Here is a 144,179-nt window from a genome sequence, read left to right on the forward strand (position 1 = left end):
TTAATGAACAACACTTTGGGGATTTGGATCAATGCTTCCTAACCACAACTGCACACACTATAAAAAACAAAAAAACAACAACAACAAAAAAAATCACATACACATACGGACTCGCTTATTTAGGCTTCACTTCACTGCTTCCTCCTCCTCCATTGACTCAGAACAGCAGTTGTCCATGAGGGTCATGTTCCTATTTGGAAAGTATTGATTAGAGTGCTTATCCCCTTAATCAGTGTGAGAGAGCGCCCCAGGCTGAACACACACACACACGCACTGAGCTCCTATATCTCTTTCATTCTTCAAACTGCTCTGAAAAGTTTTAGTTATTTTTGTTTTCATTCAGTTTTTAAATATGCAGTGCTTCAACAATAATTTGGATAGAAAACAGCAGGACCTTAATTAAAATTATATTTACAAGTTTAAAAATTCTTATTTTGTTGGAGCACTAATCCAAAACCAGCAGACATTTAAGCACAACTGAAGGCATCACAAATTATTCACGTTTGAAAAGATGACTATTTCCACCTAGGAGGTCCCTGGACTGGGGCCAGGCTGCATCTGTTGTTAAAATGCAACCCGTCACCATTATTTGAAGGTCACCGAGCATGACAAATTAGCTGAACGGCTTGTCTAGTGCTAAAATGAAGTTCAGTGACATCAGTGCGTACCAATTCATTGTTATAAAGCTTTTAATTCTTATTTTATCTTTTGTTAAGGAGAAGAAAAAATATATTAAGTTTCTTTTTATCTTTTGTTCAAATAGTGTGTTATTCATTATGGCTTCACAATTGGTGAGGTGAGTGAATTTGGGGATCATGTTGTGAGTAAAAAATCCAGGGATTAACCAGTTAAAGCATTAAACAACATTAAAAGTGGTTGTTGAATAATATTTGGTCGATTAATGAATAGACTGATTTGATTATTTAAGCGCTACATGTACAGACATAAAGCTATGAATTATAACTATATTAAATATCTAACTGTATCCTAGCTATAAAAACAGACATAAAATGTTACTAGATGCAGAAGATGTTTATATATGTTGTAATTTTTCCACACACACATTAATCCATCCAACTATTCATTTCTTCTGCTCATTCATAAGGCAAGAGGCGCTGTAGACTCTGGACAGCCTGCCATAGTACAGACATTATTAGCTCATGAAAATATTCTGATGTAATTTTTTAAAAAAAACAACAACAACTTTTTGGACAGTTGTGCTTTTTTAAAATATATTTTAGAAAGTCACAGTAGCTATACATCTACATGATTTACAAAAGAAGTTGAATTTTATTTAAAAGTCATCAATTTATCCAATAGTTGAAAGTCTGGTTGTGATCAGAGTGTGTGTGTAGATATTTCTATAAAGAACGTATGGCAGTAATTAATAATTTATTGTGAACACCGTGCATTTTACCATCCATTCGATTTAGTCTAATAAGTATTTGATGTTACTTACTAGATTTTTTTTTTAGAAATGATTCCAACTGAATGCTTTTTTAAAAACATTAACAACATTTGGAGCTTTTTGCATCAGTGTGTTGTTTTACTTTTGTCTTTCTATTATTCTCACACTTCCCCAGTGGGAACCTTTCTGTTTTGTAGCATCCACTTTTTTCTGCTACCCGGGAAAATTTACTGGCAGTACCAGAAACCAAAAACAATCCTCTTATTGTTTTGGTTGCACAGTCAAGCCATCATTATAGACTGAGAACCCTGAAGGTAAAATGTACTGTATGTAGACAAACATTATCTACGTATTAAAGTACTTGTTGGTTATTTTTTTGGTGATTCATAAACTTTAATTAAACAACTTGTTTTAGCAATACCATTACAAGCTCACTGCAAGTTCTTTAACTGTTCTGTTTCATGAGGATTTTAAGCAGCTTACGTATTTTGGTACAGATGATACATGATGATGGTACAGAAGAAAGTTTGAGTGATGAATGAGTACCATTGAGATGGACAGTCAATGAAGATGAATGATGAAAAGGTTCTTGTTCACATACCAAGCAGGAGAAGGAGTCGTTCATTCGATGCTGTAGTGTGTGTTTCTGTAAAATGGTGAACAGGGCAGCGTGGTCGAACTGACACGGAGATGCTGAGATCAACTTTTCCACTGCCTGACGCTGAGATGGATCAAGACCTAAAAAGAAAACACAGAGGTGGATGAAGGAACGACACTGAGATGTGCACAACCTTGCCAAGAGTTTTAAAAAAATTTAACTCGATAACTAGATGTGAACTATAAAATCCATACTATGCTACTATAGTGTTTTTTTTTTCAGAGCAGCGGAGTCTGGATGAGGTTAGGGAAACGTGCTCTTTGGTCTGAAACTCAACAACAATTGAAACAATTAGTGATAAAGATATGAGAGATGTTGTAATCCTGAATATAAATCTATGGGATATTTCTCTAAAGATTAGTTAGAAGTAGATGTCCCAACACTGCCCACAAAGAGCCATTCAACAACTGACTCAGGAAACATGAGGTGATCATTAAACACTTGAAAGTAGGGTAGAAAGAAAAACACACAGACAGGAAAATAGCAATAAATCAGTTATTAAAACAGCAGATCAGGCTTCATGTCTACATTCAAACATTGTGCAATGTGCCATGTTTTACTGATGACAAAATGTGAGTTGCTCAACAGCTGATGGGACAAATGAGACTGACTTAAGAAACTTTGAGGAGGCAATGACAAGAGACTTTGACTTCTGACAATAGTGTATGTGTTCAGTCAAATCTTTGATCTTAATTGTATATAAGCCAGTAGGCCAGAAACTGAAGTAACATCAATAGCAATGAGTTTGTGCAATCATGCTCAATCTTGTGTCATCACTGGGTCAAGTCATATGATTGAGAAAATGGAGTTTGCAAAATCACTGGGTCAAGGTTTGGTAACGTTACATCTGTATATTTGAGTTTACAGGAGACAGAAAGACTGGGAGATTTGGCATCTGCAGAGTCCCAGTCCCAAGGTGTTTTCAGGCTGGATATACTAAAATCTCTCCAGTCCATTCTGAGGGTTTCTTCCCAGAGTTTAGAAACGAGCCCATCCTAAAAACGTTGAAGTAGAGGTGCCCAGGAAGAGCCGAACCACCTCATGTCTTGACTTAAAAGCTTCCCACCACATGTCTGAGTTCCTCATCCGTTCTCCAAGTCTGAGCACAGTTGCTGCTCTATTCAACTACTTGTATCCACAGTCATATAATTTCAGTCATTTACCCGTGTTAATGACCATCGGTGCTGGAAAATACTTAAACTATGGCAATAAGAACATGCCAATGAGAGCAATCCACTATAAATAAAAACGTGTCAGTCACTTTTATAATAATATGTAAATATTTAAAAAGCTACAGCTCAGGTGGTAAAGGGGATTGCTACAAATTACAGTGTTATTAGTTTGATGACAGGTCCTACAGTATGCACAAGACAAATCACTGATTCATCCTTTTATCCCATCATATCAGACATAAAATGGATGGACAAGACAGACAATGAGAAGCACTTTGCGGAATTACTAAGGTTAAAGGTTAAAGGGGTGATTAATAGGAAAAAATACCAAAAAACCAAAATATTTTTACTAGAAATATGACAAGTTAGATACGATACCATGGATCAATTCATGTCTTGTCTCAGGTCTTGGTATCAGACATGCTAAAGACCTAATGTGTGTACGGCAAAAAAAAAAAGTGACTGCATTTAAGACTGCAGAATGTAAAGATGCACAATATGGAAAAAATCAAGCAAATTGCAGTTTTTATTTCTTCTTATGAGTATTTTGGGGTGGCAGGTGTGTATGTGACTGTGTCAAAACAAACTGCAACAAATGTGGGACAAAGTCCAGCTATAAAACTAAAAATGTATTTTTAAAAATGCACATAATACATATTATTTAAACTGATTATTTCATCAACTTGGGTGTGTTCCTGAGTTTTATTAATAATATAGAGAAAAAAAAACATTACAAGATTTTCATATGAGTACATTCTGGAATAGCTAGTAATGAAGTCATTTTTATGCAGCAGCCCTGACAGTTCACTTTGGATGTGCACTGCCTGAAGCTGCAGACGATAATGAGGCTTTGGGGTCAGTGATGAAAGAATCAACAGAAAATGAAAAAAAAATAAAAGAAGCCGAAGAGGCGCAGGGTGTCCCAGCCTGAGCAAACCTGGGTCATTTCCAGTCCTTTCAGGCCTTTCTGATAATGGCCCTGCCAAATGAAAAGCCTAACACTCTCCACTCTGCCTTTATTGTGGGAGTACATTTCAGGATGGGAAGCTTCTGACCGTGACACATGGCCCCACAAAAGACCACAGCTCACTGAGAATACTGGCGCTGTTTCCACGCCTGTGGCTCATGCCCAAGACAAGCTTTAGTGATCACTTTTATTATCGCTGTCATTTTGTTTTTTGTGTGGATGCAGAGAAGCCCATGAGGACTCTCAGGCATTTGTGCTTTTCATCTCCTCCTCATTTTCTTGTTGCCTTTGTCCAAAAGAGAAAAGAGAAAAACAAAAAAACAGGAGAAGTGAAATCTCCACAATCAACTTCCAATCAACGCTCCTCTGCTTTCTTTTTCCATCTTTTCTTTTCATTCTTCCACTTTTCTGTCAGCGACTGCCCTTCGGGTGTGATGGCCTGCTTTCTCTCTAATTCCGATGTAGGTCATTTTAAATTTGTTACCTCCATAACAGTGTACTGTCCTCAATGTAATTTAGAGAAAAGACAGGGAGTGAAGGAGATAGGACTCTAAAGAAAGCGAGACAAAGAGATATAGATTAGTACTGATAATAAGAGGAGGGAAAAGGAGGGGTAATATTGATTGGGAGACAGACGGCCGGAGGAGTGATGTTGATTTCTGTCAAGTCCAACTTTCAGCTATTATGTTCAGGTTGTGTGTGTGCGCGTGTGTGAGAATGAGCAGAAAATATGGATCGATTTTCATGCATTTTTCTCGGCTATCTACAGGTTTTTCTGCTCTGGAAGTTTCTCATTAGTGTGACTACATGAGCATAATTTTCTGGTTTTGCTGAACATGACACACAATTGCACAAAAAATGGTCAGTCAAAGGCACAAATTCAATCGATTATTCTTAGGACTGGTTTCTGTTGGGGACACCAAACTATGACTGGTATTAGTAGCTACATGCAACCTAAACCAAACACGCACAGCCATTGTACAGTCATAAGTTTCATAAATGAATAAAACATAGACACACAAATCCATACACCAGTTAAGTACAGGCAGAAAGTAAAAAAAAACAAACAAAACAAAGAAGCAACCAACATTTTTATACTTCAGTGTCAATAAAGAATGAATACCTTCTTAAAACTAATTGAAACAAATAATATTAGCAGCCTGAATTAATTGCATTCAAGACATTTAAAATTGCCTTAGATTTATTAAGTTCGATACGTTTTTGTTTACTCTGCAGGCTTTGGGGTCAGTGATGAAAGAATCAACAGAAAATGAAAAAAAATAAAAGAAGCCGAAGAGGCGCAGGGTGTCCGAGCCTGAGCAAACCTGGGTCATTTCCAGTCCAAAGAGGAAGGAGCTGCAAATTTGAATGGTCTTTTTCCAAATTCAGCACAAACCTCTGAGACAGAACTCTTGGGATCTAACACAGTACCTTTTTTGATGAAGTCTGTAAATTACATGCAAGCAAACCAAGAATAGCCTTATAAATGTGAATATATCAGTGGGCGAGTCTACAGCATACTTTGGTTTTGACCAGTCCTCTATTTATCGTCTCCAGTTGGTCCAAAAATGCAACTGCTTGTCTGTTGACTAGTACAAAATGGAGGGAGCATATAACCCAGTGTTGGCCTCTTTACACTGGCTTCCTATTCCTTACAGGACCCAAATTAACATTTTACGTTTTGCTTTTAAACAGATAGGTAAGACGAGCCCCTTCTTACCTATCTGAGCTTCTATCAATGCATGCAAACAATGCAAACTAATGTTATTTATTCCAAGGTCGAAACCTAATTCTCGCAGTGAAAGGACCTGCTACATCTCTCTGTAGCAGGTCCCAGACTCCGGAATAGTCTACTGCCAAATATTAGATCTACACAAAACACTAGAATATTTTAAATCTCTACTGGCTAATTACAGCATGGAGCCCTACTCTAAAAGAGCATAAACATAAACACTGTCTGTGAAGCTGGATTTAAGAAATAAGTGTTTAAGTTGAAGCATTTATAACAGTTGAGGGCCATCTTGTGCCAGCACATCCAACCAGTTCATAAAATAACAGGTTACTACATGTGCATCACATCACAAAATATATCTTTTCTTTTCTTTTTTACCAAAGCACAATGAAATCCCAACACTAACACACAACATACAAACCACTTACTGCTAAAGAGACAGAATGAAAGTGGGCAGTGAATCCTTGACTTTTTAAAAATAAAAAACGCTGCAGCAGGGGGCAGTACAAAAGCAACCCCTTACACTGCTTTTCGGTTTTAGTTTCCTTGTTTACACTAAATTATCAATTCTGTCACTAGTTAACTAACAAACTACTCTTAGCAGCAATCAACCGACCCAATGATGTTATGTTCTCTACAGGCCCGAGATGGTGCTCGACACCTTCTAACGTTCTGAAAAATGTAAACACGTATGGCTTAAACCAAGTCGCAGACAGTCTTAAATCTACAACAGTTGTTTTAGATTTATTTCATGATGGAAATAAAATAATACATGTAGTGTTTAAGGTCCACTTTAATAAATTCCTATAAAACATTAAATCATTATTTATTTACATTATTTAAATCCATAGATTATGTCTGTCTGTTATTCAATACTGATGATCTGAAACATTTAAGTATGAAAAATATTTTAAAATCTTAGAAATCATGGAACAAAAAGGACCAAATTCAGACTCCAACAACAGAATTCATAATCAATAAAAAAAAAAAAACTTTTATTTAATCTACTTTGACAATGAGATCTTTAAGATGTGATGGGACCTGATCATTCAGGATAAATAGTCACACTGTATGCATCAAAGTTGTTCAAGTGTTTATGACAGCATGCAAGCTTTAAATATCCTTTTTTAAATTTAAAAAAAAAAAAGCAAAAATTGAGCTTTCACACATCTGTTGTTGGCTTCTCTTTACTGGCAAGAGATGGAGATGTTATGGTTGTTTTTCCTGAAATCACCATAGAATTAACTAGTGATTAAATTTACTTACCCAGTACTTAAAATATAGCATAACGAGTATTTTGAAATTATGGCTATTTTACAGGAAAGGAGACACATGGTGACGGGATTACCTGCATAACACTCAGGTATTGTACCGAAAAAAGACACAAACTGTGCTGCAAGTAATTTAAAGTATAGTGTTACTAATCTTAATAACTGAGTAAGTAATTTTAGTGGAAAGAGGAGTTACACACATGCAGTTCCAGCAATTGACTGGAAAGACAAATTGAACTGGAAAGGATGTAGAACAGGTTAGTGTGATAAAAGACAAAGATTTAAATGTACTAACATGTGAAGAGTGTGTTGAGAATGTGAAAGTGTGAGGTTTGAGCTGCAGCATAGCTACATGCTGAGAAAGAGCACTACAGATGTGATGTTTGTTTGGAGAGTATAGAGAAGGTCAGAAGGAGTTGCACGAAGTCTTGGTGGATCTAGTGAAAGGTTGGTACCGTACATCTACAAGGACAGCGAGACAGTGGCAAGGAGTGTAGTAGGAGTGAAAGACTGGTTTAAGGTGGGTTTGGGAAAAAAGCATTAACGACAATATGACTACTAATTAGAGAGCCTAGACAGGTTACTGCTCTATAGCAAAGCTATCACATACACAGCCATTTAACTAAACTATTCAGCTACAAAATGTGATGTTTCTTCCTACAGTAGCCAATAACACACAGCTGAGTTAAAATCTAAGCTATTATCTAAAACCACAGTTAGACAGCCTAGCAGAGAGTAACAATTCACTCTGTAAGTTGGTAAATTGTAACATTATTAAATTCATGGGTTTGTCTGACAAAAGTTTGAAATTCATAGAGATTCACTTTAATACAATATTTCAGAGAGAAAACTATTAAGTACTGTTGCAGGGTTATTGAAATGTTGAAGAGTTGTGTTATGACCCCTTCCATTGCCTGCGAGGTCTGTGGGGGCACGTGGAGCAACAGCACAACACAATCCGTAGATAAGCTGAGACTTCAAGAAACTACACTGGCACTTCATTAGGTATGACTGTTCAACACTACAATCTAATTGGCTTCTAATCAGCCAATCATATAACAAAAACTCATTGTACAGATATACAGGAATTTTCCCACACAACCACATCCTAGGATTTACAGAGAATTGTCTAAAGAAATCCTTTGAGCAGCAGCTTTGTGTATGAAAATATCTTGCTGGAGTGGAAGTTGCTAACAGGAGAAGGTGGTGCCAAATCTCAAACCTTTAATCATCTCAAACTGGTTCGCTTGGGATGTGGTGAAATGGGATATTTTCAAGATGGATGTGCAGATAACAAGTCTGCAGAAACTTTGTAATGCTATCATGTCAGTATGGTGAAAAACATCTGAGAGGAATGTTTCCAGCACCTTGTTGATCCTATGCTACGAAAAATTAAGGCAATTCGCAATTCAATTCAGTTCAGAACTGAAGAAGCTTCTCGGATGAGAGGTTAACATTTTCAAGCAACTTAAAGAAATCCAGACGCTTTTCTTTCCAAGCTCCTTAGTCAAGTAATTCAAGTGCAAAGGTCACAGGGAGGGTGGATCTTCTGCCAGCTGTCATAGGACAAATAGTTAATTTATGATTTTAATGCTAAAGGGGAAAAGTGTATTCAAGACTGCTGAAAACATGATCTTCAATTTTCTGATTGTCTGTACAGGTGGACATCACTCAAAAAGGAGAAGGCTTTGGTGTGCTACCCTATTATTTGGGATGACTGTGCGAAATATGCAGTCAGTCTCATGTTTTTGGACACTTGTTCAAAGGAAAAGACATTTTCCAAATTGAGAGGAAAACAGAAACTTCTGAATTCCACGGTGTTTCTGAATGTAGGTACTGTTTTGTACAGTACTGTATCCTTAAAGCCATTTTTTCAGAGTTATGGAATTGTTTCATGTTATTGTTTTTAATTAATGGTTAATGAAAATAACAAATATTGTCTCCATTAATATAGGATCAGATGAGCTTGCAAAGTTTGTATGTATGAATGTATAATTTGCAATAAGAAAGGAAGAAAAGCTCGTATTACGCTATCATTTTTATATTTAACATAACAACAGAGTTTCACAGTGAAGCGTCCATTATGCACAAAATTACTTAAGCAGTCTTTACTTAGTGTTTAATTACACTGAACTTGAAATTACTTGCAGTACAATTTGCACCCTTCCCTGTAAAATATATGGAAGTTAGAAAGCTTAAGTTACTCCATAAGGCTCATGCCTTGAGAAGTACAGCGTACTTGTGATGTAACATAAGGGGAAAAGAAATGTCTGGGAATTACCATGAAATTAAGCTGTACTTAAAATTACATGTACTATAATATGTTACCGCCATGCTTAATTTGACCTTTCCAACTAGTCTTTTGGCCCAGCTCACTTCATTCCAGTCAATACAGGTAATAGGTTTCAACAAGAAAGCACCAATAAAAAAGAAAGAAAAAAAAGATTATGTTTGCTAGATTATTTTCGATTGCTTGCTAAAACACCACCCATCTCAGGTGCGCAACTAAAATGTAACACATGCTCATCTGTATCTTCTCTTCATGTGTATTCATCTCTGTCCAACCTCTCTATACCCATCTAGTCTGCGTTTCATTGCCATCATCACAGCAACAGTCACATCTATGTGACAACCTGCTCTGAAAAGAGGCAGTGGCCCCTGATGGCAGGTTATTGACGCAGACAAAGAGGATAAGGACAAAGTGTTTCAGTTTCAGGTGCACATGGTTGAAAGATTTGACATGACCTCCCTGTCGGAGCAGAGCAGCTCTGGTGATGACAGAACAAACAGAGACGAAGACACAGACAGACAAGTCCATCAGCCTTGGTCTGGCTGATTGCAGCTTCACACTGTGTAGAGCTTAAAGAGACAAACTAAACTCTGTCAAAAAATAAAAAGGAGCACACACAAACTTTCAGAGCTCTTCTTCTGCATTTAAGAGGGATGCTGAACCCCAAGAGCGTAAGATAACTGGACATTCCCCTCAGGATCATCCTTGATTTCAAACCAACCACCAGCTTCTTTCAAAAACACAGATGACAGGTGGAAACATCTCTTCAGGAGCCATTCTGTAGATCTGTCTTAACATATTAACAAAAAAAGTCGATGTCTGTGTGAGAAAAGTGGAATTCAGGAGTCCAAAAGTCACAGCCTCCGATGTTTTCCACTGATTTGGACTTTGTTTTTGGTCCATTTCATTCAATCATGGAAATCATGTTAACTCAAATTTCTTTCAGACTTGGTTGTCCTTTCAATAAAGTTCGGAGGGGAGAACATTAGCAGCTTAATTGACCCCACAAAGAGCTAACATATGTCTTGAAAAATTGGTTTTCTCATTGCTAAATATAAAAACTAAACTTTCTGCTAGCCTCTAATGATTTATCCTATTTAGGTCAAACTTTTAAGTCAAACTACTGTAATGCTTGAACTACTGGTGCAATCGAAGAATCCCAGCGGTCCCCAAAAGCATCAACTCGGTGCTTTTTTGGTGATATTAGGATCATTACAGTAATCCCAGGACAGGGGCCACATCCAAATCTCATCAAATAACACAGAAAACAACACAGCAAACACCTACATCTAAACAATTAAAAAAACAAATTAAAAATACATGGTAAAAGGAAATGCACAATAAAAGCTCCACTAAACTTTTTAGACAATTCCTCACACAGTAAAAGATATTTTCCAAATTAAGAGAAAAGCAAAAACATCTGAATTCCATGGTGTTTCTGAGTGTAAGTACTGTTTTGTACGGTGCTATATCCTTAAAGCTATTTTCTTAAGGTTATGGAATTGTTTCTCGTTCTTGTTTTTAACTAAAGGTTAATTAAAATGAAATGAAATGAATTAAATCATTAAAGGTTATAGGTTTGTTGTGTTGTTTTCTGTGTTATTTGCCGAGATTTGGATGTGGCAAGGATTACCGTTATGACCCTAATATCACTGAAAAGCACAGAGCCACTGCTTTCAGGAACCGGTGAAATTCTTTCAATTGAGCAAATGGTTCAGAAGATGAACCAGGACATCAACTGTGGTGTTCAAATTTTTCAGAAGGAATTCAAGAGAAATATCTGTTGTTTAAAAAGATTTAATTTGCTTTGGCAGTTGAAACTACAAGTTTTACAGCACTGGACATTCACATAAGAGATGCTGAAAAGGAAAGTTGCAAAACATCTGTCTGGTGTCATGCCTTGCAACATGTTAGGCTTTAGAGAGTTAACATTTCTAAAACAAAGTGATTAAGACTGCATTACAAGCCTATAAAATCATTGGTATCCTTTTTTTTGGTCTCATCTCTTTGGCACAGAGATTTCGCACGAGTCTTTAGAGGATATTACGTACTACAGATAACAGAATTATCAGTCTTTGCAATTTTATGTTAAAGGGAACATTATTGTGAAATTGCTGAACCTTTGCCCCATTTTTACTTTACCAGAATAAACTGGTTGTCTGCCAATTAACCTTCCTCCAGTTGTTTTTGTTTTCTGTACTATATACTTTTCCAGCCTCTTCTTGCTTCCTGCTGTGTAGCTGCCCTTAAAATGAGGTACTACTTTATACTAAAATAGTAAAACGTCTCAATTTAAATATTTGTTATATTTCTATGTTCTATTGTGAATAAAACGGGTTTATGAGATCTGCAAAATCCATGTATTCTCTTTTTAATTAGATTTGTACAGTGTCCCAGGTATTTAGAAGTGGAAATTGTAACTCCAGTGTCTGGCAAAGAAAAGATCATTTTAACATATCTAAAATATGTGTGGAAATTTCTTCCAGGTACTAATGTTCTCCTGAGGTACAACGAAATGCTAAGGCCTTAGAGCACCTGTAAAACATGCACATTATTATAAAACATTATTTCTTACAGTGGGGGAAATAATTATTGGATCCCCTGTTGAATTTGTAAAGTTGCTCATTTATTAAGAAACAAGAAGTTTCTCATTTTTATGATAGATTCATTTTGATAAAGAGAGAAAGAATATCATCCAAAAATTCAGAAACAAAACATTAGATGAAACTTGAGTGAAATAGGAATTTTTGAGGCCTGGACTTTCCAACCCGCTGGTCTAAAATATATGTTGACCGTTAAGTCAACTTAGAAGGATCAATTGGAGAAAAAGAGTCTATATAAATATTAATGGTATTGAAAGTAGTAAACAAACATGGAGACAGGACTGACAGACACAGAGACACCAGACAGTCACCAGAATGGGGAATAAGGGTACCTCAAGATAATGGAGAACATGATCACTAGGCCGGGGAACATGGGAAGATAAAAGGACAAAAGCAGATGAAACTGGGACACAAAGGAATACAGAATGGGAAGACAACAGGACTATAACTATATACCAGCACAGGAGAGAAACAACTACTAACATGCAACAGCAAAAAACCCGGACAGAAACAATAACCACACAAAGCACAGAGAACACAGGGCAAACATGATAACGAAAGCAAAGAATGAATCACACCTAATAACCCAGAATAGACCTAGAAACAAAACTTTAGAATCTCAATACATGAAAAAAAAACAGGAAATATGGAAACTAAACAAAAACTCAAGACACTGGGACCAAAACCTAGGAACCCTTGTTTTGCTTGAGAATCAAATAGTTATTTCATTCACTGACATGCAAATCTACTTTCACTGATATTCTCACTTCATCAAACTACCAGAAAAATCAGTTACTGTTCATTCCTTTGTAAGTGAGCAAACTTGCAAAATCTGCCGGGGGGGGGGGGGGGATTTCCCCCACTATATATACACACTGTAGCCTTTTTAATTTTACAGTCAGCACAATGGCAATTTTGCTTTTTTTAAGTACTGTGTTTGCATAGGTAATATATGGACAATAGTAATAGTGAAGTGCTAACACTGTCACTTCACAGCAAGATTGTTCCTGGTTCCTGTGTAGGTTTTCTCTGCATACTCCAGGTTTCTCTCACAGTCCAATGACGTGCATGTTATCTTATTTGGTGATTCCAAATCGCTGATGGATGTGCAGTTGTTAAAGTGCTTTAACAACTTTAAAAAAGCCATTGAATTCTAATCAAATTCAGTGATTATAGCATAGTGACCCAACTACATAACAACTTACAGCTCACATACATAGTCATTGGAAAAGGATCATCAAAAGCTCGACAACCCCTGCTCAATAACCCTTATTATTACATGAAGTTAATCTCGTAAATGGTAAATAAACCTGCTCTTATATAATGATTTTCTACTGCAGCAATTCAAAGCGTCATGTCTCATTTATTTGTTTTTATATCTAACATTCACACTCTGACGAACATTTCACCCTTGGGGCAACTCAGGGTTCAGTATCTTGCCCAAGGATCCTGCTGACTGGAGCACTCAGGGATTGAACCAACAATCCCCCAATTAGTAGACAACCTGTGCTACCCCAGCCTGAGCCACAGCCACATTATTATTATTATTATGTATTATTATGTGTATTATTATTATTATGTAAGTTATTGTCCCCAATAGTCAGCCGGTGAACCCCTCTGTTTCTGAGTCAGATCTATGGTTTTAAATGGCAATAGCAGAAACACTCAGACTGATGTTACACAACAGGGTTTTTTTTTTGTTTGTTTGTTTTTTTAAATCAACAGATAACAATGGCTACAGTCATCTATTATATATACAGCAACAGTCTCAAACAGTCTGAACAAGCAACAATGAAAGACTGCTGACTGAATTCACACATATATATATAAAGGTTTTACACAGAAAAACATTAAGTGTGAGAAAACTGTTGGGCATCAGCTGGTACATAAAATGACCAGTTTATCCCTGAAAACAGAAAGTGTGGATTCTCGGAGCAGGACAGTAACTGTGAGTAGGCTGATATGTGTGAGCCTCTGACATGGCTTCCATGTGTAAACAGCTTCATTATTAGAGCTGACACGCCAGTCAATAAAATCTGATGCTGCTGTCTGTTCCAAAGACAAAGAAAAGATACTGTGGCTCTGCTCTCATTGTCTCACCTCTGAGTTATTAACGTTCAAATAGAAAACAAAACCATCTCGCTCATGTTTAAAAAAAATTTGCAGCTATTTCCACGGAGTCAAGACAGAACAAATGTGACTTTATTAATGGTAATAACCCATTTCACATGCAGTCATTAGTGAAATGTAACCCCCACATTGATTTTTATCAAAAGCACACCTGCAGGGCGACTGGAAATGAAGATGCAGGTTAACAGCTATGATCGTTATTAAAGTGAGAATGACTTCCTCTCAAGCCCATTACGCACAAACATGCTCACACACACAGCAACACTTTGCACCCAGTTAAGGGGAAACCTTCCATTTCCTTTTGCAAACACTGTGTCAGCACCTCTCGCGATTGACGTTTCAATCTATTCCATTAAACACTAACGAGTTGTGGCGAGAATGGACCGCAGTCACACCACATTACATAAATACAGCTATAATCAGCTTCATTTCACAGTACCTGGCATGGGAGGGGTTGAAAATGTAGACATGTCTTCTATATACAGGTTTAAAAAAAGAATGTTTGTAGGTCCAGTCAAGGAAGAGTAAAACAGAAACATCCAAATGAAAAATTATACAAAAGATAAAAAAATAAATAAATACAGGACAAAAAATATAAATAGAACAATGAGGGTAATAGAGACAAGACAAGTGGTTCATTAAATTTGTTAACCACAAGACATTTTTAGGGACAAGTACAATAACCTCAGTTTTATCTGAATTTAAAAGCACAGAATTTGAGGTCATCCAGGTCTTTATGTCTTTAAGAAATTCCTGCAGTTTAACTTATTGGTGTGTGTTATCTGGTTTCGTGGACAGATAATGTTGGGTGTCATCTGCATAGCAGTGAAAATGTATGCTGATGTCTTCTGATGATACTGCCTAAGGAAAGCATGTATAATGTAAACAGAATTGGTCCTAGCACTGAACCCTGTGGAACTCCATCACTAACCTCAGTGTGTAAAGAAGACTCTCCATTTACATGAACAAATTGGAGTCTCTTAGATAGATATGATACAAACCACTGCAGTGCAGTAGCTGTAATACCTACACAGCATGTTTTAATTGTTCTAATAGAATATTATGGTCGACAGTATCGAACGCTGGACTGAGGACAAGCAGGACCGACTGACCACAGTACATGAGAACTCAGGGCTGTGTGTCGGACAGGGTCGTCTGCAGTACGGGGGCCCCACAGGGAACTGTTCTGGCTCCGTTCCTCTTCACCATCTACACTGCAGACTTCTCACACAACTCCACCCAGTGCTTTCTTCAGAAATTCTCTGATGACTCCGCAATAGTCGGCCTGATGATCACTGATGGGGATGACAGGGAGTACCCTTAACTGACCCAAGACTTTGTGGACTGGTGCCAGCAGAACCACCTCCAAATCAACACTAGTAAAACCAAGGAGCTGGTGGTAGACTTCCGCAGGCACAAACATCCTCCAGTGCAACCACTGAACATTCAAGGTATGGACACTGAGGCTGTGGATAGCTACAGGTACCTTGGTGTTTATGTGAACGATAAACTGGACTGGACAGAGTCTCAGGTCTTTTGGGGTGAAGGGCCCACTCCTGAAGACCTATGACTCTGTGGTGGCCTCAGCCATCTTTTATGGTGTGGTCTGCTGGGGTGGAGACATCTCTGCTGGGGACAGAAAGAGACTGAACAGGCTGATCTGGAGGGCCAACTCTGTTCTAGGATGCTCTATGGACCCAGTGGAGGTGGTGAGTGACAGGAGAATGGTGGCTAAGCTGTCATCCTTGTTGATGAGTGCAATTCTCTTTTTCTGACAACGTTGTATTTTATTCTATTGTATATAGTATGTTATTCTTATTTATTGTCCTATTCCAGTGTTTTTCTTAGTTTTTGCTACTGTAACTTTGCACTGTCCACTTCCTGCTGTGACACAACAAATTTCCCACGAGTGGGACTAATAAAGGTTATCTTATCTTATGAATAAACTATTTCTCAGCAGATGATGAGTTAGCTGTTTCACAACTACTCTTTCAAGATTTTTTAGATAAAAGGAAGGTTAGAGATAAGACTGCTGGGTCAAGAGATGGCTTTTTTTAATGGTTTAACTACTGCCAGCTCAAAGGCCTGTGGTATGTAGCCAATTATTAGCGGTAGGTTGATCATATTTAAGATTGAAGCATTAATGGTAAAACTTCTTTGAGCAGTCTTATAGGAATGGGGTCTAAAAGACACTTTGATGGTTTTGAGGAAGTAATTACTGAAGTTAATTTAGAAAGATTAATTGGTGAAAAAGACTAAATGAATATCAGTGAAAGTGCTGAAAGTAGCCATAGATAATGTTACATCTATGAGATCATTATCAGTGATTCTTTCCTCTAATCGTTAAAATTTTATTTGTAAAGAAATTCATGAAGTCATTACTCGTTAATTGTTAACTACTAATAGCAAGCCAACCATTAATACCATTGTATTAATGTTTGGCTCAACAGTGCTCTGACTTTTTGTCAGCCTGGCTACAGCACTGAAGAGAAACCTGTTGTTCTTATTTTCTTCAATCAGTGATGAATTTTAGAATATTCTAGCTTTACGTAAGGCTTTTTTTTTTTTTTTTTTTTTTTAAATTAAAGCAGCAAACTATTTCTCTAAATTATGATCTTCTAAATTAGTGAGACTCCATTGCTGAGTTTGACAGTTATACCAGGGAGTTAAGTACTTCTGATTTGAGGCTCTCTTTATAGTCATGCAAGGCATACGTAGTGAAGAAGGTAAATGATTAACAAGATAATCAACCTGTGCAGGAGTAGCTGCTCTGCAATATGTTGGTAATAGGCATTAAAGATGATAACAGTTGGTGAATTTTATCCTCCAACTTAGTACCAGTACTTTCAGAAAGACATCTGATGCGATGAAATCTATCTCCCATGGCTATGTAATCAATTATTGTAAAAGTAAATGTTATTTTTTTGACTGCACCGGCCACAGGAGCCTGGCTAGCACTGGGTTTTTCAAGGGTGCGAAGCAAGTCTCTAATTCAAACTGGCCTCCAGACCTGAAAATAGGCTACATTTATTACTGTGTGTTGTTAAGAAAAAAGGAGGAAGTCATTTCAAGAAAATGAGAACACGGCAAGAAAATGGATGAACAGTATGTGATGTATTAAAGAAAAAAGTGTCACCATTTAATTTTGTCTCCATACTCTCTTCCTTCCATCTTTACCATATGTTGTGTTTGTTTTTCCTCTCTCACAGTAGTGTGACCTACAATGCTGTTAAGCTGTTTCGATCTGACTCTTGCTGTGTGACTGTGTGATACAGGACCAATCAGCATGTGAACATGAAACCCTCTCCAAACAAAAAACACAATCTTGGAACCTGCTGTCTGATTGGTGTTCTGTAATGAAAAACTCTTCACACTCTGTACAATGGAAAGAAGGGAGCAACATTGCAATAAAAACGTGTTATGGTAAAAGGATGGCAGTGGATGAGAAAAAAAAAGGAAAGAATTACTTTAAATTAAAGACTGTCAGGACCAAAAATTAGAAAAACATACAGTGATATCAAACTCTTCAGATTTGGTCTGCAGGCTTCAACAGAGTTTTATTTATTTTAACATAACCTGATGATAAAAAGGTGCTGTTTCTCTTCCATCAAACTGTTTCCCATTAGGCTGACTACAGAGTACCAAAACAACCCCAGGATAAGGCTGTGCTAATGTAATACTATGAGCTATCGAGGAAATAATTGCATAATCCAATTGTATTATATTGTATTGTATTGTATGACTGAACCAAGGAACACAATGCTGCTGTGAGGTTTCTATAGCAGTGCTGGTGCTAAAACACTGAAATGCTATATAATGGTAATCTCAGGAAACATGATGGTAACGTTGTGCATGTCAAACTGTTAATTTGTCAGTATTCTGACAAATTAGCATAATAGTATAGTATAATACACTTGTATGAAGGTGTAATAGGGCCACATTAAGAAAAAATATTGTTGATAATTTTGAGAATAAAGTTCAAATACTATTTTGAGAAAAAAGTTGTAATTGTATTTTCGACTGTAATCTGTAATCCGCACATCCAATTATGAGCAGATTACAGTTACGGTTTCAGAACAAACTGCCTCAACTGCTGTACCCTCTACAAAACCCCTCGTATAGATGACTTAGTAAAACAAATTGATCAGCGGTCTGACACAACACACAACCTCTTTGCTGCATGAGGGTGTAACTATTGATAACCTTGCATTTGTCCTTTACCAGCCACTTCATTTTGAAAAACACAAACTCTTCCTTGTTTCTGTGTTTTTCCATCTCACCAATCACTCAGGTTGTGCCAAGTCTCTATAGATAAATAAAGATTGCAGGCAGAAGCATTCAACAGAATATGTAACTATGCACCTGAACTCTGTGTTTTACAGTTGTGGTTCCTTTCCCAATAAACACTGTTTGATTTTAAAAGTTATTCGAACACTTTCTGTAGTTTGCTGCTTTTCATTTCTTCAATGACATTCAGATAATCAAAACACATCGAGTGAGAAGCTGAACTTACTGATGGGGGATGTCGGTTTTTGGTTTCCTCCTCTGCAGTTTGGGGTTTTGTTTTGGGGGTGGAGGATCGGTTTGTAGGACTGTCCAGTTGCTCGGTACATGGCCTGGACCCACAGCACCCGTTCCTGCTCATCATCACAAGCAAACATCACCAAATCGCCTTCCTTCAACATGTTAAAAAAAACCCGACCACCTTGCAGACCTAAAGAGGAGATAAAAGAAGTGAATGTTAAAGGGCAGAATAATGAAAAATAAGCACATCCAAATCTTACTTTGTGACAATTTCATCATATTCCATGAAATCATTTCTTGATGATTGATAATTAATTTCTTTTTAAACTGGTCAGTAAATCTGTGCTCCCTACTCTTCTCAAAAGTGAGATATTGAAAAGTCTGTAATGTAATCTTCAAAATAGAGAACGTGGTTATGAACAAAATTTAGCAGAGAAACAGATAACACAACAAAAATTATAAAAATTACATTTAAACGTAACATTTAAACAGCTTTTTTGACAGAGTTTTGGGGAGATTAGCATAATTCCATAAATCACAGTTGTTTTAATTATTTTATTGGCTCCAATAACTTTATTCTTTATACACACTCAGTTTCAAGATGATCAAAATCTATCGTGCTATTGTTTTAACAAAGTTTCACTCAGATCTCAAACTATTTCTTTTTCATGTCTACCTGGCCGAGGCTCACAGCAGTCCACTGTGTAGCCCTCCAGCTGCATCAGCTCCTGAGGCTCAGCCTTCTTCTCTCTATAGCTGCACATTGCAAATGTGTACTGACTAACCTGCAGGACAGCGACACAAATTCATGAGCAATCAAAAACAGACACACATGCATGCACACACACCCACACACAGTCCACAGACATGAAAGTTCTCCAGGTTCATTTTCTTTGCTGTCCCACAAAATGTGCTAAAAAAAAAAAGAAAAAAAAAAGCTAAAACTTAGTGTTAGGGCCACGCATTGACTGTTAAATATGAATCATGTCAATGTACTTGTTAAGATTATGATATATTCAGACTGTCACATCTGATTTCAGAAAGACGGTAACAGCAAACTCAAGTCTTCACAAACCAGTGGGCAATGTCATTGTGTCCACTTTGGCTACACAGTGTCTTACTACCAGCCATCATTAAATATGAACAGCCTTTAAACATTTGATTCCAGGTGCAGAGAAACAATATCTGAGGACGTTAAAGCTCGTGGGGGTAGGCTGTCACAAAAGCACGGGGTAGATGTGCAAGAATCTGCCCCATGTGCCTCAAATGCTCAGAAAGTTAATGTCAGCTTAAGTTGAAAAATAAAAAGTGTCAAAGAAATTGAGACAACCTGTTTCCTATAAAGGCCGAAGCTTTCATATGTGACTGCTGCATCCTACCAAAACGCTGCTTGAATCAGATCCTTCAAATGTCAACACTTTGCTGCTCCTGTATTACACCTCTGTCCATATCAGTCACAGCTTACAAATTCATCTGAGCAGCGTCTCACCAGTTTCATACCTGGACAAGAACAAAATATCTTTTTTTCCAGCGTTTCCAGACCCTCTGTCCCATAGCGTACAGGTATCTGAAGCGCAAAGAAAGACAGTGAGTTACTGATTGCTTTTTTAAAAAACATTTTTTCCTGTAAAAGTATAAGTGAACTTCATGTACGGTACTGTGTTTCACACACTAATTTAACAGATGACTCACTCAATTTACCCATTTATATACGTCTCATCTTAGCTAGCTAAATAAGCTGGCTAAGATGAGACTAGATTAGTTATTTTGATGGGTACTTAAAGCAGTTGGAATAGTTAAAAATAAATTAATCATATGTAATAGTCCTGCCTAAAATGGATTTACATCCATTTTAAACTATTTAACCCAATTTGTCAGTTTTACTATTGAATCATGTAGAAAATATTTTTTCCAAGGTGAGAAATTTGCATAAAACTTAACCCACTTATCTCTTAAACTGACTCACAGACTCTGCTCAAATTAAATAAAAATATTCTTGAGAATAAGAAAATACTCTGAGGCATTTGGCCTGATGAACTGTGGTTGCAGTGGATTTTTAAAAATCCATGTGGTCCTCTAAATCACAAAAACAAGCAAAATTACTTTTTTATTACGCTTGTTCTTTAAATGGTCTGTAGAATTTGGTTCATCGGGTTTTGTGCTCACCAACAATGTCAGCAAAATTTTGAGAAGTCCTACTTTGTACAGAGTGTTATGGTTTACTCTCTTTCTTTTTCATGCCCACACACACCACACAAGCGCTTTTAGTGCTCAGAGTAGAAAAGCGCTATATAGGAACGAGTCCATCTATCATTTACAAAATGTTACCGAGGGCTGCTACTGGCCTACAGGATGCACTTTCAAAATATTTGACATATTTTGTCATCTCTAATTTAAACTGCAACCCAAGTCTCACACTGAAGAGTTAAAAAGCTTTTGAAGTTCCAGCAGCTGATAAAGATCATGCAATATCACTGAAAGATCCAGAAGAGCCACTAAAGGGGTCCTGAGGAAAGACTGTTTTGTCAAATGTGAAATGGATTTGTGGAGCTCCAAAGGAGTTTTTGTATTTTCTAAAATAAAAGAGCATACTTATTTTCTTTTCTTGTAGTTTAATAAATTTGAATGTCAAATGCATTAATTTTGATAAACACCTAACCTTTAAAGTCCATCACTCTTTGGATTTTGGACTGCTGCCTTGGGTGCAGTGTCGTCTTACAATTCACCAATAAATGAAGCAAAAACAGGTTACTATTACTGTTCTTGAAGCTTGTAGGTACAAAGGACAAAAAAAAAAACAAGTATAGAAATGCATAACTTCAGGAGAAATTGTTGTTTTCAACGTTTTGCTTGAGATATTCATTTTCCTCCTGCTTCAGATAAAAGGTTACTATACTGTTTTAATGCAACCCACCCCAAGAAGAACAAAACATAAAAGAACAAAAACTACATTTACATTTAAAATATTTACAAGCTTTTGTGAGCCTCTTTGTACCAAATCATTATTTTGATATTATTTTTATTATGTCTCATATCACAATATGACACCAAATTATTAGTAACAATTATTTTTTATCTAAAGTGAAACTAAAGTTAATGAGTTTTGAACTGAAAGAGGCCATGACAACAACAGCAGCTCAAAATGGAAGAATGACCAGCATGGCCCCTCAATCAATGGCTGCTCCTGGGCCTCCTAAAGCGTGGGATACAGGCAAGTGCAAGTGAGGAAAATCAATCCATGGCGAGACCTCTTTCTTCAGCCCTGATGCCTGCCCTTAAAGAAAAGGCCTCCAGTCAAGGCTGTGGTGTGTCTGGATGGAGAATCTGGGCCATTCTGCATGACTCCAGGTTAACATGTGGCACTGTTCGCCAGCCACTTGTGTAAATTATTTGGTTGCCGGTCCTGCTCCTTCCTGCTGTTTCAAACATCCTTCAGCTGCAAGGATCCAAAGAGATGGACGGGTGATGCCAAAAAGTTCACTGCAGACATTTAACAGTCCTCACAGCACAAAAACATCCATCTTAAACTGGTCATTTAGCCAGACATTTAGACTCTGAGGGTTTTAAAGTCTGTCAACACACTGAGCAACTACAGTGTTTCTCATTGTATTTATATATTAGGCGCCATTTGTTTGAAATAAAAGAACCAATGTTACAACAATGAAGAAAGTTTTTGTGTCTAAATCTGGTTATAACCGTAGCAGATTGGCTGCGATTTTAAAAATTGTAAGAAAAAAAGACATACTTTAAGACAAAGTAATAGAACAGATTATCCGCAACAGCATTAATGAGTTTGTAATAGACTTCATTTATTTCAGCACAAATAAAAAAAAAAGAGATATTTGCCTCCTGGAGAGATGATTTTTACGGAGAAAGAAAGAAAGAAATCAAAACTTTTTTTTTTCTTATTTAAATAAAAAGTGTCAGTTATTTATAGTTCGTAATTAATCAATACTGTTTTACACAATACAATTTATAGTGATGTGGAGAATACGAAGACATTTCCTTGTTAAAATAAGAAAAAAAACTTTTTTAGAAAATGATGCGTTCATGTTTTAAAACAAACACAGATGCCTACAGTCAACTTATATTTGTTTGTAACAAATGACAGATAAAAACAAATATCTGCCATAAAATAATGAATGTTAGATTATAAGAAAATGAGATTTTAGCAAATTAATCAGTTTCACTGGGAGAATCTGAGCAAAGTGACATTTTTCATAAAATAACTTTGTTCTTACACACACACACACACACACACACACACACACACACACACTCAAACATTTGACTTTAACACAAGACCGAATCATATTTATGAATCATATTTATCATATTTTATCATATTTATGATAAATATGATAAAAACCAGCAGTCTAAATGAGCGTAGACTGCTGGTTTTCTTTTACTGTTCACATAAAATACAAAAACACATTTGAAATAAAGAAAACGCTACGTCCAGATGAACAGAATCAACGTTTGGGGATTTAAATAAAGTATTTCCATTTTGTTTCCCTGCCCATTTTATTTTGACCATCAAATGTGTTTTTGCATCTGTTGGTCTCCTAATCGAGTTTAATTCACTTTGACTACTTTTTTACTGTTTTGTTTTTTTCTACAGTCTGAACCTAAGCCCACAAACACTGCCAAATGCAAAATCCCTTTTAACAGAATAATTTTTCTATTTTTATATATGTTCTTTGCTATAAGAGAAGTAATGAAATGCTTCAGTTGGACTCATGTCATTGACATGTGTGGAGTTATTTTGATAATCTTATAGGTAAAACTCAGAAATGCAGCATGTAAGACATTGACCTCAGTTGGTGGAACAGCATCAAGGCAGCAGGCACAGCAAAAACCTTAATAAATCAAATGCCAGAAAACCAACAAAGAGAAGAGCCGAACATGGACCAGAGTGGCAGAAGTAACAGAGAGACCGATACTGACCCCTTGTGTAAACCAAGAAGGCTACAGATGGAGTGCAGTTACCAACCAGCCAGTCAATTATTAAAACTGCCCGACTCCCACATTGTTACTGTAATGAACAGAACCGTTTATCGGCTCCTGCGGGAGGCTCATTAGATGTGTGAGGCTCATTCATACACAACACTCATTCACATACACATTCATATAAGTGCTTCTTCTATATCTAAACACCTAAAATTTGAAGGATACATCATGAGCAACTTAGGGTTCAGTATCTCACCCAGGGATGCTTTGACTTGTAGACTGGAATTGGAAAGCAAACACAGACCTTAGAATTTTTAGACAAACCACGCTTCTGCCTGAGTCATAAACCATGAGTCAAAATGAGAAGTGTGACTCATTCCTCTCATCTTACTGAAAATACAGCAGAATTTAGTTACATGAAGTCAGATTGTCCACCGGATTGTTTGTTTTTTTTCCACAAAGAGTGGAAACACTGATAGACTCTGCATCATCTTTTCCAAGGAAATTTGAATTTACAACTGTTAGTTTAAAACCAATTCTAATTATTACTGTAAATTTTGAAGAAAAACCCTGACTCCATACAATATATTTTTAAAAAATGAACTCTTCAATTGAGACATGAAATGTTAAAAGAAAATAAATATTTCTTTCAGCAACACTTGCAGGTTGGAAAATTAGAATTTGCTTCCATCTTCTGGTTAAAATAAAAACTACACAGTAACAACTCAAACAGGTCTTACACAGACATATTTTAAAAGAATAGTGACCCTAATTTTAGTTGCCATTGAGAAAACCAATCAGGCTAAAAAGTGCTGATAAAAAACCCCAAAATAAAACCTTCCTCAATGAACATATGTGATCATTTGTGACATATGTTCAGAAAGAAAGAAAGAACAAAGTATAGCAATGTTATATTTCTTTAAAAGGAGTGTGGCAGTATTCCTGATTAAATTCTACAAGTGTTTTGTACAATGGAAAACCTCAGACACTGCTGCCTGAGTCCAATTACTTGACCATACTACAGTATGATATACTTTATTGTCCCCTTAGGGAAATTTGTTGTGGACTCAAGTGCTGCCTTCACAGAGTTAACAGACATTAAAGAAAGGAGAAATAAATAATAGATTTAAAAAAACAACAACAAAAACTTTTGTTTTTGTTGTTGTTTTTTTAATCATTAGTCCATCTTTAACCACAAACTACTCCATTTGTTAGTTACAAACACGCCACAGTGATTACGTTTGATTGATACCATCATGCACTTGTTTTTAATATTTTATGACATTATAACTCTACTATACGGCAGAAAATATATTTTGGATTCTTTTTTTTTTACACTCCGAGCCACAACTGTTTTATTTCCATAGACATCAAGGACGTAAGCCTACAGTGATCACCCTCAGTCTCCTAGGAAATAAACCTATGATTCCAATTTCAAAATCCTCCTCAGAAAACTTGACTTCTGATGTCAAGGTCATCAGGGTTCGAATGTTTCACTAAACATGTTGGTATCATTTTGAAAATCCTAGGTGACTCCCGTCTCAAGTTTTCGCATTCACAAGATCGAGAATTGAACTTGTCAGAGATTTTTTGTAGACAGACCTATGGTGTCAAGTCACTTCCTTCTTGAGTTATTACATTTACAAACTTGGGCTGGGCTGTGACGTGTTTGCTATCCAACTGTCAAGCACTGAAGTAAAAAACTTTGGAAAAAAACAAACAAAAAAACAACTGAAACCCCACCCACCAAAAAAGAAAAAAGAAACAGGATATAGCATGTGACTCACCCGCTGTGCTTCATGTTGGGAGGTTTGTCCATGCGGACAGCCAGTTTGATTTTCAGCTCTGTGTCCTGGCTGTTCTTGGGGACAATCATACGATGGAACTCTGTGTGCTTTGGTCCATTGGTAGTCGGGTTCAGGATTACCTGAGAGGGAGGAATGGAGAAATAGATCAGGAAAAAAAAAAAAAAAAAAAAAAAAAGAGTACAATGTCTATGGGAAAATAGCCCTCAGCTTCCTGACCTAAAACCGCAGTAAATACCTATTTAACAGTTCCTACTAAATTTATGGTCTCGAGTCTTATTTAATAAAGCATAATGTTTTTGTAAATTTTGGTTCGATTCAAAGTAATTAATAAGTTTAATGTGTGTGAGTGACACCAAGGAGCAACTCATGTAAAAGAATGTCTGACCTTTTGAATGTATGATTTAATAAGAGTATATTGTGATGAGCAAACCCAGAGATTCAAAGAAAAAAGTAAAAGAAAGTATTCCTATGTAAGTGAATAAAAGAACATTTAATTTTAAAGTGTGTATGTGTAAGTCAAATAGAGAGAGGATGATAAAGTGTGGCTGGACTGTGTGGTTGGATGTCACCGTGCATGACGCCAGTCTCAGAAGATATGTCCAGTAAGAGAAGAGAGGCGGTAGAAAGGATGACAAGCTATAAATGCTTTGTGCAGAGGAAATAAGTGGTTCTTCCCATTGTTTTCTGTGAGATGAGCAAGAGTATCAAGAGATCAAAGAGTACTCTGTTCATTTCTGACTATTTTTGCCAATACCTTGTTATAGTCTCTTTATTTTTTACTAAGAATGGGACAGCTTCAGAAGACAAATGGTCTGCCAAACAATGACCACATCCTTGCCAACAATTAAGTTGTTCACTGGTCCGTCTGGCCTTTTGTTTTGGAATTATAAAAAAACCTTACACAAGTATTTCATGAAATCCCTCCACATATGAGACTGTATTAGTTCTTTGAGTATTTATCTAGGGCTACACTAAATGTTAAAATTTTAATCTTGATCGTTGTTTCGACTTCCCAAAATTAAATGAATATGTTCAAGCAGTATTGAAATCACATTCTTCATCAATAGAACAGGAAGGAAACGCAAATCGAGCATTCCCTAAATCGGCACCTGACCACATACTTATATGTACCAATCACAGCTGCTCTCATGCAGTTTCATTCATATAGTCTGGAAGAAATAAGAAACTTCCAACCAGTAACTGTCAGTCATTGTTTTCACTGTGCTTTGACTTCCCTGACCTTCAATTATCTCCTCCATACACACAATGAACTGTGAATTCAGCTTAATCGGGATTTAACTTGTATACAACAACAACATGTTTGGATCTTGTAGATATGTGTGAACCACAAATGCTCTACAAAATTACAAATAACATCTGAAGCTTTTAGAACTTCAAGTTGTCTCACCTGCCAATCAAATTCTCTAAACCTTCACTGATGGCTTCCTTTCCTCCAAACAAATTTTTCATGACCTCTGAAATTATTCTGATCCTGTACAGACTTATCAGTTATAGTTTACCTGGAAGTGTGTTTCTTCAATTTCTAATTGTCAGAAGAAGTCTTGGGAAGCTTGCTACCCACAGCCCTCTAACAGATACACCTGTGGTACCAATTTCAAAATTCTACATCACTTTGTTCTCAAGTTACCGTATTCACAATCTTGGGTGTCCATGTTGCCTGCCCATCCGATGACAACATTACCCAATCAGCCTACTGTGGTCAAAGGGTTAAAAAAAAGTATCTGGTTCACTTAGCAGTCACCCACGTTTCTGAGCAAAAAAACCATCTTTGATACAACATTAAGGTTGTATCAAAGTTTCAAACAACTTTGATAAATGTTTCACACTATACTCATTTATAAATGTGGACAACCTGGAGAAAAATATCAATTCATTATCGAAGTTTGGAAATTAAAAAAAACAAACTCACAACAGAGAAATGAAATTTAAGAAATGTTGTATCTAAAGTCACATTTATTATCAATAACACTACGCCTAAAATGACAATGTAACTAATGCAGACTAAATTACAGTTATTTTCATTTTGATCATTTGAATGTAGTTAATTATCTTTATATAGAGAACTTTTCTAAACAAGTAAATATTATCTACTAAACATTATACACTAAATAGACTTTAATAAACCAGAATAATAGGTTGTAGATTTATTCACCTTGCCCAGCTCCTTGTCATCCAAAGCTAAGACCCTGGTGCTCTCTAGGAAGAGCTTCACTTTAACTGAAGGCAGAGGGTGAGTTGTGGTGAAGTCCCCCTGAGTCCCCCACCTGAAAGATATGAGAATTTTAATGATTTGTAAAATTGTAGGTTGACACTGCTGTTGACACTGGAACAGGGAAGAATTGAAGATAAACAGATTTAACTCGAGCCTGCTAACATTAGCAGCCTTTTTGCTGCCTCACCACTGTATGTTCTACTACCACACCATCTTGGTACTGCTTTGGCTGCAAACCAAGTCACATTATCTGGCAGATAATTGTATTAAAAATGCCTGTTAGTCAAAGCAACCACCTCCATAATAGAGAAAAACTTAAGGTTATATGAGATTTCAATTAGTCACCTTATGGAACTTTTTTTTTTAAAGAAGCAACTGTAAAATTAGACATAATTAGAAATTTTAACATTGAAATTCACTGGAATGTACTCATTTTTGGAGTGTTTTGGGGGGACTTCCCCTTCAACTGGCTTCAAATTCAGTCCTAGAGGTTATAATTATTGTACATATTTTTCTACAAAAACAAAATTCTGCACAACTTTGTCATGTTCCATCTTGTCTAGGTGGTCATTAATCTGCATAGCATGACTTTTATTGCTCCAGTCTGTCTGGGTTTCTCCCTTTTTTCATTCATTTTGGTTCTGACCTGAACTGAATAAACTTGGTTGGTCTCCTGCTGTAATTTCCCCTCTATTACTGTTACTATGAAATTAAATTGAAAAGAATATTCTAACAAAATTCTGCCTGGGATAGTATCAGCCCGTTTTATTAATGGACCAACAAACTGTGCGGCTAAAATTGACATTTAGAAGCTGGAATTATGAGTTTAGCCTGAAGTAGTTAGTCCCACTGTATATGGGACTGTACAGCAATTTGTCCCCTTCCCCTTCTCTTTTATCTCTTCCCTTCTCAAGTTATCGCATTCACAAAATTTTCCTTGACCATGAGGTCGAGGTCACTGAACTGTCCAAGACTTTTCGATATACCTATGGTATCAGTTTGAAACTCCTTTGTTCTCAGGTTATAACATTCACAAACTTGGGTGGTCAAAACTGAGATTTGGGTATTCTAAACAGTTTAAATCAAATGTGGGCAATTAATTTTCCCAAGAGAGTAATAAGAGAGTAATAAGTTCAACAGGAGATGAAATAACATGGAGCAGAACTGAGTTCAGCTTATTGCTGCAGACCTCCACAACAGTCACAATTTCTCATGTGGTCCCTTGGTAAAATTAATTGCCCACCCCTGGTCTGAACAGATCAGGAAGATTAACTCACTTTGGTCTTGAGGCTTCTACTTGGTCGGTCTGTAGCTTTTCTTCTCCTTCTACCTCCATGGTACAGTAAACCATACGGTCTGGGGCCACTGACTTCAGGCCCTGGACCTCCATGATTACAATCTGAGAAAATCAACAGAGGTTTGGCACCAACAAACAGAACAACAAACAAACTCAGTTTTCAACCCAGAGTAACCCATTCACATCCCCAGCTTTTACCACTGACACTTTCTCTTTGAAGAGGTAACGGGTAAACACACCCAGCTGGAAGAGTTTTGAATGAATGAACTACAGGCCATGAAGTATGCTAGGATTACCTGGATTTCAAATCATACATTTAAAAAATAATTTTAATCTACTCAGGTCATCTTTGTCTAAAAAAAATAAAAATGTGTTAAATGATCTAAAATATTTTTTTGCATGTTTGTCACAAGCATAATGAATAGTGAAGGGGGCAAATACATTTTCACAGCACTGTATTTTGTGAGCAAGTTACCAGCAGACATTTCTATAAACCCAAACACACCTCCAGAGTGAAAGCCAAGACGATGTCCGACTTAGACAGATCTCCCTCATCTGCAAGATCTAGAAAGGAGTTATTTACAGTGGAGCGTTTGAGCTTCTGTTTGAAGTCTGGACCTCCTTTAGACACAGGCAGACTCTCCAAATTTGCCATCAGTAGGTTGACAGATGATCGCAGCTCCTCCACATACAGATCCTCCATATCAGAGACAAACTTTGGGTATTTCCGTTCCTGAAGGAAACACAACATACATCAAAGTTCATCTTAACGTAAACATCAACATTGGATGTGTGTCTTTCAGGAAATAGAAGTCATGTGACATTTTCTGGATGCAAGTAATCAGTTAGTACCTTGGCAATCTTTTCGGCCAATTGTAACCTGCCATCCAGCTCTCTACGGATCTGAGCTGCCTGCTCATCCATGCTATCGAGCTGAAAAAGAAGGGAGAAAAAAAAAAAAACGATTGTCACTAACTGTCCAGTGAAAAGTGAAATTCTCTGACATACAACCAGTCAGCAGCTGAGGTCTGAGGATGTGAGAGCTTCAGCAGGATGTCAAGCCTGTGAAAAACATACCATATAATATACTTACCACCCACGCACACACACCCACAAACACACACGAACCATGAAGAGGCCAGTAGGAAAACAACAACCACCAATTACTTGCAGAAAGTGAGGCAAGTGCTGAGGAGTCAGTTAAATGGGAAGAACAAGGTCCAGGCAATAAACACCTACGTCCCTGCTAGTCGTCAGATACCCTGCTGGGATAATTCAACTGGCTGAAAGTGGAGATCAAGCCCCTGACATCAAAACAAGGAAGCTCCTTATCATGCATGCAATGTTTGTTTGTTTTTAATATACACCTTTAAAAACTAATGTTAGTCAACATACAACATTGTCAGATCTTATGTAGGCCAAACAACAGACACGCAAGTGAAAAATCTGTCAGTGATGATTTTTCACTTGTTGTTTGTCCAATAAAATATTTGGTTCTTGATTGGAAGTTGTTGACTGTCGACTGTTCAGTTTATTTAAGATGGTGCTGCTTGGTGCTTCATTGTCTAATGAAAAGCAGGTGTGCTCGAAGCGTCACTAGATGTGTGCAGAAGTGTGCAGATGGCTGTTCACAATTCAATCATGTTATTTTCCTTTAATCATCCTATTTATTTTTATTTATTTTTTTAAAATGGCTCCAATGATTGGTTCAATCTATAAACCCCAATCTTAATCTTAAAATATTAAGATTTATGATACAGACATGAATGAATGAGTTTGTGTGTTTTATGGACTTTCAGGGTGCAGGAGTCTTTTTTGTTTGTTTGTTTTGTTTTCTCAATGCAACAAGTTAATCACATCATTCAGTGCTACTTTGAATTCCTGTTGTCTGTGGTTACTTCAAATCTGATTAGAGGTACTGATAGGAGAGCTCACAATCTGCTCATTAGACTCTGCATCACACTTTATTCAGCAGAGTCAAACAAATGTCATAGCTAACATAATGAAATAAAAAGCAAAATACCGTATTTTCCGGACCATAAGGCGCACTGTCGATGAACAGGTCTGTTTCCATACATAAGGCGCACCAGATTATAAGGCGCATTAAGTGAAACAAAACAGACAAGTCAAACTTTACTCAACTCATTCTTCTTGGTTCTTCCACTTCCGTACCATTGATTCATTAATCCTGAATTCTCTCACAGCTGCTCTATTCTCATGTTGTTTCAGCATATTAATGACTAACCTTAGCTTATTACATACAAATTGATGAAAGAGGCAAAAATATGTAATTCATGCACCATTTATAGCGCTATACCCAGGGGCTAAATAGGGCCAAAAAGATCTGGAACGGCATTTTTGTTCTGTTTATCCTGTAGCTTAGTGCAGGATAAACTGGTTTGCTTGCCATACTGTGGTGAACTTACAGTAACAGACTGTGTTGGATTGCTGCACAGCGACCGTGGTGTTTATGGTCAAAGTTAGGTTACATCAAGTGTAGCAGGGATGAGTTTGGATTTAAAGTGCTTAGATTAATTCACAGAATTCTACATTTACATAGGTGAAGTACATACTGTGGTAGCAGCACAGGTCAGCTGATCACACCATGTATATAAGAGTAAAAATAGTGAGTTTTGACTCTTTACCCCACAGTGAGCCAGATTCTAGGTTTCCCCACACCTGCTGAATTCCAGTTTAACACCTGATTATTTTTTTTCCAATATAAAGACAAACACATCCCCAGCTTTAAGTGCAACATATGCACAATATTTCTGGTTTTAGCAATGATGCTGGGACAGAACATACTGACATGAGAAATTATTTAAAGTATGGACACAACAATTTGTACAACAGAATAATATTCTGATTCTCGTGGATTATGTTTAAATTCTGAATAGAAATTAGAAGAAACTGAAACGGAAAACATGGTGGTGCTGCTCCTTCAGCCAAAACAAGTAAAAGGGAGAAAAACCCTGATCGGAAAGGGACTGAGAAGTGTTATAAAAAAGACACACAGAAGGAAAAAAAATGTACTGTTGAGAGAAGTTGGTTAGGGGCTTTCCACTGATTTCAGTATTTTCTATCAAGCAGGTCTAGCAAATAATTAGAACAGAAGACAGGATTTCTCTTTACATTTAAGCAATGGACGTTGTTCAGAGATTACAAGTATTCACTATTATGCATTCAGTTTGTGTGTCTGGCTGTAACGGTCACCCTCAAGCAGCTCACCTGGCAGGCATTGTACAACAGCTGGTGCTCAAACTTGCGGATATTGAGGATCTGCTGGAACATCTCGTAGAGTTGCTCTTTACTAAGGATGAGCTCTGAAACAGCACTTAGGTGTGCCCTCTGTGGTTGGCGCCACAGGTCCTCATCCCCTCTGTAGATAGCATCATACTTTGCAATCCAGGAACTGAGCACAGTCTCTTTGCTCAGCCCATCGATCTCAGGAAGGCTACGGACACGGCGTTCAATGTTTTTCTTGAAAACCTCGCGAAAGTCATTAGCTGAACAGCCACCGCTCTGAACCATCCGGGAAATACGCTCACTCTTTAGGAAGCCCTGGGAAAGGAATGGGACAAGGAAAGACGACATTACAATAATCTAAACGCGAATACACAAATGCATGAATAATTTTTTCTAGTTCAGCTGAGGAGACCATATGTTGCAATTCAGAAATATTCATTAAATAAAAGAAACAGGAACAAGCCAAACATTTTACATGAGAGTTGAAGCCCAAGATTTCAAATGCTGGACTTAGCAGTGGGCTCTCTGTCTCCTTAGCTTGGTCATTGTGGGCTAACTGCATTGAACCCTGAAAATCCACCTGTTAGCTGAAATATTGGGATTTGTACAGCACTTTATAAAGGACCATGTGGAGGAGAGCCTATTTGAGCCATGTGCATTGGCGGACGAGCAAAAAATAAATAAATAAATAAACACCGTCCCTCTGTGTTGGACTTCTCCTGGTCAGTTGGGCAAACCAACCAGGGCAAGCAGCTGACACAGCATATGTCCACGAGATCCAATCAGCACAGTTTTATGCAATTAAACAGTCTATCTATTCTCAAGCATATCCAAACAGTTTACCACAAACATGAACAGGTTTCTTACCAAAGCACAAGGGTCAGTTCTTTGTGCTGATGTCCAGGATGTTGAGAAGAAAAAAAAAAAACTTCTTAGTATAGGTTCCTTCACTTTATATTTGGATTTCACTTTTCCTCACTTCTAGTATGGTAAATGGCCTGTATTTGTATAACGCTATAACACGTACATCTATTTTCCCTACAGACATGCTGATGGATATCAAAATTTCTGATCATGCTATGTAAGAAACATACAAAGCCTATTAGTCTGTTAGCAGCAACCAAACCAACCAACAGCAAACCAACAAACCTAGTGAGGTCATTCAGTATTCGCACAGGATGACACTACTCATTCTCTGAAAGCTATACCTTTAAACTTTATTTCTTCAATCCAACTTCACATAGTGTTAAATCTATAACACTTTTTTAGACCAGTCATTTGTCTTTAAAGACAAATGCATCAAAACGACACTGTCGAGACTTAAGATGACGTATCAGCAGACGGCGCCTCGCCGAGACCAAAGTTTTAATTTGCGTTAAAAGTGCAAACTTTATAAGAGAGGGGCGATTAAAGAAATCTATGCTATATTATTAGATCTTCAATCTCCTTCTCTCTCCATCCTTAAAGCACAGTGGGAGAAAGACCTTGGGATGACTATAACAGATGAACTCTGGCAATCTTTTCTCCGGAGGGTACACTCTTCTTCGATATGTGCCAGGCATGGGCTCCTTCAATTCAAGGTCCTACACCGATTACATATCTCCAAGGAAAAGTTAGCCAAGTTCTATCCAGGAGCTGACCCTCTGTGTAACAGATGTAAAGCAGAAACAGGTTCGCTCCTTCATACCTTTTGGACATGCCCCAATCTTCATAACTATTGGGTGTCTATATTTAACACTCTGTCAGAGATGTATAACGTTAAATATGATCCCTCTGTTCTAACGGCTATCTTTGGGGTGATACCTCAAGACATCACTTTGCCAAAATACTATTCGAATTCTATTGCCTTTGCTTCACTTATCGCAAGGCGCCTTATACTTTTAAGATGGAAGCAGGAAGCTCCTCCCACACATGAACAGTGGCTTGCAGAGCTCATGAGGTTTTTACATTTAGAAAAGATGAGATATACACTGGCAGGTTCAACCACCAAATTTCTTAAGGCATGGCAGCCATTCCTGATGTACATGGAAACGTTTAAAATGACCACCTTATCATGACCAGATGCCATATCTCTATATCACTATCATAGTTAACTGTACACTGAATGTCCCTTATACATTTTATTTTTATATTTGTTTGTTGTTGTTTGTTTTTTGTTGTTTTGTAGGGGTTTCTTTGGTTTGTTTGTTTTTCCCTTTCTATTTCTGTTATCTTTTGGGGTATTGTAAATACTGAACAGCAAACTACTTTATGTTCAATGTTTTGTTATTAACATGCTGCTGTGACTGAAAATAAAATTTATAAAAAAAAAAAAAAAAAGTGCAAACTTTAAACTCTATACCAGTTTTTAAATAGTGTTGACAGGCCAACAAAAACTCGAGTTATAAAAAAGAATTTCCAACATAATTTTTCCCGAGTACTGTTGTCACATTTACTGCAGGAACACGTGATAAATATTGGACTTTCTAAACACAGCGCTCACCTTGCTAATGGAAAAATCCACCACATTAACCAATCAAAAAAAACACTATATGTCAACCCGTGGTTAGCTGGTGTGCGTGTGTGTGTGTTCTACATTGTACAGCACTTTGGTCAACCTGTGTTGGGGTTTTTTTGTTGTTGTTGTTGTTTTTTTAAACACGTGCTTATAAATAAATTGATTGATTGATTAGTAACAAGCCATTCATTTTAGGAACAAGGACGCATCTAAAACCTGCAGGACAGTAGCTCTCGAGGAATAGAGTTGGAAACCCCTGGTCTAAAGGGTTTGAATGATTCAACACTTTTTTTTCCCCTATCCATTTTTAGACAGAGATGACATCAGCTGCACACTCCACAGTGGCCCAGCGTTACTGTTAATATCAAAAATTAATGCTGTCCTTTGACATTTTAACATCAGACTGAGGATGATATAAAACTGAAGAGTTAAACAGTTTTAGATCCATCACACTCACAGAGCACTCTACATCCTGGTAAGACAGAAACTTTAAATAAAAACAGCAGCAGACTGTTTCAGTAGTGTTGTGTAATCTGTTATTTTAATTTAATAACAGAGTCCACATTATTATCAGCGGCTACATTCACCCTGGGAAAAACTAGTGATGGAGACCATCAGGACCAAGCTGGGTTTCCAGGGTCCAGAGGTTTGAAGAACCTTCCTTTCTTTCATCACAGCTGTCCTGTGCCAGATGCTCTATTGACCCACTGAGACAGGCATCATTTTAGAAACATCAGGAACACTGAAGCTGAAGCTCATCGCAGGGATCAAGGACTCATGATCTTCGCCAGCAGCTCCCTCACAGGGAAATCTTAAAAGCTCCACCATAGGCCTGCCCCCGAAAATGTATAAACCGAGCATTTCATCAACACTCTGATGGAGACCTTTGCTTTACATATAATTTGTACTCATTCCTGTAGAAAGTTATGTGTAAATATATATTATGCTCTACACTACTAGCAAAACACAGTTTGAAAGAATTGTAGATTAAAGTTTTTATTTCAACATAAAAGTGATGACCTTTGACCTGTATCAGGTTTAAATTGTGTCAGAGAAAATCTCATGTCCTCTTCATGCAGCTGACTACATTCAGTGTTTAAAACAGAAGCTCTTCAGGTCTGAGATTAGCAGCTTTGTGAAACACCAAACTGAGGTCCTGTTAATGCTGATATCTAATGATGCTCTTTCTCTGCATTTGGCATGTGGAGGAGCTTTACCTCCTCCACACTGTCAATGATGATTTTCTGTTGCAAACTGAGAGTAAAGATTTCATCCATTAGGAAGTCAAGAGACTTTTCAATGTCCTCGACTTCTCAGCTGTCCAAGTCCTCCTCATGTTACTGGTGCCTGTATTTTCAGTTGTCAACATGTCATTATCATTTTCGGTACTTTACATACATTTGTGATTTGTATGGAAGTTTATTTTAGCATACTGCTTTAGGTCTTATTGCCCGTTATTTGATTTCTATATTAGTGTGACGACCCACTGCACCCTGCCTTCCTTTTGGCTCATGTGTGTCTTGTTTGCAGGCATTGGAGAGGCGGAGTTCCTGTTTACAATCAATGACACTGGCAACACCTGGGCCAGTGTACCAGGATAAAAAGCCTTTAGGGCATAGTTTTAGTTGGCTCTGAGACACCAGGTTGGACTCTGGCTGCGTTAGGTTACACACACCACTGTTTGTTTTTGACAGTAGGGTTTCTTTTCTGTTTCATTTGTTTTAAAAGAATAAAGCAGCTTGGAATACATTCCTAACCACGTCTGGGGTTTTCTTTGTCATGACTGTACAGCCGGTTCATGACAAGTGGGGGCCCGTCCATTTGGGTTTGATTTGTTGGTTGCCGATTTGAGTTTGGTTATGTGAATCTGGTCCCAGTATGGTGGGTTTGTTGCTTCATGTAGGTGTGACTTCTTAGCAGTGATTGCAGGGTTCTCTGGGGTGGTAAGTGTTTTGTGGAGTCTCCCTTTGTAGGTGCAGCAGCGTGTTCCTTTTGGACTCGTTGGTTTGTTTGTTTTTTGTGTGGTGTGCTGTTAGAGCATTCGTCTCGGGGACACTTCCAGGGCTGTCAGGTGAGCACCCAGCTTGCTGGGGGCCTAACCGGGTTACTGGGTTGAGTGTTTAAAGAGCCTGTCGCTATTCTGCATGAAGACTAGGGTTATGGTGTAGGTAAGTTGGGGTAGGCAGGTTAGTAAGGGGGAGATTTCCACTTTAGCGAGAGATGTTTGTCTTTCGGGGCACGATTTGACCTGGGGAACCACTGTTTTTTTGTTTGTTTGTTTGTTTTCTGCTGATTGTTTTTTTTCTCTTCCTCTTTCCTTTGCTGCGCTCTTTGAGCCTTGCAGCATCATGGCAGGTATAGAGGAGTTTGTTGCTGCACCTTGTGAGGATTTCCTGGATCACTGCACTAAGGAACAACTGTTGAAGGTTGCAGATGAGTATGATCTTGATTTGAGGGATAAATGTCGCAAAGATACTGTGAAACTTGCGGTTAAGTTGCAGTAATTTGGAAAGGGTGTTTTGGTGGCTGGGCAACAGAAAACTGGTCAGCCAGTAACTGTACCGTTGGGAGATTTTCCGGGAAACTTGACTTTCGAGCAGCAAAAGGAGCTGATGTTATTGCAAATTTCTTTTGAAAAGGAAAAGCAACAGTTGGAGCTGGAGAAACAGAAGATGGACATGGAAAAACACAAACTGGAGGCTGACAAGCAGGTGGAGATTGAAAGGTTGCGTGCCAAGTCTGGTAGTCAGTATGTTTTATCGGTTATGTGCCAAAGCACCCGATATCCAGCAGCATACCCCTTGCGGACAATTACAGCTAAGTCGGTGATGAAGGCATTGACGCAGTTTATTTCTGTGATTGGCATCCCTAGGGTCATCCAGAGCGACCAGGGATCTAATTTCTCTTCCCGTTTGATGGCCCAAGTGTTGAAAATGTTGGTGGTCAAACATAATCAGTCATCGGCCTATCATGCACAGAGTCAGAGTGCTCTTGAACGTTTTCACCAGACGCTCAAGTCCCTTCTGCGAGCATATTGTGTTGAGCTGGGGTTGACTGGGAAGAGGGTCTTCCATGGTTGCTTTTAGCTGCACGGTAGGTGGTGCAGGAAAGTACTGGGTTTAGCCCAAATGACTTAGTGTTTGGCCATACTGTGAGGGGCCCACTGTCTCTGTTTAAGGATGGGTGGATGGAAGCCGACCCACCCATAAATTTGATTGACTATGTAAATGGCTTTAGACACAGGTTATATGTTGCAGGTGAGCTGGCAAGAGGCACGTTGGCAGTGTCCCAGGCAAAGATGAAAGCAAGGCATGATCGTCACGCTATAGTGCGCGAGTTCAGCCCTGGTGACAAAGTTTTGGCTCTCTGTCCGTTGGTGAGCTCTCCTTTTCAGGCTAAGTTTTCTGGTCCTTTTACAGTTGTCAAGCGTGTTTCGGATCAGAACTATTTGATTTCAACTCCTGGTCACCGGAAGCCAGTGAAGTTGTTCCATGTTAACTTGTTAAAAGCTTATTACGATCAGTGTACTAATGTATCTTGTTCTGCTATCCAGGATGGGGTGACAGGGGTGGATCCTGTTTTGGCAGTTAATGAAGTAAGTGTCATCACAAGGGAAGGTTCTGATGCAACTGTCGAACCGGATGAAGGGTTGTTGTCTGGGCGCCTGAAGAATTCGGAGACCCTTGAGAACTTGGGGTGTCTTCTGGGGCATTTACCTAACGCTCAGGCAGCTGAACTTGAAGGTCTTCTTATGAAGTATTCAGGTTTGTTTGGTGATGTGCCTTCTCGTACAGACTGGGTGGAGCATGATATTGATGTAGGGGAGGCGCAGCCTATTCGGCAGCATTTCTATAGAGTTTCTCCTGCTAAGCGTGAGTATCTGGATGCTGAGGTAGAGTACATGGTTAAGCATGACATCGCTGTGCCTTCTTCATCTAGTTGGGCATCTCCGTGTTTGTTAGTACCTAAGAGTGATAACACACCCAGGTTCTGTACTGACTTTCGAAAAGTTAACCGGGTTACCAAACCTGACTCCTTTCCATTGCCTCGTATGGAGGACTGTGTGGATCAAGTTGGTGCAGCCAAGTATGTCAGCAAGTTTGATCTGCTGAAAGGCTACTGGCAGGTTCCCCTGTCAAAGAGAGCGCAGGAAGTGGCAACATTTATTATTCCATCAGGGCTGTATTCTTATAAAGTAATGCCGTTTGGGTTGAGGAATGCACCAGCCACATTTCAGCGTCATATGAATCGTGTTGTGGCTTGGTTGGCGGGTTGCGCTGTATATTTAGATGACTTGGTGGTCTACAGTGACTCTTGGGCTTCTCATGTACAGAGAATTAGGGCTCTGTTTGACCGTTTGACGGAGGCAAACCTCACAGTAAATCTTGCAAAATGTGATTTTTGCTCGGGCTACTGTAACTTACCTGGGTCGGGTGGTTGGACAAGGGTGTGTCGCTCTGGTCCAGGCTAAAGTGATGGCAATCCAGCATTTTCCACCACCTTCTACAAAGAAGGAATTGATGCAGTTTTTGGGAATGGTGGGGTATTATCGTGGTTTTTGTAAAAACTTTTCCACTGCGGTTGTACCACTCACCAACTTGTTAAAGACCAAGGTCCCATTTGTGTGGTCAACGGATTGCCAAGAAGCCTTCGATGGTATTAACTCCCTTTTGTGCTCAGCACCTGTTCTGGCTGCACCAAGATTTGACCACCCTTTTGTTTTGCAGGTGGATGCAAACTATGTAGGGGCTGGAGCTGTCCTGTTGCAAGCAGATGAACAGGGGGTTGATAGACCAATCAGTTTCTTTTCTAAGAAGTTTAACCGGTACCAGTTAAACTACTCTGTGATTGAGAAAGAAGCCCTGTCTTTGATTTGGGCTTTGCAGCACTTTGCTGGCTATGTGGACTCTGGGGTAAAGCCCATAGTAGTTTATACAGACCACAACCCACTGACCTTTTTGCATTTGTTGCGTTGCCCTAATCAGAGACTGATTAGGTGGTCACTGTTCCTGCAGTCCTATGTTTTGGACGTCCGACACATTAAAGGCCATGATAATGTGGTTGCAGATGCACTGTCTCAAGCTCCAATTTCTGAATAGTTTAGTGTACCCTGGGGAGGATTGTATTGTGCTCGCTGGGTTTTGACATTTTTTTTTTTTTTTTTTTTTTTCAGGGAACGGAGATCCTGTGGAGGACTCCGGTCTTATGGGGAGGGGTGTGACAACCCACTGCACCCTGCCTTCCTTTTGGCTCATGTGTGTCTTGTTTGCAGGCATTAGAGAGGCAGAGTTCCCGTTTACAATCAGTGACACTGGCAACACCTGGGCCAGCGTGCCAGGACTCTATATAAAAAGCCTTTAGGGCATAGTTTGGGTTGGCTCTGAGACACCAGGTTGGACTCTGGCTGCGTTAGGTTTGGTTTTTGCTTTTGACACTATTACATGCATCATCTTCCACTCATCCATTCCTTCACACACTACTGATGGTACTGATTACACACACCACTGTTCGTTTTTGACAGTAGGGTTTCTTTTCTGTTTTATTTGTTTTAAAAGAATAAAGCAGCTTGGAATACATTCCTAACCACGTCTGGGGTTTTCTTCGTCATGACCGTACAGCCAAGTTCGTGACAATTAGCATCTCAGAGATCCATTATTATTGTGCTTAGGAAAGTTGGCCAGCTGCCTAGTTTTGTGACATTGTATAAACCTTTCATGTTTAATGCAGCATTTATAGAGTAGGACTCGTTGTTTTTTACATTGTTGTTTGCAGTGTGTCTCCATTGTTTATATGGCAACCTATGTAAATGAGTGTCTGAGCAGGATAAGTTTGTTGAGTTCTTTCAGTTTTACTCTGGCAGCATTTTGAAGGAAACATCTTAATAAACGAGACAATAGGCCTGTCAGCTTGAAACAGTAGAAGCTCACAGCAAGAAAGCTGTTGCCACTAAAGCTGGATATAATGCTGCTGCTAGTACCTTGTTTAAAAAGATTCACATTTCAAATTAAGTAGTGCATCATCAATAACAATAACTCAGTAGAAATGAAAAGTAGGATTTACTTATACTTATATATGTTGCTACAGCATTCAAGGCAGTTTATAAGCATGAAAAGTTATCTTTTGTTTCATACTAGCCTCAGTCAGCTTTACAAAGAATAAAGATAGTTCTAGTTGTTTCATGTCAGCATTAATATTGACAAACTGGGTAAATTCACCACCTCTGTCGAAAACCAATAAGATGGACACAGTCAAGTAACTATAAGAGTATATCATCAGGTTGGTTCCACCTTTCTGTCAGACAGAAAAATGTTTTGCAAAACTCACTCAATCACTTTACCTCATAGTAGCTTCTCACAGCATTGCAGAAAGCTTCATCAGCCACAATTTGAGTTTCTCCATTGAGGAAAGCAAGAAAACGCTCCTTTACTGCCTGTAGCTGCTGCTTATTGACCTAAGAAAGACAAAAATGAAGCACAGAGAGAAATGATACAGAGTGGTGGCAGAGAAGGGATTAATTATTATGAAGTGAGGGTTTAATATGAGGTGGTGGCGGTATGAATGAAAAACAAAACAAATATAAGCTTAAAGTCACTGTTAAAGTGCTAGCAAAAACTCGCTTTGTGGGAGGTTTTCAAATTCTTCATTCTGTATTTTGTGGCAATTCAAACATAATTCCACCACGGATAAAAGTTGTGGTGACCGTTAAGCTACATACATGCAACACGTGTTGAATATAACACATCAAGCAAACGCAAACAGAGAATGTGGCATCTCATTTGCAAGGGCATGTTGAATACAAAAATATAAAGAACAGTGATTTATAATAAACCTCTGGTAAAAAATAAATATTTGAATTGCTTGGACGTTGCTTGGATTAACAAGGTCTGTGTCAAGTGTTGAGGAACCAGGACACACTGATGAGAAGAGGGCTACTGGAACAAAAAGGCATAAGTGGAAAAGGAATGAGAATAGGGAGCTATTGGAATGCTACACACGAGTAATCCCTGCAGAAGGGATTACATGAAAAGTATGTGGGACCTATGGATTCTTTGACATCAAACATCTAAACTAACGGTAAAATAACTCGTTTCTCAGTGTTCCAACATCAGAACAGCCATCATGGAAGGACAGGCCGCTTTACAGCATATACACCCGCCAAACAGAACAAGTGACACTGAGAAATCCTACCAACGACTGGACAAAGCTAGACTGAAAGACAGCACAGAGGCACTAATCATGGCAACAACAAGCTCTAAACACAAGATCAACAGATAGAGACTAGATTCTACCACACCAGGCAAGGCCCTAGTGCAGGTTGTGCAGAGATGCCACTGAAATAATCTGGGACATAACAGCAAAATGCAAAATGCTAGCAGGCAGGGCTTACATGGAATGCCATGACCAAGATGCTGGCACAGTATACAGGAACATCTGTCCCAAGTATGGCCTGGAACTCCCAAGGTCAAAATGGGATATGTCCTCTAGGGTGGCTGATAATGACCAAGCTAAGATCCTGTGAGATTTCCAGATACAGATGGACAAGCTGGTGATGGCTAACCAAACTCACATAGTAGTGGTGGAGGAAGATAGTATAGCTACATCTATGACTATGACTAAGTGATTGCAACATCAGGAAGGATTAGAAGCTTAATAAGCCCCAAGGGCTGAGAGAGGAACTAGAGAAGATGCGCAGGGTGGAGGTAACAGTGGTTCCTGTGGAGATCGGGGAACTCGGGGCAGGCAGTGACCTCCAAACTGGGCAAGTGGCTACAGCAGGTCCCAGGAACAACATCTGAGATCTCTATCCAGAAGAGCACAGTCCTAGGAACAGCAAAGATACTGTGTAGGACCCATAACAGGGCTCGCAAAATTTCACAATCCCTGGTAGCCCTTCGGGCAGGGACTGTTCAGTTTTTGGTAGCCCAAAATAAATTTAAGTAGCCCGAATAAAAAAGAGAGCAATTTTTTGATTGATGTTTTGTTTCCTTTACAATATTATACATTAAAGTATAATATTGTAAAGGAAACAAAACAATCAAAAATTGTATAAAAATTGTATAAAAATTACAATCATCAACTCAAATACATTTCTATGAACTTGTAAGAACTGTGTAGAACATGAATCAGTCTGTGTCAGATCCTGAATTTGAAATTTCCACTGAAGTCATGGGTAAGAGGCAAGTGGAACCAAGATCGAGGCCATTTGCTTTTTGAAGTTTGCAAAGACTGCTAAATTTTGCCAGTTTTAGTTCACTCTTTGCAACATAGTACGTTGTTTTAAACTGATTTTCAGGTTTATTTTTAGTATGTTATTTGCAATTGGTGTTTGTTCTGGGAAAGATATTGCAGACTGAGCAGTAATGCATTTCTTGCATTTCTCATGGGTTCTAATGGGGGCCTTTCTTAAAATTACTGGTCCCAGTAACAAAGGCGCTTGTCGACTCAGAAATCGAGGGAAAACCCACAACACACCCGGCAGAACATTATGTTATTTACACGGGTGCACATAAGTGGTCCGCAGGTGCGCATTTGCTGTCAAAATAAAAGACGCGCACCAGATATGAAGTTGCAACGCGCGTTTGCGTCCACATAAAAGGCTGTTTTTGTCCGCTAGAGTGGGATTTTCACGGCACATTCCGCACCACATCTCTGTGCGTTCATCATTTGTTTGAAGCCAGCTCACCTCCTGCAACCACTTTTCCGAGAATACGCGCTTCTTTTGTGGTTTGGACTCCTGACATTTCTTTGGAGGTGGAGGAAAACCAAAGTAATTGCTTAAAAGATTTTGCTTCTTCGACATCTTTAAGAATTCTTAACAAATGTCTGTCCTCCTCCAGAAAATCCTATGTACGCAAACACGCGTTGCAACTTCTTATCTTGTGTGCGTTTTTTATTTTGACAGCGAATGCGCACCTGCGGACCACTTATGTGCAACCCTGGTTATTTAGCTCGTCATATTGCAGCCACAGAAATTCTTTTGTCCATGAAACCATAAAGCTGCACTTTCTTTTTGCCTTACAGTCTGATTTGTCATAACTTTTCCATTTTGTGGTAAGCTTTTCTTTGGCTGTCACTTCTTCACCCTGACCTGTCTTATTTGGCTCAGCAGAACTAAAATATATATTCTGCTGCTTTTACACAGGCACTCACATAACGCTCAGCGATTCTCTGCGCGATCAACCTCTCACATGTTTAAGCTTGCTTTCACTTGTCATGTTTGCATAGTAAGCTAACGATTGATAAGACGATGTCAGAGGAATTGGTGCGCAAATTATCGTCACTCACCAATCAGTGCTGTCGCTCTCTATACACAGTTCGCGCGATTGCAAAGTGAAAGCAAAAAAAACAAGCGCAAATTCAAACACGATTTCAATATGTCACATATTGACAGTGGCTCACCGATGCCAATGACATAATTACCCAGCTACATTTCCGAAAGAATGCAAAAGCATTGACATATATTTTTCCTTCCTATGACAGCCCGACGGGCAGGGCAGAGATAGATTTTGGTAGCCCGACTGAAAAAAATCGCTAGCCCCGAGACGTCGGGCTAGCGATTTTGGGAGCCCTGCATAAGTTCCCAGACAATAATGGATTGGATTTATGTAGCGCTTTTCAAGGCACCCAAAGCGCTTTACAATACCACTATTCATTCACTCTCACATTCACACACTGATGGAGGCAAGCTACAGTTGTAGCCACAGCTGCCCTGGGGCAGACTGACAGAAGCGAGGCTGCCATATCGCGCCATCGGCCCCTCTGGCCAACACCAGTAGGCGGTAGGGTAAAGTGTCTTGCCCAAGGACACAACGACCAGGACAGAGAGCCTGGGGATCGAACCGGTGACCTTCCGGTTACAGATACGCTTCCCACCACCCTGAGCCACGGTCGCACAAGACCTCTGGTAGAGAACCAGATAAAATAGTCGGATGGCTCTGGGTTGATGAGGAATCCTAATGTTCAAACCATAAAAACATAAATCAATATATCTGATACTTATTCTGGATACTGTTACGTTGGTCTCCAATAACAATGTGAGGAATTATTTTCTGTGTAAAGCAAGACGGGGGGAGACTCATCATGGCAGATCCAGTCACTGAGAGAATAACCGAGCTATCAGTAATTCAACAAGACTATAGCTGACCAAAAAATGTACAAAAGAGGAATATATTCAGTTTTCTTAACTCACCACAAAATGGATTTGAATGCCACTCCAAACACCTCAAAACCATGTAAAGGTACGATTATTTCATCCACAGACACCAACAATCTGTAGTCTAAACAAAAAGCCTGGCCCACTAATAACAATTCATGATAATATCAAAGAAAACTCAAACAGTCCAACAACTCCCATTAAACCCTCATTAAAGCACTCAGCAAATGGAGTTGGTCATGACCAGAGATGGGCAGTAACGCGTTACTGTAATCAGATTACTTTTTTCAAGTAGCCAGTAAAGTCAGGGATTACTATTGCAAAAAAAAGGAATTAGATTCCTGTTACTTTCCCATAAGCAGGCTGCGTTACTGAGTTACTAAACCACGATTTTGTTTGTGAGTGTCTCATTACAATGATGTATGAGTGTGCGACGTCCGCGGCAGCAACACACGTGTGTAGATAAACAATGGATAATATGGAGTGTGGGAGAGAGTACGACCGTGCGGTGTTTAAAGTTTGGAAGTACTTACATAATTTTATGTCTTATTCCGTAAAAAGTGACAAAAACATTAGCGTCGGCTATAAACTCTGCGTTGGAAGAAAACTTCTTTGTACAGTGAAAAATTAAACTTCAAATGTGAGCAAACCTAGCAAGCCGCCATGGGAATGTGAAATTCACAGAGAAACCTCTGGATCCCCCCACTGACATGACCGCTGCGGCACCAGGCAAACATTCACAAACCCCACTCCTGCTAAGAAGGTAAATAAATAAAGTTGTATCGTAAACAGGTAAAAATAGACTTAAGAGCGACAGGACTTAGTGCTGCTCCATCTTCGATTTGATTTATTTTTGCTGTGTTTTACTTGCATCTATTTGAAAGAGCTCTCAGCCATTTGAGACGTGTAACAGCCTCTTTCAGGACCAACCCATCGACACACTTTTGCTTAACATTAGTAAAACAGAACAAAAAACAATTAGAAAAGATTGTTACTAATCACACATTTGGTTATATATGTTATCAATTATTCTAATAAAATATATCTGTTAATTAAACTGTTTATAGACAACACAGGACCTTCCTTGATGGCACTCCCTCAGCTTGGATGTAAATAGTTCTTGTTGTGTGTGCACGTGTGTGTTTTAAAAGTTCATTCAAGCATTTCCTTTCCCTCTTTCAACAGTGGAGTAATGGGCTAGAAGAACTGGGATACAGAAAAATGCCCCCACTCTTCCTTCTGCATTTTTTTTTAACTAATCTTAGTCAATTACCTTTTTGTGTACTTGCTTTTTATGTTGTATCCATTTTTAGTATCACAAGAGTAAGAAAAATTCCTGGTAGAAGCCTTTTGCAGAAGTGCTGTTTCCTAATAAAGAAAATGAAAGGTTGAAAATGAACTTTGGTGAAAGTGTGGTATTAGTTATGCAAAAATATTGAAGTAAATTGAATTTTATTTATGTAGCGCCACATCACAACAATAGTCACCACACGTTGCACCTTTAAGAGATAGAGATATTTTAACACTGACCTCTACAGCTGGCTTTAATAACAAACACGTTTTAATAAACTATTGCAAAAGTAAAAAAGGTAAAGTTTATCAGTTTGTCCACATCTGTCGCCTTGTCACCAAACCTCAGTCAACAGCTCTTCAATTCTGCTTTTCAGGTCTGGAGTCCTCCAGATTTCACTCTTTATTTGCTCTGATTCGTTTTCCACACTCTTGAGTCTCTGCTCTGTTCAGCTGTGGTTCCTCTGTTGCTCTGTACAACCAGCAATCTGTCAGGTTTCCCATATGTACATAATACACTCTCCCGTAGCCCAATACTTCATGCGTGACCCATTAAACCAGCAACAATTATCCATCTGTTATCTAACTGCAGCCTGCTAGTTCCCACGGTAATGGCGACAGATGGCTAATGTGGCTATTGGGTAATTGTTCATAGTTGAACAGCTAATGTTAAGGTTTACTACTTAATTACTTCCCAGGAAGTAGATTCTGTTCATCTGGACATCACATTTTCTGTGGGAGAAACATTTCATCACTCATCTAAGGGACTTCTTCAGTCTCAGCTGACTGCAGGTTTCCCCAACCTTATAAACAGTCCTATTGAACATCATATCATGAAGGCCCTGAGTTCAAATTCAAATTTTATTTGTCACACACACACAACCATACACAGTATGACATGGGGGTGAAATGCTTGTAGCTGTGCAATGCCCGAACATTAAATGACAGAAAAAAGTTTTACAGTATTTACAATTTCACAGGTTACTACAAAATTTACAAATTAACTTAGAAATTTACAGTAAAAAATGTGCAAATAGCAGAAAGAGATTATAAAGATTATAAATTATAGGAAATGTGTGGTGGTGCATGTGGTGATGTGATGTGTGTGGGAGAGTCCAGTCCTACACCTGGTTCAGGGCCCGAATAGCCTGGGGGAAGAAGCTCCTCCTCCTCTGATTGAATGATGCGTTCGGCTGAGCGCACCACTCTTCGCAGATCTCGTCTGTCCTGCTTGGTGCAGTTCCCAAACCAGGTGCAGATGTTTGCCGTCAGGACGCTCTCGATGGTGCAGCAGTAGAAGTTCTTGAGCACCTTCAGTGGCAGATGGAAGTCTCTAAGTCTTCTGAGGAAGAAGAGACGCTGACGGGCTTTCTTAACCTGGGTGTTGATGTGACAGGACCATGACAGGTCCTGAGTGATGTGGACACCCAGGTATCGGAAACTGTCCACTCTCTCCACTGGCGTGCCACTGATGATAAGGGGTTTGTAATTCCTCGCCTGCTTTGTGGTGAAGTCCACCATCAGCTCCTTAGTCTTGCTGATGTTTAGGAGGAGTTTATTCTCCTGGCACCAGGTCTCCAGGTTCCTAATCTCCTCCAGGTAGGCCGTCTCGATGTTGTCGGAGATCAGGCCTACAACAACAGTGTCGTCAGCAAACTTGACAATGGAGGTGGTGTCTGATGTGGCTACACAGTCATAAGTGTACAGTGAGTACAGCAGGGGGCTTAAAACACAGCCCTGAGGCACTCCAGTGCTGAGTGAGATGGAGGGGGAGACTTTTTTTCCCACCCTCACTGATTGGGGTCTGTCTGTGAGGAAGTCGAGGATCCACTGACACAGTGATGAGCTGAGTCCTAGATCCGTCAACTTGCTGAAAAGCTTAGAGGGAATTATTGTGTTGAATGCTGAACTGTAGTCCACGAACAGCATCCTAACATAATTCCCTCTGCCAGTGTCCAGGTGACTCAGGGATGTGTGGAGCAGGTGAGATATGGCATCGTCTGTGGAACGATTAGTCCGGTAAGCAAACTGAAGTGAGTCGATGGTGGCAGGAAGTGAAGAAGTGATGTGATCTCTCATCAGTCTTTCAAAACACTTCATCACAATTGAAGTCAGTGCTACTGGACGGTAGTCATTGTGGCAAGCGGGCTGTTGTTTCTTTGGAACAGGAACAATAATGGACTGTTTGAAGCACTTGGGAACCACAGCTTGGGCCAGGGAGAGGTTGAAGATCTCTGTGAACACCGGTGCTAGCTGGTCAGCGCAGGCTCTCAGGACCCGGCCAGGGATTGCATCTGGTCCTGCTGCCTTCCTGGTGTTCACCCTCCTGAAGGTGTTCCTCACGGCATGCTCTGTGATGATGAATGCATTTTCTTCACTGGTGCACTCCGAGCGCGTGCAGCCGTTTCTTGTTATTTTAATTGCTGCGGCGTCGAAGCGAGCATAAAACGTGTTCAGCTCATCAGCCAGTGAAGCATCGGCATTAATCATTGAAGAAGCTGGTCGTTTATAGTCCGTTATAGTCTGCAGTCCTTTCCACAGGCTCCTAGAGTCGCACTGTCGTAGCTGTGACTCTAGTTTTTCCCCGTAGCTCCGCTTTGTCTTTCTGAACGCGCTGCACACGTTGTAGGACGCAGCCTTGTATAGGTCCATATTACCGGAGACGAGCCCTTCATTGTAGACAGCGGTGCGTGAGTTAATGCGGTTATCCCAGTTGGACATTTGTGAAAGCTGGGAAGCCACCTAAAGAATGCTCCAGAGAGAGATAAGGATAGCTGCTGCATAAGTGACAACCTTTAGTGATCCCAGCAGTATCAGAACAGCTGAGATACATTTCTGTAAGTACCTCGTCTCTGTGGCTTTAAAACTCTAAAACACACTGCGCAAAAATTGGTCCACCCTAAGGATCTGGTCACCTGGCACAAGTAAATAATATAGTGTACACTGTTAAGTGCCAAATAAACTAAAAATAAACCACTGGTGAACCAATAACTGGTGAAACCAAAATAGCTTATTGGCTAAATGTTGGAAAGACTTTGAAGAGCAAAATTACTGCACAAGAAGGCTCCATCTCATCTGTGAGACAAGGTGGTACTTTTGTTATGTCTTGGTATTTATGGTTGCAAGAAACACACTGACATTTCTTCAGTTTTGGAAAAAACATCAGGATAAATGCAGAAGTAAAAAATACTGGCAGCCACCAGTGCTACCCCTCAGCCTCCCAGTAGACACACCTATCATATCAGTTTCAAAGTCCTACTTCCTTGAGCTACCGCATTCATAAAAAATTCAGCAAACTTGACCTCTGACCTTGAGGTCAAGGTGACGGATTCAAACTCGTCCAAGATTCTTAGTATATGCACCTATGGTATCAATATGAAGCTCTTATGTTGCCTCACTCTCAAGTTATCACATTCACAAACTCAGCTCTTCATGCCACCTGCACACCCAGCTGACAACACTACCCCATCAACCTTTTATTCAACTAAATGCAATCAAACACATCTGATGACTTTTAATCAACCTGTCGGAAAACTATCCTTGTCGCGTAAGACAGGAGTGGCTTCATAGTGCAGTGGTTAACACAATCTAAATGCTTACTAAATCTAGATTGTGGCAGGAGCTATCACAGCCTAGACATTAAAACTTTAAAATTAATTCAGCCCGTAATAATGTATGATCAGTAACTCCTTGTATTATGAGGGGGATAATAACACACAAACTAGATAGTTACAAGGGAGCCATGTTCAGTGAAGCTGAGAAAACATATGAAATAGCTTTTAATTTTTATTTTATTTTCAATTTTCATGGTTATGCTCATGTCCACTTCTCTCCCTACAATAATTTGTCATTCTACTCTTTCTAACTTGTATTATTTTTAAAAAAAACAACAACAAAACTGCTCCCTCTGTCAGCTATAAATCAATAACATCAAATGAGGCATGTAAGAGTGTGCTGTAAATTGATTAACTACAATAAAGAGGCTGAGGTCACATGCCTACAGCAAACAGAGTTTATTGAAACAGGAACTGAAGGAGTCACTGAGTGGCTGAAGGAGAAATTCTGACAGACTACTCCTTGGTTGTGACTGCAGTGTTTGTCAAAAACAATTCTCTAACTCATGTTTGGCTGGAGCTGGAAACCATAGTCCTTCAATGAATTTGGCTTAGTTTCTGTTCCATTCTTCTCCTTTTGCTACAGGTTCTCCAGCTCACAGCAGATCACCAGATAAGAACAAGGTCTACAGTCACCTGCTGCAGTGTATGATGGAGACGTTAGCGTTTGACAATAAAACACGTCTTTCTGGAGAGGAAAAGGACCTGAACAACAAAGCCTTGTCAGCCTGCCAAAAGAAAAAACACAAGAGGGAAAGGCCATGTCCAGCTCGCTAATAGCAACGCAACATTCAAAATAAGGACAAGGAGATTTTCAGTCATAAACAGAGTGAATGTTGTTCTCTCAGATGAAATTGTTAAAATGTAAAGTTTATGTGAGGAAAACACTTGACTGAGTGAGAGAACTACACCCAGCTAAAATAACTTAATGATTTAGGCTAAAATGAAGTTGGCCAACTCCTAAAAATACATTAATAATAATTATTGAAACATTTTTGTTTAACAAATTATTAAAAATAACAGAAAAAATATATTTTTGACAAATAAGAAGACACAGGCTCACTGTGCACTATAAAAAGACAGATCATTTTATCTGTCTACAAAACGTCCATTCTGAGTCTGAAAAATGACTTTCATCATATTAGCAATTTTGTTGATAGTTCTGTAAGAGTTTCTTCAAAGAACCAGCTCTGTCTCTTTCCATCTGCCTATGAGCTTGATACTCAACTGTTTGATAACAGTTTTCATGTTAGACCTAGCAAGCCGTACTAACCTGACAGTCAAGTAGTCATTTCTGTTCTACGTCTTTGATGTATAAAAGAAACGACCAGGATTCACATTTTGTCTTGTAATTACTAAATTAACGCTTATGATGCAACTGCTTCGATCCAAGCACCTAAACAATGGAATCCAAAATGTAGTAAAATAAACACTATATAGATATATAAATAACATAAATATCTTATTTTAATTACTGGCATATAGATGAGAGAAAGCGAGAGACGGAGACTGTTGGGTGAACTCCATTCACTCCTATCAGAGAGAGAGTGGCACACTGCGCTCTAAAATCATGAAGTTATCTCAATCATCTAAACACCACCTCTGCTTTCATCGAGGAAATAAAACACGGATAAATTTTCAGCTCTGACTTAGTTTTCTAGTATTTTTCTACTTTCAACAGAAAATGTTATTTGCTGCATCAAGTGACGTCATACACTGCGTTACTCACACACACCATGAAGAATATATTCATACTGTAAAAACAAAAGCTAGAAAAACACATCCATTAATTACAGATGATGTATTTCTTAACAATTTTCATGACAGATGATTTTTTTCTTTTCCTTTTTATTCTCGCTGACGCTTCCGTTGTGAATATCTCAAAAGAAACAGGAGGCTTGCATGGTTAGAAGTTGCTCAGCAGAGGATGAGGATTCGTCAAAAAACATAACACATGTTAACTTACAAAGAAGGAAAGCACATAGCATTTTCATTTAAATATATATTCTTTAAATAATTCAAAATAAAAGCTAATGCTATGCCAGCTTCTAGCTTTGCTTGACAGTGTGTAGAACAAGCCTGATGACATACACCCCCAAAAACTTAAAAGTCAACCAAAAACAGCTGGAAACCTGTGTGGTTATTACGGTAAACTCGGCTGTCTTTTCTAAGAATGTTTTACTTTATAAATTGATTTACTGTGAGCAACACGAATATTAACAGATGGAGAGTTTTGCTGAAGCACACTGATCAGCACAATCACAGGATGCGGTCTTTGTGTGGGGATTTCTCCAAAACGTGTTGATCACAGTTTTTGACAGTCTGGTATAGTAAGTAGCTCATTTGTAATTGTGCTGGGCTTGCCTGTGTCATTGTTTCACAGAATAACATTATCAAGATGTAGTGATACCCAAATTGGCCAAAGGTGTTGTGGTGGAGATGAGTTCGAAGCCTTGATACAATTCCGGCACAAACATGCTTCAGTGATTCACAAAGCCTCGCTTTGCCCATCACTAGACCTTGTTGACAAACCCACAAGGTCATAAAATCAGACAACAACATGGACGTCTGTAGGACTACTCGCGCTGATGACATTCATGCGACTCGGACCAGAGTAGCCTCTAGCTGACTCACAGATGCAGAAAGTATTATCCTTGTTTGAAACAACAAAGAAGCCAACTTTATAACCACTCAGCTTGATCTTTGACATTGTTATGTAAATAAATATAATCTCTCCCATTTCCAGATTAATGTTCTGTCATTTAACTAGACTTACCTTGTATTATTAAATTATCTATAACATAATAAATGCTGATTGGAGAGGCTCTTTGTGAATTGTAAAGGACCCAAAACACTAGATTCACAACTGCTCTGATTTACTGAACCAGATGATGGCTTCCTTTATCTAAACATGTGGAAAGATCCTCCACACTGTTTGCTTTTCACACTGCTGCAACATCTATTTATGCCCACCATTAAGGCGCAGGAAGCCGCTGCTGAACATCAGGTGTAACCACTCACATATGGTTATCCATACATTGTGAGATGAGCCATAACCCAATCCCTAACCTTAACCAATAATCAGTGCTTATGTTTAAATAAACATTATTTGCTTAGCTTTTGTCGTCTGTGCAATGAACTGACGACTCCTACATATGTGGTAGAATTTTTCGACAACGCGCACGCATGCGAATTAAGGCAATGTATGATACTCAGATGTGTATGCTGAAATGTCACAACATCGGGCTGCACTCCAGCTCTTCACAAATACATTCACGTGATTCTAATGTGGGCAAACAGAAGGAAACTATTCACATAATCAGCTGAATCGTCAAGGACCGTGTTCAGGGCATCCTGCAATCCAATCTAGAGCTGTGTGTTTGGCTAAAATGATTTGAGCTGGCTACTAGCTCCTTGAATGTGTCATACTCTTAGTACAATCAACCTAGTTACACTAGTACATCCTAGTGGTAGTGTGCCAATTCATAGTTTGCAAACCGGTCGCAACCAATAGCAAAGACCAACCGAGAACACCAGCGTGCTGTGTGAGAAACATGCAGGAAAGTGTGCACCAGTGTACAGAGCCCCCACGGAGATCTAGTATAAGTCAACCAACAAGTCCCACATTCTCTAATGTTGTAAAGGCACTAACAGAGTGAGGCCCATAACATCACAGAAGCTAAAATAGATTTCTTATCCTAATTTTAATTTATTTTTAATGGAAGGGAAAAAAAAGAAACACAAAACAATAGTTTGATATAGTTGAATAGTTATTCAATACTAAAAATATCTAAATGTGTTAAATATTGATACCAACAGTGTCATCTTGGCCTCTTCAAGCTTACGGAGAACTTCATCACTCCTTCACTCACTAACGGCTGAAGTTTATCGTCATCACACTGAACAACGTTTTTGGGGAATTTTCAAGAGACGTGTGAAGCTCTCGTTTGAACAACATTAAAGTCTTAAACAGGTATCATAGATGTCAACATTGGTCATTCAACTATTAACAATTATCTGAGTGCCACATTAGTCGTCTTTTGTTATTAGCATAGTTGCCATCATGTGGTGTTTCTTCAGATTCCAATCATTCAGTCCAATAAAGGACACCAAACAAGAGTTAACAGCTGAATAAGCTGTTTGGCATTGACAGAGAAGGCAAATCTTTCCTGGAGGCAACTTATTCAGCTCTGCTGCTCAATCCACAAAAAGCCATTTTCCTTACAAATGTAGGACCATTTAAGTGGAACTAAACAGGCTTACCAGCAGTGTAAGATGTATATGCATTTGTAGCAATGTTACAAAAAAGAAATAGACAACCAAACAGATTTCCTTAAATTCTGTACTGTAAAGCAGATATATTACGAATGGGTTCATAAATCTGCCTAAACAGAAATAATATCTCTTGCAACCACAGATTTTAATGAGCTGCAACTCGTAAAACAACATTTTTGTAAAAAAAAAAAAAAAAAAAAAAAAAAAAAAAAAAAAAAAAAAGTTTTGTTTAAGCATAAACTCTCTCTTGTGTCTCTCTTTTCTCTTTTTTGTGAGTTTATGACTTGCAGACTAGCAGGTTGCTTCTCCCCTGCAGATGCGTCAACTCCTGCCGCAAAAAAGCGGAGAAAAAAGATGAGAAATGAATTGATTATCTGCTGAAAACGACTTGTGAACTTGTGAAATATTCCAAGTTGTGTGGCACTGTATGCTTTCAGGGTATGACCGTGTAATCGTGATCTTGTTAGACTTGTAATACCGGTTAACACAACTAATCTCCCCAAGCGTAGCAATAGCTGAAGCCGTTGCTCTGAGCAGTTGCGGTGAGAAGAAAGGAGAGCCACGACGGAGGACGGCGTTAAGCCGAACGGTGAAACTGGAGGTCCGGTAAGGGTTCGTAAAACATCCTCCGCACGGTCATTTTTGCTCCCCTGATGCCAAGAGAACTTTCCCACGCTCCGGTCTGGGAACGCTGCTACGAAAACCCCTGTAACATTCTGCGAACCTTCACAGGATGTCCCGTCGTTTCTGGGTATATTTAGTTAAAATTGACGATTAACTGTGGGTTAAATATAAACCGAATTGACCGGTTGGTTCTGGTGATCACAAAAACGATGCAAAGTTTTCTCGTTTGTGTTGACTTTTTGGACTGGTAAGACCAATTGCTTCCAGTTAACACATTTCCAGTGGTAGACTGGTTTTTGCATAGCAGACACACAACAGGTGTGCAGCAATAACTCACCTTCTGCTGCCGACGGGACATGTCGGTGGGCTGCTTGGCGTTGAACGGGTAGGCTATACACCGGAGGACGAACACATAAATCTGCAGTTTTATTTTCCTCTCCTCTTCCTCCTTCTGAATGGACTCACGTTTCCTCTTTTCCTGTTCTTCATCTGTAGCGCTGTTCACTTTCGTACTTTTGCCGGCGAGGCTTCCAGGTGTCGCGGAGCGCAGCTGCTGGCTGCCCGGGGGTCCCGTTTCCCGTTTCTCTGCAGAGGAAAAGGCGTCCGGTTTCCTCTGAGGCTCTAAATCGGACTCCCCACCAGTGTCTTCGCTAGAAGACGAATCTAACATAGTGCACTGTGTCAAAATTCTGCTTCAGACTGAGAAAAAAGTCAGGAAACAATTTTTGAGCGTCTTTTAGTTTGTTTTAGTCGACGTGGCCTTGACGTCTGCGTAGGTTGCAGGCGGTGGCGCGCTCTGAACCACGACTTCAGTGGAATGTCAGGTTACTGCGGAAAGCAAAGGTAGGCGGAGTTTTCATTGTTAAGAGGTGGTCTCCGCGTGCACTTCGTTCCTTCACAGCTTTAAAGAATGCGTTGGCGCGTGCACACTGTGCTGTGCCCAAAACTAATTTCCAGTGTTTGTGTTTTTTATGTATTATATCTTTGCTTATGCTGATAGCCTGCAGTCAACAGGATTTAAGAAGGGGCTGTGTGTAAAATAAAGAAATGATCTGTTTTGCAAGTTTGTAAGTCTTTATGGCTCTGTGTTATTGTACATACTGTGTTCTACATTATAATCAATTCAGTCCTTTTTGGCTGCTTAAAATATCTCTATATAACTGTTATATTTATTGTAGCTCCTGCTTCCCCCTCGACCTGATCAATCTTGAAAAAGTGAAATGTGTATTTTTGATTATTGTGTCATTTGTCAACATGGTGATATAAATTTATGATCATTGTTGCAATAGGGGTGATTTCATCTTATTCACTTTTTCAAACTGACCAAGGACTTTATCAACTGGTATCAGCGCCGATTCCAGGTTAACACAAAATCAAGAACTGGTGGTGGACTTTTAGAAAGACAAACATACTGGGAATGGGCATTGGCAAAATGGACTGATATAAGCACCTGACCAATAAACTGGATTGGACTAACAATTCAAAGGCCATCTAAAACAAAGTACAGGGCAGGCTGTATCTGCTATGGAGACTCTCAGATCTTTTAGAGTAAAGACATATATAGATACACATACATACACATCATATATATATATTGGAGGTATACCAAGGGCTAAGAGAAGGGCTCAAGAAGATGTGGAGAGTGAAGGTAACAGTGGTCCCAGTGGTGATCGGAGGACTAGATGAGGTGACTCCCAAGTTAGGTGAGTGGCTCCAGCAGATCCCAGGAACAACATCGGAGCTCTCTGTCCAGAAGAGGGTAGTCCTAGGAACAGCTTAGATACTGTGGTACACTGACACCTCTACAGGAAAACATGTCTATTAATCATGGTGTTAGGGGGAGCTCCCTCTCTCTCTCTGCCCTCCCCTTCTATCCAGTCTTTAAGTCTGACATCATTAGCTGTTTCCAGGTCCAAACTTCGCTCCAGGTCCCAAAATCAAACGAACACTGCGGCATCACTGAGAGTTACAAACTGTCTAAATTCTTTCATCTTTAATAAAATGATCAGTGCTGCTGCTTTACCAGGTGTAACAATTAAGTTTAACATCCAGGCATCCATGAAAACAGAATTTATGAAATTTAATGGAGTTAGAAGTTAGTAGGAAGTTAGCTCGCTAGTTTCCACCTAAACATGATATAGCATGTTCTGACTGAGAGATCACTAGCGGCACAGCTGTTAGTATAATATAAACAGTGCTAACTTTTTTCCACTCGACAGAAGTTAACGCAAGAGTTCCCGATGGTTAGGGACAAATGCAATTGCATGGCAGGATGCTGTAAATGGACCAAACTTCAGTCGGAAGAACAACTGAGATAATCCATCCACAATACGAGGTTAGTCATTAATATACTGCTGGCATGGACTGAACTGTAGCTATATTGTAAGAACTGAGCTTTAAAATGAATAGTGATTATAAAATATATATATATATATATATATATAGAACAACGCATTAAAACACAACAGTTGTATTAAAAACACAACAGCCTTAATAGACACAGAGTAGTTTGGACCTGGAAGCAGGATTCATACCTCATGACTTAACGACTGACCGGATACGGCTGACTGGAGGATAAGAGATGGTTGTCATGGTGAACTACAGGAGGCCTTATTACAGGGAGATGTCCAGAAGGCATAAGATGACCCAAGAGATGGACCCACGCCAAGCAAGGGGGACCAAGTTTAAACTGCAGTCTTCCCCCAACCTTTTAACCAATCATATTAATATTTTGTTCGTCACATAGGAAAAATGTTTACTGCCTGGATGTGGTGCTGTTTTGTTCATTTGGTTTGCACAATGGAGAAAGAGCCATGGCGCCATTATTAATTAGAATCTTCAACTGCTTAATAAATTGAGGAAAATAAATACTTTGAGTTTCTTCATCTTCTCTCATAAATTGAACCTGACAGTATGCAGTGAAGAAGTAAAAATATTAGCAAGATAATTGACCTACGTGGGAGTAGCTCTTCTGCACTGTGTTGGCACAAGCATTTGAAGATAACAGTGGATGAATTATATCCTTAAACTTAGTTACTGCACTTTCAAAAAGACATCTGTTGTGATGAAATCCATTCCCCACTGCTGTGTAATCCATTATTGTAAAGGCTAAGCAAGGATAAGCATCAGGTTTTCAGATGAATTAAGAATTTGTCTAGGTCTTTAGGTCACAGTTATGAGCTAAAATTAATTTTATTAGGAAATGTGTCCAATTTTAGTGCAAAGTGTTTTATCTTTGCATTTCCATACTCTTGGCAGTGGAAAATCTTCACCAGCTGATGCTATTAGTTCCAGAGGAGCTATGGAGAAAACAGAGTGTTAAAGCTGGAGTTGTTCCACTGATCATTATGTGGAATGTTAAGTGTTTGAACCATGAAGTGGTTGAGTACAGTGAACTGATTAAGATCCAAAGAGGAACACTGTGAGAGGACTTTGATGTGCTTCATGGAGTATTACAGCTCATTTCAATCCTTTATGCTTCAGCTGAAAATTTGTGCCAAAGCTTTATCTGTAACCTACAACTTAACCTGATGTGCAGGGTCAAGTGATGGGTTTATAAGGTAAAAGTAGTAATTACTGTCACCTTAAAGACCACTGGTACATAGTCCATTAAAAGAGATAAATCTTAAATTATGATCAATCTAAGCATTAATTAATGGTACAGCTTATTTTAAGAGACTGAAGCAACCAGTGATTGAACCATTCTGATTAATAGATGCTCTACCTGCTGAGACATTTATCTGTTTTATTTGTGATAAATAACGTAATCTTGTAATCTATCTTACTCACCAGGAGTGTAAACCAGACTTGGCTTCCCTCAATTGATATACCATATTTTCTAACAGGCTGCAGGTATAAAAATAATTACATCAACGATAATCTATATTGCACTTCATGTGTCACTCGAAAAAGAATTTGTGAAAATGAGGCTGGTCTGATATAGAACAGGTTATGTGTTCAAAATTAGTTGCTATAGTTATCTAGATAAGACAATCCCCATTGTGATATTAAAAACTCTCACAGAGACCAGCAGTTGTTTCTGATGGCATGTGTGCTGTGGATAAACCTCTGGTCTGTGATGGCAAACTGAGTGGAGACCAGCAGCTGATGAGCTTCGGTGATTTATCATTGTAACAGGTGAGTTTCGTCTTGGTGAATATGGTTGATGTAGAGAAGGTGGAGTGTGAAAAAGTTATCAATAACCCCTTTAGTACAGGGTGGGCCATTTATATGGATACACCGTAATAAAATGGGAATGGTTGGTGATATTAAAGTCCTGTTTGTGGAACATTAGTGTATGTGAGGGGGCAAACTCCTCAAGATGGGTGGTGACCATGGTGGCCATTTAGAAGTCGGCCATCTTGGATACAACCTTTGTTTTTTCAATAGGAAGAGGGTCATGTGACACATCACACTTATTGGTAATGTCACAATAAAAACAATGGTGTGCTTGGTTTCAACGTAACTTTATTCTTTCATGAGTTATTTACAAGTTTCTCTTTGTTCACAGCCATTGACATGTCGAAGAGGTTAACACGTGAGGAGCGGATCGAAATTGTGTTGATAGCTGGTGACCACTTATAAAATGTGTTCAATGTGCTGCCCATTGTGTTGGATTGTCAATGCAACCCTCTTCTCCCACCCTTCACACACTGATAGCAACACCGCAGGAGAAATGCCAGCACAGGCATCCAGAATCCGTAGTTTCAGGTGCTGCACATCTCCTAGGGTGTCTTGCATTGAAATCTGCTGCAATGACCCGGTTACTGCGTTCACCAGATATCAACACAATTTCGATCCGCTCCTCACATGTTAACCTCTTTGACATGTCAATGGCTGTGAACAAAGAGAAGTTATGTTGAAACCAACCAACCTCAAGGCCACTGGATATTTGAAATTGCTACATGATTATGTGTTTCCCTCTTTATGCACTGAAGCTGGCACGTTCCCTGCGTTTTTCCACCACATTATGGGTGCCAGGTCCGAGCATTCCTAGATGAACAGTTTCCTGGAAAGTGCACTGGTCGTCGTGGGCCAGTTGAAAGGCCCCCAAGGTCTCCCGATCTGACCCCCTTAGACTTTTATCTTTGGGGTCATCTGAAGGCAATTGTCTATGGTGTGAAGATATGAGATGTGCAGCACCTGAAACTACGGATACTGGATGCCTGTGCTGGCATTTCTCCTGCAGTGTTGCTATCAGTGTGTGAAGAGTGGGAGAAGAGGGTTGCATTGACAATCCAACACAATGGGCAGCACATTGAACACATTTTATAAGTGGTCAGAAACTTGTACATAACTCATGAAAGTATAAAGTTACGTTGAAACCAAGCACACCATTGTTTTTCTTGTGACATTACCAATAAGTTTGATGTGTCACATGGCCCTCTTCCTATTGAAAAAACAAAAGTTGTATCCAAGATGGCCGACTTCTAAATGGCCACCATGGTCACCACCCATCTTGAGGAGTTTGCCCCCTCACATATACTAATGTGCCACAAACAGGACTTTAATATCACCAACCATTCCCATGTTATTACGGTGTATCCATATAAATGGCCCACCCGGTACATCAGCAACAAAAACTGTGAGGATGACGAAGAAGGGACGGCAGCTTTGTCAACATGACAACAGTTTTTTTTTTCAGTGATATGGGGCCACTGTAAGCATATGATTTATATATATTAAGCTTGACATTAAACAGAATTCAAATTATTTCAAATGAACTCAAAGTATGAAGCAGTAATATTATCCCATTTAATACTGATTGGAAACATTTTTCTGTAGAATAATTATTTTCACTTTATGCACAATTTTTCAATAATGCCTCGTCCCTGTACCAAAGTTGCCATGTCCCAGTGGCCCCCAGGATTACAGGCCTGTCATCCTGTCATCAGTACATCATGAAGACCCTGGAAAGACTCATCCTGGACTAGCTTCGACCATAGTAAGACCACATCAGGATCCCCTTCAATTTGCTTACCAGCCCCATCTAGGAACTAAGGACGCCATCATCTACCTGCTCAATCGTGTCTACACCCATCTGGACCAGTTGGCGAGCACTGTTAGGGTCATGCTTTTTGACTTTTCCAGTGCATTCAACACCATCAGGCCGACCCTCCTGGGTGATAAGCTGGGTGACTCCTTTGTTACATGGTGCGAGCAGAATTATCTGCAGCTCAACGTGGCAAAGACCAAAGGAATTGATTGTGGATTGTAGGAAGACCAGGAAAACCTTAACCCCGTTTCAATATTTAGTATTTATAATCCTCCACAACGTGGACATTGTGGAGGATTATAAAGGATTATAAATACCTTGGAGTACACATAGACAATAAACTGGACTGGGTTAAAAACACTACTGCACTTTACAGGAAGGGCCAGAGTCCACTCTATTTTCTGAGGCGGCTGAGGTCCTTCAACATCTGTTGGACAATGCTCAGGATTTTTCATGAGTCTGTTGTGGTCAGTGCGATCCTCTATGCTGTTGCATGCTGGGGAAGCAGGTTAAGGGTTGCTGATGCCAACAGACTCAATAAACTGATCTGCAAGGCCAGTAACGTTTTGGGGATGGAGCTGGACTCTCTTAAGGTGGTGTCAGAGAGGCAAATGTTGTCCAAGATAACACAAAGTTGGACAATACGTCCCACCCACTGCATAACATGCTGGCTAGCCACAGGAGCACGTTCAGTGAGAGACTGAGATTACCAAAAAGCACCACTGAACGACAAAGGAAATCATTCCTGCCTGTGGCCATCTCCCTGTACAACACAATCTAATACACTGTAAACACTGCTATAGTTACATCTTTTTGCACACGCTCTTTCTTACTTATTAATGTTGCTGTCTATTTTCTTGATATTTATTCATAACCACATCTGCCAACCCTGTATATTTATTATTTGGTGATTTGTATATATTGTATACAGTGTTGGGGAGTAACGGAATACATGAACCGCCGTTACGTATTTAAAATACAAAATATGAGTAACTGTATTCCGTTACAGGTACCGTTTAAAAAGGTGGTATTTAGAATACAGTTCCTTTGTTGAAATAAATGGATTACACGGCGGTACTTTCCTGTTTCATATTGTCGCGGGTCAGGACTGTTTGGGTTTTGTTTGACAGCTATGTTCTGTTGTTCCAGGTGGCAGCGTTACGATTGCCATGGTTACAGGGTGACGCTCTCTCTCTCTGTGTTTCCTGGGTGAGAGAGGCCTTTTTGTTGTTGTTGTGCTAAGCTAATAGGCAGAATGCTACAGGCAAAGCTCTAAAGAATGTAGCATCATGGGCAGTGTAGTCCGTGCTGCAGGGAGAATGGACTGCCATACACGTTATGTGTCTGTGAGCGAGGGAGGGAGAAAAAGTTGTCATGTACGAGTTGTCATCGAGCAAAAACGGGAGCTGGAAGCATGTAAATATAATAATTACCACTGCAGCCAAGAAGAGAGCCTGACGAGCCCAGTTGTAAGTAAGCTATTAAGACTCGACTGTACACTGTGTTCGTGTTTTCCTCCGAAACAATAAGTTCCGTTGGAGCAGCCTTTCAACGCCTCTCTCTCTCTCTCACAAGCAAACTTGACTTAGACAACAAAGTAAAGCTAGTTTTCGGCTACTAGCCCGACACAGAACCCTACGTATTAGCCAGAGGTCCCTTTACTACGGTTCGGAGCCGCGAACCTTCAGTAACAGTAATAAATCACAGCAATAGTACATTCATGTAGTTGTAAACAGCATGATAATATATTAAGTAATCCAAAGTATTCAGAATACGTTACTCTCATTGAGTAACATAACGGAATACGTTACAGAATACATTTTGGGGCATGTATTCTGTATTCTGTAATGGAATACATTTTAAAAGTAACCTTCCCAACACTGATTATATATATTGTGGTATTCCTTATATCTTAACATATTGTATTGCTAATAGTCTAGTCTGTTTTTGTTTTTGTTTCTATTAGTGTTACTGTACTGGAGCAACCGTAACCCACATAATTTCCCTAGGGATTAATAAAGTATTCTGATTCTGATTTATGTCTACTGAGGTATTTCCATAATGTTTCATTGCTTCCTTTTTTTTATAGGAATGTTTTCTTTGAACACTAAATAATTTCTGGAAATACATAATAGATATTCATTGATGATCCTTAGATGACGGCCTTTAGTTTTTCTACAATATGTTGCTGGCCTCTTCTGGGCAAAATGATAAACTGCAGCCATGATATTTACACAAACAGCTTTATTGCAAGCATTTTCTGTATTTATCTATATCTATGCATCTATAGAAAGCTATCATGCATGAACAATTCAAATATACACATAATTATCTAATAATTCACTGGCTTTACCAGAGCTGGCATGCTAGATTCTTGTTGTAGTACCACGTCACTGTGTATTCACTGAGGTGAAATGGTGTTTAGGCCTTTTTCTCAATGAACTGTCAGTTTGGATTGCGTGTACACAGTCCGAGCTGGTGTGCCTCATCTCTTCTGGAGGTAGTGTATGAGGACTTTCTCTGAGCTCAGAATGTGACTGGGTCTTTTGAAGTCCAGCGACTGCAGTTTCTGGATGCCTACGTACACACACATGCAAGCACACACAAAAAGGGAGGTGTTTAAACTGCCATGTCAACCAGACTTTATTATATTTATGCACATCAGTACACTCTTTTTCAAGAATATAGCAACAATGAAACTTTTTACAGTACATTTGATTATAAACCAACTTGAAGTGTAAGTCATATATACATCAGCTTTTTTATACCTCTACAGTAACAGTTTCTGAAGTGTGTAAAATGTGTTGCATAATGACAGAAATTCATTGGAATAAATGAACTTATTACTGCTTCTGAGTACAGTAAATTATTACCGTTCACATTAAGACTTCTGTTTCAATGTTCTTAGTTTCTCAGTCCAGAAGTAAAAAGCCACTATCAAGGGAGTTGCCATAATGAAACTATTTGTTTTCAGGTTACTCTGGATACGTTTAGAAAGGCCCTGTAGGTTTTTGTCTCATGGTAGCCTGGCCTTCAGATTTCCTGCACCAGCTATACTGTGGGTGTGATATTTCATAAAGAATTTGAACTTTGCACACAGCCTCTGGAGGACAAATGGTGTCACTGCCTCTATGGATGCCCTTTTCAGGTTGTGCTGCTCTCTTCCAACAGGAAAGAGCTGTGTCTAGACTGAAGAAAAAACAACCCAAACTTAAAAACCTTTATTTTCACAGGTTTACATTTACTGTCTGTGTGTATAAATGGACTGGTTCTTATGAGGTGCCGTAAGGGACATTATTACTGAAACGCTCTCACACACACTACTGAAACGCTCTCACACACACAACTGAAATTTTAGCTCTCACACACACTACTGAAACGCTCTCACACACACAACTGAAATTTTAGCTCTCACACACACTACTGAAACGCTCTCACACACACTACTGAAACGCTCTCACACACACTACTGAAATTTTAGCTCTCACACACACTACTGAAACGCTCTCACACACACTACTGAAACGCTCTCACACACACTACTGAAACGCTCTCACACACACAACTGAAATTTTAGCTCTCACACACACTACTGAAACGCTCTCACACACACTACTGAAACGCTCTCACACACACTACTGAAATTTTAGCTCTCACACACACTACTGAAACGCTCTCACACACACTACTGAAACGCTCTCACACACACTACTGAAATTTTAGCTCTCACACACACTACTGAAACGCTCTCACACACACTACTGAAATTTTAGCTCTCACACACACTACTGAAATTTTAGCTCTCACACACACTACTGAAACGCTCTCACACACACTACTGAAATTTTAGCTCTCACACACACTACTGAAACGCTCTCACACACACTACTGAAACGCTCTCACACACACTACTGAAACGCTCTCACACACACTACTGAAACGCTCTCACACACACTACTGAAATGCTCTCACACACACTACTGAAACGCTCTCACACACACACAACTGAAATTTTAGCTCTCACACACACTACTGAAACGCTCTCACACACACTACTGAAACACTCTCACACACACTACTGAAATTTTAGCTCTCACACACACTACTGAAATTTTAGCTCTCACACACACTACTGAAACGCTCTCACACACACTACTGAAACGCTCTCACACACACTACTGAAACGCTCTCACACACACTACTGAAATGCTCTCACACACACTACTGAAACGCTCTCACACGCACAACTGAAATTTTAGCTTTCACACACACTACTGAAACGCTCTCACACACACTACTGAAACGCTCTCACACACACTACTGAAATTTTAGCTCTCACACACACTACTGAAATTTTAGCTCTCACACACACTACTGAAACGCTCTCACACACACTACTGAAACGCTCTCACACACACAACTGAAACGCTCTCACACACACTACTGAAATTTTAGCTCTCACACACACTACTGAAACGCTCTCACACACACTACTGAAATGCACTCACGCACTCCACTGAAACCAGAGGCATTTCCGCTGAACAGGAAGTTGTTTCCTGACAAGGAAACTGATGGAAAAAGTGGTATATTTCAAAACACTACAAGGATGTCTACTCAGCAACCTGCTAGTACAGCAGTTCACAACCTTTTTTGTGCCACGTAAACAATATAAAAATAAAAAAAAAAGATAAATACCATGAAAACCATGAATTTCAAACTCAAGCCTCAACTCTTGCGACCCGGTACCAAACGACTCACAGACCGGTACTGGTCCAGGACCTGGGGGTTGGGGACGGCTGTGCTTGTAGCCTAAGTGAAGCAGCCGCATTACTTAACAATATTTTAGCTTCCTTGAATCAAGGAATGGATTCAAGGTGCAACAGGGAATTTGGCAATTATGTCCTGTTTCCCCTAAACTTTTTATATTGGCAACTCAGTTGTTAACACTATTAATCAAAAATTCTAACGACATACAAGGAATATCAATTTTTAATAAAGACTTCAAAATAAGTCAATTCACAGATGATACATCTATGTTTTTGAAAGATAAATACATGGTAGAGAAAACTAAAGCTTCTCGTTTATCTCTCAGTATCAAAAAATGTGAACTTCTCCTGATTCATACAAGCTCTGACTCCTCAATAGCTTTGGTTAGAGTTGAATCTAAAGTTAAATATATAGGGCTGATAATATCTAAAAAACCCAATTAGCAGAAAAGACACCAATATTTCTAACTGTATCATCGAGATGAAGAAATCACTTAGCCACTGGTTAAGCAGAGACCTCGCTTTTTTTGGCAGAAACATCCTATCTAAAGCTGAAGGCATCTCCAAATTGATTTATCGTTGTCACTCTCTATATATCTCCTCTAAAAGCATTAATAAGGCTAACACAGTTATTTTCGAATTTTTGTGGAGGAATAAAACCCATTACATATAAAGATATCAGCTTGTGAAGGAATACAATAAAGGTGGCATCAAAACTCCAGAATTAGAATTTATGGATAGCACCCTTAGAATTAAATGGTTAAAATCTTGTCTGTCACAGCCAGACTCTACTTTGCTCCACATCCCATGATCCTTGTTTAATAAAATAGTATACAGGATTAGACTTTATTTTGAAATGTGATTTTGCGGTAAATAAAATCCCCATAAAGATATCAAACTTTCCAAAACAGACTGTGCATTTTTGGGAAAATTAGATTTACCCACAACTTCTCCCCATAATTCAACCTTATGGAATAATAGGGTAATAACACTTAATCAAAAATCAATTTTCAAGAGTGACTGGTTTGAACAAAAAGATTATATTCATAACAGATTTGTTGGATGATAACGGTGTAATTCTAAGTTACCCAGACTTTTCAGAAAAATATTGTCTAAACTGTTCTCAAAGAGAATATAACAAATTTTGTGAACTGGTCCCACTGCCTCTGCTTCATTTAATTAAAATTTTTATGATATACAATAATTTCTCATCAGTGCTCCCAAATTTATTGCTAGGGCAATGTCAGCTGTTTGATAAAAATGCAATAAGAAATTTGTTAGTAGTTTCTTCAAAGACAAAAATATTTCATAGTTACAACAGAATGGTTACATTGCATGGTTCTAATTTAGTTATTTCATGTACACTGGATAAAGCATACTAAAAATTTATGAAATAGCCTATTCTACCTAAAGTTAAAGAAACACACTTTTAAAAAAATTAATCCTGTGGCAGAATTTCTAAAAAAAAGAGATTTGGCTTTGAGGTGGATCAGTGTTCTTTTTGTACTGATGAAAATGAAACCCTAGAACATCTTTTTTTTTTCTATGCCCTATCACACAATGTATTTGGTGCAACTTAAAAAATTGGATTTCCCTAAATATTAATGATGTGCCACTATTTGAATTACATCATAATTTTTTTTATATGGATCATCTAGCATTGGGTGTATCAGACATTATTAACATCATCATACGTTTGAGTAAATATCATATCCATTGTGTTAAATGGGGGAACGCTAAGCCTTCTCTCCCTGGTTTTATTGATGATTTTAAGATATTTTTTTCTTTGCTAAAAAAGACAAAAAGCACATATGCCAAAAAAAAAAAAAAAAACCAGGATAATGCCCGTCTCCTGCTATTCTAAATTTTGACTTATGCTGAGGCTAATATATTTTTAAGTAATGCAGCTGTCTCACTAAGACTAAGCTGTCTAACTTATCGTTCCATGATTCGATTCAATTCGATTCGATTCAATTCAATTCAATTTGATTCTGGGAAATTTTGACAGTCAGCAATATTATAATTCAGATCAGTACATTTACATATTTTTGTATCTAAAAAAAGGAAGCTGACACACGCAAGACTTTATCAAAGGTGTAAGCGTCACAGCAGATGCCTTTGTGTAAAAGTAGCTGAAGATAAAACACAGAAAAACATGAAGGTGATTTTTCCTGGCCTGGGATTTTATAAAAAATATTCTGCAGTACATCAAAAACGAAAGAAAACCATTAATCAACATATGAACGTTACCTCTCACGTTCCAGCGGTTTTATTAGAGACACGGCTAAGCGTTTTGCATTTTGCATAATTTTTAAATGTTTAAATTTGTTCAGTATTGAACGGCAGAAATAAGATTTTCTTTTAGGAAGTATGTAAAACGAAAAAAAAAACAGCGGCCGACAGCGCTGTAAACAACAGTAGACTTGTGCGTAACAAGCAAGCGAATAATGCAGAAAACAGATTTTTAGACGGGAAACTGTTCTTGAAGTACAGAGAGAGAGAGAAAGAGAGAGAGAGAGCTGTGCATGACGTGTGATTTTATCGTGGTGGAAGCAAAACATTAAACGTCAGAGGGAATTCATGACGATGTTTACGTGAAGCGCAGTTTGGATCTTCTTTTGCTGCTGGTTCAGTCAATATTGTTTGGAGAGAGATCAAACTAACAGCTTTAGAATCAGGCAAAAACGGCGTGAAAACAAAGCGCGGACAGCCGACAGATCAGAATCAGCCAGCTGTTGGCTTTCAGCCCCGACCGTGTCCTTGCCATCGGGTGAGAAAGGCGACATCCCATTGATTCTGATCCGCGGTCCGCGCTGTGTGTTTACGTCTTTGTGCAGAATCCTTGTTCCTGCTCTCATTTACTGTTTTAGCTGTTTGGTGGTTGTTGAAATTTTGTGAGGTTTCACCTGAGATTCTGGCATTTCGGGCAAAATTAATTTATATTAAAAAATCGATTCAGGATTTTAATGAATCGATTTCACGTTATCCAAGCCAGAATCGATTTTAATTGATAAATCGATTATAAAAACCCACCCCTAACTAGCAGGTTGCTGAGTAGACATCTGTGTAGTGGTTTGTTTGAAATCTACCACTTTTTCCTTCAGTTTCTTTGTCAAGAATTAACTTCCTGTTCAACTGAAATGCCTTCCTGTTCAACTGAAACGCCTTCCTGTTTAACTGAAATGCCTTCCTGTTCAACTGAAACGCCTTCCTGTTTAACTGAAATGCCTTCCTGTTCAACTGAAACGCCTTCCTGTTTAACTGAAATGCCTTCCTGTTCAACTGAAACGCCTTCCTGTTCAACTGAAATGCCTTCCTGTTCAACTGAAATGCCTTGGTTTTTCAGTAGTGTGTGTGAGAGCGTTTCAGTAGTGTGTGTGAGAGCTAAAATTTCAGTAGTGTGTGTGAGAGTGTTTCAGTAGTGTGTGTGAGAGCGTTTCAGTAGTGTGTGTGAGAGCGTTTCAGTAGTGTGTGTGAGAGCGTTTCAGTAGTGTGTGTGAGAGCGTTTCAGTAATAATGTCCCTTACGGCACCTCATAGGTTCTTATATAGTGCTTTTCTACTCTACCTGAGCACTCAGAGCACTTTTATACAACTTGCCTTATTCACACCCATTCATACAAGTACTTTTTTCTGTACTCTTTCTATCTAACATTCATATACATTCATACTCCAAGATCGGAGAACAACGTGGGGTTTGTATTTTGCCCAAAGATGTTTGGCCTGCAGACTGGACCAAACCAACAACCTTCTGATTAGCAGAAGACCTGCTACAGCCACCCAGTGTGTGCAGGTGTGTCTGTGTGTGTGCATGCACAGGTGTGAGAGTTTGTATGTTTGTGTTTTAACTTCAAAACTTCAAGGTTGACTCTTTATGACATTTTGTTTTGTTGTTTTTGCTATAAGACATTGTAGACCTACATTCCACCATCCATCAGCAGCAGAAGATTGTATATAGATTTCAGGACACTGAACACTGTAACGAAAGAGGATTCACCTGGCCTACATGTGTGGAATGATTTCTACCATTAATGGTTGCAAGCACAATATTTACTTGTGTGTGCAACCCGTTTTACTTATCACACACAATGATGGATGTTTAGAGAGTAATTTGGGATTCTCTTGCTCAAGGACTCTTACCAGAGTGGAGGAGCAGGGAGTCAAACCATTAACATTCTGAGTAATGCATATACTATTATATATTGTACATATATTTATTAGTCTCAGATTTAGCCATTCTTATATTTTGCTTGTTTTATGTTATTGTATTTTTGCACAACTCTGTTGCTTGTGAAGCTCGCACACAAGAATTTCACTCGCATGTACTGTACCAGTGTACCTGCACATGTGATGTGACAATAAAAGTGATTTGATTTAATGTTAGGAGCAGTTTGGTTTGGGTTCAAGGAGGGAGGGAGCATATATTAGCCAGGGGAAACCTACACACAGTAATGCCAACTACAGTTTATTTAACTGGAACTTGAGGCCATTAAATGCTGCAAACTGAGAAGGATAATTTGACAGGAGAATGCTTTACAGTGTACTGACAATAACTTGCTTGCCAAGTTATGGACAGCAAACCGAATACAGCAGAACTATAGAGAGTAGCTCAGCTTGCCTCTTTTGATATAAAGTAGTGTAAGGAATAAATATTGTCCTTCCAGTTTTCCAGCAGGTTCCTGGTCAGTTTCAGTGCCCAGGAAAAAATGATTTCACAGGAACTGGGGCGAGCAACCATTGAGCTAAATACTGTAAAAGAATGTAATGGAGAGTCTAAGAGCAGTGGATGGATGCCAATGACCCCGGCATACTACTGTTTAAAAGGTATATATGATCTTGCCGGATAAGACAGCATGGAGTGTTTGTCGCAAAATGTGTTAAACATGATATACTTACTAAAGCCAGCTGACACAGAGCTGCTGGTTAGAATATCTGATCATTTCAGTTCAATTCATTTTCATTTATTCCAATTTTGAAGAGAAATCTCTTCACAACAGCCAACCAAATGATCGACACTCTCCAGGAGATCGGCGTATCAATATCCAAGTCTACCATAAAGAGAAGACTGCATGAAAGTAAATACAGAGAGTTCACTGCAAGGTGCAAGTCACTCATAAGCCTCAAGAACAGAAAGGCTATATTCGACTTTGCTAAAAAAACAAACAAACAAAAAACATCTAATAAAGCCAGCACAGTTCTGGAAAAAACATTCTTTGTACACATGAAACCAAGATCAGCCTCTACCAGAATGATGGCAAGAAAAAAGTTTGGAGAAGGCGTGGAACAGCTCATGATCCAAAGAGAACTACATCATCTGTAAACCATGGCAGAGGCAGCGTGATGGTTTGGGCGTGCATGGCTGTCAGTTGCTCTAGGACACTCGTGTTTATTGATGATGTGACACAGGACAGAAGTGGCTGAATGAATTCGGAGGTGTTCAGAGACATACTGTCTGCTCAAATCCAGCTAAATGCAGTCAAATTGATTGGGTTTCATAATGCAGATGGACAATGAACCAAAACCTGCAGCCAAAGCAACCCAGGAGTTTATTAAAGAAAAGAAGTGGAATATTCTTGAATGGCCAAGTCAGTCACCTGATCTCAACCCATTTGAGCATTTCACTTGTTGAAGACTAAACTTCAGACAGAAAGGCCCACCATGAAAGAGCAACTGAAAGCTGCTGCAGTTAAAAAGGAGGAAACCCAGCATCTGGTAATGTCTATGATTTCAGGACTTCAGGCTGTCATTGCCAGTGAAGGACTTTCAACCAAGTATTAGAAATTAACATTTTATTGTCAGTTATTTAATTTGTCCAATTACTTTTGAGCCCCTGAAATAAAGGGATTGTGTTAAAAATCCTTTAGTTCCTCATATTATTATGCAATCTTTTTGTTCAGCCCACTGAATTAAAGCAAAAAGTTTGCACTTCAACTGCATCTTGGTTGTTTCATTTAAAAATTAATTGTGGTAATGTACAGAACCAAAATGATTAAAAAAAAGTTGCCTCTATCCAAATATTTATGGAGCGAACAGTAATAACTGCAGTTAACTCAGAAAGACCAGTTGGAGAAAAAGAGTCAAAATAAATATCACTGGTCATGTAAATAGCTGTACATGATGTTATGTCTGTGAGTAGCATCTCACATTCTCTTCTTTTTCTTTCTCGTAGACATACAAATGCACAAACACACAGACATCCATACACGCAGATGCACATGAATACTCAAAAATAGTAGCATATAGCAATAGTCAGTAATATCAGTAGGATTATTCCAGCTTTTGATGAGCACCATTGACAGTAACTACAGTCGGAGGTCCAGGGAATGAACACGTTTATCTAAATTGTTCCTATAACCCACACAATTTTCTTTCACTAGGCTATCAGAAGTCCACGACAGATTTAGCTTTACTAATGAAACATAAAAAGAGAGAAGCACAGAAGAGCAAAAGAGAGAAGCTCACTGACCACAAGCCCTCACAGACTAACTGGATGGATCACCATACCAAAAGAACACACTAATTTACAGAACTCCTCATTCAATGATCAGTTTATAGACCAAAATGGATTCTAGTCCATAATACCTTCTTCCAGTCTTCAGTAGTCCAATGGCGGTGTTTCATTGCCCAGAGAAGCCTCTTTGTCTTATTCTGATGTCTTAGCAATGGCTTTCTTGCTGCATCTCATCCTGTCAAACCTACAGCTCGAAGTCTTCCTTTCACAGTTGAAGCTGAGACTTGCTAACTACGACCACTATTAAGCTGTGAGCTGCCTATCACGCAAGCTGTTAACTCTCAGAAACTTGTCCTCTGGTTCAGTTTTCTGCCTAAAGATTACTTAAAGCATAACTTACATATATAGTAGAACTATTGTAATATGTTCACTTTAACATAACACTGAATATGGGGGAACTGTCCTCACTGTGAATGCTTACAGGCTGCAGCCTATGAACAAATGAAACTACTTCAGCTGTTCACAGTGGGTCACCACAGCAGGTAGAGCTCCATATTTGATATGGCAGACTTACATGAACTGACAAAATGTCCCTCCAGACACAATCCTCTCCGGATTTGGATCTCCTCTTTGGGTCTTTTGCTGTTCAGCCAAATGTGTAAACCACTGTACTGTGGTGCTACTACATGAGTGAAATACATGATGCATATTTTGGAATGATATTTCATCTTTAGGCTGCTTCTTTGAGGTTACTATTGCTGTGATTTGGCACTATATAGAAAGAACTCAATTTAACTGAATTATCCAAAAATTGATTATGACTGCGGATTATGCTAAATAAGTTGTAATTCAGCTCTTCACTTTTTTTTTTACCTGGTGCTGAGTGGCGAACTTTTGAAGTTGAAGTCTTGAAGCTGTGAAGTTTTGAAGCTCCCATTCTTGTGGGGTTTTTTGTTTGTTTTTTGCCTTTTGCTTTTTTTAATGACTTCATCGACAGCTACATTTTTTCCTCTGTTTTTTTTTACCACAACAAAGAGTGGGAGGGAATCTCAGTATTTTATTTGTTTCTATAATGGCTGACATCCCATGTAAACATCCCATGGGACATGACCACATGGTAAGTAACACTCTACACTCTCTCTGTAGGATCTACAAAACTTCTTCAGTCATATTCAGTAAGGGCTGACTTAGACTTTCTAGTCCTGTGAAGGAACGTTTCTATGGCTTGAATATTAAACTGTTAGAATGCACAGAGGGAGCTTGTCTTTGCTGTTGCAATTTGAAACCAACATGTTGTTTGGATTTCTTCATCACCTGAGGCAGAGGTCCTCCAAATGACTGTGGTTGTGGTGAATGGATGCAGATAATTAATGGATTCAGGCCATCCTGCGACCAATTACTGCACACACAGCTGAGCACTTTCAACTATTTCAACTCCACTGAAAATTTCAGAAAATCTTTCATTTTCTATTTAATCTCTTTATTGTATCATATTAAACTATGACTGTCTGAGATCTAATTTTTTTCATTTTTTACTTATCTATACATGTATCTGTCTATTTATGGCTGCTGTAACATGTACCACAGGCCTTCAAGATGGCTGCAGTTAAACCTTTACTCAAAAAGCCATCTCTAGACCCAGCAGTCTTAGCTAATTATAGGCCAATCTCCAATCTTCCTTTCATATCAAAAATCCTTGAAAGAGTAGTTGTCAAACAGCTAACAGATCATCTGCAGAGGAATGGTTTATTTGAAGAGTTTCAGTCAGGTTTCAGAGTTCATCACAGCACAGAAACAGCTTTATTGAAGGTTACAAATGATCTTCTTATGGCCTCTGACAGTGGACTCATCTCTGTGCTTGTCCTGCTAGACCTTAGTGCAGCATTCGATACTGTTGACCATAATATCCTATTAGAGCGATTAGAACATGCTGTAGGTATTACAGGTACTGCACTGCAGTGGTTTGTATCATATCTATCTAATAGACTCCAATTTGTGCATGTAAATGGAGAGTCCTCTTCACACACTGAGGTTAATTATGGAGTTCCACAGGGTTCAGTGCTAGGACCAATTCTGTTTACATTATACATGCTTCCCCTAGGAAGCATAATTAGAAGACATAGCATACATTTTCACTGCTATGCAGATGACACCCAGCTCTATCTGTCCATGAAGCCAGATAACACACACCAATTAGTTAAACTGCAGGAATGTCTTAAAGACATAAAGACCTGGATGGCCGCTAACTTTCTGCTTCTTAATTCAGATAAAACTGAGGTCATTGTACTCGGCGCTGAAAAGCTTAGAAATATGGTATCTAACCAGATTCTTACTCTGGATGGCATTACCTTGGCCTCCAGTAACACTGTGAGGAACCTTGGAGTCATTTTTGACCAGGATATGTCCTTCAACGCACATATTAAACAAATATGTAAGACTGCGTTCTTCCATTTGCGCAACATCTCTAAAATTAGAAATATCCTGTCTCAGAGTGACGCTGAAAAACTAGTTCATGCATTTATTACTTCCAGGCTGGACTACTGCAATTCATTATTATCAGGATGTCCAAAAAACTCACTGAGAAGCCTTCAGCTAATCCAAAATTCTGCAGCAAGAGTACTGACAGGGACTAGAAAGAGAGAGCATATTTCTCCTGTTTTGGCTTCCCTTCATTGGCTTCCTGTTAAATCCAGAATTGAATTCAAAATCCTGCTCCTCACATACAAGGTCTTAAATAATCAGGCCCCATCTTATCTTAATGACCTTGTAGTACCATATCACCCTATTAGAGCACTTCGCTCCCGCTCTGCAGGCCTACTTGTTGTTCCTAGAGTATTTAAAAGTAGAATGGGAGGGAGAGCCTTCAGTTTTCAGGCCCCTCTTCTGTGGAACAAGCTTCCAGTTTGGATTCGGGAGACAGACACTATCTCTACTTTTAAGATGAGGCTTAAAACTTTCCTTTTTGCTAAAGCATATAGTTAGTGCTGGACCAGGTGACCCTGAATCCTCCCTTAGTTATGCTGCAATAGATGTAGGCTGCCGGGGGATTCCCATGATGCACTGAGTTTTTCCTTTCCAGTCACATTTCTCGCTCACTATGTATTAACAGACCTCTCTGCATTGAATCATATCTGTTATTAACCTCTGTCTCTCTTCCACAGCATGTCTTTTATCCTGTCTTCCTTCTCTCACCCCAACCGGTCGCAGCAGATGGCCGCCCCTCCCTGAGCCTGGTTCTGCCGGAGGTTTCTTCCTGTTAAAAGGGAGTTTTTCCTTCCCACTGTCGCCAAAGTGCTTGCTCATAGGGGGTCATATGATTGTTGGGCTTTTCTCTGTATCTATGAAGCGCCTTGAGGTGACTTTTGTTGTGATTTGGCGCTATATAAATAAAATTGAATTGAATTGAATTGAATTAACACAAGAATTTCCCAGCACGTGAGATAAATTGGGCGTGGTTAGAGTTGTTGATATTTTTTGGCCCATTGATAAGGCACTTCAAAGTTGGGTTACGTGAGTGCAATTTCATTCCATTTTGAATGGAAACAAGTTATTCTTGGTTTATTTTTTGTACTTTTTGGTTATCTTTTCTGTTATTCTCAAGTTGGCATGAGGAATCCATTTCTTTTTTAGTACCCATTTCACCTACCTCATCTCTTCCTTATATATCCCTTTAGAATAACTTTGCTTAAGGATACTATGTTAATAAGTCTTTCAGAAACAGAATGAGATAAAATCATGCCATACTGTACCTCGGATCACTGCATACCAGCCAAGGAGGCACTGCTTCAAAACACTGTTGTTGTCCTCTGAGACAAACCTCCTGCCATCTGACAACAAAAATTGGAGAAGACACTTTGTGCTAACACTGAACTTCTTACATGTATGATTCTCAGATGTACTGTAAAATAAAAAAGTCAAAGCTAACACAACTAACAGCTGAACTCAAGAGCTGCTACGGGAGATCAAGTGTGTTACTGATATGTTTTAATAAACATGGTTCTGGGGCGCACAAGCGAAATGAGAATTATAGGAAGTGACATGTATAACCAGATTTACTTCTTTTAAACAACCCTATCTCAACAAGCTTGAATCATAAGATGTTCTTTTTATTATTTCAAAATACATTGTGAAGATTTTGTGTTACAAAAGTATACAAGATGTAATGCATATGCAATAACAGTAAACTGAGTGCAAAAAATTGAGACATATTATTAAAAAGTTGGGATGATTGTTTTTTAAAAAGTTTAAATTAGACCTAAAATGAGTTTGACATCCCCGATATATAGACAAAAAGCGTCTGTGTTGTGGTTAAACTCACGTTTGCCCTTTAAGTACATCATGGACTGAGGGCCCCAGTGGATATTCAGCTGAAGGGGAAATACACAACAAATGTTTCCTGGTAAAATATGTGTTACAGAAAATCAGTGGAACAAGTGAGTGGCTATGAGTTTTACCTTCTGCGTATAACAGTAGTCAACAAACAGGCAGATGACTAAAGTACATGTCCAGATAACTGCCACTTTCGTCATCTGGGAATAAAAAGCAAACAAAAAAAATGTTTGTTGTCCAATATTTTGTATCCTGTACATCAACATGCCAACATTGTAAGAATCAGAGAAATGTGTTAAGCTTCATATCACTTTATCATGCTGAAGAGCTGAAATTGGCACATGTTGAATGTATGTTGCATATTTTATATACATGTATCTGTAAATAAAATGTTTTCAAAAATCCAAGAATAGGTTAACAAAGTTGTTGCCTTTAGTTTAATATAATTCATTCATTAATGACAAATCAGTAACACAGTAGATTAAAATAATTGTGTCTATCTAATTGAAATCCAAATATAAAATAATGTAGTAGCTAAAGACATGAAAACATGTCATACACACACACACACACACACACATATATGTGCGTGTATGTGTATATGACATTTTCACAAAAAATACTAAAAAAGCTGATGAATCTACTTTAAATAGGATGCCCCCAAAGAAACAAAAAAAACCAAACTAATAAAAACACACACACACACACACACACACACTTATTTCCACTTACTATATCTGCTGTAGCGATAGCATTCAATCCAGTTGCAGCATGTGTGAGTGTGGGTCAGAAAGATATTCCAGTCTGCTTATATCGCCAATGAAAAGCAGGAGTAACACGTTCGATCCAGCCCCACATGAAGCCTGGCAGGACTCCTGTTTACTAAGAGCTAAAAAACAGACTGACGTCAAGACTGTGATGTGCAGTGAGGAACATCAATCGTGGATCTGTTATATGAGGTCTATAAGTGGTGTGTTTGTGTGTGAATGTGTAACATTGTCCCAGTGAGTAACAGATATTTTATATTTTTACTGTTTTATTGCTGCTATTTTCATAAAATGTTTCCTAATATCAGAAATTATTATTCCTAAAAGTTTCTGTCATTCATTATCATTTATTGTGTCATTCGTTATCTGAGTCCATGGCCCTAATTTTCAGCTCACACATTCTAATAAACTGGAGATGTAAATGTTATACATGCATAACTTCACAACAATTAATGCATGACTTCTTTTCATGTGTGTGTGACACATGAAAAGAGGTAATTTTGCGATTTCGTTGACCAGGTGCTGTCCGCCGTGCTTCAGCATTTCTGCAGACACCATGTCCAGACCCGGTGCTTGTCCAAGTCAGTGGCTCAGTTGGGTGTACTGAAGGCGAACGTGCTATCGACTGGACAAGGTGTTCAAGTTCAAGTGTTCAAGGTGTCTTAGAAGTGTTACAACCAAAAAAACCCCATTATAGTAAATGTACATCTGAAAGGAATGGCTTTATATCAGATGCCACCACAACTACCTAAACTTTATTTCCACACAAGCTGATTATTTCTTTGGACAGTGTTGCAGCCTCAATGTGTGTAACACTTTCTTTTTCAGATCTAGTTGCTATCGGGAAAAGAAAACAGCTTAGAAGATTGGCTTAAAGTAGACATTGTAAGGTGTTGTGGTGCGGATGTGGAGAAGAGAGGACCCAAACAGAGGTTGATGAAGGATGTGCACATTTTTTAATGTAAAGGCAGGATGAACAAAACATGAGACTGGCTGACTGAAGGGTGAGCTAACTCAACTGGAAAACTGGCACGCGGGATTGACGATAACAAGACAATGAACTGAGGGAAACTGAGGGCTTAAATACACAGGCTAATGATGACGATGATAAGAGACTGGTGAGTACACAGCCGAACTTAATCTAACTAATAACACAGGAAGCAGAACAAGAGATAACGCACGTAGACAGGTGGTTAACACAATAAGACAGGAAACACATGGAAAATAAACAGTGAATATGAACAAACTGAAAACACTGGGTCCACAACCCATGAACCTTGACAGACATAGAGATAAAGATGACTTTATTGTTGCTATACTTCGGCATCGTACTTTCTAGTTAGCTAACTTAAATTAATGCAGTTATTTTAGCAGCAACCAGCCAACCCGGTGATGTCACTCTCGCTGCTAGCACATAATAGTGCTATACTTCCTCTACAAACTTTAAGCCCTTTTTTCTTAAATCCAGCTTCAAAGTGTTGAGTGTCTCAGTGCTGAATTTGACAGCTGATCACAACAATTTCTATGCTGATCCCAGGAAATTTAGTGTGGTGATCAGTCAATAATCTGATAAGGCTAATTTGTTCAGTTTGTACCCTCGTCATGGTCCCTGGGTCAGAGTTGTTGTTCTGGACTTATTTTTGAAAGTGTAAGATAATGATGTCTGGTTCCTGAATATATTTTATAGACTTTCACGAGTTTTGTGTTTTAGCTTAGGTTGACTGTCTCTCACACAAAATCACCATGAAAATGCAGCACACATCCCGCCAATGACTCAATTCCTCATAAACCACTGAATCAGGAAGTTTTGGACATCACTGATCACTTGACTGTTCAGACGAACCAACCCTCGGCACAGTGTTTTTGAAGCAGTGTGTTGATTTTTTTTGACACATGCACCTGAGCTTCAAATGGGCCATCACTAATTTAAATTGTCTTTTTAAAGAGTTCCTGAATTATTTATAGTTAAAAATGTAGAACAAAAATATTGTTAAAGCAAAAATAGGCTTTGATTTCATCACCATTATCCACACAGGATTATTCAGACTGATAAGAAAATAACACTATGTACCAGATATCAAAGAATATCTTTATTATCTCAAGGCTAATTTATAAATAGAAACATTGACCTATATTAACAACAACAAAAATAACACAAGAATACACAAATTAAAAAAGATAAACACGTCTCTTATGTAACAACTCTGAAAGCTAAATCTGAAGCTTAAAATAAGAAAAGGAAATAGTGACATGAATTTACATTAACAAACATTTCAAAAAGTTACTCAAATTTCACTTTGACCAGTAAAAGCTTCCAGAAACCAGAGATTAAAACTTGTAAATATACAGATAAAGATCATCCAAGTCTACTTTTCTGAAGTTGCAAGCAATCGTTTTTTCCTATCTCTACAGTGTAGAAGTGTTAGTTTGTCTTTTTCTCAAACATGGCTTTAGCAATCTGAGAAAGACAGTGTCCAAACTCACACAGGACCATGTGCTCAGCCTGGGCAGGGCTCTGAGTGTCTCTCTCAGCCATCTCAGCCTGAGCAAAAAGACAGTCACCTACAGCCTCCACTACAGCTGGGGTTATCACCGATACAGGCCACCTGAGCACACAAACAAACATTCACAGACATGAGTACTCTGGTATTTTTTTTTTAATAAAATAAATAAATAAATGGGCTTGTTAATTCAAGCCATGTTAAAAAGAAAATCCATAAATACCTCTAATTTTAAGTAGATGAGTACCACTTTCATAGAATTAGTGAGATCAACAACTTAGAGTAGTTTAGGTTGTTGATCTGTTTGTTAACATAAAATTTTCTGCTCCAGCAGTAGTGTGAGAGAACATATTTAAGTGCTTGATATCTAACATTCACACTCAAATGGATAATGAGTACCTTGTGGTTAGTATCTTGCCTAAGCTTATTTGGCATGTAGTCTGGAGCAGGCGGGGATCGAACACCAACCTTCTGATTATTAGATGGGAGGGCAGAAGGAGATAGATCAAAAGCTCCACTATTGAAAAGAGCCAGAGTTTAACCCTAATTAGTAATGATTAAATGCACAAATGATATATATACACATAGAGAAAAGAGGTGAAAAGAGGTGAGTGGAGAAAAAACAGTGCATCATAGGAATCCCTCAGCAGCCTACACCTATTGGAGCATAACAAAGGGAGGATTCAGGGTCACCTGATCCAGTCACAACTATATAAGCAAAAAGCAAAGTTTTAAGCCTAAATTAAGCAGGACCAGGCTGAGCGGCAGACCAAAGTGCTGGAAAATCTGGTTGCTCTGCCGCTACTCCCCCTTGGCACCAGTGATGATGCTCTGCAGGATGTGGGTACTCATATACCGCTTTGTATTAGTTCTGGTGAATATGCAACACGATATCCCGAAGCAGTGCTGAACCTAAGAGCAAAGCTACACATGTTGGGGAGGTTATCACATGAGAATTTGCTCCAGGTTCAGGAACGTCACCAACACTAAGCCCAAATGTAGCAACTTATTAGCATGAAACAATATTCAAAATACGTTATTCCCCCATATAAAATTACAATTTTACTTTACCTCTTTAGTGAACATCCTTGGTTCTCATGTGGCTAAGCGTCCTGTGTTATTGATTACTAGACTAATTGCTAAACTCTGATGAAAAGGCATGGTGATGCAGCATGGTACAACACTTGTGTTTGCAACAACTGACACCAACTTCTGTCTGGTCTCTGAGAAATGCATAAGGTGTCTCTGGTGTTGATGCTTTGATACACTGATACTGGCCATAGTGAAAAGAGTGTTACTTCCAATTTGTTCACACACTAACCGTAAAAGACACCTATGTATCTCTGTGTTGACACAATGACACTATTTCACACCCTGGTTTGAGATTACGTTTGCCTAATCATACCAATTCTCTATGATTTTCTTGTGTGGGCTTATCGAAAAGAAATACTTTCATGACTCACTTGTCCTTCACATTGACATTCTCGTCTTTGGAGCCAGTTTGTGGGCCTGCGTCATAGTTCCTACAGCCAACACACTTACAGCCGGAAGTACACATGATGTTTGCCTAAACACAAATCAAACAAATATAGGTGAATTTTTTAACAGCTGATTCATGATCACTGGTATTCTTACTTATGCTTTAAAGGTAATGTAATTTTTAGTCAGATATCTGCAAAGACCCAAACTGACATTAGTACAAACAGCATGATATCATTAAAATAATATGGTCAGTTGTGGAGGCTGCCAAAACAGGTACATGGAATGTCAATGGTGGGGAAGAAGTCTGATAGCGGTAGTGCGAGGTTCAGAGGTAGTGGCTGGATCAAGCTCACCTCAGCACAGCTTAGGTCAGGGGTCACACCAACCTTTTTGAAAGTGAGAGCTACTTCTTGGGTACTGATTAATGTGAAGGGCTACCAGTTTGACACACACTTCTCAAATAACAAATTTCCTCAATTTAACTTAATTATGTGTTATCATTAATAATTAATGATATTCATGTATGTAAAGACACTAATTATGTTAATTATTTTTCACCATAATTATAAAGAATGCAAGTAGGAAACCAGGTAGGAAACAGATAAATATCAATATGCAATGTTTATTTCTATAAATCTCTGCAAGTATTTACATTTTGAAGTGATCACTTCTACAACATTTTCACTTACCACTAACAAATTTTAACAAATCATGCACTGTTACATACATTATTTTTGTATATATGTAACATACAAAAATCAACTTTCAAGTTTTACAGAACTTTTCACCAAATTGGCAGCATTTTAAAGAAAATTGTCACATGTTACACTTAACAAACACATTTGTTTTTCAATAATTAAATTCAACTTTGACACGACACTGGCTCATTCACAAAGATAGGTTGAAGATAGGTTCGAGACTGTGATTATCGATCTGAATATGAATGGTGTTTTGTTATTGGACTTCTGTAGTAATCACAGCTTTTTCCATAACCTACACAACATTCAGGCATATGCGTATTCATGAGTGCACTTGGCACCAGGACACCCTAGGTCACAGGCCAACAACTGATTTTGTAATTATATCATCACATGTAGATATATCTTAGATTGTAGGGTGAAGAAGTACTTAGGCGGCAGCGTCGAGTAGCGATTAGCGATGTTATCTCACGGAAAGAAGGGTGCTCAAACCGTACCTGGTCTTGTGTGTGGAATTCACATGTTCTTCCTGTGACTGTGTGGTACTGCAACTTCCTCCCACAGACCAAAGAAATGCATGTTGTGTAAAATACTTATTCTAAAGTGGCTGTGTATGTGAGCTAGATAAAGTGTACGGAATAAAGTACTGTAGGAATATATGGTTAAATGTGGCCTCTAATGCCACTAAGAAAAACAATATTGTTAGGGTGCCTGGGTCGTCGACCCAGTGTTTTGTGTTTTTGGTTCTTTGATTTTGTTTATTTCATTATATTCTAGCTTTGCCTTATGGGTTATAGGATTATTCTTAGTCTAGGTTCTCTGTGTGGGTTTTGTTAGAGTTGTAGTGTTCTGGTTTTCTGTCTGTGATCCATAGTTGCTGTCTCCCCTGTCTGCTTTATCCCTGTGTCAAGTCTGCGTCTCTGTGTTACGTTTCCTGTTTTACTTTGAAAGTCCGTGCCTCATGTTAATGCGTCTGATTTTGCTTCCTTTGTGTCGTTAGGCCTGATTTGCCCCAGCTGTGTTTCCCTCCTGTCTCTCATTCCCTGATTGCTCCCTCTGTGTTTTCATCTGTTTGTGTCGTGATCTACCCTCATCTTGGGCTACGTCCACACGTACCCGGGTATTTTTGAAAACGCAGATTTTTCTATGTGTTTGCAACTTTCGTCCACACGTAAACTGCGTTATTGGTCACTGAAAACGGAGATTTTTAAAAACTCCGACCAGGGTGGATATTTTCTAAAACTCCGTTTTTGCATTTACGTGTGGACGAGAAAAACGGAGAAAACGCAGAAAACGCAGCGTCAAAGGTGTGCACATTTTTTGACGTCACACTGTGCGCCACGTTATTGTTTCGGTGAAATAAATTTCTACAATACTGTTATTGTTAATTGTACTCTCTGCAGTGTTTAAATGCTTACATATACACACACAGTTACTGTCCCTCCACATATACGACTCGGTTCTGCTTCTATGCCCCAGCTTTGTTTACTATTTCCCACCGAGGCTTCTAGACTTCTGATTGGCGAACATTTCTACACGGTTAGGAATATATCGCCGCCTGTTGCTTTGGCATGTTCCTAGCAGCGTTTTCCTTCATTTCTGCCTTCACGTGTGGACGGGATTATTTTTTAAAACGAAAACGGAGAATCTCTGTTTTCAAAAATACCCGTGTACGTGTGGACATAGCCTTGCTGTGTGTTCTGTCTGTCTGCCAGTTCAGGTTATTGTTATTTTCAGTTTAGTATTTGTATTCTCAGTTTTGCTAGTTCTGTGTTTGCCATCTAGCAATAAATCTGAGTTTGAGTTTACTTTCTGCCTCTGAGTGTCTGCGCATTGGGTCCTCCTTACCACCACTCCTGCCTGCACACAGCCTTCATATGACAAATATACACTGTGAGGTCCTTAAGTTTTTGGATAATTACTTATTTTTTGTAATTTTGGCTCTTTACACTATCGCAGTGAGTTTTAAATCACATCAAGATTTTAATTCAAATAGTTTCACAAAAGTACTGTGTGAATTGCTTAATAATTAGAGCCATGTTTTTACATAGTCTCCGTTTTCAGGCACTAAAAAGTAATTGGATAATTGCCTGACAGGCAATTTCAAGGCCAGGTGAGGCTCTGTTTCCTTCTCATTTCCAGGTTAGGCAGATAAACGATCTGCAGTTGGTTCCAAGAGATAAGCTAGCTTTTTATTGGAATATAAGGAAGTGTCTGAAATTGAGAGAAAAAACTTTAGGAGGCCAATGTGGTATATTCTAAGACTGAATGCTGAAGCATATCACATCATTTGTCAAACATGGCGGAGGTGATGTCATGGTATGTCCACATGTGGCTGCAAGTGGAACTGGGTCATTAGTGTTTATTGACTGAATTGTTAAAGCCCTTAAGTTAAAGACTAATGCAATAGATTAAATACGCCTGCAATACAATCACGTTGAGATTGTTTGATTCAAAATCCACTGTGTTGGTGGGGCAAAATGACCACAAAAAAAGTCCAGTAATTTCTCCTGTGCCCACATTGAGGCGATATGGAAACCGGAGACCACAGAAAATGAATGACATTTCATGACTTCTGGTAAGAATGATCAAAACAACTGAAGGCGAGGAGATGGTGGGCAGGACCTGAGAGAGATTTTTCTCTATTTCCAGGCAAGTTAGTGAAGGGACTACCAGTGAGAGTGAAAAATACCACTGACTGACATGACACATGATGTGGTAGTAAGTACAGTGCACATGCAGATTTATGGATAACTGTGATGGTAGGTATGTCAAACTAACCCATCCACTAGAAGAATGATGTGCCTTGTGTATGTGACTCTGACTCAAGCAGATATGCCCTCTCACCAACATGAAAGATTGAAAAAGGTACCTCCACATTTAAACACGCAACTTGTTTTATGATTAGGGACCATTACAATAGTACACTTTATGTATGTGTGTACCTCATAGCATTCACAGTAGCGCTTAAGGCAGCCAGAGCGTTTACAGTTGCAGCCTTTGTTGTGCCAACCTCTGACCGCTCCTGACTTCACACCAGCAATTTTAGGCCTGAAGGCATCTGGGTTGTGACCTAAACACCACTACATAATGACAATATGGGTATCTTATGGTTAGAATAAGAAAGAAGCACAAGCTAAGCAAAATATATATATATATATATATATATATACACACACATATATACACACACACATATATATATATATATATATTGTCTGCTTTCACTTGTCTTTGCATTAGGATGATGTCGGAGTATATGTGCAGTCATATTCGTTGTGTTCCCACTAGTGCTGTCAGCGTAAATCTCGTTGAAATGACGTTAACGCCACAACACGGCAAATCTCCGTTAACGAGCTACCGCGGATCGCCCCGTGCGTGGGGCTGGACGGCCAACACGCTAACGAGCTAACTGCGCTAACACACTAGTTCCCACCAATGTAATTGAGCATTGCTGGCACATCCAACATACTGTTTTACTTTAGTCCATGACGCGCTTACGTTCAGGGTCATACGTCACATGAAAACCAAAATAGTTCCAAACGCCAGATCTGAATGAGGGTAGGGGAGGTTCAATTTACCATGTTGCAAGGAGAGCTTAACTTCTGTCTCGCTAGCTTGCCCTGCGCTCAGTGAATCTGCGTTCGACTACTCTACCTAGGCTGCACTGTCGAGCGCAGATCCACTGAGCGCTCAACACAGACAGCGCCGTCAGAAGGAAAGTTGATAAAATAAATTTAAAATTTTGTATTGTTCGATACATATGCGTACCGAACCGAAAGCACTGTATCGAACGGTTCAATATCGATACGAGTATCGTTGCACCCCTAATATATATATATATATATATATACATACACACACACACACACACACACACACACACATACATATATATATACACACATATATATATATATATATATATATATATATATATATATGTATGTGTGTGTGTATATACATATATATATATATATATATATATATATATATATATATATATATATATATATATATATATATATATATATATATATATATATACACACACACACATATATACACACACACATACACACACAAGAAAGTGTTAAACTAAGTCTCAACTTGGGTTCAAATCTACATACTGCCAATTTTGAATACCAGTCAATCCATCTGGCATCTCATTGACATATATACGTACAGATTTTTCATTGTTTTCTTAGATGTTAAAACTAACTCACACAAACATTAATGGGGTTTTTGACTTGAGCATGTTTTCAAAAAGCACTGCCAACCTTAATTGCCTTGAGACGCTTCATTTCATGCTCTGCATTGTTGTGGCAGTTAGAACAGTCACAGTTGCTGCACATCACTCCATTGGAAAAACACTCACAGTAGCTTAAAGAGAAACACAGAAATACACATCAAACAAGAATTACCTTTAAAATGTAATTTGTAAGTGTCTGTTAGTAACACTACACAGTCAACTGAAGGGAAAACTTCATCATGCAAATCCAAACATTTTAAGGTGAAGACTTGGTTTAAGGTTAGGAGAGAATGCTCAGTTATGATGTAATGACACAAATTTCAAAGCATAGTTTCACCTTAAGTTACAGTCATGTTGGAGACCCACAATTATACATCAAACATGCCCCTAATCTGTGTGGCCATGTCCAGGCGTTTTACATGTGGTGCCAGCCAAAAGAAAGAATTTAAATTCTGGGTTTTCCCTCCTGTGTCCCTGCTCTTTGTTCTAGTCATTTTTTTCAGGAGCAAACATATTTTATCCTCAGGTTTTTCCACTTCTTTGTACGTTCCCTCACATCTATCCCGATAGAAATTTGCCAGTTTTTATATTGTATAATGTGCAGGTAAAAATACCTGTGCCGGCCCACAGAGAGTAGATGTGGGTGAACTACTCCCGTGTGTGTACAGTTTCACCAAAGGTGATCAATTTCAGTGAATGCTGATTAGGCTTTATTTGCATTGCCCCATGTGAATTAGCGTCAGTTCGCCTCACTGCATAGACTTTGTATGTAATCACATGATGCAAATGTCCTTTACATTTGTTGTGAAAGCACAATGAGCCTGTAATAAATTACCATCAAGGACATCTTATCGGTGACTCCCACCCAACCCCCTGAGAGTGACTTGATTTATTTTTCATATCTTTGGCAGGCCATATTTAATGAATCCATGCATAATACTTAATATTACAAATTCAATACTTAAAATAATCTCATACTAAATTATCATCAGCCCTCTTAACTCTTAAAGCCACATGAACAACATTTTAGTGTTAAATTTTAGTTATTGGTTTCTTCTAGTGTTTAGTGACATTGTTGTGAAGTAGAAAAGCAATAGTATGATGTCTACTCACAGTTTGAGGCATTGTGATCTGGTACAATGGCAGGGCTTCCTGGACTTTGATTCACAATACATGCCGACATTTCTATAAAGGGTAAAAATTAAGAATTTATTCCCATTAAATAATATACATATACTATTGGTAAAAATAAAAAAAACAACAAAAAACAAAACATAACAAGGAATTCAAGGATTTTTTTTTAATGTAGGACAGTGTGCACACACACATAGATGCATACACAAGCTTTATGTAAATGAAGCACAGACAAATCTAAGCTGAAGCCAGGGAGGCATATATAATTCTAGTGTGTTATTAGTCTGCTATCCATCCATCCATCCATCCATCCATCTTCATCCGCTTTATCTGAGGCCGGGTCGCGGGGGCAGCAGCCTAAGCAAAGAGGCCCAGACCTCCCTTTCCCCAGCCACCTCCTCCAGCTTATCCGGGGGAACACCAAGGCATTCCCAGGCCAGCCGAGAGATATAATCTCTCCAGCGTGTCCTGGGTCTGCCCCGGGGCCTCCTCCCGGTGGGACATGCCTGGAACACCTCACCCAGGAGGCGCCCAGGGGGCATCCTTGTCAGATGCCCGAACCACCTCAGCTGGCTCCTTTCGATGTGGAGCAGCAGCGGCTCTACTCTGAGCCCCTCCCGGATGGCCAAACTTCTCACCCTATCTCTAAGGGAGAGGCCAGCCACCCTTCGGAGGAAGCTCATTTCTGCCGCTTGTATCCGCGATCTCGTTCTTTCGGTCACTACCCACAGCTCGTGGCCATAGGTGAGGGTAGGGACGTAGATCGACCGGTAAATTGAGAGCTTCGCTTTTACACTCAGCTCCCTCTTTACCACGACGGACCGGTGCAGCGTCTGCATTACTGCAGCTGTAGCCCCAATCCGTCTGTCGATCTCTGGCTCCCTTCTCCCATCACTCGCGAACAAGACCCCGAGATACTTGAACTCGTCCACTTGGGGTAGGAACTCATCCCCGACCTGGAGTGGGCACTCCACCCTTTTCCGGCTGAGAACCATGGCCTCAGATTTGGAGGTGCTGATCCTCATTCCCGCTGCTTCACACTCGGCTGTGAACCGCTCCAGTGCGAGCTGGAGGCCCTCACCCGATGAAGCCAACAAAACCACATCATCCGCAAAAATCAGAGATGAGATTCTGAGGCCACCAAAGCGAAAGCCCTCCGCCACTTGGCTGCGCCTAGAAATCCTGTCCATAAAAATTATGACAGAACCGGTGACAAAGGGCAGCCCTGGCGGAGCCCATCACCCACCGGGAACGAGTCCGACTTATTGCCGGCAATGCGAACCAAGCTCCTGCAACGGTTGTATAGGGATCGAATGGCCCGTAGCAATGGGCCAGACACCCCATACTCCCGCAACACCTCCCACAGGACACCCCGAGGAACACGGTCGAATGCCTTCTCCAAGTCCACAAAACACATGTAGACTGGTTGGGCAAACTCCCATGCACCTTCAAGTATCCTCGAGAGGATAAAGAGCTGGTCCAGTGTTCCGCGACGAGGACGAATACCGCATTGTTCCTCCTGTATCCGAGGTTCGACTAGCGGACGAACTCTCCTTTCCAGCACCCTGGCATAGACTTTCCCAGGGAGGCTGAGGAGTGTGATCCCCCTGTAGTTGGAACACACCCTCCGGTCCCCCTTCTTAAAGATGGGAACCACCACCTCGGTCTGCCAGTCCACAGGTACTGCCCCTGATCTCCACGCAACACTGCAGAGGCGTGTCAACCAGGACAGCCCTACAACGTCCAGAGCCTTCAGGAACTCGGGGCGGACCTCATCAACACCAAGGGCTCTGCCACCAAGGAGTTGTTTAACTGCCTCAGTGACCTCGTCCCCGGAAATTGGCGGGTCATTCCCCTCATCCCCAGACTCTGCTTCCTCCTCGGAAGACGTGTCAGTGGGATTAAGGAGGTCCTCGAAGTATTCCTTCCACTGCCTGATAATTTTCTCAGTCGACGTCAGCAGCGCTCTGCCAGCACTATACACAGTGCAGGTAGAGCACCGCTTTCCCCTCCTGAGACGCCTGACGGTTTGCCAGAATCTCTTCGAGGCAGTCCGAAAGTCTTTTTCCATGGCCTCTCCGAACTCCTCCCACACCCGAGTTTTTGCTTCAGCCACTGCCCGAGCCGCATTCTGCTTGGCCTGTCGATACCTGTCAGCTGCCTCCGGAGTCCCACAGGCTAACCAAGCCCGATAGGACTCCTTCTTCAGCCTGGTGGCTCCCTTTACCTCTGGTGTCCACCATTTGGTTCGGGGATTACCACCACGGCAGGCACCAACCACCTTGTGGCCGCAGCTCAATGCAGCAGCTTCGGCAATGGAGGCGCTGAACATGGTCCATTCGGACTCAATGTCCCCCGCCTCCCTCGGAATGCTGTTGAAGCTCTGCCGGAGGTGTGCGTTGAAGATCTCGCGGACTGGGGCCTCTGCTAGTCGTTCCCAGCACACCCTCACTACGCGTTTAGGTGCACCAGGTCTGTCCAGCGTCCTGTGGAGGCCAGGCCATCTGTCGCAGCACTCCATCACTCTCCTTCTTGGTCAAATAGCCCTTACTCAGCCTGGAGGTGTGTTTGGGGTCACTGTCCTGTTCAAAAATAAATGATGCAGGATGGTGTGCTGGCCACGTTGGTTCAGTGTGCCTTCAATTTTGAAGAAATCCCCAACAGTGTCACCAAAGCACCCCCACACCATCACACCTCTTCCTCCATGCTTCACAGTGGGAACCATGCATGTAGAGACCTTTTCTGCATCGCACTGTGAGATTATTATTCTAAACGTATGGTATCTTATACCTAGAGTCAAGGTAGTTGAATTATGTTAACAGCTGTAGAACATAAATATATCCCTTAGTCTAGATTGTGTGCAAAGTATGTAGCTTAGTTTCCCTTATATTTTTAGGTTAAAAGAACATGACCATTTTGTAGTTTGTTAGACAGGTGTTCCATTATATTTGTGGGGTTGAAAGAATGTGACCATCTTTGGATTCTGTTAGACATGCCATTGATCTGCTGTGAATGTATTACACTGTTTTCTTGACATGTCAGACTGCTAAATCATGAAGAGAATGTTGTGTGCAAAGGACCTTGTGCCGATAATAGAAGAAACAGACCACATTCCATGCCCCCACCTTTATAGAGGGCAGAAAGACAGGGAGCCGAGGTCATAACTTAGGCGCCGTGACAGAGAAAGAATGTGAATGTTTAGGCTTTTACGACTAGGTGGGGGGCCAGTAGAGGTTATAAGAAGCTGTGTAACCCATCACCATTTTGAGATTTGCTGTGACCCTCTTCATGCATGTCTCCCCATCCGGATGGCTTATGCTCATTGTATGGAAATAAATGATTGTTGATTGAGCATTTATACACCGAGTATTGTCCTTCCTTCAGCCCAATGATTCAAAGAATTGGGAAATTTTAACAGCACAAAGACACGGCAGGTGGAACCAAAGATCTCAAATTTGGACTCATCAGACCAAAGCGCAGATTTCCACTGGTCTAATGTCCATTCCTTGTGTTTCTGGGCCCAAACAAATCTCTTCTGCTTGTTGCTTTTCCTTAGTAGTGGTTTCTTAGCAGCTATTTGACCATAAAGGGCTGATTCATGCAGTCTCCTCTGAAGAGTGGATGTAGAGATGAGTCTGCTCCTGGAACTCTGTGTGGCATTTATCTGGGCTCTAATCTGAGATGCTGTTAACTTGCGATTTCTGAGGTTGGTAACAGATGAATTTATCCTCAGCAGCACAGGTGACTCTTGGCCTTGTGAGTCATGTGAGCCAGTTTCGTGTACAGTTTGATGGTTTTTGTGACTGCAATTGGGGACACACAGTTTGCATAATTTTCTGGAATGACAGACCTTCAGTTCTTAAAGTAATGATGGACTGTCGTTTCTCTTTACTTTGCAGATAGTTCCATGCCATAATATGAATTCAGCTGACAGTTAGGGCTGTCAGCTGTGTACCAATCTGACTTCTGCACAACACAAATGATAGTCCCAACCCCATTAAGAAGGCAAGACATTCCACAAATGAACGCTGACAAGCACACCTGTGTCGTGAAAACCATTTCAGGTGACTACATCATGAAGCTCATTGGGAGAAGGCCAAAGGTTTGCAGTGCTCTCGACTAAGCAAAGGGTGGCTACTTTCAGGAATCTAACATATAAAACATATTTAGAGTTATTCATCAATGTTTTCTTCGCTGCATAATTCCATAAGGCATGTTGTATAAATGCTGTCTGTTAGATTTTTCCTCTCTCCTAGTCTTCACACTCACTTACACAGTATTTTAATATAGCAAATTTACACTAAATTTGCTCTGCTGTTTTTCTTTTCCAGTTGTAAAAAAACAGAATGACAATGAAATGTGAACCTGGCCTATTAACTAAAGGGTAAACTGCTAATATGCTCAAGCCATTAACCCGAGTGCTCAATGAGAAAGGTAGAAGCCACAGTGTCTCATTCAGGTCTGTGCTGTTGTGTATTCTAGGGAATGAGCCTCACGGCTTCCTCTTGGCTAATTATCAGACATTCAAATCCTTTCTCTGAAATGGGTGGTACTAGCAGCCTTTCAAGTTAGATTTACAGTTTATAGATTCTACAACATATGTGCATTATTGGACCTTTAAGACAACAGCAGTTACTGTTGATTTTTGATTTTTTTCCCCCTACTTGGTCAGTATAGCAAGCACAATGGTCACACTTTGGTTTCAGTTTCACAGTCCTAACCTTGTGGGAAGCTGCTTTTTGAATGTCTGATCTTGAGCCTCGTATAGTGGACCAGCTGGCTGGTGGTACGGGGGAAACAAAAAAAAAAAAGACTTTTAATACATGACTGATGAAATATTAGCAATTCAGTTAATCAACTGATCATTCAAAATGGTAATCGTAATTCATAATTCCTACCTGACTGGAAGTCCCCAGTACAGTCACTTCTGATAAACACAAAAGGAAAATCACCATCTACAGAAATCCCAATTTAATCAACAACTGTAAAGTGCCATAGCTGATTTTTAAAAATTAAAATCAGCTATGGCACTTATCGGTTACAACTGTGTTGCAAGAGACTATAGGAACATAAACTGAGCTTGCAACATCTGTAATAACTATTATGACATCTTCTTTATGTTTAAAAATCAAAATTTTCTACTTTTTTTTCCATGTCCAGGAAAATGACTTAGTCAAATCTTCTTGCTGCAAGGAAAGGAAATTCAGCAAAAAAAACATAAAAATCCTGGTTTAAACTCTGTGAGGAGCTTGCATATTTTCCCTGTAAATATGTGGGTTTCCTGTGGGTACTGATGATTATAAATTGAGAAAAATTGTTTAAAGCATATAGAATGAAGCTATAATCTAAAGTGCTTTTAGTGGCCAGTAAGACCCTGAATGAGATCAGCACTTAAGAAAATGAATGGATGAATTGTTGAAAATGATAATTTTTCTCGTGGCAGTGTACAGGTGTATCGTCAAATATACTATAAAAGTGATTATTCTTCCACAGAACAGACCAGAGGTCATGGAAAAATACAGCCATGGAATGAAAAAAAAAAAGTGATATACATACAAAGACAATTGCCAGACATAATAAAATACTTTAAACATCCACGTATCTAGTCTTGTCTTTGGCTGCTCAATCTGAACACAAGTGGTGCTCTGTTATTGGACTTCTGTGCAGACCATCAAAAAGGATGGAGTGCCCACTCTGGGTCAGATATGAGTTGGCAACCCAAATGGAGGAGTTTAAGCATCTCAGGGTCGTGTTCATGAAGGAACCCCAAAGGCTTTTTGATTAAATTTCTGGAGATGCATTAGTAGATGAAGACTAGTAAATTATTAAAAATAAAATACAATAAAAATAAAATTGTGAGATGAGGAAGCAATCTCAAAATACCAGCTAGGCTGGAAGCTATCTAGGCTGGAACTTGTTTGAGAGCCAATATAAGATTAACATTAAAAATGCTAATAGCAGGTCACTATTTTCAGGAGGAGGTTAAAAAAGAAGTCCTGTTAAAATGAGTCAGATAAAACCATAAATCAAGGTTTATGACTTGCTCTTTTATGTGTCAGACTTTATCTTATGGCTGGCACAAACTAAATTTGAAGCAATATCATAACCTCTAGTACGTAAATTTACCATAACCTTTCCCTTGAGTTAGTGTGTCGTTTCTTTGAGCTGATGCAGATTCCATGGTAAGAAACACAGGTCCTAGCTGGTGTGGACTAACTAGCGCCAAGTGCTCACCTCCGCTGACCTTACACACCATCTATAGGGCGATAAAGTAATAAGAGCAAACAAAATTTCTTATTACTTCTATTTTAATTTAAAACTTCAGTTTACCATTATACATTAGACAAAACTTCAGAATGAATTCAGGCACAAAAGATTATTAGAAGCAACATGGCCAGAGAAAGCCATTGATATTGAGCTACTCCAAGTGACACAAAGTAGTCGAAGTTGAATTTTTCTCAGCAGTAAGAGTGACTCCACACAGTATCCTCAGAGGGAAAGATACTGTTGTTTTACATGAAAGTGTAGAAAATGTAGTAAATGTAATTACAGGGCTACCTAGACATCAACCACTCCTCAGCAAAAAGTGAAATGTGGGACAATGTGATGTACAACAGCGAAATTGTTTCTTGTGTGGACATCCTTTAACAATGGTGCTCGAGTAAATATAGTTTGCACAGGTGGTTGTCACAGAGGTAACCAAAAGGTTTGTTTTTCTTCTGATTTCCTGAGACAAATACATTTGATATAAATGCAATTAAGCCTGGCGGGGACATCTCTCCTCGCCAGTCTGTCAGCTACCTATGGTGGTAACCATAACCCTCATGCGCCTTGTGATTCAATTGTATACTTACCTCATTTCCTTGTGTCAATAACTCTCACCAGTTCATCTTTAGCCAGCCTCAGTCTCACCCTGGATTCTCCACCACCATTCCCTCGCTTTGCTGTCACACCAATTAAATATTCATTGCTTAACCTACCTGTCCTCCTACCGCCTGTCTCGAAGCTTCCTCAACCTCAGGTTGGAGAAACAAACTATAATAATTCACCAGTCTGCCGCTCACTTGGCCTGCTCCCCCCCAAACCTGAAACTACCCCACCTGCAAGTAAGCTATCACTTCAAGTCTTTCTCCAGCCTTCTGATGCTCAGTTCACTTTTCTGATCACTAATCTCTCTCCTCCTGTGTTACAGAACCACTCGCCCCCGTGAATGCCTGTTCCGAGCCTTAGTGTTGTTTCACGTAGTTCTCACCAGTAAACTGTCTCCTGCGTCTCCCAAGTCCCTGTGTCTTTTCAGGCGATTGTCACTAGTTAACTGTCACCTACCTCTGTGCAAATAAAATCTATGAAATTGTTCACTGTCTCCGTGTGGTACCTGCACTTGGGTCCATATCTCGTACCAGCCTCTGGGCCTTGTGGCACAGCTAAATCAAGTAAATATTATTCTGATGTTTTTCAGTGCCTCGCATCACAATAAGATTATTTATGAAATCATAACTTTAGTCTATATATCTTTAACTAAGCGATGCAAAATATTAATTTCATAATATGAGAAGTTTCCAAGTTAAAGGCCGTCAAATACATGGGAAATGGGTCATAATTATTTTTCTATCTATGCATCTTCTGCTTATCCGAGGCAGGGTCGCGGGGGCAGCAGCCTAAGCAGAGAAGCCCAGATCACTCTCTCCCCAGCCACCTTCTCCAGCTTGTCCGGGACAACACCAAAGTGTTCCCAGGCCAGCCAAGAAGTATAGTCTTTCCAGCGTGTCCTGGGTCTGCTCTAGGACAACCTCCCGGTGGGACATGCCCAGAACACCTCACCCTGGAGGCATCCAAGAGGTGCAGAGGAGATGTCCTTGTCAGATGCCCGAACCACATCATCTGGCTCCATTCGATGTGGAGGAGCAGCGGCTCTACTCTAAGCCCCTCCCAGATCGCCGAACTTCTTAACCTATCTCTAAGGGAGAGGCGAGCTACCCTTTGGAGGAAGTTCATTTCTGCTGCTTGTATCCTGTCTTGTTCTTTTGGTCACTACCCACAGCTCGTGACCATAGGTGAGGGTGGGGATGTAGATTGACAGATAAATTGAGAGCTTTGCTTTTATACTTAGCTCTCTCTTCTCCATGACAGACCAGTACAGCGTCCGCATCAATGCAGCCGCAACACCAATCCATCTGTAGAGCTCCCGCTCCTTTCTCCCGTCACTTATGAACAAGACCCCAAAACTCCTCCAACTGGGGAAGGAACTTGTCCCTGACCCGGAGTGGACACTCCACCCTTTTTCCAGCTGAGGACCATGGCCTCAGATTTGGAGGTGCTGTTTTCATTCCCTCTACTTCACACTCGGCTGTGAAGCATTCCAGTGTGGGCTGGAGGCAATCACACAATGAAGCCAAAAGAACCACATCATCTGCAAAAAGCAAAGATGAGATTCTGAGACCACCCAAGTGAAAGCCTTCTGCAACTTGGCTAAGCCTAGAAATTCTGTCCATAAAAATTACAAACAGAACTGTGACAAAGGGCAGCACTGGCAGGGTCCATCACCCACCAGAAATGAGTCCAACATATTGCCGACTATGCGGACCAAGCTCTTGCACTGGTTTTATAAAGACTGAATGACTCGTAGACACCTCATACTCCTGAAGCACCTCCCACAGGACACTCCGAGGGACACAGTTGAATGCCTTTTCCAAGTCCACAACACACATGTAGATTGGTTGGGCAAACTCTCATGCACCCTCAACTAGCCTCAAGAGGGTAAAGAACTGGTCCAGTGTTCCATGACCAGGCATTGTTTCTCCTGCATTGTTTCTCAACTAACAGATGGACTCTCCTTTCCGACACCCTCACATAGATTTTCCCAGGGGGGCTGAGGAGTGTGATCCCCCTATAGTTGGAACACACCCTCAGGTTCCCCTTTTTAAAGATGGGAACCACCATCCCGGTCTGCCAATCCAGAGGTACCACCCCTGATCTCCATGCAATATTGTAGAAGCATATCAACCAAGACAATCTTACAACATCCAGAGCCATCAGGAACAGAGGGCAAACCTCATCCACCTCTAGGGGCCCTGCCACCAAGGAGTTGTTTAACCCAAAACACCACTTGGGTTCAGATCTGGGAGGCTGTTCCTCCCAATCACGCTCCTCCAGATCTCACTGTTGTTGCCCACATGACCGTTGAAGTCTCCCAGTGGGACAACTAAGTCCCCAGGTGGAGCACCCTCAAGCACACTGCTCAGGGACTCCAAGAAGGCTGGGTACTCTGAACCGTCATTTGGTGCATAAGCGCAGACGACAGTCAGGACCCATTCCTTGAACTGAAGGCGCAGGGAACGAATCTTCAAGCCGAGGGAATACTAGGCTACCCACTCCAGCCCGCCGCCTCTCACTAAGGGCAACTTAGAACTGGGACAGAGTCTAGCCCCTCTCCAGGAGACTGTTTCCAGAGCCCAAGCCCTGAGTGGGCTCCATGGACTAAGGCTTAGCCACCAAACTGGTTCCAGGGCAGGGCACTAGTAACCCTATCCCAGACAGGGTGAACTGTTCCTTGATCATATACTAGGGGTCTTTTGAATCGCTCTTTGCCTGGTCCCTCATCCTGGACCAATTTGCCTCCTACCAGGGGGACAACATAGCTCCTGGGAAACCTGGGACACACAAACCTCTCCACCACGATATGGTGGCAATTCACAGAGGGCCTAATTATTATTTTTCAACATTTCTCAGAATAGAGGTAAACAAATTCATTATTTTCAGGTCAGAGATAGATATTTAAGCTTTGTTAAAAACTGCTATCAGAACAATTTTACTGGATATCATAATCTAAATTTCTTTTCTTTTTTTGTTGAGCATGATCTGTTTTTGTCACGGTTCGTGAGGCGAGCTGTATGGAATTATTAAAGGACCCAAGATGCGGCACAACTGAGGTGAGGAAGCTTTATTGAAGGAACGTGCTCAAACAACATAGGCGAGGGTGGCGAAAAACAGAACTGAGTAAAACCTAAACTGGGAAAACTAAGCATAGAAAACAAACCAGAAACAGAGATGCAGCTAGAGACAACCAGAGACGATGGAGGGAGATAAGCAGGCGAACCAGCCATGCACACGAGAAAACACAGGGCTTAAATACACACAGGGCAATCGGGGAATGGGAAACAGGAGGGAGACACGGCTGCGAGTGATTGGACATAATGAGACAAGGGGGAGCAAAACTAGAACACTGACGGGAGATGCAGACCTACAAAATAAAACAGGAACTCACACATGCAAAGACACAGACTAAGAAACACGGACTTTACCCGGAGGAAAACACAGACAGAAATGACTAAACATTAACTGAGGAAGAACAGAACCAAAAAACAAAATATATCACAATAGAAAACACAAAATGCTGGGTCAAAGACCCAGGATCATGACAGTTTTTCAAGTGAAAATGAGCCACATACATCTATGCATTCATATTCTTTACACTTTAAACAGTTTATCTACCATGTCTATGGACTGTGAGAGGAAGCTCGAGTGCTCAGAGGAAGCACCCACATGACATGGACAACATGCAAACTTCAAACAGAAAGAGATGTAAAGCCTGTTTGAAACAAGAGCCTTCTTACTGTGAGGTGAGGCTCCACCTAGCACTACTGTGCACACTGTTTTACTATTAAAACTATGATACATTATGTGATACTGATGCTTAAAACTGGGTATAGAGGGGGGAAAAATCATGCCCAGTATATTTGTTGCAGTTTTAACAGCGCTTACATGTGTTTCTGAGTCCTGAAAATTACATGAGGCAAATTCCTGTATTCAAAAACATTGTGCCTTAAAGTCTGCACTGTTTTTTTATTATTATATTTAATACAGGCCTTGCGGTCTACTAGAAGTTCCACAGATAATTCAACAATACAAAGACATAATTATCAGTGCGTTAATTACATGCAAATTGCTTGAATATTGTTTACAAAATTATCCTATTGGCATAATAAATTCTGTGTGGCTATAGAGAGCTGACATCTGGTGACGTTCTTTTAGTTTACATACAAGAAGGCAGGGATAAAGTGTATTCCCTGTAGGAACACTGTACAGGGATGCAAAATTAAACTTGACCTGCTGAAATCTAGTCTTTCTTAGTGAATAAGAGAAATTTGCTAAACTTACAGGCTGTGTGATGTGAGACATGGCTTCAGTCAATCCCTCCTGAAACTGTTGATGATCCATGGGAACAGGCTTGTGTAACTCACCCTGAAAATACACAAATATACACGACTATGCAAACATCTTGCATTGTTTATAATTTGCTTTCAAGGAGCCAGAGTTTATTTTTTTAAATGCACAACAGAACACTGTCAGTCAAAACTGGAATCCCCAGAGCCTGGGCCTCAAAAAAACATTGAAGCAGAATGGGATCATCTTGACAGAGAATTGAACAAAAGACAGCCAACATCCAAAGAAGAATGCCCTTCAAGAAGGCTGGAGGAGAAAGCTTTCCTAACAGAGCTCAGGTTACATTATAGAAAAAAGATTCTCATACCAAATATTAAATTTCAAGCTCATTAAAGCTCAAAAACTCTTGGTTGAAATGTTGAATGCGCTGAAATACATCGAATTATTTACCTGAAAGCCAAAGTGAAGAACTGTTGAAAGCTGAACTTCACACAGAAGAAGTTTCAAAGTTGAAAAGTAGCTGAACATCTTTAAAATGTACATTAGAAAAAGCTGACTACTGACAAATGAAAATTGAAAAAAATTTAAAATACAAATCTGATTAAAGCTCATCTTTAAATAACTTGAAGAGTTAAATTATGTATTTTACATTTCTAAACTCAAGAATCTCCAATGAAGAAGCGGAATATTTGCAGAAAATCTGCTCTGTGTGTGTGTGTGTGTGTGTGTGTGTGTGTGTGTGTGTGTGTGTTTGTGCACGTGTGTACCTGTGTGTGTTTGTGATTTGGATCTCAGTACTGTGAATGCTTAATCAGTATTTACACTAATTATTACTGGTGATTTTAACTTTGTCTCAGTGGACAGAACTTTGAAATGTCACCTTTGTGGTGGAGAAGAACCCTGAGCTAGTGCAACTTAAGAGGTATAGGCTACATACAGTGGAATATATACCCAAATATTGGTTAATAAAGTACTTCATATATTTCTTAACTCACAGTAAATCCTAGAAAATGGTTAATTGAACTAACCGGCATCATGCTGCAGAGACTGGGTTCACTGGTACACCAAGAAGCAGAAGCTGAGTTGTGATGGCTGCCATCTGGTGGAGCAGGCACAGGGCTGAGGAAACAAGACACATTACTTTCCTTTCACAAAGGTCCAGACATAAAAGGCAAGGTTTAAAGGCCATATCTTCATACTTATCAGAGTCATTTTGAATAACACACCAGCAAAAAAATCGATTGTAGTTCAAAAGTAGTTAGTTACTTAATGTGTTTATAATGTGTAAAGCTTACCCACTGACAAGGTGGTACTGGCTCAACTGTGGCTCCAGGAAGCAGTCTGAATAAGTCAGCTGACACTGAGTCGACTGATATGGATCAATGAAAGAATCAATATGATACCTTAAGTTGAGAGGGTCCAACATTTCTGATTGGACAGTATGATGATGAGAATTGGGAACTATCCCTGGCAAACTGATGTTTGAAGTAGGCCCAGACCAAATGGGGATCTCTATTGAGATTGGACAGACATTATTGAGTCTCTCAGAGCAGCAACCTTTTGAAGAAGAATCAGCAGTATCATCATGTTCCTCGTTGTACTGTGGCTGTAGCTCTGTCGCAGGGCTATTCATCCTGGCAGAATAGAAAGACCTGCTTTAATAAAACATGCATCAAATACATCAATAGTGAATTTTGGATTTTTAAAGCTGAAGATTCAGTTCAACTGCCAAGTTGGCTTTAATAATATATCTGAAGACAGTTAAACACTACATGTATATAGGCTAATTTACACCTTGAAGCCTTGCTTTTCAAAGACCGACATACAAGTCACTGTCTGTGAAGCTGGATTTAAGAAATAAGCGCTTAAAGTTTTTAGAATATTTTAGTGCCATCTTATGTCAGTGCAGAAGAACACCAGGTTGGGTGGTTAATTGGGGTTAAAAGACTTACATTAGTTTATGTTAGCTAACTAAGAACCAACTACAGGATGCATTTCCTGAAGAAAATGCAGTGTGAATGCTGATAGCAGAATGGTTTGAGCTGAATTTTTAATCATTGTTGAATGTTTGGTGAAATAACTTTCAAATGAGCTGAAATACACTGAATCGTTCACCTAAAAGTCAAAGTGCAGAACTGTTGAAAGCTGAAGTTTACACAGAAGAAGCTCATATTCCTTAAATCACTTGAAGAGTGACAATATGTATTTTAAAATGTCTAAACAAAAGAATCTTAAAAGAAAAAACAGAATATCTGCTATGTGTGTAGATCAGTGACTTCTTGTCAAACAAGAAGTCAATAAAATAAGGGTTAAGTGATGGACAGCAGCCTCTTGCCAGAGGACTATGTGACAAACTGTTTATGTGAGGGGTCGTCAGCATATTCTTAGCAGAGATGATGACGTGCTGAATTTGGCATTCTGCTTTTGTTGCTTCCTCAAGCTTGACTCAAGCTTGTCAGTTTGGTGAACCACCGGTCACCTGACTCAAACAGATTCTCCTCACACAGTCCTTATTTATAAAGTGCTTTAGAAACCTGAACATTATAGCTAACAGGTTTGTGCTATATAAATAAATAAATAAATAAGTAAACTATAACTATAACTAACAGGTGGATTTTCCCATGTCAGTGGAGCTAACAAGACAATAAAGAGCCACACAGAGAAGGTGTCTTTAATAATATATCTTCCAAATGGTTGCAGCATGGCTGCAACCATTTGTCGACACTACAGGAAGCTATGGGGGCAATATTGCCTATATCATCTGCCAACACTGCACTCAATAGTAACGAAGAACATAGCGCGAACAGCAAAACAGCAAGAAAGAAGAAAACAAAAGTGAAGATTTTATAAAAATGTGAAAGCCTTTCACAAAAAACATTAAATATAAACTTTGAAAGCTTGTTGTTTTGGACTGGAAAATAAAATCCTTTTTGCCAGAAGCCATTTTTAGTTTCATATTTGCACATTATTTTTTGTTTAAATACTACTAGAACTTTAATTTGTATTACCTATTTTTTTTTTTAAACTTTTATTCTAATGGACCTATTGAGACATGCTAAAAATACATTTATTGTCAAATTCATGTGTTTCCTGGGTCATTATTTTAAGGTTTTGTGAGACAGGACAACAGGGTGAGATTCACAGGTGGGCAGACTTGAACAGGTGAGGTATTGGTGCCTAAAAGAGGAGGCTGCCCACAGGAAGTAGGGATAAAATGTATTGACATAAGATGACTAATCAAAGAAAAATTGGCAGGTAATAATAATAATAATAATAATAATAATAATAATAATAATAATAATAATACCTTTATTTATATAGCACTTTTCACAGAATAAGAAACACAGCGTGCCTCACAATAATGTAAAACAGATGTACATAAAACAGCACAATCGATCATACAGCACAACTCTAGTTAAAAGCCAGTCTAAATAAATTTGTCTTTAGCTGCTGTTTAAAAGAATAAACACAATCAAGGCAACGTAAACATGGAGACAAAGCATTCCACAACCTGGGGGCCACTGCTCTAAAAGATTTATCTCCTCTGGTCTCAAAACGGGTTTGTGGGACTACCAACCAGTGTTGGTCAAGTTACTTGAAAAAAGTAATCAGTAACTAATTACTGATTACCTCCCCAAAAAAGTAATCCCGTTACTTTACTGATTACTTATTTTCAAAAGTAATTAATTACTTAGTTACTTTTTAAAAACACGATTTACAACCTGAATAGGTGATAAAGCGATAGATCTTTCAGCCCAATTCTACTTTTTCTGCATAATCCATCATACAAAATGTAATCAAATGGAAAGGTCTCTTTTTAAAACTTGTTTTGTTAGTTTTAGTCTTTTAACGTTATGCATCAAGCAAAAATTTAATTATATGCAACATTCACAGATTGGAAGAAATTTGTTTAACATTTAAACCTATTTTCTGCACATTCCAGCACATAAAATATATTTTTTTGTCTTTACACTCACTCTTTCAAATAGATGCAAGTAAAACACAGCACAAAATAAATAAAATTAAAGACTAGCGGTCCTGTTGCTCTATTTTCACCTGTAAAGCCGGAGTAGGGTAGGCGGAGGTTTACCCTGGTGCAGGTGTGCCGCAGCGGTCAGTTGAAGAATCCGCGAGTTTCTCTGTGAATTTCACATTACCTCGTAGCGCACTCGGCGCTTGCTTGGAAGTTTAGGGGTTTTTTCGCTGTAAAAAGAAGTTTTCTTCCCACACACAACGGACGCTAATGTTTTTGTCACTTTTTATGGAATCAAACTTAAAATAAGGTCAGTACTTCCACGCTTTAAACGCTGCACGCTCATACTCTCTCCTGCACTCGATATATTATCCATTGTTGATCTGCACACAGCTGTTGTCACGAACGTCGCACTCGCTTACGTCACTGTCATGAGACATTCTCGCAAAAAAAAATCACGGTTTTAGTAACGCAGTAACGCAGCGTTCCTACGGGAAAGTAACGGTAATCTAATTACCGTTTTTGCAATAGTAATCCCTTACTTTACTCGTTACTTGAAAAAAGTAATCGGATTACAGTAACGCGTTACTGACCATCTCTGCTACCAACAGCCTTTGATTAGATGATCTCAGGTTGCGAGAGGGAGCATGGGGTTCTAAAAGATCAGAAATGTAAGCAGGAGCATCATGATTCAGAGCTTTAAAACTCAGTACTAAGATTTTCAAATTGTAAAATGCACTGGAAGCCAGTGAAATGAGAATAAAACTGGTGTAATGTGCTCTCTTTTTTGTGTCTTTGTTAAGAGCCTTGCAGCAGCATTCTGGACTGACTGGAGACGGTCAAGATTCTTTTTGCTCAAACAAAGAAATAAAATAAAACCGGCTCTTTTTTGCTTTTCATCCGTAAATACTCTGCATACTCTTTCATGTGATTCAGTTTATTTTGAAAAGACTCAACAGAATCTTGAGCTTTATTGTGAAAGGTTTATATGGAAAATAAACAAGCAGACAGGGGATGGTTTTACTGTCTACAACGCATAAAAACAGGTGCTTGTTCATCTGTAGTGTGGTTATATTAAATATAAGAGAAAGAGAGAACTTTAAGAAATTAACCACTTAATTAACCAATGAATCAGAAATTAGCCACTAAAGTGACTATCAAAACGATGAAAAAAATATTGCTGTAAACAGTTTATTTTGCAACACCACGAAACAAACGATAGCATAAAAATGAAACGATAGACGTTTTTATAAACAGAACAACATTTAACTTTGTTCACCATTCTCCAGCAACAGCATTTCAGGATGACTGAAATAATTGTTCATTTTTACTGTACAACATTCATTATACAGTCACATATGATAATATATTGTCAAATTCAGCACAGGCAGGCTGATCAAATATTGTCATATTTGGGATTTCTGCCTGTTCCTGTGTTTGTCTCGCTGCATTTGCTACATTTATCAAGACAGTCAAATTCTGTTTACTCAGCACGTAGAGTAACCACCTGTTTACTGTCACACCCCAACTCCGATGAGAGCTTCCACTATTTTGTAGCCTACTTTTTAAATTTATAATGTGTTCTGCGGTAAAATATCTGCGGTGTAAAGAGAATCAGTTTTATACGTGAGAGGCCGTTGAGCTCATTCTACTTCAGCTGGTATCTCGAAATGTTAACTGCTGGTTCATTAAAAGTCAGAAGTTACGTTATTCCGATTAGCCTAGGTTAATGTATCCGTTAACCTAACGGTACTTATAATTAATCATTTTGTGATCTTTACCGGAATATAAATCAGTTACACAATGCTAATTTTTAAGTTTTAACCACACAATGTAGCTTATTGGTGACTTACACAAATAATTGTGAAGTAAAGCAATATGAATACTTACCTTACTACAGCGGTTTCTTTGGTCTCCTAACCTAGCCTTTCAAGACAGCCAGAACACCGGACGTTACTACGGTTACAAACGCGGTTCTACATGTATACATTACGATCAGTTACACGTGTGTTCACCGTTTGGATTCAAGTGTGAAAAAGATTATGTGGCCGTTACTGACAGACTGCTGCGCTCATAACCTACTTCAAGGAGAAGAACTGCGGGCTTTATGAGCGATGCGGGTGTGCAACACATCTATTTACTGCCTCTTTTCTTTTATCACTCACAATTTTATTTTGCCCTCAAAGTGAATTCCGAAATTTATTCCAGTAACCGTTTCACAATAAAGGCTTTTTGAGAAACAGTGAAGGGCTTCTATTACCGCGAACGGCTACAGGGCTTTTAGTTTGAAACAGATACAGGAAGTGTTCGGCTTTTCATTGGTCGCTTAATGCACAGGTGGTCTTTAACGGAACCTAAAGTAAGAATAATTTAAAAATAATAATAATAAAAAAATAATCTCAAAATCGAAACAGAAATGGGCAGTTAGGTAAAGATGATGGAATATTTAATCGATAAGTGATTTTCCAGCTTCAACGCAGTGTTGTCACTGATGGAGATTTTACAATTAAAAAAATTAAAATTAAAATCCCTGACCCAGTCTCTGGAATTCATTCTCATTCTCTAAATGATCATTCAGGGAGCTGAAAGGAATAGACTTCAGCATAAACGACCAGTTCTTTAAGAGATCATCTATTTACTTTTGTATTTCCACATCACAGTGTCAGGTCTGTGTCTTTGTGGAGGTCTCATGTTTCCTTTTTTATTTTGATAGTTCCTTGTCCTATGTTCAGTGTATTCAGTTTTGCTTCCTCCCCGTTTTGTTATGTCTGATTAGTCCCAGCTGTGTTTCCATCCTGTTTCCCATGCCCTCTTTACCCCCATGTGTGTTTGAGCCCTGGGTTTTCCTCTGTCTGTTGTCATGTTGTACATGCTCACTGCTGTGTTTTCCCTTGTGCTCCTGTCTAATTCCTAGTTCTCTAGGTTTGTTTTCTTGTTGTCTAGTTTGAGTTTATTGTTTCCCAGTGTTTTAATTCTTAGTTTCCATGTTCAGGGTTTTGTTTTGTTTTTTTTGAGTTTATTTTATGGAGGATTTTTCAGCAATAAACCATATTTATTATAGTATAATGTAACCAACATTCCTACCTCTGTTTATAAATTGTATTTATTATAATAGCAACCAGCATTCCTACCCCTAGACATACCTCCTACTCAGTGTGCACTGCCACTGATTACATTGCACCTGCTCCTTTATATGGTACATATAACTTGTACATATCGGTGTAGATACTTGCATTATTACATACATTCCCTGTGTAGGCACCTCTTAAATTTCAAGTTTTTTTTTCTAAAGGAATTTTAATGTAAAAATCTACATGCTGCTAACAGAGAGATGCCAAACTGTGTTTCATTGTTCTTGTAACAGTGACAGTAAAGATCTATTCTATTCTATGCTACGTTATTCTATTCTATTTAATAAAGCTGCCGTTTTCAATTAACTTCCTGTGCTGTGAATTCTGTGTTTGGCTCCTACATCCTGCCTGCCACATAGCAAACCTTGACAGATAAATCACTGACAGTTACTGTCAATGACATACACACGACAAGCGTGTACACACTAGCTTATATAAGTTAATATGCATACACATAATCAGACAACACCAAGCACCACTCTTGTCTACATATTACACTTTTATGGAACCTCTCAACACACTTTTTTTTTTTTTTTTTTTTTTTTACAACCGACTGATGTATGGATGTTTTTCTCATTCATTTGAGAGTAACAAGCAGCATGCAATATTAGCTACACACACAACTATGGGCACACTAAAGTTTGTCACATGGAATGTGCATGAAGCTGGCTGTAGACAGAAGAGTTTAAAGATATTTAATAAGTTTTAAAAACTACAGGCACATGTTGTTTTATTACGAGAGACTCATAGACCTGTCACAGCTACAGACAGACTTAAAACACTTGAGTGAATGTGAGAGCGAATGGTTGTCTGTGTTTCTATGTGTTAGCCCTGCGACAGACTGACGTCCTGTCCTGGGTGTACCCCGCCTCTCACCCTATGACAACTGGGATAGGCCCCCTCTCCCTCCGCAACCCTGAAAAGAATAAGAGAATGGATGGATGAATAAATTATTTATACTTAACAAAAAGTTATATATTGTAAGTATATATGGCCCAATGTTGATGACCCCTCATTCTTCCACGTGTTTTTTTAGTGCACTCTCTGAACACCAAGATTGCTCACTTGTTCTTGGGGGTGATTTCAGCTTTTGACTAAATGAAGACATTGACAGGTTAAGTACAGCACGGACTCAGCACAACTGGCAATCCAATATCAATAAACGACCTTTTGCTGCAATTACAGCTGCCAGTCTTTTAGGGTATGTCTCTACCAGCTTTGCACATCTAGAGACTGAAATTCTTGCCCATTCTTCTTTGCAAAACAGCTCCACAACTGCCCTGTGACGGCCTCAGAGGTTGTCTAAGAGAATATTGGGAGCAACAACACCACGAAGTCCAAAGAACACACCAGACAGGTCAGGGATAAAGTTATTGAGAAATTTAAAGCAGGCTTAAGCTACAAAAAGATTTCCCAAGCCTTCAACATCCCACAGAGCACTGTTCAAGCAATCGTTCAGAAATGGAAGGAGTATGGCACAACTGTAAACCTACCAAGACAAGGCTGTCCACCTAAACTCACAGGCCGAACAAGGAGAGCGCTGATCAGAAATGCAGCCAAGAGGCCCATGATGACTCTGGACGAGCTGCAGAGATCTACAGCTCAGGTGGGGGAATCTGTCCATAGGACAACTAATAGTCGTGCACTGCACAAAGTTGGCCTTTATGGAAGAGTGGCAAGAAGAAAGCCATTGTTAACAGAAAACCATAAGAACTCCCGTTTGCAGTTTGCCACAAGCCATGTGGGGGACACAGCAAACATGTGGAAGAAGGTGCTCTGGTCAGATGAGACCAAAATGGAACTTTTTGGCCATAATGCAAAATGCTATGTGTGGCAGAAAACTAACACTGCACATCACTCTGAACACACCATCCCCACTGTCAAATATGGTGGTGGCAGCATCATGCTCTGGGGGTGCTTCTCTTCAGCAGGGACAGGGAAGCTGGTCAGAGTTGATGGGAAGATGGATGGAGCCATATACAGGGCAATCTTGGAAGAAAACTTCTTGGAGTCTGCAAAAGACTTGAGACTGGGGCGGAGGTTCACCTTCCAGCAGGACAACGACCCTAAACATTATCATTTAGTCTTTGCCTGTGTTCGCCTTTGTTTTGTTTTATTTTTCTCTGTCAGCCTAAATAAACTGATTGCTTTTTGTTATACCTCAGTTTTTCCTCCCGTGCATTCTGTCTCTGGGTCCATACCACAACACACCAGCTTCTCAGCCATGACTGTTTGTAATTTTTATTGAACCACTAGCAGCAACAGAAATTAGATAGGCCATAGTGATTAAGGGCATAAAATGCAAGAATGTAGAACATAAAATCAGTGTTTATGCTGATGATGTGTTGCTTTTTCTCCAGCATTCACAAACCACTCTCTCTGAGATATTTACATTAATAAACTCTTTCTGAAGCATTTCAGATTATTTGATAAACTTTTAAAATTGCTCCTTTCATAATCCTTCTTCACCCCACTGCAATCTGGAAATATTAAATATTTAGCTTTAATGTTTCTACTAGGTTTGCAGATTTAACTAAATTAAACTACACCCCACTTTTAAAGAAAGTAGAAGATGATCTAGATGGAAGTCTACCCATATCACTCATGGGAATCGTTGCTTCAAAAAAAAAAAATTGGTCTTGCCAAGATTCAATTATTTATTCTCAATGATCCAGAGTAAACCATCACCAGACTGGTTTAGATGTCTGGATTCGTCTATTTCTTTTTAAATGTTATTTTGGCCTTTTACTTGCTTTACTTTAGTGCGGTGAAGAGAGACAAGAAAGCAAGAGGGGAAGACCTGTGGCAAAGGGCTGCAGGTTAGATTTGAACCCAGGCCAGCCACTCTCAGTCATACAGTCTATGGTCACCTGCTCATTCCAGTGAGCTAAACCAGTACCCACCATGGAAGGACTCATCCTTGACCAGCTCTGACCTATTGTCAGGCCACATCAGAATTTCCTTCAGTTCACTTACCAGCCCCACTTCAGAGCTGAGGATGCCATTATCTACCTGCTCATTTGTGTCTATGCCCATCTGGGCCAGCCGGCGAGCACGGTGAGGGTCATTTCGACTTTTCCAGTGTATTCAGTATCACTAGGCTGACCTTCCTGGGTGATAAGCTGATAGCAACACAGGTGGATGTCTCTTCTGTGTCCTGGATTGTTGATTACCCAACAGGAAGACCCCAATATGTGCGTCTTCAACATTGTGTGTCTGATAAGGTGATCAACAACACAGGAGTACCACAAGAGAGTGTCCTCTCCCCCTTCCTCTTCAACACAGACCTCAGCCACTGCACAGAGACTTGCCATCTTCAGATGTGTTCTGATGACTCTGCGGTGGTTGGATGCGTCAGTGAGGGTGATGAGACAGCGAACCAGGCTGACAAAGACCAAAGAATTGATATTGGTCATTAAGAGGACCAGGAAACCTGTGACCCTGTATTTCAACTGCGGGGGTTGATGTGGACATTGTGGAGGGTTATAAATACCTCGAGTACACATTGATAATAAACTGGACTGGATTAAAAACACCACTGCACTCTACAGTCATCTCTATTCTCTGAATTAGCTGAGGTCTTTTAACATCTGTTGGACAATGCTCAGGATTTTCTATGAGTCTTGTGCTGTTGCATGTTGGGACAGCAGTTTGAGGGTTGCAGATGTCAACAGACTCAATAAACTGATCTACAAGGCCAATGTTGTGGGGGTGGAGCTGGACTCCCTTACAGTGGTGCTGGCCAGTCACAGGAGCATGTTCAGTTGGAGACTGAGATTACTCTAATGCACCACTGGGTAACACGCAAATAAAATGTCAATCATATATACTCTATTTAATGTCTGTAATAATCTGGATATTTATAATCGAGCTATTTGTATATATGTATTCTGATTCCTATTATGGTGTGGGGCTGTTTTTCTGATCAGTCTCCTGTCAGTCCAGAGAAGTTACTGACGGACTTCACGGCCACTCAGCTTAAGAATCCTGCAGACACTGTCAACCAAATAATTTTTCTATCATGGTCCCCGTGTCTGCCCAGCCAGCTCCACAAGGCCACATGTGTTTTGGGTACATTCTCCCCTGCCAGGGCGGAGCTCACTGCAGGCTCCCGCCCTTGGCACACACCTGCATCTCGTCAGGCTCTGATTTCGGGTTGGACTCTTAAGGCCGGGATGCAGACAGCCTCACCGCTGGATGATTATGTTAGACACGTTAGTGAACCTCTGCCTCGAACCTTTAAAGCTTTGTAGACTTGCTGCGATCTCCGTGTAACTTTATTTTCTCCTGTGCACAGTTTTTCCCCGGACCTGCGACTAACCTGTTATTTCTACTGCTGTAAAGAAGAAGAGCCAGCGTGTTTGTGACTCCAATCCCGGACCTCCCTTTCGGACCTAGGACCCCCGTTCCCCTCACTGTATATATCTGCACCTGGTGGTTGTGTTAATAAGCGTTGCTTTCTCCTGAACTCTGCTCTGCGCCTGAGTCCTACTACACCGCATGACATTTTCACCACATCCACTATCTTGATGCTGCTAAAAAAGGATGCCAACAAACCAATACCTATAATTGCTAATTTTGAATATTACAAGCACAAGAACTAGTGAAAAACAAAACAAGGAACTAAAAGGAACACATTAAGGTATAAATGATAAATTTCCGCCCGAAATTCTGTTCCTCATAGGAAAGAAGTAATCTACGTTGGAAAACTCTGTACTGATAAGTTTCCTAGGACAAAGAAATCCTTGGCTGTAATAATGGAAAAATGAAACATGTAATTAAAAATGAAGCTGCTATAAATAAATAAATAACACTAGCTTAATGTTAGTGTTGGTTTTTTTTGTTTTTTTTGCCTGTCCCATTTGGTTCTTTAGCGTCAGAATTGTTGTCTGAAGGGATACCCAATGGATTTATTTTGCCAAATGGATCATCATGGCATTGCTGTATTGGTCCATTTGATCGACCTTTTTTTTTCATTATTTATTTTATTTTATTTTCAGTTGTTACAGACGGGACAGACATGAGTGAGGGATAGGAAAGGGAGAAAGAAAGAGGAAGGAAAAGAAAAACAGAAGGGGAGAGGGACAGTGAGAAAGGGGGAAAAAAATATCTCCTGGATCACCTGTTGAGAGAAAAAGAATAGAAAACAAGCAAAAAAAAAATCAGGCAACATACTAAACACAACACCATCGCATTAATCTAGCTAAGTGTAAACAGCAGTAAATACTAAATATTGAATGTTGTTGTGCAGCACGCAGGACAGACAGCGCACAATGTGCTTAATGTTAGTGTTACCACAATGGGAACAAGTCAATGTGAAGAATCAACTTTGATAATGCTCTCATGACTTATGAATTAAGTTCAAATTCAAAAGCTCACCTGTCCTTCATTTGGTAATTAATTAAAATAATTAAGCTAGTGTAGCTCTGAACAAGCTGAATAAGTGCGAAAAATTGGCATAAACCACAGAGGAGGAGAGGAGAAGGCAGTTTTTCCCTTGGACTCGGGAGACAAGGGAATCTGCCAGTGTCGTGAAAAAACAAGCAGAGCCCACCCGTGCAGGAACTGGGCATCAAACTGTGACCTCACTCACCTTACAGTAGTCAACACAGAATTGTATAGACCTGAAATCTTCACTATAAGAACTATGGGGCTTGTTGTGTTCAATTTCTTCAAAGGAAGTAGAGGAGAAATATCCTGTTTAAAAAGATTTAATTTGCTTCAGCAGTTGGAATTACAAGTTTACAGTGCTGGACCTCTCTGTGAACACAGTCATCTGTCTTCACTGAAAAGACGACCCTGAATTTGCCCGTACAGTTTTATACCCCAACATCTTCTTCCGGAACCAACGTGGTGCTCCTGATGTCTCCCTTCGAGTCCCCTGCTCCGCTCACGTCTGACCTCGTATCTGGTCCTTTTCCTGGAATGACAGAGACAAATACACCTCCCTGCCCAGCCTTGATTATTTAATATTAACCTACTTCTGATTCCATTTATCTAGTTCGGGACATTCTGTTCAGACTCCCTTTGCCCAGAAAATATCCTTCTAACCATTATCTGGTGTGATGTGTAAGCATGCAGCAAAAAAGACCCTCTGCACTTCTATGTCAATTCTCAATATTTCAGTCCAGTCAATACCACTGAACGACATTTTTGACCGTCAAAACACAGAGCGCCAACTCGTTTATGAGCACATTGCGTTGTGTATATAAAATCATAAAAAACTACTTCATTTAATCATTTTAAATCCTAACAGGCTACACCACGCATTGTGCAACTCTTTTATTACCCACATCTTTACCAGTTCCACCAGTTCATTCGAAACAACAGGTAACTGACAGGACTGTGAACGCAACAACCATAGCAAGGTGCATTTCAAAATGGTGCTCTTTGAGCGAGGTATTACCAGGCAGGAGGGAGAACTCATCTGCAAAACAATGTTGCAATGCAGCAGCATCCACTCTCTGGGCTCATGTGAAATGGTCATCACAACAGAGGGAGATGGGAATGGTGGAATTGAGGAACTCCAGCCCCAACTCATCTCTTTCCTTCACCAGGCTCACGAGAAAAGTGGTTTCAGCCTTCCCCACGCTTTAAGGAGAGTAGGACCATTTCATAGTCAACATCTCCCACTTGCCGCGTGACCATGAAAGGTCCTTGCCACTTGGCAAGTAACTTTGAGGTAGAAGAATGGATAATACAAGCACTTTGTCTCTTGGTGAAAATTATCTGAGCCTTACCCCTCTGCTGTACAGGCACTGCTGAAGTTCTTGGGCCTGTAGGTAATTTTGTCGTGATAACCTCCACAATGTGTGTAGCTTTGCTCTCAGGTCCAGAATGTACTGAATTTCTTTTTTAGCTGGGCTTGGACCTTCCTCCCAGTTTTCTTTAATCAGGTCCAACACACCCTTGCAGCTTCCTGCTGAACAGTAACTCAAAGCTAGTCAGCTAGTATCTCTTCATGGGATGCCGACTTGAATCATGGAACAGTGCCTGCTCCACACTCATGGCAGAAATGGTGCACAGTAGCACTGCTTCAGACCGAGTCTAGACCAAGACAAAGTTGAGACGAGACCAAGATCGAGACCGAGACAAAAAAGTCTTTAAACTGCAGCCAGATGCTGCTTCGGGTGTCAGGCATATTTATGTGTTTTTGCACTCGCACAGCCCTCCTCACCGCTGTCTACTGTCTCACTCACTTACTGAGAGGACAGACGCATGCTCCACTTGACTGCCGCGTCTCTCAGCCTCTCTGTTTTTCACATAATGATATTATCCTATATCCTCACATGTGATTGGCCACAATATGGAGGGATTGGAGCATAGCTGAGCCACTGTGTGAGAGCTGAGCAGCGAAAGGAAATTAAGTGAGGTGCCGGCTCTCGCTCACCAGGAGTCGACTCTTCTGACTCACTACAAAGCACTCTCTAAGCACGGCTCTTAGAGCTGATGCTTTTGCGCATGACACATTATTGAACGTTACATTGTGTGTCACGGATACTGTTGACTCCAAATCTCCCAACCACTATGTCGATCTGAGACAGCAAGACCGAGACAGCGAGACCAAGACAAGACCAAGACCACGTAAAAGTGGTCTCAAGACCGGTCTCGAGACATCCAACTCTAAAAGTGATATCCCGCTGCACTCTGGTTAAATGGCCCAATGAGGCCACGGGACCTCAATTAAAAGTAGTGGGAACAAAGGCACTTTTGAATTACCTGGCTGGTTCACCAGCTGACGCTCCAGGCAGGACCACACCACTGATGCAGATCCTCTGGTCAATTATTGGCTGGGCGTAACTGGGCCATTATTCACTCCTGAGTTTTGTCATATCCTGTATGCCGTGCCACAGGGTTATTTGGCACCAACAACTTTTGTGTTCTTTTATTGTGTGAGTGTCAAGACTTACTTGCTACAGGTTGTCTCTAACCATCACAAAATGAGTGTAGGTCAGAGCTACGTCATTGCGCACTATTTGACCTTCAATTTTCAAGTCAAAGGCTGAGCATAGAGAGTCGTCATGAGACTAAGAAATCTCCTCTGGCGTGAGTAATTGGAGACACTGGGGCCTTCTCAGGAAGCCCCGCCGGCTCCTCCTTAACAGTGTCAGTGTCAGACGACCTCATGTCACCACTTAACACAGTGCAGACACTACATAGGTAAAACTCTGAATTCAGATTTTTTTAACATACATCAAAGAGGTGTAAGCAGTAAGGTGTTTGTTACAAACTAGTTGTAGCTAAAATGTAAGTGATAAACAGTGTAACTGACTGTTAGAAAGAAATAAATTCAAATTATTCAGTGAGTCTAGTGCCATTTATTTTATTTCACTCCATTCTCTGAAAACACATAATAGTATATTCTGGTGATAATATAGAGTTGTTTTATACAAAAGTACCAATTCTGTAGATCCACCTATAGTCAGCACACAACTACTGGCTTTAAGAGGATATAAAATTTTGTTTACACAAGAGGAGAAAGATCTGATATTGAGGGTCAGTCAGTCAGATGGTACCAGAACAAATCTACCAACCTACCAGTGTGCTAGGAGCTACAATATTGTAACATTTAGGAGCTACAATACATTTATGGCAGTTGGAGTCCAGAGAAGAGTTGAAACACAACAATTATAACAGAGAAGCAAAAGCCTTAGGGATTGGCCAGTTCATCTGATGTGACAGAAGGAGGCAGGCTGTCCAAGGCTCCCATCTCTGTAATGTTGCACAAACAGTACAGACAGAACATCAATACTGAGACATAATAGGCAGAAAGTTGTTTTTCATTTTATCATACCTCTGTTTGTTTGCCCTCAGCAGACACTCTATTAGATTCACCTTGCTAACTGCCTTAATTCTTTGTGGCATAGATTCATCAAGGTGCTGGAAATATTCTCCTGAGATTTTGGACATGACAAGAAAATTTTGGCATGATTTTATCACATGAGGGATCTGGTGACTGTGGAGGCATTTGAGTTCAGTGAACTCATTGTCATGTTCAAGAAATCAGTTTGAGGTGAGTTTGTGGCACGCTATCCTGTTAGAGGATCAGAACACTGTTGGTAACATAGGGATGGACATGGTCATTAACAATATGCTCAGTTGGTACCATTCTGCCAAGACATACAGCCTGAACCTTTAGCACAAGGCTGGATGGATTCACATTTTCATGTTGTAGATGCAGAATTTAACAGGCCAACTTGTGCATCACTGAGTTCCTGCAATGTAACTGGCTGATTAGAAAAACTGCACTAGCAGTCAGTTGAACAGTCTCTGACATGGTAATAATACTATCAGTATACATGGCTATACAGGATCCCTGCCAGGTTTGATCTAATGATAAACTTGTATGTTTTATTGTATGATTAGATTAAACAATTTTCAATATTATCACAATATGCAACATTACATTTTCACATTTAGTTTTGTGCATGGGCTAATTTGTGTGCTAATTCAATAGAAAATGAAGATTCTATCACTGAAAGAATATTTCCATGTTTAACAAATGGACCGATATATAGACCTGAAAAAGTTTGCTAATCCAACTTTTGCTTTTAAGAGTTTGTCGTTGCAGTGACTTCTGTATGCAGACCTGTATTATTTTGTTCATGAACTCCCCTCGCTTTCAAATAAGTGAGAAGCATACCTTTAAGTTTGAGGTATGACAAGAAGTCAATGACAGTGTGGATAATTTCTTCATCTGCTATTCTCAGGGCGCCTGTGGAGGTACAGCAAGAATGACAGGTTGAAATGGCAGGAACTCTGATATACACAGATCATGCAGAGAAATGAAATTCTCTCAGATACTAAGGATTACGATACAAGTAGGAGTATTAGATTTAAACATGAGAGAACCAAACAAAGCATCAGTTGTGAACTCATGAACAAAGGTTAATGGGAATGAAACATGAAGGCTACTGAATTCCATACAGAGTAGATGTGCCTAAGCTTTCTTTAAAAAAAAGAACGCAAAAATGTAAAACATTTCACCTTCCAATGATCCTAGTTTGACTAGCCCTCACACTCTATGATTATTGCTTTCAGCCTTAGTCCATCGCAGTGGAAATGTTTAGCTGCTGAAAACCAGTGAAGATTTCTATAACAGTAATTTAAAGGCTTGATGAATGGAAAAGCTTTATGACGCGGTGAAAGGAGAGAGCTTTTATTTTGGTATGCTTTAAAAGATTTTTTTTAATTTTTAGATTAAACGGTACAAGCACTGCTTGTCTTGTTTTTGCTGTTATTTGTTTTTGTTAGATTTCTTTATTCAGTGTTTTAGATAAATGATCATAAAACACATAAAACATTTCCAGAGTTTCCAAAATTATAAACTAGCATTTTTTTTTGTAAAAGACACAAAATATTAAATAATACATCAATAAATAATCTGGGGTATTATTTTGTTTAGGAAGTTGAGGCTTTATTGCACTTTTTCCCTTTAAAATATATGTGGCTCCTCCTCTTTTGGGCTATTTAAAGGACTTTTTCACCTAAATGACTACAAGTTCCTATTTTCTTCAAGGCATTTTAGGTCTCCCCCTCTACCATCTCCTTCCTCAGTGTTCCTTATACATTAAAGGTAGCTAATCAACATGACAGCTATACATAAAACAGTAATAAAAGCAAAACATTCAGTATATCAAATTAAATTAACCAAGAAGATACATCATAAAATACCTTTTGATTATTGTTAAATAACACTCGAAATAAAATATCTTCTTTAAGAGGTAGAAAGATTGTCCTGTTTCTTTGTGAGACATACAGACCTGTTCTGAAGTCCTCCTCCTGGCCTATGTCCCTCTTCCCAGCCAGACCCGGCTTGTCTCCTAGTGTCGTGTGTCCATGTAGTCCATCTGGATAATGAGGAGTGATCACAGTTGATGCGCTCATACAAACATCAGATGGCCCAACTAAGCATTTAAGTAATTCATTCCCATTATCAGCTCAGTTCACTAGAAATTCAGCAATTTTAACATTTTGGTAAATGTGATTTATGTGTAATTTTCATGTACTTACAATAATAATAATCCTTTTCAGCTGCTTCATTTTTTAATATACTGGCTGTGACATTTAATTTTCTGTTTGCTTAAGGTGAAAATGACAGTTGACAAAATAAAAATAATATGGAGTAAATGGTTAAAGTTTTGTGTATGTAACAGAAAATACGTACAAATATCCCACTGGTTTAGAGGCATCATACAACAGACACACACACATACACAGTGCACACCGCTACCTGATTCCTGTAAGAAGTTCTAAAGGACATTGTTCACACGTCACACAGTTTCAGCATGATATTTGGTTTGTAATTGTTTGGTTCACTTTCCAAACTCGTACAGACCACCTGCAGGGCTTGGCTCATGGAATTGCAGTAAGTAGAGGTTTGATGGAAGGAATAGAAAAAGCACACTTGTTGAACGGCAGTTTTAACAGACAAGTAAATGCACTGAAACAATAGTGATGATGAAAATCAACATAAAATAACAGGCAAGCAGAGGGTTTTACTTAGCCCTGGTAGTGTGTTGTAGACTGTCGGTGTGTCTCCACATTTACATTTTAATTTGTTTTTTATGTGCCTAAAGAGCAGGTTGAGATAGCATGCACAGAGTTCAGTGGCCTCCGGTTAAAATTGTAAATTAAAAATATTTGCATTTCCTTTTTTTCATTTGCTTTAATTACTAATCATACTCTTCCCAATTCCAATAATAACGGTAACTGTACTATTGTACTACATAATGTTCTTAAGCTAGACCAATAATTAAAAATGTTATTGTGATATTTTGAAATGAAAGAACAGACAGCAACCTGACTGAGATTTGTAGTTTAACATGTGAGGCTCACATGAGTTGAATACATTATATTGGCTCATATTTGTATTTGAAGAATGGAAAACATGTACAGTATCAGGCCAGTTTGTTTCACTTTGCAACATTACTCACCAGTTACGTGTTGTTATAGTGAGCTCACATACTTCAGTGCTGTCATTTACTCTGAGTGGTTTTTACATGTGACAATTGTTTGACCCTAATTGGGGGCTTTGTCATTAGCTAAAGTAGTCCTTGAACTAATACACCCTGTTCTCTTTGTGTGCTTTTAAAAGTCTAGCTAAAGTTTTACATGTGAGACCCCGGCATGAAAAAATAAGGTATTTTAATGATGTTTGCCATCCAGTGTAAAAAGGTCCTATTGGATCTACAGGCCCCTTGTGTTTTGATCTTTACATACAATTTTATATCAGCAAATTGTTAATATAGTAAATTGGTAGCATGACTTAAAAATATTTTTGATATTATAAAATGTAAAATTTCTAAATTAAGTTACTGGGCTATCAGCTCTTTGTCAGCTGTACTGTTATTTCGGATATCACAGTGAAAACTCTGGGTTAGTCAGTGCTACATCTTCTCTGCAGTGAACGTGACGATAGTCTTCTAAACTATCGTATTTTCTTCCCTTTCTGTCAACACGATACATCTGGAGTGTAATCCTCCAAAGTCTCAAAAATGCTGTATGCTTCCTTCCTTAACTCATTCTTGAGGTCATCAATGCGTTACTTGGCTCAAAGCACAGACAGAATTGCAACATTTGTATACATAAGCAAAGAAACAAAAGCAGCTAAAAGGTGTGATGTTTAAACAGAGCAATTCCTGGTGACCCCAAGGCCCTGCAGCAGCTGTATGTTTCTATCTTACATTGAGTGACCAGCTCGTCTCTGCCTCTGGCACTGGGAGAATCCTTTATCTGAATTAGGTGATCAATACGACCTGAAACACAGGATGAGGCAGGAGCAACCTTTACCTGGGCTTCACACGCACACACACACACACACACACACACACACACACACACACACACACACACACACACACACACACACACACACACACACACACACAAACACACACACAAAGGGACAACATTCTTCAGGGTTCCTGCCCTGGAATGACTCAAACTCCAGCTGGTAAGAATATATACCTTGATACACAAAACTGGATACCCAACAGTCACTCATTTTTAAATAACAATAAATTAGCATTGGGCCATTTCACCATATACTATTAATGAGGCTTTTGTAAACAACGTTACTGGAACAACCACAAAACAATATGCGCTGGTGTGTGCATGTAAGCTTCTGAGTGTGTCTGGGCATGCATGTGTGTGTGTGTGTGTGTGTGTGTGTGTGTGTGTGTGTGTGTGTGTGTGTGTGTGTGTGTGTGTGTGTGTACACTTACGGGGCCCTAACAAGTAGCCAGCGCTGTTCAGAGTCCAGCCTCGCTTTTCTTTTGCCTGCAAGATATAAAGATGGATACAATAAGCAGCTAAAGGACGAGGAGACAGTTTTATTGAGTTTTTGATGTGTCTGAAATGTAAATCTAAAAGCATTTTTCTTAAATGTAAAACATCCTTATTGTCATGGTCTGTAGGCTTGTCATATGCCTGCAGGGAGTTTGTGTATTTTACTTTCCTAGTAAATTTCTGAATTTTTTTTTTTTTTCTTGGTTTTCTTACATGTGGATTCTTAATGTGGGTTTATTTAGGGTCTCTTGGAAATCATGGAATCATGGGTTGGTTCTTTGAATTTTCTTTAATTTAACCTCTCCTGCATCTCTGTGTGGCATGTTGTAGCGTCTGCTATTGGGAAGTTTGAGCTCTTGGGTTTGGTCATGGTCTGTACGGTTTCATTGTGAATCTGTGATTTTAGCTTGTTTTGTCTTTATTCACTTGAAGATTTAAACTTTTTTACTTTAAACATTTTAGTTCTTGTTGTATTTGAACTTTATACTACTAATATACTCACATATACACATTTTTTTTTTGTGATTGGCGGCTTAAAATTTTTGTTGGAAACTAAAATAGATTACTTTATAATGATATTTGATATCATTTTGACATTTCTATTCTATTAATCTCTGTTGTCTTTATATCTTTATTGGTACATTGATTCTTGGCACCTAAATTTAAGTGGGAGGATAACATTAACGTTGTACTGAATTTTGAACTGCTTACCGCAACAACTAGCCCGATGGTCTCGGAAAGAGTTGCACAAAAGATGAGCGACATGCAAAATATCCCAAAGCCCCTCTGCATCTAAGAAAGACAAAAAACACAATATTAACATGACAACAAAACTATTTGAAAGCATGCCTTTAAAGGCTACAAAAACTGTAACTTACCTTTGATGTGACTTCCTTCAGTCTGGTTCACGTTGCAGTCAGCAGCAGAAGTTGCCTGGCGTGTGGAGTACTGGATGAAAAGCGGACTCCAGCCACCTTTTATTGTGATTTCAGCCCAACCCTCCTGCTCTCTTTTCACGTCAGCAGCCCCTCCTGCACACAGCATGGGCAGGTCACGAACAGAACGCATTATGAAATTCAATAATATCACATAATGCTATCATCTGATTTTTCTTTGTTGCCCTCAGAGACTAGGCATTGAATTGCTGTATTTTTCTGTTCTAATCTGATATGCGACTGTGACTGCTTATTGCATGAGCTTCATGTACAGGCGGTCAATTAAAAAAATCTACTTGCCAGTTTTTCAGGATTTGTTGTCATTTTTTTTAATTTCATGAAAAAATGCATCTTTGTTGCTCTCACTGCTTTTAGGTCTGATTTTATGAAGCACTTAATTTTGACAAATTATATTTTAACAGAGCAGTAGTACCAATTTATTAAAAGTATAAAAATAATAACAACCTGCAACGGCGTTTACAGTCCAAAGTCACAACCCATATGATTTACAAAGAGTGTAGTGAGCAGAAGTGTACGAGTAGATCACTTTTAAGGATGTTTCAGCCTTAGTGTGTCACAGTTATAATTTACATTTACCTCTGAGTCATTGAAAGACATGCCCCTTGCAAATAAGAATCTGTGTTTGCACTGTTGTTAAGTTACCCTGTAACAACAGTGTTCTGCAAAGCTCACCATATTGTCCATGCTCTTAAACCCGTGTAGATGTCATTTTTCTTTTATTATAATTTTATTTTGTAAAACTGTTATAAATAGTCTCCATCAAACCAATAAAGGAATATAACGTAAGGAAGAAGAAAGAAGATCAATAACACTGAAAATCTTTTTACACAATAATTCTTCATTTGGCTGCATCAGGGTTTGATTTAAGCACAGGTTCAGTTTTTCTTTATAGATCAGGGTAGCAGTTTATACGCCCTGCAGCAGATACAGGAGCCATCCTTGCCTCTCTCTTTCTTTTTAAATGACCTTGCAAATGACGAAATGTCCATATTAAAGAACAGAAACAGACAAAAAGGTTACAGGAAAAAGTATTTCATGTAAACTGATAATACCTTGATATGAAATTGACTCACTAAATTCACCATGTCAGGTATGTTCAAAATATTATTATGCTTTTAAAACTTATTTTGCAGAAATGTTTTTATTTTTAATAGTAATTTTTAATTAAATAGTTGATTGATTACCTTTTGTTTGTTTTTTTGCTGTTCACTAATGCAAAGGTGAATGTGTACTTAGAGTATAGGAGTTTTTGTAAAGGTTTGTGACTTGAAGGTTTTCTCAGCTTTTTCCTGTCTAACATCTAACTGGAAATCCTTTCCAGATGTGGATAAGAATACACTCGACTTTAAAAATCTTTGCATCCCACTGTTCTGAATTCATATATAAATGTGTCCTGTTTGTATTGTGCAGCAACATGTTGACAAGAAACTTCTTTTGTTAAATAGGGTAATATTTCTTTTTTAAGAAAATGCCCGGTTCATTCTCCTTATTCTCCTGGCCTTGGTCAGCAGTTAGAATAATTAAATATCAAATAATTAAATAGCTCAGCTGCTGGTAAAATCTCGGTGTATTAAATAAAATTCATAATGATGTCTGCATCAATCGATATTACTAATGTCATGGACATTTTTCATATTCTTAGTGTCAATTAATACAAATCCAGTGTGATATATTATTTCTGCTCAGTTACAGCCAAAATATTCTTCAGTAAGCTGCTGTACTATTTTGCTCATTGGACCTCTGTAAGGATCCACTGAAGCGCTGCAATTAGACTAATTTTTAAAGCATGCTATTTGTTTGCTTTGCAGAGATGTGCCTTGGGAAGAAAATAAACGGATGGGATTAAAATATATTTTGTTTTGTTTTTTAATTAGTATCAGAGTAAGAATTCCTTCCAACGTGGAGTCTAAGCATCATCTCCACTGGGCCCCACTTGAAAAGAAACATTGTTTCAATTTCACAGTTTTAGTCTTTAATGTGTGCTAATCATTCTGGTTTTCATTGCTGTTTAAGGAAGACTAATCTGATCTTCTATCTCATTATACCACAAATAAGAAGGTACATATTAAATAACATCAAATTTTCTTACAGTTATCTGGAAGACAATCTAGGTATCTAGGCAATTTAGACAGTAGATATGCAGGGTTGTACACTGCCAAAACGTGAAAAAAAAATCCAGTATTACTATTTTGTAAACACTGATCAAGACATAGACACACAGCATCTGGAGTGTGCTTTGGTGCATTGGTAACTGAGATGTGGATCCTTTGTGTTGCAGGGTGAGGCCTTGGTCTTGTGCCACATCCTGTAGGTGCTTGTTCTGATTAATATCTGGGAAGTTTGGGGCAGGATTAATGCCTTGAACTTTGAAAAAAAAAAAGAGAGAAAAAAGAGAAAAAGAGATAAAAAGAAAAAATTCTTGAAGTGAAACTTTTATTTGTTTGAGATGTTTCAGTGATTAATACCATCTGTATATGAATGTTTACTATACCTCTTGGGTAGCTTGGGAACACTCTGGTATTCCCCTAGAAAAGTTGGGAAGAGTGCCTGAGGAGAGAGAGAAAGCAGTAGGGATCTCACACACACACATCAAACTCTGGATGGGACCTTCCTGGAATTGAGACAGGTTGCACCTTTTAAGGTCAATAGTATCAGGCAAAATCATCAGTATTACCAGAATCGGGGCACCTGGTGATTATGATGGAGCAGAAACACAGTGGGACATGATCAAAGGAGAAATGGAAGGGAATCTAGCATGTCAAATCAAAAGGGAAACAACACTGAAAGAACAGAATATAGTGAGTATGTTAAAGTGAAAGGGTGAGAAAAAGGAATTTGTTTTAGGATTTACATACTGGACTGCACCATTGTTTCAGTCAGGAAATAATGTGCTCTTTATGTAGAGAAGTCAAGTTCATAGATAATCAGGTCCCTAGCATGGAAATAAAAGTATGAAGGTCCTATTGCATCTGTTTCATTTATTATTTTAGTAAGTGAATTGTCTTTTGAGGACCTTAACATGCTCAAAAACTAATGAAATTTTGCACATACGTCAGGTCTGGTGAAAATTTATGTATTTTATTGGTTTGGCACATGGACGATTCAAAATGGCTCCCGAGCCATAATGAAGCTATAATGAAGTGTTACAGATTACACATGTGTAACATGCAAATGACAGACAAAAAAATGTGTATGGCCTTATTTACCCAAACGCAACAGGAAATCAGACATTTTGAATTGAAAATGGCTATTTTATCATTTCCATGCTTTTGCAAACTGCTCTTAGGGATTTTCTCAACACAATCTATCCAACACAATTCCCACAGACACAGTGGCCAGAGAAGCAGAAGAACATCATATGAAGAAGGCCCTGAGTTAATATGGTTATCCCAGCTGGATATTTGGATTGGCTGGGAATGCACCTAAAGAAAGCTCCAGCTGAGCCAGGAGAGAAGGACAACTGCCGCCTCGGCGAAAACCCTTAGTGATCCCGTATGTGTCAGGAGTATCGGAACAGCTGATGCATTCTTTCCAGTTTCATAGCTCTCTTCAATAAATGTTGCAAACTGACTCCACAGTGCTATGTAAATTTTTTTTAGAAAGCAGCCCCTGTATTATGTTTGATCCAAGTCTGAAATTTGGCAGCCTTCTGTAATATCTTAAAATGCACAAAAAAGTCTCTTGGACTCATATCCTAAATCCAACAGGTAATCAGGCATTTTGAATTTAATGTGTACATTTCGCGCCGTTGTTAAAGCCTTAGGCTTTAAAAACAGGCACAATTCTGTCATGAAATCAATGGACGAACACATAGTGGAAAACTTTTCTAAGGTCAGATTAATTGGAATTTGAAATTCTTTGGAGAAAGACTGCATGCCAAATCTTCTGGAATGAAGAGGAGTGGGACCATCTGCATGACTAGGTGGTTGATTATATATAGCTGTGGCCATGGAAGTGATTGGAAAACCTGAATTAAATAATTTGGATGGGTGAGTGAATACTTTTTGTAATAGTGTGTCTTGGCTTTATTATACACTACCAGTCAAAGGTTTCTCGTTCAATGTTTTGTCTTTATTTTTACTACTTTCTACATTGTAGATACAAACAGAAGACATCAAATATATGAAGCAAGATATATGGAATTATGCAGCAAAGAAAACATTGATAAATAACTCTAAATATGTTTTATATTTTAGATTCCTGAAAGTAGCCACCCCCTGCTTTGTTGACAGCACTACAAACCCTTCCCTTTTCTCAATAAGCTTCATGATGTAGTCACCTGAAATGGTTTTCACGACACAGGTGTCTTGTCAGGGTTCATCTGTGGAATTTCTTGCCTTCTTAATGGGGTTGGGGTCATCAGTTGTGTTGTGCAGAAGTCAGCTGACAGGCTTATTTGACAACTGTTAGAATTCATATTATGACAAGAACCAATCAGCAAAGTAAAGAGAAATGACAGCCCATCATTACTTGAAGAACTGAAGGTCAGTCAGTCTGGAAAATTGCTAAAACTTTGAATGTGTCCCCAAGCGCAGTCACAAAAACCATTAAGCTGTACGACAAAACTGGCTCACATGTGGACCACTCCAGGAAAAGAAAGACCAAGAGTCACCCCTGCTGCTGAGGATAAATTCATCTGAGTCGCCAGCCTCAGAAATCACAAGTTAACAGCACCTCAGGTTAGAGCCCAGATAAATGCCACACAGAGTTCCAGGAGCAGACTCATCTCTACATCCAGTCTTCAGAGGAGACTGCACGAATCAGGCCTTTAGAGTCAAATAGCTGCTAAGAAACCACTACTAAGGAAAAGCAACAAGCAGAAGAGATTTGTTTGGGCCAAGAAACACAAGGAATGGACATTAGACCAGTGGAAATCTGTGCTTTGGTCTGATGAGTCCAAATTTGAGATCTTTGGTTCCACTCGCCGTGTCTTTGTGTGACACAGAAAAGGTGAACAGATATTCTCTATATGCACGGTTCCCACAGTGAAGCATGGAGGAGGAGGTGTGATGGTGCTTTGCTGGTGACAATGTTGGTGGATTTATTCAAAATTGAACGCACACTGAACCAGCGTGGCTACCGCAGAATCCTGCAGCGACATGCCATCCCAACTAGTTTGCATTTAGTTGTATCATCATTTATTTTTGAACAGAACAATGACCCCAAACACTGTTTAAGGGCTATTTGACCAAGAAGGAGAGTGATGGAGTGCTACGACAGATGGCCTGGCCTTCACAGTCACCTGACCTAAAACCAATCAAGATGGTTTGGGATGAGATGGACCGCAGAGTGAAGACAAAAGGGCCGACAAGTGCTCAGAATCTCTGGGAACTTCTTCGAGACTGTTGGAAAACCATTTCAAGTGATGACCTCATGAAGCTCATCGAGAGAATGCCAAGAGTGTGCAAAGCAGTATTCAAAGCTATGTGTTCATTCATAGTCAGAGGAGGGAAATAACGACATACAAATAATTTTCAGTTATCTGTATTTTACTTGAGTAGTTTTTTTTTCTGACTACTTTTTACTTTTACCCCCTACATTTTTGAACAAATATCTGCACTTTCTATCCTCACATTTACAAAACAGGCTTGTAATTTTTGGTTTAATGCCTTTAGGTCAAGTTATTATTTCACGTCACGTCACTACCGGCTGACCTTTCAATTTCAGATTAAAATAAATTAGTTACTCATTGAGAAAAATGATGTAACTTTTTAAAGAATTGTTTACCATAACATTGTAATAGTTAGTAGTTGCACTTGCAAGAATTTGGAGGAAATGGGGTATCTTGACATGTCATTTAAATAAACATGGAACATTTCAAGGTCTTGACTCTGAGTCTGACCCTAAGTCTTATATTTCAAGTTTATATTAAAGCTGGTACGATGATGGTCAACAGAAAGGAGGCCTGGATGCCACATTATTGTAGAGATGGATAGACTGAGATACAGTTGGTCTTCAAGCTAGTCCTCTGAACCAACTCTTCCTGTTCTGCTTTATCTCAATATTGTCTTACTGTTGTCAATACAGACTACTGCCATGAAGGTCTGAATTAAGTTAGTCAGTCAGTTATGAGTAGCTCTCTATACTGTAAACTATTTACCTGGCTGCATTCATATTGACCTGTCGTCAAACAGGGCCTGGTGTTATATTGTGTCAGATTTTTTTCTTTTAAATATAGCTACAATGTTGTCATCCCTATTTCTTCCAATTTTGTGTCCAAGGAATTAGAAGACATGAGTCACCCATCATTTCTGGTAATTTTAAAAAAGTGGTCTTGAGCAACAGTTCTCCAGGTTTTCTGGAAGAATAACCTCCATTCACCCCCATTCGTTTTCAACTCTGTCCTTATACCTGACCATTTTCAGGGATGTATTTATTTATTTTGCTGGTTGAACAACTTGTGAATGAGCACATTTCTTCAGCTTCTGGTATAACTAGTGGTACCAAGATAACCAGGTCATTGTTAACTGGAGAACATTTGTAGTATAATGCAAGTCTTTGCTGTGGTACTGTTGGTTCATGTCTGTTATTGTCAGTAGTTATGACAATAGTAGTAATACCTAATGTTTCTGTTTGTGCCACCCTTTATCTTATTTCCATGTTTATTGCTTTGTCCTGCAACAGTGTCACCCGACTTCACATTTCAAATGTTTTGCAAGAAACATTAATTCACAGATATTCTCATGGAAAATTTAGAAAAATACAAACATGACAAATGACAAAAATACAAGCAAGGAAATTGCTAAGCAAGGAGAAAAAACACATAAGGACAGCAGTGTGATTTGAAGGGTACTTTATAGGCATGTAGCAGACCCCATTATAACCAACCGGGAAAAGGAAACTGAGGAAAAGACATTTTATTTCTTCCCTAATTCCCAATTATAAAGTGATAAGAGCTCAGGGGTGGGGGGCAACAGTGATCCAGTTTCATCTGCTTTGATATCTGTCTATGCTGTCCTCAGCATCAAAGGAGACCCAGCAGCAGTAGCAGAAGAAAAAAGAACAGACCTCTGTTTTTTGAGAATGAACAAAGGTCTTGCTGTGACAAATAAGACAAGAATGTGACTAGCTATTACAGCACCATTGACAGGTCCAGGAAAAGGTAGTTGGAGAGAGGGCCACAATAGGACAGCCTCAGCATGATACAAAGACATGAACTGCAGAGCAAGTCACTCTACACTGGTTTTCATCCTGTAATTTGGAGTCTTAAAGGGAACAAGCCTGTTTCAAAGTAGTTTTCAAGGCTTATTAGTGTCATGAAATAACTTCCCTTAAACCACATCTAATATTTAGTAAAGCATTAAAATATTGTTTCACTTGGCCATCTCTCTCTCTCTCACTCTCTCTCTCTCTCTCTACGTATATATATATATGTAGAGAGAGAGAGAGAGAGAGAGAGAGAGAGAGAGAGAGAGAGAATGAAAAGCTTCAGAAACTATAGATCAGTGATGCTTTTGTCTCTACTGGTCTAAAAATAGGGCTCTGCTGGAAGCTTTGTTACTCACCTACGGTACACATGTGATCAGCATTTAGAGAGGCTGAGACCATTCTGGGATACACGACAATACCACACTTGAAATCCAGCAGATAGCTTAAGATTTAGTTACACACAGAAACAGCAGAAACCTCAGATTGAAATTCTATTTCTGTTGGATGACGAACATCTGTCACCAAGCAGTTTTATGCTCAGCCAGATCAAGGCCAAATCAGGACAGGTGCTGAACAATTTCTTCTTTCATTCATCTTGCCTCTGTTACACATGATAAGAGTGCACCATATACACTCACACTCATCTCACCAGCCATTCAAATGGTACTGACCCAATGCATTTAGTCATGTAGACATGGTCATGGACTGCCTGTATCATGATTTGTAATAATAATAATTGTAATTTTCTAATAATAATTATTATTATTATTCCAATAATTCCAGACCCAGGAAGCAGACTCGGATAGCGAAAGTGAGTGAAAAATGTTCACTTATTTAATGGCTGTGTGTGTGTGTGTGTGTGTGTGTGTGTGTGTGTGTGTGTGTGTGTGTGTGTGTGTGTGTGTGTGTGTGTGTGTGTGTGTGTGTGTGCGTGACAGAGAGAGAGAGAGACTCTGGTCAGGCAGGAGTGGGGAAAACAATGGAGGTAGAGCGAGTCTGTGGAGAAGGAGCGAGAGCGTTAGTCTAAGGATCATTAAGCAGTTGGGCTGGAATGGATTGCCATGAATTTGCACACCCTTAACATCTGCATATCTTCTACAGAGAAAATAATGCAGTTTTACAGTTTGATAAGAGGGGCACCTGAAATTCAACCATATATATTTAATTTGTTTTATATACTGGGATATTTATGACTGAGCTATTTGTATATATTTTGTTACATTTTGTAACTTTTTAATATACTGTATTATTTCATTTAGTTTATTCAGTTATTGTTCTTACTGTCTTGGAGCAACTGTGACCACATAACTTCCTCGGAGATAAATGAAGTTTTCTGATTCTGATTTCATTCTCATAAACTGTATTCATTATCTTACTTCAGGTTTAGAGGGGAACAGAAATGGAAGATACTTGCAGGGGGAAGCAGACGTTGACCGGGAGGAGCTGAGGTGTGGGCAGGCAGGTGAGGGTTTGGTGAAGAGCATCTTCCAGAGCTGTATCAGGAGTGTGAGTGGTGAACAGGAAATCCAACAGGCTGAACAGGTAGATCTTTGAAAGCTTTGCCACTAGTGATGGGATTTCCGGTTCTTTTTAGAGAACCGGCTCTTTCGGCTCAGCTCACAAAACAACCTCTTCAGGTTGTTTTGTTGCTTTAATCAATTTATTATTAACAATAATATAAAATTATGCACAAAATGAATTACTAATGTAAAAAAAAGTGTGTTTTATTTATATATCTTTATATATAAATATATGTGGTGGCCCCCAGAGACAAAGCACGTACAAATAATTAAAAAAAAATAAAATTCATTTACCTGTTATTACCACACACCAAATCCGGTCATTGCTAATTGCTGGCTTGTGTAGCCTCTAGGTAACAAAAGCTCCTCACTGCGCCCTAGCATCCTGGAGCACTTCTGTTGTCTTTTGTTTTGGAGTTTTTACGTGTTTTGAAATTTGTACGTGTTTGTCTGTAGGGGCCACCGTAAATATACCTTTATTTATTCACTCCACATAAAATGTAATAAATAAATCACATAATACAAAAACCAACTATTCACATTTCAACTTTTAACTATTTAAATTTTCAGCTCTCTAGGGTTTACAGAGAATAATCTGAAAAAGAAAATATCCAATGAGTGACCTTCTCTGGGTGAAAATGGCTTGTTGATGCCAGAGGTCATAGGAGAATAGCCTGACTGCTTTGATCTGAAAGGAAAACAGTAGTATATCTGTGGTATAAACCAGCAGTCCCCAACCTTTTTTGCGCCACGGACCGGTTTATGCCCGACAATATTTGCACAGACCGGCCTTTAAGGTGTTGCAGAAATATACAACAAAATAAATCTAGTACCGCTACTGAAAAATAGAAGAGTTATTCATAACACACGTGAAAAGACTCAGAAAAACTGAGTTAACGATAACAAAATAACGCTGAAAACCGATAAAAACCCTGAAAACCACACATTTCACACCTGAGCCTCCACTCTCGCGGCCCGGTACCAAACGACTCACGGACCGGTACCGGTCCGAGGCCCGGGGGTTGGGGACCACTGGTATAAACGACCCAAGGCATACAGCATTTTAGGCACATGAACATTTTATTTACATTGTTACAGAACATTTTCCTGCTTGTGCAGTTCTAGTTGTCTCGCTGCAGTGCAGTACACCTCTCTGTTGCCAGGTCCCAGCATCCTACGCATATAGGGGAGGCATGTTTAGATAATGAGAACAGCTGTGTGGGTCAGCCTCCTCTGACATCATACTCTGAACCCACCACTCCCAGCCCTTGCCTGCAGCTGAGCCACCAGCCACACCCTGTCACAATCACCTTACAACCAACATATGTCAAAGAGTATCTCTAAACTCACAACACACTGAGCTTTAAAGCAGATGGGCTACAGCAGAGAAGACCACACTGGGTGCAGGTAATGGTGTGGGAGTTATTTTCCTGGCACACTTTGGACTCCTTTGTACCAAATGAATGTCATTTAAACTACTCATACTCCTTAGTGGAGGTGCAGAAACATAACTTTAATAATTATAGTCATTTAGGACACTGATGTCTCATACCCACACAAGATTTTTATAACATTACAGATAGGCTACACTGGATGGTGGAGACAGCTCTATGTATTTAAAAAAAATATTGGTGCAATGCTCTTTTGATAGATGTCACTATAGAGAGAGTTTAGAGTTGCATGGAAGGGAAAATGGGTGTGGGAGAGTAGGGACCTCAACCTATCACTTGATTTCTTATCCACTACTTTAAATCAGTTCAATGATATCTACACACAATTTTGGGTGCCAGACTTTGTTCCCCTTTGACAACACGTTTTTAGCAAATCCAGAATAGTCCTTTACCACAATTTGCCTTGTGACAAATAAAAGATAGATCCGTGATCAGTGGAAGCAGATTTAGAGGATGTGGATTGGGAAGTGCAGTCCCTAACACTCAAGCACCACACAGTCTCCCAACACCCTGCTCATTGTCTCTGTGGTTATTATCCGCTTGCTTCCAGATTAAAAAATGTGTTTATCAGTCTTCAGAATCATAAAGACATCAGTTGACGAGCTGTCAAATTTTGTATTTACAAAATAATGATTCACATTAATGCAAAAGTACCCTATGTCTGACTTGGCAAACACAATATTTTCCCATGTCTAAAAAGGGCTTATAATCCACAAAATGCATTTTGTAGGTTGTTTTATAGAGCAAAATAACTAGTAATGACTCATGCCGCTCGTGACTAATTAGCGGGGAAGGCAGGATTAAAGGTGTAATACCTCTTAAGAATCATAATTTAAATACACTAGGAAACACTACAGAGATATAGAAGAATACCTCGAACACTTCTTATAGATTAATTAAAAAAATATTTCCCAGACTGATGTTTCACCAGGACATTTAAATGTAACTCAGAAGACTAGAATTTGTCTTCTGAGCAAAAGTCTTGGAAAACATTCTGGTTTATAGTAAGAACACAGTGTATTAGACAGCAAAAAGTCTAAGAAGCAAAAAGAGAAAGGCTAGAGCAGTAATCATTGTACCTTCTTTTCACAAATAATACATAATTGCCTTTCCAGAATGTAATGTGTTTATATGGTAGGCACACAGCTCCATTTGAAGATGACCTAAATGACTAGTGATTAAGTGTAATTTGCACATATTATTAATAGCAGGAGGTGACAGAGGGATGCTAGTAATCTGCTGGGTTTTGTAGAGCTCAAATTCAATTAGCTCTGTGATCAAATATCCAAAACAAGTATAATGACTTGTTTCAATGTGATGACCATTACATGAAAGATAGCACAATGATCAAACTTTGAAGACTCATTTTTTTTGTTCTTCAAATGTGACATTGTCCTTTCTTTTTTTTTAAAAAAAATCTAAAGCCTTGCATGTATGTAAAATCTAACTTAAAGTGATATATATTTTAAAGCCAAAAAAACACCATTATAGAGTAAATAGTTTAACAATTTCAACAAAGCAAGCAAGAATTATGCAGGAAATTTTGTAAATTTGTGCATGTGGTGTCACTTTTACGGCAAATGTAATGGGACACACAACTCAACATGTTCATCTTTTGTCTCATCAGTCAGGTTCACCATGGTTACATGTTTTCACCATTTGTGGATAATACCTCTCTCACTGTGCCAAAAAGTTGATTCTCTTCATCTGCACGCAGCATTTTCAGTGGGAAAAATGTTTCATCCTCCGAGGGAATTATTCAGTCTCAACTGACTGCAGGTTTCTTGATCATTAATATGCAAACCTGCAAATTGTCGTGACCATTGATCAACAACCACTGATCAAAGATCACTGATCAATGGCCATGAGTACCATTCACAGAGAGTTGGGGAATGGCTGCAATCACAACATTGTAAAATGGTGAAAGATGTACCCTTAGGCCCCCCCGATTCAGAGATGATCTCTCCCTTTTCATATCCTCATGTCCGTGTACATCCTCAACATTGAAAGAGTTTTCACTGGCCTGTAGGTGTAAATGGAATGCAAAGTCCTGACCTAATGAGTTAGCTTTTCTGTGTTGTGCCATCTGCTTCGACACAGGTTGTTTGGTTTCCCCAAAGTATAACTCATGACAATCCTCCTGGTACTTAACAAAACTACACTATATTACTCTGCCCAAGGAACGGGTCCCACCACCTGATTCTTGGGCTGGACTGATTTTTGGCACTGAGTGTTTTGGGGTTTGAAAACCACAGAGAAGCGGTGTTTAGAAAAAATGTATCTCAACTATTCTGATACTCCTGACACATAAGGGATCACTAAGGGTTTTTGTTTAGGCAGCAGTTGTCCTTCTCTCCTGGATCAGCTGGAGTTTTCGGCGCCTTCCCAGCTTTGACAAATCCAGCTGGGACAACCACATTTACTCAGGGCCTTCTTGATGTGATGTTCTTCTGCTTCCCTGGTCGCTGTGTCTGTGAGGATGGTGTTCGCTCTGTGTTGGAGCTTCCTGATGACGCCCAGTTTGTGCTCCAGTGGATGATGAGAGTCAAACCTTAAATACAGATCCTTATGCGTTGGTTTACGGTACACAGCTTGCCAGCTGAACCACCTCCAGATCAACACTAGTAAAACCAGGGAGCTGGTGGTAGACTTCCACAGGCACAAACATCCTCCACTGCAACCACTGAACATCCAAGGTATGGACATTGAGGCTGTGGACAGCTACAGGTACCTTGGTGTTCATCTGAACAACAAACTGGACTGGACTCATAATTCAGAAGCCCTCTACAGGAAAGGGTAGAGCAGGCTGTACCTGCTGTGGAGACTCAGGTTGTTTGGAGTGAAGGGCACACTCCTGAAGACCTTCTATGACTCTGTGGTGGCCTCAGCCATCTTTTATGGTGTGGTCTGCTGGGGCGGCAACATCTCTGCCGGGGACAGGAAGAGACGGAACAGGCTGATCCCAAGGGCCAGCTCTGTTCTAGGATGCCCTCTGGACCCAGTGGAGGTGGTGAGTGACAGGAGAATGGTGGCTAAGCTGTCATCCCTGTTGGACAACATCTCCCACCCCATGCAGGAGACTCTGACAGCACTGAGCAGCTCCTTCAGTGGGAGACTGCGGCACCCACGGTGTGAGACTTCGCAGGTCTTTCCTCCCCACTGCTGTCAGACTCCACAATAAAGACTTTAATTGATCAAACACACACATCCACACATGTGCAATAACATTAAGTGCATTACTCTTTTCTGGCATCGTTGTATTTTTACTCAGTTGTATACAGCATTTGTATTCTATTTTTATCCTATTGTATTTTTTATTCTATTTTTTTCTACTGTATATAGTATTTTATTTAATTTTATTCCATTCTGTACAGTTGTGTACTGTATTTATTCTTATTGTATTCTAATTTTTGCTTCATAACTTTTGCACTGTCCACTTCCTGCTGCGACAAAACAAATTCCCCATGTGTGGGACTAATAAAGGTTATCTTATCTTATCTTACAACAGCTCTTAAATGTCCCTCATTACTGATGGAAATCTCACAGGTTAAGAAGGCTAACCTGACACTTTTCATATTCTCCCTGGTGAATCTGATGTGTTGGTCCACTGAGTTAATATGATCAGTGAATTGTGGTACGTCCTGAGATGTGATTTGCAACCCAGGTGTCATCGACATACCTGAAGTTGGCCACAATGGGTGATAATTAACCCTGAAGCTAATGAAGAAGCTAAGCTAAGCTAAGCTAAAGCCAGATAAGCCACAAAATCAATAAGATGAATGATAACATAATGCCCAAGCACTGGGTTTTTACTCTTTAAATTCCTTCACCTAATCCGTAAACCTATCCAAGGGCATCCTTCTAAGTGCACGTCTCTGCCTTACTCCAGCTACTGTTAGCAATCCAGCTACCAGCTTTTTGTGTACCTGAAGACCCTTTGAAGGTCAAAACGTTGCTTTGTTGTTTTTTTTTTGCTGGCATGCCTTCTTTTGTTGGTAATATTGGATTTTTTTTTCCCTTTCCTGTTTTTTGGAAAGTGTTTTTAATTTTTTTTGAGTAACATAATTTATTTTGGAAAAAATACAAATAAGAAAAAAATACAACTAACGATTTAAGATGGGCTGTGTGATTTCCGCTGGCCTGCAGAATAAGATCTCCCTGTCTATTGTTACAGGGTGGGAGTCTCCCCCTCCTCTCCAAGTGGGCCAAATTAAGGATATCTTAAATAATTTTTAAAGTTTCAATAATCACGACCTTAAAATATATGATAATCATGTGCATTATCTTCCTCCTTGAGTAGGAAGTGGTAAATGGGCCCTGAATTGGTCTACTGGCCCATGAAGTAGATATTGTGCATTTGCTCATACTACATAAAGAGTGTATGTGTGAAACAATCACGGGGCATTATAACATATGTATGATGATGTATTTTTGTGTATATACATCTTGCACTTGAGATGGTCCTTCTTTAGATATTATAGCTTAGTGTGTACTTGATCATGCTGCAATTTGTGTGTATGTGGAAAATCTGTGCTTTTGAATGTGAACGCACCATGTGGTGTAACGTATGACTCGTGGTATACACTGGGGTCTCAGGTGGGTCCTCAGACACCTATTGGGGAAGGCCTGCTAATGGTGTGACTTCCACAAAGTGTTTATCTGGTGCCTTACTTCTGTCCATTAATGTAGCAGCTATCTGCACTACCAGTGGTGCACACGACACATAAAGGCATTACTGTGGCTTCACAAAACTGGTCATCCAGTGAATGAAGAATAATCACATTGTCTACAGTAGGTCAGTTTCCTCACAGTAACCACCAACAGCAGCTCCCCATGGCTGTGTATCTGCATCCACAGCCACACACTGATGGCATAAAAAGGTTTAATTAGCAAACGTAACACAGGTATGCCAATCGCCTCACCTGTCTGCTTCCTAAACCATTGTCTCACTGCTCCACCTGAATCTGGAGCCACGCCCACACTGAAATGTAAACTGTCTTGTTTAAATGTCTTTGTAGGTAACAGAAACTATTTTTCTGGCACAGCCCAAATAATTTGTGGCATCTTCTTGTGACTCCCAATAGTTTTGTGAATGCCTGAGGCCGGCATTTTAATGTCGATAGTTTTGTGTAATTTTGTTGTTAGCTAGAATTTGCAAATCAAGTTTATCTTTTTTTTCAAGTTATTAAAATGATTTGTTAAAATGTTTATAAGTTTTACAGCAAAACTTTCCTACTTACTAAGATTTTATATTTTTTGAGTGACTTTAGGTCCTCTGTGTTAAAAAAGTATGTCAAAATGTAAAACAAATAAGTAAAATCAGACACAGGTGAAATAAAACACCAAACAGGACAAACCAACTTTAAAGGTGAAATATAAAAGCGCTCGAGGCTCATGAAAACGAATCAGCTTCAAACTTTTGAAAATTAATTTTTTTTCTTTTTATTCCAAAAAAATGAAAACAAAATATTTTACTGAAAAACAAAAACAGTAGATCAGTGTCTGGATGACATAACTCATGATGTCACTAATGACATCACTCAGACAGCCACAGTTTGAAGGTCCGATCATAGGAACAGGTGGCGATGAGTTTCCCATCAGGTGACACGTCGACGCCCATCACCTGAAAACACAAACAGGTCAGAGATCGCCAGCAATTAGGAGCGCCCGAATGGACCAATCAGAGCACAGCGCTCATACCTTCCCCTCATGCCCGGCAAGTGTCTTCAGCGGCATCCAACCCGGATGACTCCAGACCTTCGCCGTGTTGTCATATGCACCCGTCAACAGGAAGTGCCCGTCTGTAGCTGCAAACACAGGAAGTACGGTCACATTAACAGGAAGCAAGGTCAGTAATATTTAGTTTTGTTGAACAATAACGTTTTTTACGTTGAAAGCGGACAGCAGACAGCAGGTTCTGGTGGGCCGGGACTGTGTAAAGGCACTTCCTGTTTCTCAGCTCCCAGACCTTACAGGTGTTGTCTCCACTTCCTGTTGCCAGGTGATAGCTGAGTGGAGAAACATTATTGAAGCTGTTAATTCTGATCAAACCGTGAAATTTATCATTTTAACATGTTTACAACAAAAACAATCTCTTCACTTCCTGCAGAATCCCGATTATTGATTATAGATAATTTTTTGGTTCTGTCACATTCTCTCCATGCTGGAGCTGGAATTCGTCAGGTGAGTTTTAATGTGGTAGTCTCTGATTGGCTGTGTGTTTTGTGTGATGCTTTGTGATTGGCTAACCCGTTGGGGGAAAAGTGCAGGCTATAGATCTCCTTCAGGTGACCCTCAAGGAACACAACGCAGCGTCCCGTCCGGAGGTCCCACACCCTGCCAAACGCATCCAGGCCACTGATTGGACCACAGACAGAGAGAGCTGATTTGTTAGTTACAGAGACGTGCTGAGACGTGCTAGATGATGTTGTAGCGCTTGTTTACCCTGTAGCAGCCAGAGAACCGTCAGGGTGAAAGGTCAGGTCATGGACACCTTTGCTGTGACCTTCCTGATGGAGGATTTCCTCCTGAACCTCCAGATCCCATAGACGCCACGAGTAATCGTAGCTGCACTCCACACGGACAGGAAGTACGTCACACACGGAAAAAAATATTTCTGTGTTAAACTCAGAGTAAAACTTTCAAAGTAAAATTTTTTTTTAAGGAGAGAAAGTAGGTGGTGCTTAGTGTTTGAGCATGCTCTGTCTCTACACGTTACACAGGTATTTTGACTCATTACAGTAAGAATGAATATTCAGAGTAATTTCTACTTTACCAGGTTGTACCCAGGAACCGTCCTGACGGATGCCACGACACCCGAGAAACTCGCTCGCTGTGGCCTTCAATGTCTGCCACTGGCTCATCGCTACAGCAACCAGAGACACAAAGCCATTAATTACTGATAGGATATGAATCAGACCCCACCCCCAGTTACCTGCCCCTTGCCCTCACCTTTCCAGGTTCCACAGCTTCACTGTGCCGTCAGCAGCACACGAGGCCAAGCTGACATCTGATTGGTTAAGAGAAACTCCAGCCTGGGGGCGGAAGACGACGGCGCCCACATTGGTGTTGTGACCTTCAGCCAATTAAAGAGCAGGACAGAAAAGGGCAGAGCCTCAGACAAACGATTCACAAGTGATCAAAGTATTGATCAGTTATCATTTAAACCCTCTGGGGTCCAGCATTTTGGACTACTTTTTGATTTCACATTTAAAAACTGTTTACCTTCTCTTGTTTGGTATCATTCTTTTCAGCACAACCTCACATGTTTAACAGTTATTTTTTCATTTGACACAATCAACACAATCGCCTCATTGTTTTGACATGCAAAACAAAACAATCGACTACACTACACAAGATACACACAACTATTTTATTGATCAATTACAAGCCCCCTTGTAATCATCATATAATGTTTGACATTTCTGTGGCAATAAATCTGAAACCTCTAATTTATCTCACTAACAACTAATCAACTCTAACTAATCAACAAGCGATTCCAATGTAACCAACAACAAAAACAAACATTAAGCACTGCCCACCTCTGAGTGTCCGAATCAGGTTGCAGTCAGGAACGGACCACAGCTTACACAGACCGCTCCTGGAGATATTAGCACGTTAGCATTAGCTTCAATACAGCAGTTAAATAAGCTAACATTTACGCATGCTAATGCTAACTGTATGCATTTTATGCTAGTAGTGGGCGGTGCTTGTTACCAGGAGGCCGTAGCCAGCATTTTGGAGTCGGGGCTGAAGTGGCAGAAGCTAATTGGTCGATCGTCCCCAATCTGACTGCAGAAGTTGTTCAGATTCTAAAGAAGTGGAAGAGGGGGTGGTTAGTGCTGCTCATGCTCAGTGAGAACGAGGACATTCGCTGTGACACTCAGAGTGTTGTGTTTTTGGCGTGCTGCTATCTGCAGTTAATAAAATTGACTCACCCTCAGGCTCTTGTGCAGCTCTTGCTGTCGGATTGTTTTGGTTGCCTCGGTAACTTCCTTCTGAGTGCGTGCAGCCTCCAGGCGCCTCATTGCTCTGATGGACCAATCACAGAGATAAGGAGCTATAGCCAATGAGAATCAACCAACTGACATGATATTTTTATCATTTCTTCTTGACAGATCCTGGTGGCTCGTTTACCAAGTCTCAAATACTTTAAGATGGCAGTGTGCGATTGTATGTATGGAAAGTCTAAGGAGTCAAACGCGTTTCTGTACAAGTGAAGACTCTGTTATCGTCCACAATAATACGGTATGAATTCCCGCAACAGGGATATTATTGCCATAGCAACACTGTGTGTTTAAAACTAGGGGTGCCCAGCCATGTCTGACAGCCAGAGCCGTGTGCCCACCTCCAAGGAAGAGTTAGTAAATAGGAAGTTGTTTTGAATCATGCTCAATTATCCAGGTAAGTAAATCCCCCAAAAATTATTCTGTTCATCTGGACGTAGTGTTTGCAGTGGGAGAAACGTTTAGTCACTCATCCAATGATTTCTTCAGTTCAGCTGAGTGCAGGTTTCCCCAACCATATAAGCAGTGCATTTGCACAATGACTGAAACTAGCCCACTGAATGAACAATGGGCTGTGAGGTCAGTTTCTTGATCATGAATATGCAAATTGTCATGACCGTTGATCAAAGACCATTGATCAATGGCCAAGAGTACCATTCACAGAGAGTTGGGGAATGGCTGCAATCACAGCATTGTAAGATGGTCTAGCACAGCATGAAAAGTCTAAAACAAGGCAGCAAAGGAAGTCTGACTTATTTGTTGCATGTCAGAAACCACAGCAAATTATGGAGAGTCCTCAGCAGCGAGAAGAGAGAAGGATGCCACACCGTGAATGGGGACAAGTGGGTGAAAAATTTATTTGACAGACAACTCGCCCAAGCAGAGAAAAACATCTTTGCAAAAGGGCTGAACTTTGCTGTGACACCAAGACGAAATCCTGCAAGTGGAATTGATCACAGCCACAGAAACAGCGATTCAAAACTACAACATTGCAACTGCGGACGAACGTTTCCATCCCATATCAGCATGGAGGAGAGGAAGGCAGTCACATCACTTAGTAATGACAACAACATTATCATCCTTCCAGCAGACAAGGGTGGGTCCACAGTTTTGCTAAACCATAAAGACTATGATGAGAACATTTTGTCACTGCTCAGTGACAAAAATAGGAGGGTGAGAGATTGTCTGAAGCTGTTAGACCAAGACAATGCTATTGACCGGACCTCATACCACAGGCTATACCCAGGGGAATCTACACCAAGTCTGTATGGTTTACCTAGGATACATAAACAGAGTGTACCTTTAAGATCAATTGTCTGTATGATCAACTCTGTTACCTATAACATCTCAAAGTTTCTGGCTTTGATCCTCAACCTGTTGGTAAGCAGCTCTGAACACCACATCCAGAACTGGATGTGTCTTAATTCCACCTATTTTACATACAAGGGTCAGTATTACAGGCAGAAACATGGGTGTGCCATGGTTTCCCCAGTTTCACCCATTGTGGACAACTTGTACATGGAAGAAGTGGAAAAGAGGCCTCTGTTATCCTATCCTGGAACACCACCAAGTCATTGGTTCAGGTACTCTGTGGACTAATACATCAAATTCTCCAGGGAGGATATGAAAAGTGGCAGGTTAGCCTTCTTAGACTCTGAGTTTTCCATCAGTAATTAGTAGGGATGGGTGCCATGATGGCACCGGTTCTGACATAAACGGTAGTAACCAGACCGAAAAGCAGCGCACATTTCGCTGCTTTTTTTTCCTGAGCTGTGATACACTTTAGATTCTAGCCAATCATTTTACGTTTCCGAGGATAGTAGGTGGGTCCAGATACGTACGTTCCTTTAGAGCAGAACTACAGATTAAAAATGCCCAAGGCGAAGCGGTCAAAAGTCTGGCTGTACTTCACAGCAAAATATGCAAACTCAGCAGCCTGCAACAAGTGCTTTAAGCTGATACTGTGATACTGTCAAAGGAGGTAACACCTCAAATCCGATGAAACACCTGGCGACGTATAGCATTTTGTTAAAAGCTGAGAAATGCGCCGTATTTGATAGCTTGCTGCGAGACCTCACACCGTGCACATCTACTGCGGGGTGGTGCCTGTTATCGGACCCGCAGTTAGCAACATCCCCCAAAAAACCGAAGAGTAGAGTCCTGGCCCCTAGCCCTGCCAGTGTAGCAGAAATGATGACGGATGATGATGGTAGCAGCAGCCGTTCTTCTCTGGGTCAGTAGCTTAATGTTGTTCGTGTATAATTTACGTTGAGTACGCTAACCACGTTATTACATTAATGCATGTAAGGTGAACTAGCAAACATCATCATAGCTACATGCGGCTGTCTTCTTGTTTGATGGCAGATACTCCCTTCACCCTGGCCAAAAAGGCTAAAATGACCAAAGAAAAAGTGGAAAACAGTTAAACATGAGAGGTTTTTGGACAAAGTTTGTGTTTTTTCCATTGTTTAAGCACTGCTTCCAGCCAAGAGTGATACCATATATGCCCCATAGCTGCAGAAAAGGCTAACATTGTTATCTTTTTACAAAAAAAACAGCTGAACATGAGAGGTTTTTGGACCAATTTTGTGTTCTCCACTCTTTAAGCACCGGTTTGAGCACCATTTAAGCACCGGCACCGTTTCAAAAGTACCGGTTTGGCACCAGTATCGGATGAAACCTAAACAATACCCATCCCTAGTAATGAGGGACATTTAAGAGCTGATGTGTACTGTAAACCAACGCATAAGGATCTGTATTTAAGGTTTGACTCTCATCATCCACTGGAACACAAACTGGGTGTCATCAGGACAACACAGAGCGAACACCATCCCCACAGATACAGCGGCCAGGGAAGAGAAGAACATCATGTCAAGAAGGCCCTGAGTAAATGTGGTTAACCCATCTGGACATTTGACAAAGCTGGGAAGGCGCCTAAAGAAAGCTCCAGCTGATCAAGAAGAGGAAAACAACAACTGCTGTCTAAGTAAAAACCCTTAGTGTTCCCGTACTTGTCAGGAATATCAGAACAGTTGAGATGCATTTTCTCAAAAGACTACATCTCTGTGGCTTTTGAACCCCAAAACACGCTGCGCCAAAAATTGGTCCAGACCAAGGATCGGGTCCCCCAACACAAACAGAGTAATATAGTGTACGCTTGTTAAGTGCCAGGAGGATTGCCAGGATCTATACTTGGGGGAAACCAAACAACCTCGGGCAACGCAGATGGCACAACACAGAAGACCTAACTCGTCAGGCCAGGACTCCCCAGTCTATTCACACCTACAGACCAGTGGACACTCTTCAATGATAAGGATGTACACATCCTGGACTGGTTTGGGTGGGGAGTCGAGGAGGCCATTTACGTGAAAAGGGAAATCCATCTCTAAATCGAGGAGGGGGCCTAAGGGTACATCTTTCACCTTCTGCTGTGATTGCAGCCATTCTGTAACTCTCTGTGAATGGTACTCATGGCCATTGATGAATGATCATTGATCAATGATCATGACAATTTGCATTTTTATGATCAAGAAACTGACCTCACATTGTTCGTCAGTGGTTGTAGTTTCAGTCATTGTGCAAAGGTACTGTTTATAAGGTTGGGGAAACCTGCAGTGAGCTGAGACTGAAGAAGGTGAAAACAGCCAAAATCACATTATCGAGTATGATCAGGCTACGATGGAGGAGATATCAGCAATGACTCCGCTGAATGTCGCTGGAAAACTAGTCATCTGCATGTCATGTGACAGAGCCAGTTGTCACTGATGTGGTCACAGTAGCTATTAAAAAGTTTGTAGCGTCTTTACTGTCCAGTAAAAAGTAAAAAGTGCCTATTGTAATTTGGCGCTATATAAAGAAAACTGCCCCTTTGAGGGCGGAGCCAGGACATGCTGGATAGATTACATCTCTCAGCTGGTCTGGAAACACCTCGATGTTCCCCCAGATATGATAGTGGCCGCGGAGAATGTCTGGGCTTCGGTCCCCTGTCCCGTGACTAGATCCCGGATAAGCAGAAGAAAATGGATGGAACGAACTGAATCGACCTGCACACGACATCCTGGCAGGAAATTTCTCTGACTCCGAGCCTGTTCAGCAATTATTTGACAGTTTTACTTCAGATTTACAGGGGAAACCCAAGCTCGGTTATTCTGCTGCTTACATTTATTCTTTTACCCGAGCATGTGGAAAGACCAAATATAATATTACCGATTGGTTATTGGTTGTCATGGTGATATGGCGGTTCATGAAACATAAAACACAGCGTTCAGTGGTGAAGGTTAAGGTTGATGTTTACGTCTTCACCAGGCGGGTTTGAGACGGAGGGATTTTTAGCTCTTTTGTCCTTCTGTGATATAAAGACTCAGTGTGGTGCCCTGCCTAGTTACTGAGAGAGGAGTCTGGTAGAAGCGGTACACTCAGTGGTTGTCTTTGCTCCTCCTCCTCTCACACTTTGATGATGACTCACCGGGGAAGAGAATATCTGGCCAACCAGAGCCGAGCATCCTTTAGGGAAGCGGAGCCTTCGTGGTACCATGTCTGCTGGCACTGTGATTGGTCAGAGAGAAAATGTTTAGATCATGCAACCAGGTGTTCTGAAGCCCCACCCACACTCCAGGTCAGCTGACCTCATCCTGCGACCTCTTCGCTCGCTCTTCGTCCTTCCTGGATTTCTTCAGAGCGTCCGGACCGACCACGGACAGCACACTGCGCAGCCTGAAGACACACACACACACACACACACACACACACACACTTTTACTTCCTGTCTGCTTCCTGCTTCCTCCCTGTCACACTGACAAAGTTTGACAGGTTTTTTAATTAAATTATTGGCCCAAAATATTTCTAAGATGACTACTGAGAGTGTTCTACAGAAGATTACAGAAGTTATTTTGCCCCACCTTTCGCGGCGGTCAGCAGGTCCCTCTCCAAATAACGTGATTGGCTCCCCCAGTGCACGGAGGCCGGCTTTCACCTCAGCATCATCAGTGGACACAGTGATCTGTCGGGCTCGTCGCCGTCGCTCAAACTCAGCAAGCGCTTCCTGCTGCCGCTCACTGACCCGCTCCTCAATCTCCAGAGTCTCCCCTGCAGGGCATCAAGGAAAAACAGAGTCAACCAACTTCCTGCTATCAATTAATCACAGATCTGATTGAGCAGATATTATTGATCACATGATTGATCAGCGCCTTGACTGTCGGCACTGTTATCAGGAGAGGGTGGAGGTTCTTCTAATTTCTAATAATTTTTAAGAGACATTTTATCAGAGAAACGGTGAACAAACAGCTAACCTGATGAGATGTTGATGTTTCCTGCCTCAATTCCCGCCCTGACTGCATCACTTCCTGTTGCTGAGCTGCTCGCCACATTGGCGCTCAGACGCTCCCGCTCTTTCTCCTCCAGGCTTCCATAGAAAACTCTGCTCTTCTTCACGGCCGGAGCCACATCCTCCTCATCGGACATATTGACTTCTTTTTTCTGGAGAAACAACAAACACACATGAGGAAGATAAAGGTGACATTTTTAATGACAAAAAGAAAAACTGCTCAGAAGAAAAACCTTATTGATCCATTGAGCAGCAGCAGAGTGGCTGAAGCGCAAACAATCACCCTGATCAGGAATAAGTGATCAATCAGCAATGTCAATCAGACACAGCAGCAGATTCTTACTATACTTGAACACCTTTATTTTTAACTTCCTGTTTGAGCTGCTGCAACTTCCTGCTCAGCTTCACTCGCTGCTGTCGGTCAGACAGAATGACATGCTCACAATGATCAGCTGATCAGCATCTGTTACAATGATGAAATGACCTTAACGCACCTGCTGACACGTTAATCTCACCGCAGAGCTCCACCTCACTGGCCTACAGGTGTGGGTCACAGACAGGTGTTGCACCTGAGGCATGGATTTCCTCTCATCCAGGTAACTTCATGTTATGCTGGGTTTCTGTACTATTAAGGTCGGAAACTTCCTCCTCGTGTAAATCACTGTGGTAACTGATGGGATTTACCCCAGGTTAGAGATCAACAGGTATGAAATCACGCCTACTGACCAATCACCATTCCTGGATGATCCGTCAGAGCTCTGCAGGGAGAGTTGCAGGGTGCGTTTCCCTGGTCGTCAGTAGTAAATACTCAGTTTTATTCCTGTCTAAGCAACAATATCTGAGCACAAAGCCCCTTTTCCATTAGTACGACTGGTTTTCCATAACAATCAAGTACCACCTGATCTGTGTGATCATTGTTATAGCAACGCTGCTCAGTTTCCTGTGAAGTAATTAATATCAAACACGAATGCTACAACAAAGGTGGACGTGGAGGCGACGATATACCTGCTGCTCGGGTTGTGGCTTTTCGTTAGACTCAGGGAACAGGGCATTGTTTTTTGTAGCCATTTCCTTTCATTGCCTGGTTTCAAAAATGACATT

At 39.7% G+C, this 144,179-nt stretch overlaps 5 protein-coding genes across 10 annotated transcripts in view; all 5 read right to left on the reverse strand.

The window, feature by feature from the left end:
* cadps2 (Ca++-dependent secretion activator 2) overlaps positions 1 to 55,523 on the reverse strand; it is a 145,933-nt gene extending 90,410 nt beyond the window's left edge. For both annotated transcript variants that reach the window (XM_035913406.2, XM_006782231.3), the window contains exons 1-12: positions 55,080 to 55,523; positions 41,124 to 41,237; positions 32,272 to 32,604; positions 29,896 to 29,976; positions 29,549 to 29,776; positions 29,024 to 29,145; positions 27,687 to 27,798; positions 25,493 to 25,632; positions 20,256 to 20,322; positions 19,432 to 19,540; positions 18,745 to 18,945; positions 2,010 to 2,146 (exon numbers count right to left, since the gene is read on the reverse strand). In XM_035913406.2, coding sequence (XP_035769299.2) covers positions 2,010 to 2,146; positions 18,745 to 18,945; positions 19,432 to 19,540; positions 20,256 to 20,322; positions 25,493 to 25,632; positions 27,687 to 27,798; positions 29,024 to 29,145; positions 29,549 to 29,776; positions 29,896 to 29,976; positions 32,272 to 32,604; positions 41,124 to 41,237; positions 55,080 to 55,412 — 1,977 coding nt within the window. In that variant the 5' untranslated portion in view covers positions 55,413 to 55,523. The remainder of the gene's footprint in view (positions 1 to 2,009; positions 2,147 to 18,744; positions 18,946 to 19,431; positions 19,541 to 20,255; positions 20,323 to 25,492; positions 25,633 to 27,686; positions 27,799 to 29,023; positions 29,146 to 29,548; positions 29,777 to 29,895; positions 29,977 to 32,271; positions 32,605 to 41,123; positions 41,238 to 55,079) is intronic.
* A 7,506-nt stretch (positions 55,524 to 63,029) lies between these two features.
* On the reverse strand, positions 63,030 to 77,161 carry LOC118455243 (spexin prohormone 2). Of its 2 annotated transcripts, XM_035913595.1 has the most exons (5): positions 77,015 to 77,161; positions 76,408 to 76,482; positions 76,272 to 76,320; positions 75,703 to 75,780; positions 63,030 to 63,314 (listed from the first exon to the last, which is right to left on the reverse strand). In XM_035913595.1, exons 2-5 carry the CDS (start codon positions 76,480 to 76,482, stop codon positions 63,223 to 63,225), a joined length of 294 nt encoding a protein of 97 aa, XP_035769488.1. In that variant the 5' UTR covers positions 77,015 to 77,161; the 3' UTR covers positions 63,030 to 63,222. The 2 variants fall into 2 exon arrangements, with proteins under 2 accessions (XP_035769488.1, XP_087700541.1); XM_087844415.1 differs by lacking the exon at positions 77,015 to 77,161 and having other exon boundaries at positions 76,408 to 76,548.
* A 1,956-nt stretch (positions 77,162 to 79,117) lies between these two features.
* Positions 79,118 to 104,438, reverse strand: tesmin (testis expressed metallothionein like protein). 2 transcript variants are annotated; one of them, XM_006782228.3, is made up of 12 exons: positions 104,143 to 104,436; positions 99,575 to 99,913; positions 99,308 to 99,398; positions 98,274 to 98,357; positions 93,243 to 93,372; positions 92,015 to 92,043; positions 91,838 to 91,896; positions 87,096 to 87,167; positions 86,011 to 86,113; positions 84,676 to 84,813; positions 81,014 to 81,117; positions 79,118 to 79,655 (listed from the first exon to the last, which is right to left on the reverse strand). In XM_006782228.3, exons 2-12 carry the CDS (start codon positions 99,910 to 99,912, stop codon positions 79,472 to 79,474), a joined length of 1,332 nt encoding a protein of 443 aa, XP_006782291.2. In that variant the 5' UTR covers position 99,913; positions 104,143 to 104,436; the 3' UTR covers positions 79,118 to 79,471. The 2 variants fall into 2 exon arrangements, with proteins under 2 accessions (XP_006782291.2, XP_006782293.2); XM_006782230.2 differs by lacking the exon at positions 84,676 to 84,813 and having other exon boundaries at positions 104,143 to 104,438.
* A 9,258-nt stretch (positions 104,439 to 113,696) lies between these two features.
* gal (galanin/GMAP prepropeptide) lies at positions 113,697 to 119,634 on the reverse strand. 2 transcript variants are annotated; one of them, XM_006782226.1, is made up of 7 exons: positions 119,552 to 119,634; positions 119,385 to 119,465; positions 118,610 to 118,664; positions 118,070 to 118,141; positions 116,147 to 116,233; positions 115,027 to 115,098; positions 113,697 to 114,095 (listed from the first exon to the last, which is right to left on the reverse strand). In XM_006782226.1, exons 2-7 carry the CDS (start codon positions 119,463 to 119,465, stop codon positions 114,034 to 114,036), a joined length of 429 nt encoding a protein of 142 aa, XP_006782289.1. In that variant the 5' UTR covers positions 119,552 to 119,634; the 3' UTR covers positions 113,697 to 114,033. The 2 variants fall into 2 exon arrangements, with proteins under 2 accessions (XP_006782289.1, XP_006782290.1); XM_006782227.1 differs by lacking the exon at positions 118,070 to 118,141.
* Positions 119,635 to 135,166: 15,532 nt separating this feature from the next.
* prpf4 (pre-mRNA splicing tri-snRNP complex factor PRPF4) overlaps positions 135,167 to 144,179 on the reverse strand; it is a 10,496-nt gene continuing 1,483 nt past the window's right edge. For both annotated transcript variants that reach the window (XM_035913476.2, XM_006782224.3), the window contains exons 2-15: positions 143,044 to 143,230; positions 142,654 to 142,840; positions 142,381 to 142,468; positions 142,221 to 142,300; positions 137,687 to 137,780; positions 137,466 to 137,560; positions 137,291 to 137,349; positions 136,701 to 136,824; positions 136,525 to 136,614; positions 136,194 to 136,316; positions 135,999 to 136,106; positions 135,639 to 135,757; positions 135,450 to 135,556; positions 135,167 to 135,372 (exon numbers count right to left, since the gene is read on the reverse strand). In XM_035913476.2, coding sequence (XP_035769369.2) covers positions 135,286 to 135,372; positions 135,450 to 135,556; positions 135,639 to 135,757; positions 135,999 to 136,106; positions 136,194 to 136,316; positions 136,525 to 136,614; positions 136,701 to 136,824; positions 137,291 to 137,349; positions 137,466 to 137,560; positions 137,687 to 137,780; positions 142,221 to 142,300; positions 142,381 to 142,468; positions 142,654 to 142,840; positions 143,044 to 143,215 — 1,533 coding nt within the window. In that variant the 5' untranslated portion in view covers positions 143,216 to 143,230 and the 3' untranslated portion in view covers positions 135,167 to 135,285. The remainder of the gene's footprint in view (positions 135,373 to 135,449; positions 135,557 to 135,638; positions 135,758 to 135,998; positions 136,107 to 136,193; positions 136,317 to 136,524; positions 136,615 to 136,700; positions 136,825 to 137,290; positions 137,350 to 137,465; positions 137,561 to 137,686; positions 137,781 to 142,220; positions 142,301 to 142,380; positions 142,469 to 142,653; positions 142,841 to 143,043; positions 143,231 to 144,179) is intronic.

The sequence above is a fragment of the Neolamprologus brichardi genome, chromosome 7, assembly GCF_056152115.1.
Source record: "Neolamprologus brichardi isolate AB-2024 chromosome 7, ASM5615211v1, whole genome shotgun sequence".
Lineage (NCBI taxonomy): Eukaryota > Metazoa > Chordata > Actinopteri > Cichliformes > Cichlidae > Neolamprologus > Neolamprologus brichardi.

Bases quoted from the DNA above. Each gene is read 5' to 3' on its own strand.
- LOC118455243 (XM_087844415.1), bottom strand. From the start codon at position 76,548: ATGTTGATGTACAGGATACAAAATATTGGACAACAAACATTTTTTTTG. The intron at 76,321-76,407 runs GTAAAACTCATA...TTTCCCCTTCAG, and splicing joins ACTACTGTTATACGCAGAAG to CTGAATATCCACTGGGGCCC. The intron at 63,315-75,702 runs GTACAGTATGGC...GTGTGTACGTAG, and splicing joins CTGGTATGCAGTGATCCGAG to GCATCCAGAAACTGCAGTCG.
- tesmin (XM_006782228.3), bottom strand. From the start codon at position 99,912: ATGAATAGCCCTGCGACAGAGCTACAGCCACAGTACAACGAGGAACAT. The intron at 87,168-91,837 runs GTTAGGACTGTG...TACCCTTTATAG, and splicing joins AAAAAGCAGCTTCCCACAAG to AAATGTCGGCATGTATTGTG. The intron at 81,118-84,675 runs GTACACACATAC...ATTTGTGTTTAG, and splicing joins GCTACTGTGAATGCTATGAG to GCAAACATCATGTGTACTTC.
- gal (XM_006782226.1), bottom strand. From the start codon at position 119,465: ATGCAGAGGGGCTTTGGGATATTTTGCATGTCGCTCATCTTTTGTGCA. The intron at 116,234-118,069 runs GTAAGATAGAAA...CTCATTATCCAG, and splicing joins AGACGAGCTGGTCACTCAAT to ATGGACTACATGGACACACG. The intron at 115,099-116,146 runs GTCTGTATGTCT...GTACCTCCACAG, and splicing joins GGAGGAGGACTTCAGAACAG to GCGCCCTGAGAATAGCAGAT.